General features: G+C 44.2%; 2 long non-coding RNA genes across 2 annotated transcripts; one reads left to right on the plus strand and one right to left on the minus strand.

Annotated features, from left to right (window-relative positions):
- Positions 1-1650: 1650 nt before the first annotated feature.
- Positions 1651-113992, minus strand: LOC109551835 (uncharacterized). Its single transcript, XR_004525291.2, has 5 exons — positions 113854-113992; positions 67685-67771; positions 66869-66930; positions 53281-53401; positions 1651-1802 (listed from the first exon to the last, which is right to left on the minus strand). It is a non-coding gene; the product is annotated as an uncharacterized lncRNA (long non-coding RNA).
- Positions 73743-77326, plus strand: LOC141277872 (uncharacterized). The gene is made up of 3 exons (XR_012329741.1): positions 73743-73756; positions 74269-74391; positions 77268-77326. It is a non-coding gene; the product is annotated as an uncharacterized lncRNA (long non-coding RNA).
- Positions 113993-129440: the final 15448 nt, after the last annotated feature.

Here is a 129440-nt window from a genome sequence, read left to right on the forward strand (position 1 = left end):
GCCTGTCTCCCCAAAGGAGTATGAGCTCCTTGCAATTGGGAACCATATATTTGCCTGATTTCATGTTTTTAAAAAAGATATCCTCAATGCCTGCCACATTATCCTTAAAAGATGTCTGAGAATAAGCCAGTGAATTAGTGAATGAAACAAATAAAGGTGACACTATACTGTTTTACATACTTGGTGTCTTTGAGTAATAAAAATGTGAAGGCAAATCCATTAGCAGCAGGGTAGCAGATTATTTGAAAGGAAAAATCACTCAAAACAAGTGAAAAAAAATAATGAAAGGGGTGCTAGGCAATGAAGAGGTTGGGAGCCTTTGACAGTACACATACACATTTGTTCCCACACAAAAAGCCTAAGAAACCCGAATCCCCCCGGGGAAGCAGAGCCCTGGAGACACAATCTGTTTCTGAGCCACCAGCTCCTAAGGCAGAATTTCTCAAAGGGAGGCCTGGAGACCACTGTACCAGAATCATTGGGAAACTGATCAAAATGCAGATTCCTAGGTCCTTGCCCCAGACCCAGAGAGTCTGAATGCCTGAGACTAGGACCTGGACTCTACATTCTAGGAAGTTTTTTGAGTCATTCTGAAGCACACGCGAATCTGAAAACCATTGCCCCAAGGGTTCCTGGGCAAATCCCTTTCTGGCCACCTGCCGCCCAGATCAGGGGATAGGCTCAGAGAGGCTGTCTCATCCGTGTACTCCAGCTGTGAGTGCACATCCCTCACCTGGGACTCATAAACATTGTATTGGAGAGAAGATGTAGTGAGAACTGGGCATAAATTATGTTCCTCTGCCCCTCTTCCCACCCCCAGCCTTCCCCTAAGGAAGGCCCCGGCCCCAGGGACTGCTCACTGGTATTTCAATAAACTCCAACTGGCCCTTTATCAGATGGTCCAGTCAATTAGAACTTCATCAGAAATCAATTTGTGAGGCCCAGCCGAGATGTAACTATAGATCAGGGCAATGGCAACTGATTATCCCACTAATGGAATATTCCATTGATTAATTGAGTATTTAAATCTTTCAGAGTGTGGCCATGCTTGCTGCCATTGTTGCTGGATGAAAGGGGTACGAGGAACATCCTGGTCAAAGAGGAAACGGATGTTTCACTCTCCATTTATCAGCTCTCAGCAAAATAACAGGTCTGTCCTGGGTCCTCACAAAACAGGAGCATCGCAAGGTCTTCAACACAATGCAGGAAACTCCCAGAGCTGATTGGGCCAATCAGAGGAAGATGGGTTTAAATTCTCCTTTTTCCTGCATGGCTGTATACCTAGTGGCTCAAAGAAATATCCATACCAGTGCGTCTCGCACTTCCAGATCACCTGGAGACTTGTTAAAACACAGATCTCTGGGTGCATCCCGGTCTGATTCAGCAGGGCTGGGGGGGAGCCTGAGAATATGCATTTCTAACAGGATCCCCAGTGAAGCTGAGACCACACTTTGAGCAGCACTTATCTATAATTTATAAACATATATTTTAACAAGTGGGAGAGAGGGAGACAAACATTATCTAATACCTGTGTGATTTATGCTAGAGTCAAATTTTAAAATGCACATTATCGATGCCAATGCAATACTGACAATAAATGTAAGACAATACATGCTACACCAATGAAAAAGTGGATGGACTTACGTTTTACTGGGACCCTTGGTTAAGAGTGAAGGTTTTGTTTGGGGCTCACATCCTGACCCTACTTCTTCTTAGCTGCATAGCTCTGAATAAGGAACTTCACCTCTCCAGGCCGGGGTCTCCTTGTACTGAGGCTGCCCGTTCCTGCACCACCGATAGGCCTGTGGAAAGAAAGCGCATAAAGCACTTAACGTGATGCTTGGCACATAGTAAAAACACAAGAGATGGAAGCTATTATTATTATTACCCTGATACCCAATACCTAAAAAGGTCTCAGAAGTCAGGTTCCCTTTGGGGATAAGAGGGATGTGATTGCTTTTTGCCAAGAAGCAGATGCTTCTGCTTAAGGGGATGGGAAGAGCCAAGGAAAGCCCCTTGCTCCCTGCATCTTCTCTAGTCGCTGCACTGGGTCTTTACCACATGACTGTGAAGTTTCTGACACGCAGAACTTCTGGGGACTTTGGGTGGATGGGGACCAAATTTCCCCAAGCAGCTGGTAGATTGTGAGGGCAAAGGAAAAAAGAAAAGAAATTGGCCTTTATTGAAGCCCTGCTGTATGCTATGCACTTTTTTTGTTAAGGGATCTCATTTAATCTTGACTGAAACTGGGATAGATTGATATAATATCCCCACTTTTCAGATGGAGAAACTGAGACCCAGAAAAGGAAAGAGATTAGCTCTAGACAATCAGCTGGTGGGCTGGAATTGGAGCCAGGTTTGCTTAACTCTAAGGTCCGCGCGCTTTTCTCTTCACCACACCATGTCCCAGTTCTGGGAGTCTTTGCAGGTATAGGGGTGAATTTGTGGGTGGTGCTACAGTCATAAGCACATGACTGTGTGGAGGTGTATCTACATTCCACACAGCAGACGCGAGCCATCGGTATTCAAAGCATACTGGAGTAAGTTATTCCAGTCACTCGGAGTTCAACCTATCCTCCCGAGGACTTCTTAACATCAGGGGCTGCTCTTTCCCTGACAAATATGGATTGCTTCATTGGTCCTTAAATTTTCATTTGAGTGACCTACAAAGCACAAAGAATGACAGCACCTCTTGAATTATTTTTGCCTGTAAACCACTTCAGCAGGGGAAAAGATCCCATCAGCTACCTATTGCATGGTTCCTGAAAATGAGAATCATCACCAGAATTAATGGCAAGACCGGCACTGCTTTTGATGGAACACCAAGGAGTGGTGTCTGATTTTCAGAAAATACCAGAGGTCAATTATTCATCCATGCCACAGCAAATTGGATCCACTGTCATCTTATAAAAATTAATCCTAAAAGAGATGCACACAGCAAAATCGGAGGGCCTCTTATGTGGATATCTGAGAACTCTCAAGCTCTGATATCATCTTTCTCCCAGTGACTTGAGCCCAAGTCTTGGAAGATAATAAAAATCCCAAGGCGGTAAGATACTTAGATAAATGTCTGCCCTCAGTCCCAGCTTTCATGAGCACACTTCCTCGTGTCCATTTTTCAGCTGTTCTCGGCACCCAGGAAATGGATCCATGTATTATTCAGTGTCATGGAGGTTACACTAAACTTGGAGTCCAGGATGTTGACCCAAGGCAGGTTTTTCCACTAACCAGATGGTAGCCTTAGAAAATCATCTATTCCCATTTGGGCCTAAGCATCCTCAGCTCTAATGCTCTGTGATTCCAAAAGGTGTTCTCCATTTGGCAGACGTAATTTTAAGGGTCCTGGCTTTGCAGGGAGAGCTCCTGCTCTAGACGAGGATGTTTTCTCAAAGGGTAATTTGAGCTTGAGCCGACAAAGTATAACATAGACAACTTTTTCATGGCCAGCTGGATGGAGGGCAGGGACAGCATGAAAAATTTAAAAAGCAAAGATCAGAATTTAGCCAATGGTCTCAGACCACACCCCAGCTAAGCCTTTTCAGATTTCCTCTATGTCCTGTGTGGGTTCTAAACCCTGCCAGCTGCAGGCTCATCCTGGCCAGTCCCTGAGCCAAGAAGAGCCAGCCACATAGCCTATTCAGAGCTCCACTCCATTATAAGAAGGACATTTAGAGGTGTCTAGAATTTGAATGTCATCTTCTAGGTGGACATGGGGTCAGAGTAGTTCCCTGAGCGCTTTCAAGACGGTAATGCTGTATCCTCTTTGCTCAGCACACTGGGAATGACCTTCTGCCCTGATGTCTGGTTCTTGAATTCACTCCAGTTCTATCAAAAATAGGGGTCTAGCCTGACCCTCTAAGCTATTTCCTACCAATCCCTGACTTGCCACAAGAAGGTAGTAGAAGATCTGGAACTAATACCTAGATTCCTAACCCTGTACTCCTTTCCCCCCACCACACAGCTCCACACACTCACAGCGATAGATGGGAAGATGAATATAGAGCAGTTATGATGCTTTTGGACGCATGTGGCAGAACACTCAACAAAGATTAACCAAGAAAGGAACTTAATTACCTAACCTAACAAGTTACAGAAGCATGGGAGTTCAAAGGTCTAACTACTCGTTTAACAATGTCATCAAAGAGCAAGGTTCTTTCTTTCCTTCTACTCTTCCATTATCAATTTTCTTCAGGCTTATTTCCTCATGGTCTCAAGATGACTGCTGTGGTTCCAGGCATCACATCCTTACACAACCATGTTCATAGAAAGAAAAACATTTCCTCCTTCCTCTTTTCATCAGGGAGGAAAACATTTCTCAGAAACCTCCTGGCACTTTTCCTCTTAGTTTCCATTGGCAAAGATTAGATCCTGCTGTCAATATTCTTGATGCAAAGGAGCCTGGGAACGTGAGTATGTGACATTAACACTTATAGTAGAAGTCTAGCTCTACCAACAAAGAAGGATTTGGGATGCAGAGAGTTCTGATAGTTAGGCAACCAGCAGTGTCTGCCCCAACCAGTCTTTATCTGGGTAAAGTTGAGCATGAATGTCTTTCAGGTATGTGAAATTGCTTCTCGAATGAATTTGGGGTCCAGAATGGTGTAAATATTAGGTAACAAGTGTTGATATGAGTTTTGAAAGGCCATTCCAGGCATAAGGCTTAACCATATGGCAGGCAGAAATGGCAGACTTACAGAGTGATGCCTATTGCAGCTGGAGTTTGAGGAATGATGAGCATCAGGGCTTCCGTGCTACACAACTCCAGGGGGTGTCATCCACACAGGGTGCAATGACAGAGCACTGAGAAGGTGCTCATGTTAGTGAAGAGAGTCTCAGAAGAAGGCCTTGGTCCCCAGAACAATTAGAACCTTCGACACTGCCCCTGGTCTGAGGTCTCCCTGCCAGAGTCTCATCCCCCAAGCATCTGCTCCCCATCCCAACTCTGCCCTCACTCTCACCCCTCTTACCAGGCAGGGGATGAAAATGACCCCTAAGCCCAATGGATCAAACCTCATGACTAATCTCTGATGAGCAAGAAAAAACAGTTATTGTTTGCATCCTCATCCCTCCCTCCCCCCTTCTGCCTTTGGTCCCATTAGGACTTAGGTTACAATGAGAGCCCTAGAAAAGAGCAGAACAGATAAATGCACATCATTGGGACAAAACTGAGGATGTGGGCTCTCTAGTAAGATCTCTTTGCCATCTTTGAGGCCTAGGTTGGCAAATGACCAGCCCTACTCATATCAATATCTGTAGGGGCCAAAAAAAAAAAAACAAGGAAAAGGTAGCTGGCCTCTTGGAGAGCCTGCTCTGTGCCATGCATTAGAAGGGTGTTATCTTATGTACAGTGATGTAACTAGTAAAAATGAACAAGCCCCAGTACAGAGTCTAATACCAACCACCCTCTTCATGGTTTCGCCCTGCAAAAGTGATAGAAAGAGTTCCCTTCCTTTCTCTTTTAAGATGTGGAAGTGGGTTTGGAAAAGCAGTAGGAGGTCCTGAGTGGTGAGATGGGGACGTGGGCAGATGGTGTGGCGTGTGTGTGTGTGTTGTGGCTCTACAGAGAACGGAGCACAAATACCTTGGAGCCAAGCATGGTGGCATTTCCACTATGCCAAGTGCTGTCACTGGAATGCCATAGTTGCCCAAGGCAGCTGCAGAACTGATTAGGGTCTGAGCTAAAATTACAGCCCCTCTTGTACCCACAGATCTTGCCTTGGTTCTCTCAGGTTACCAGCCCCAACAATCCACATGTTACCCTGGGAATGAGCCTATGTGGGGTTTTCACAGCCATGGGCCCCTACAAGCCATTGGCTTAGTGTTTCCAAGTTTCCCATGATCTTCTGAACTCCACGCAGCGGGTGTCGCTCCCTCCATTGTACAGAAGAGACGTCAAGTGGCTCTCTCAAGGCCACAGAGCTAGTAAATGGCTGAACTTGGATTGGATATCTGATCTTTGTGACTTAAAAGTCCTTCGGTGGGACGAGAGCCCCATTCTCCCTAGGATGGGGATGGAGGCTCTCAGGACGCCTGAGGCTAATAGAAGACAGCTGCTTTGCCCACATATGTCTGGTACATTTTTGTAGCATGAGAAGCTCTCTTCTCCCATAGCAACCACTTGGGGTTTTCAGCTGCTAACCCTGTCCTCCAGGACAATAGCAGTCTCGTCTAGGCAGGCCCGTGTAACCACGCTCCACTCCAACCTCTTTGTGTTAATAAGCCCTGGATCCCACTTCTTTCTTCCAAGTTTCTCATTTATTTTTCCAAAGAGCACAATAAGCACAATTGATTTTAAAATAAAAACCTCTGGCATATGCACAGAGGCATTCTTCAGAGAGGTTAAAAACGATGAGGAGGCATTATTTGCCATTATCCGTATTGTGTAACCTTGCAATTGAAGCACCACAAGACCACAGCGGCCTCCCTTCGTGGTATCCCATGTAGGCGGCTTTTGCAGGTAGACAATGACTATGGCAGTGCCTGGGTGTCCTTGGCTCAAGGTGGATGCAAGCCACAAAGGACAAAGTCTCTGTAAGTCAGAGCCGGAAGAGGCCTTCTGTACTATCTGTACAGCTCCTTCCTTTGCTTGACGGGGAAAGCGAGCAGAGAGGGAAGGAAACCTTGGGAATTTGTAAGTCAGTGTGAGCAAAGAGCTACATGGAAGTCTACAGAAAATTCATTCAAAAAAGGGAACTTGGCCTTCCCCTTGGGATGAAGCAAATATTTTCTGTAAAAAGAGGCTCCACTGAGAATTAAGCTTGCATTTTCCTCTCTTTCTAGTGAAAGAGGTGGTGGGAAAACTTCCTGGGAGGATTTGGCAAGTCAACCCTGGAAGAGTTACTAACCGTCAGTCATTGAAGTGGGGGCAGTACTTCATAAGGCGGAGAGAAATCACTTGTGAGGGGTGGGCAAAGGTGGACTGCCGTGTTTGGAGGGTCTGAAGAGAGTTTGAAGGAAGGGATGTGAGATACCTAGGTTAGTTAGGTATTGTCCTAGGTAACTCATCATTAGACATCATTCTTCATGATACCTACTACATAGTTGCACATTTTCACTATGTACCCTCAATAGGGGCTGTTTTCGCTATAATAGGAGGGTTTGTGCACTGATTCCCACTATTCTCAGGGTATACACTCAACTCAACATGAGCAAAAATCCACTTCGTAATCATATTTGTAGGTGTCAACATGACCCTCTTCCCAGAACATTTCTTAGGTCTATCCGGTATACCTCGACGATACTCTGACTACCCAGATGCCTATACAACATGAAGTACCATTGCATCAATAGGCTCATTCATTTCACTAACAGCAGGTCATGTTAATAATTTTCATTATCTGAGAGGCATTCACATCCAAATGAGAAGTGCTAACAGTAGAATTAACTACCACAAATTTAGAGTGATTAAATGGATGTCCTCCACCATATCACACATTTGAAGAACCTCCTTACGTTAACCTAAAATGACTAAGAAAGGAAGGAATCGAACCCTCTTCTACTGGTTTCAGGCCAACACCATAGCCATTATGTCTTTCTCTATAAATGAGATATTAGTAAAAAATTATATAACTTTGTCAAAGTTAAGTCACAGGTGAAAATCCTGTAATATCTCTATGGTACATCCTTTCCAACTAGGATTTCAAGATGCAACGTCGCCCATCATGGAAGAATTACTACACTTTCATGATCACACACTAATAATTGTCTTTTTAATTAGTTCCCTGGTCCTTCTATTATCTCACTAATGTTAACAACTAAGCTAACACATGTCAGCACAATAGACGAACATGAAGTACAGACCATTTGGATGGTTTTACCAGCTATTATTTTGATTTTAATTGCCCTGCCATAATTATGAATCCTCTATGTGATGGATGAGATTAATAACCCATCTCTTACTGTAAAAACTGTAGGTCACCAATGGTATTGAAGCTATGAGTACACTGACTACGAAGATTTAAGTTTCGACTCCTATATAATCCCAACATCAGACTTAAAACCAGGGTAATTATGACTACTAGAAGTAGACAACCGAGTAGTATTACCCATAGAGATAACAATCCAAATACTAAGCTCCTCCGAAGATGTATTACACTCACAAGCCATACCTTCCTTAGGCCTAAAAACAGACGCAATCCCAGGACGCCTATATCAAACAACCCTAATACCAACACAACCAGGTTTGTATTACGGACAGTATTCAGAGATTGTGGGTCAAATCATAGCTTCATGCCTATTGTCCTTGAACTAGGACCCCTAAAATACTTTGAAAAATGATCCGCATCAATGCTGTAAGTTCATTAAGAAGCTAGGTAGCGTTAACCTTTTAAGTTAAAGACTGAGGGCTAAGACTCTCCTTAATGGTATGCCGCAATTAGACACATCAGCTTGATTAATTAGCATTTTAGCTATATTTCTAGCACTGTTTACTATATTTCAACTAAAAATCTCAAAGTACACTTACTACTCGAACCCAGAATCAATACATACCAAAGTACAAAAACAGTCTACCCCTTGAGAAACAAAATGAACGAAAATCTATTTGCCACTTTCATTGCCCCTACAGTAATAGGTAAGGATGTGAGGTCCTAAGTCCCGGAAGTAGCACATGGCTGTCTGACCCAATCCTGATCCAGTGCAGCTGGGCAGATGGAAGGACAAGGTCAGGGATGCCATCCCAGATACAACTTTCTTGGGTCTGAAACATGAATAATGGTGCATGGAGTCCCAGGGGGATGAGACACGGGGTTGGGGAGAAGGACACCCAATTACATTGCAGACAGGAAGCATCTTCCCTAGCAGAGCCCTGCTCTGGGCTCCCAGAGTTCTAGCAGAGTCCTAGAGATTCTAGCGGAATCCTAAAGATCCCCTGCTGGCTGGGAGGTTGACTTTGCTACTGGATCATGGGGAGGTCCAAGTGTGAGCCAGGGAAACAGCCAGTGGGCTGGGGTGGCAGCCATTCACCAATCGATACTTAATCATTCCAATATTAAGTGTCATGGCTGTGTCATTAGGTATGGTGAATACCGGCCTTGCTCTGTGACTCCACATAAATAGCTTTGCTAAGGTCATTAGTGACCACCATGTTCTAAATCTGTTCTACATCTAATTTTCAGGCCTCATCTTATTCGATCTTTCAACTGCGTCCAGCACTCTTGAACATTCCTTTCTTCTTGAAACACTCCTTTCTCTTCTCCTGTGGCTTCATTCTTTCCTGGGTTTCTCCTACAGTTGTGACACCTCTTTTTCAATCTCCTGTTCTAGCTCATCCCATTCCATTGGCTGTTTAATTTTGTTATTCCTAAACACTCAGTCTTAAGCTATCTCTTCTTTCAGTTCTCTGCTTTCTTCCTTGGCAATCAGACCCAGGCCCATGTCTTCAATTTCAATTTACACACCAGTTAAGTCACATTTTCATATCACCAGCCCAGAACCTTCCTCTGTTCATTAGCTCTAATCACTTGAGTGTCTCAAAAGTGCATCAGGACAAAGTATATTTGTTACACATATCTGATAAAGGACATGTATCCAGAATATACATTCAGAAACTCTGAAAGGTTAATAATAAAAAAACAAACCCAATTTTTATCTTGTTTGTTTGTTTGTTTATTTTTGGCTGCATTGGATCTTCATTGCTGCGCACAGGCTTTCTCTACTTGCGGTGAGTGGGGGCTACTCTTTGTTGGGGTGCGCGGGCTTCTCATTGCAGTGGCTTTTCTTGTTGTGGAGCACGGGCTCTAGGCACACGTGCTTCGGTAGTTGTGGCACATGGGCTCAGTAGTTATGGCACACAGGCTTAGTTGCTCTGCAACATGTGGGACCTTCCCAGACCAGGGCTCGAACCCGTGTCCCCTGCATCGGCAGGCAGGTTCTTAACCACTGCACCACCAGGGAAGTCCCCAAACCCAATTTTTTTTTCTTTAAATTTATTTATTTATTTTTGGCCGCACTGGGTCTTCATAGCTGCATGGGCTTTCTCTAGTTGCAGCAAGCGGGGTCTACTCTTCATTGCGGTGCGTGGGCTTCTCATTGCGTTGGCTTCTCTTGTTGCAGAGCATGGGCTCTAGGCACGTGGGCTTCAGTAGTTGTGGCTCGTGGGCTCTAGAGCACAGGCTCAGTAGTTGTGGCACATGGGCCCAGCCGCTCCGCAGCATGTGGGATCTTCCCAGACCAGGGCTCGAACCCATGTCCCCTGCATTGGCAGGAGGATTCTTAACCACTGCACCACCAGGGATGCCCCCCAAACCCAATTTTTAAATGGACAGAAGTTTTTTTTTTGTTTTTTTTTTTGCTGTACGTGGGCCTCTCACTGTTGTGGCCTCTCCCATTGCGGAGCACAGGCTCCAGACGCGCAGGCTCAGTGGCCATGGCTCACGGGCCCAGCCGCTCCGCGGCATGAGGGATCCTCCCAGACTGGGGCACGAACCCATGTCCCCTGCATCGGCAGGCGGACTCTCAACCACTGCGCCACCAGGGAAGTCCTGGACAAAAGATTTGAATAGACACTTTAAGAAGATATACAGATGGCAAACAAGCACATGAAAAGAAGTCCAACAACATTAGTCATGAGGGAAATGCAAAATAAAATCACTATACAGCTACTGAAATGGCTAAAATAAAAATGTGGCTAATACCCAGTGCTGGTGAGGATGAGCAGCAGCTGGGCCTCTCATCCATTGCTGGTGGGAATGCAAAACGGTGCGGCCCCGTGGGAAACCAGTTTGCCAGTTTCTCATAAAGTTAAACATGCACTTACCATTCAACCCACAATCTCACTCTATTGATTATCGCTATTTATTCAAGAAAAATGAACACATATGCTTACACAAAAACCTGTATGTGAACATTTATTGTGGCTTTAATCATAATTACTAAACGTTGGAAGCAAATCAAGTGTCCTTCAACTGGTGAATGAATAAATAAACTGCAATATAGCCATATCACAGAATAGTACTTAGGAATAAAAAGGAACCAACCGTGGATCCATGAAACAACAGATCTGAATTTCAGATGCATTGTGCTAGGTGAAAAAAGCCAGACTCAAAAGGCAACACACTGCATGATCCTGTTTAAATGACACCTGGAAAAGACAAAACTCTAGGAACAGAACACAGATCATCTGTTGCCAAAGATCTTGGAAAGGGGCAGGAGGAAACTTTTGGGGGTGATGGGAAACAGGACCAGCTACATAATTGCCAAGGCCCAGTGCAAAATGAAAATGCAGGGCCCCTTGTTAAAAATTATTAAGTATTTCAAGACGGTGACAGGACAGCATTAAGCCAAGCACAGGCCCTTCAAAGCACAGCCTTATGTAACTACACAGGTCATGTGCCCATGAAGCAGCCGTGGATGGAAATGTTCCATTTATTTATTGTGGTGGTGGTTACACAAGGTTATGTGTTTGTCAAAACCCATAGAATCATGCACTAAAAAGGATGAATGTTACTGTATGTAAATTAAACCTCAATAAACCTGACACAAAAAACTCAGTCTTGTCATGAGGAAGCCTCGCTAAAGCAGGTTGAGGTTCATCCTACGGAGGAAAGGCCTGTACGCTTCCAACTGCCCATGAAAGTCAGGGAAGTACTGAGAGAATGCTCCAGACTGAAGGGGACAGAAACAACATGGCAGCCAAGTGCTACATGTATCCCTGGATGGGATCTTGGGCCAGAAAGGAAAAGACCTAGTTGAGAGGATTGGTGACATTTGAATGCAGGTTGTGGTTTATTTCCTGACCAGGGAGCTTGTATGATGGGAATGAAGAGTGTCTTTGTTGAGGGAGTAAAGGTGATGGAACAGATGCAATTAAATGCTAACTACATTTAGGAAAGTCTGGGAGGAGGGGAGACAGGAGTTCCTTGTGTTCTTGCAGCTCTTCTTTAAGTTTGAAATTATTTCAAAATAAATTTTTTTTTAGTACTTCAGAATCAACAGGTCCAAAACCAAACACAATCTCTCCCAAACCCCCAGCCCTGAGCTTGGCTGCTTCCAGTGTCCTTCTGTCTCAGGAAATGGTATCACCTGCAATCGGTTAAGTGAACTCAAATCTGGAAGGCTCTCCCGATGCTGCCTCTTCCCCTGTGACCCCTGCCTACCTTCCAGGTACTTCTCTCCCCCTTCATAGCTTGCCTTTAGCCGGACCGGCTGCTGCCCACCCCAGAGACTGCACACATACTGTCCCACCTCCAAACGCCACTTCCTTGGGTAAGCCCTGATTCCCAGGCTGGGTCGGGGCTTGTGCTGTGCTGCCTCGGGGCACCCTGGCCCTTTCCCTCCCTGGGTGTCTCACAAGCACGGTTCTACATCATCTGCACGATTCCTCTACCAGCACCTGCCTCCACCATGAGGCTGTACTTCCACTCTGGGAGGGACTGGGTCTGGCACTGTGCTTCACACCTGGGGCGGGCTCCATAAATATTTGCTGATGACCATACGGAGATGTGAATGCACCCTGGCACGTCTCTTTGGAGGGCCAGATTCTCATCAGAGAACTGCTCTGGTCAGCTTCAAGTCAGAGCCCAGAGGCATGAGCTGGTTTTGAGATCAGAAAGCTAAGACAGATTTCTGTTCTTTTGGTTTCCCTACGTTTGCTTCCTGAGCTCTGGTTTCCCATCTTGTAGGCAGTCTGTCTCCCTTCTGAGGGATTCTCTATTTGTAAGGGTGTTAACTTACCTGGCCCCCTAATCGTCAAGTTGACTTGACTCAACTCAATGTGACCTGTCATTTTGCCTACCATTCGCATCTATATATGTCTTTTGTGGGGCCTTAACTCTTACCACACAACTAAATTTTCCTCTATTAACAAAACCTGGGGCACCATATGTCAGGATAAGATTTCACATGGGGGTCCCCTGCCCTGGCTCCCCTTTTCTTTCCACTCCCATTCATTCTCACACCACAAGGGGCCTGGTCCCCTCCTGCCTGTGGAGTCTAAGACCAGCGAAGCCAGGCTCTGTTCACAGCCCTGTGTGCCCCTGGACACCCCCTGGAATGGGGGGTGCACATACCAGTAGGTTCATTCTGGGGAAGCAGCCCAGGGCCAGAGGCCTACACAGGCCCTGGCAGTGGGCTCCGGGCATCCAGGTAGCGAGGTGAAGAAGAGAGTATGGGTTCTGGTAGGTGTGTCCCTCTTGGCCCTTGCGGAAGGGTGCAGCCAGAGGAGGGCCAGAGTGGGTTGGGGGTTGGGACAGGAGCCCGGGCTGCCAGTTCTACGGGCAGTACTGCCATATGCCACCCCTGGCACTACCTACTGTGGCAGTTTTTGTCCTGGTCTGTTTATTCAGAGGGCAGCCAGGGCGTCCCTGATGGAAGGTGAGTAAGATGCATAGTTCTGGAACATTCATACCTTCCTACTGACACTGAATGCCAAGGCTTGTCTGAGTGATGAGGTCTGAATATGAAGCATTTTTAAAGACATAAAATAACTTCTAAATCATAGGGGCCCAGTCCAACTCCCTTAAAGAAAAGTAAATTGAGCTCCAGAAAGTCTGAATAACTCCCCAAAGTTGAGCATCTAAGTGACAAAACCATGACTGGAACCCAGGGCCCAGAGCATCTCTGTCTGGGCACCCAGATACTGCTCCTACACCCTTAATAGCTCCAAACATGCCCACTCAGGGGCGATGTTGTGCACAGGAGAGGTGTGAGTTAAACAGGGTCAGGGCACCAGCCCAAGAGTCAGGCTGCCCGAAACTGACTGCCTCCACCTCTCAAGAGATGTAGGAGCTTGGGGTAAATTATTATGTCATGTTAAATCTGATTTTCTCATCTGTAAAATGGGTGTCAAACGAGGCACAGATTCACCTGGTTCAGCTATTGGAAGGATTAAAATAAAATCCATACAAAGTAGTTAACGTAGTGTCTGGCATAAAGGAAGAAAAAGAAGCTCGATAAATGTGAGTCAGTATTATTTTATATGACGGTAAGGAGAATCACATTAATAAAATATCGCTGGTCTCCTTGGGCTTCTGGGAAGGCAGGGTTAAGTGTGGATCGGGGCTGCCGTATCCATTACTGGTGCAGGAACAGTGCGGGAGGCTCTTGGATCTCAGTTTCTGTATTTCTAATTTCCTCTCCACATTCTTGCTGAGGCAATTAAATTTATATCATCTCTGTTTTCTCTCAATATCTCTCCCTCCCCTTAAGCAGGCTCTTAAAACAGATTCATCTATTTTGCTAGACTTTTCAAGGAACAAACTTTTGGTTTTATTTATCTTTTCTAATATACTTTCATTTTTATTTCATTAATCTCTGCTTTTATCTTTATTCTCATTTTCTTTGGGTTTATTCAGTTGTTCCTTTTCCAATTTCTTGAGATGATTACCTAATGCCACCCCTTTTCGGGGGAAGGGAGCTTTCTTCATTAATAATGAAGGCATTTAAGGCTATAAGTTCTCCTCTGCAAACAGCTTTTGTCATGTTTGATAGATATGGGGACCTAGGCCCTCTCAGCAGAAAGATTCCTGAACACAAGTAAAGTTCAGCTCAGGCCTTTAAAAAAGTGATCTCAAGTTTGAAATTAATGAGACCCATTGCTGGCGGGGTAACGCTTGACTGTTGTTATCCTCAAAGCTCTTCTTCCTCTCCCCCCGCACCAGGCCACCAGTGTCCAGGCCTGCACCCTCTCTCCTTGAGCTTGTGCACTCACCACTAATGACCTCCCTGCCTTCCAGGTCTTTCTGTACCACAGGGCTTCTGTGATCTTTCTAATCCACAAATGCCATCTCATTGTCCCTCTGCCTCAAACCGCTCAGGAGTTTTCTCACTGCAGCATAGTTTTCAGCATGGCAGACACGACCCCACGTCTGGACCCCTGCCCCTCTCCAACCTCGACCACCCTCCCTCCTCCACTCCAGCCACCCTAATCCTTCATCCTCCAGCAGAACCACACCGTGTGTGCTTCCCAGTGTTCCCGGCTTGCTTTAGAACATCACCCCTTTGCTCTGCAGGGCACATCCCTGCACCTGCTGTGCCCACCACACCTCCCCTGCCAACCGCTGCTGTGCAACCATTTCATCTGGACTTCAGAGCCACTGGCTTCAGGAAGCTTCCTTGGCAAAGAGCCTCTCGGCTTCCACAGCCACGCAGACGTTGCTCCTCCCTTTCTCTTACCACATTGCATTCAAATCGCCTGTTTGCTTGCTTCTCCATCACTTTACTGTTGGCCAAAGACAACATTTTCTTTAACCTGGGTCCCCAGCCGCTCACTTAATGATTGCATTAAGGATGTCTAGCAACTCCAGTATCCCAAAGTGGACCCTTCATCAGGGTTCCCAGGGCTCTTATACAGTACGTTCCAGTGAGACAGCAGGTCCTGGTGGGGACCGGTCATCAGGACTGAGGCCATTGTCACCATCATCAGGGCAGGACCCCAAGAACCCAAGCCAGGGGAGCCTGGGCAAGCCCTCTTCTCCTCCTCCTCTGCCTTGGCTCCAGCGCTTGTACTCTCAGAGCACTGCAGCCTCACCTGACTACCTCCCGATTGCAAAGAGGGCCCCAGAGGAGAAGGGCAGAGGGCTAGGTAAGGTGGTATCCATGGGGCAGAAGATTCCATTTCACACCAACTGGCCAACCAGTCAGGGAGACGCTCCCTCTCTGGCCTGTCCGGGAATCCACCTCAAGGGTACTCAGGTAGCTGCTGGCCCTTTAAACAGAGCCAGCTCCCACTGGGCACTCTTAAAGCTCACTTCATTCGTGAATTAAGTCCCTGACATCCCATATCTGTATGATCAATATGTTTGTTTATTAGCAGCAGCTGCTGTGTTTTAGCGAAGGCGGTGGGCCCCAGTGAGAGGGCCGCTCGGTAACCACAGAGCAGGGCCTGGGACAGGGAGAAGAAAGGCCTCCCGCTGGCCGATGGGATCTGGGGCTGGATAGGATTTCATGGTAATGGTCCTTTAATTGAAATCACTGCTTCAGTAGACTGTTGGGTAGGGAGCTGTGCTGATGGCTCCTGTCTCGGCCCCCCTTCAAGAGGTCCATTAACTGGTGGATGTGCTCCCAGAGCTTGGCTAGGGGAGCAGCGGCGGCACTGGGGGAGCCGAGGCTGCAGTGGTCAGCACAGCTGTGGACCGCGCAGAAGGGAGTGGGACTTGGGGCTTGGTTGCTCTCAGGATGTCAGACCTGCTGACTTGATCTCCCTGGCCTGTTCCCAAACCCGAGCTAGGCCGCTTGTCCCCACCCTGGGTTCATTTCCCCTCAGTGACTCAGGAACCTCATTCCTAGGCTGACTTATGTTTTCCCAGAAGAGGGGAAAGACTCATCATTTTCCAGTTCTGATATCTGCTCTGTGTCAGTAATTCAGGATCTGCATCTCTTGTCTGTGTGTGGTGCTGGAGGGCCAGGGAGCAATCCCTGAATCACTAACTCATTCATTCATTCATGCATTTGGAAAACATGTAATAAGCAACTTCTATATGCCAAGAACCATGCTAGGTTCTGGGAACACAAAGATAAAAGAGTGTAATCTTGTCCTAGAGGGATTTAAAGTCTCATGGGGGTAAAAGCATGCAAACGTTGACAATACAAGAAATTAGGAGCTTTATTGGGAATATGTGTGAGGTACAGTGGGAGCACAGGAGATAAAGACGAAACCTCTATAAGTCAGGAAGATGGAACCCAATTTGATCTAAGGGAACCTGTCCTAAGCTTTTAAATTAGTAAATTTCCAGGCCCACAAGCCTCTTTCATTTCTTCGAGATCCCCCATCCCAGTCTGGACTGGCAGGTCTCCTCTACACCCTAGAATATGCACTGTGTACCATAGCCTGGCAGGCTATGCAGTGGTTCTCATCTGGGGGCAATTTGCCCCCCAAGGACATTTGGCAGTGTCTGGAGCATTTGTGGTTGTCACAATGTGGGAGGCGGATAATGGGGACAGGACCACTGGCATCTAGTGGGTAGAAGCTAGGGATGCTGCTAAACATCCTATAATGCACAGGACAGCGCCCACAACAAAAAAAATTATCTGGTCCAACATGTCAACAATGTCAAGGTTAAGGAACCCTAGACAATGGTGATGTCTTCATATTTTATTCTGAGTGAGATGCAAACACAAGCACCTTCACCATTTCTGCTTTAATTCAGAACCACCTTCCTTCAACCATCCATCATATCTAATTCCAATGTGCGACCAACCCTTCCAAAGGATAATGTTGCTGCCTATTCTACCATTTACGTTGTCACCTTGGCCTTTGGGGCTTGATGTTGGGTACCATTTTCTATGACAGGACCCTGGCTATTTCCCGTTCAACGCCCAAATCCTCTAAACTTGGGGCTGCCCTCCTGAAACACGTTCCCACTGGGCTCATCCCATTTCCACAAATATGCATCCCGACTACCTCTGCTCCCATCCTTGGTCTCCTGCCTCCACCCTATATTCAGCTAGAAGTGTGGACACATCATTAAGACAACCACTCTCCAAGTCTCTCACCAGAATCCCACCCTCCCAAAGGTCTCATCCTTCAGGCCTACATCTCACTTGGGCACAAACACAAGTGGTCCTAGCACACTGAAAAAGGTTAGGTGAATGAGTGTCACCCCACATTTGCCAGCATCTGGCTCAGGGTACTGACCCAAGGATATGCCTGCACCCAAAAGTTTGGAGTCATTTCCAGTATCTTATTAAGGTGTCATGATGTCAAAGATGCTGAGAGATCCCATCCTTCTGATTCCTTCTGTACAGGGTGCTCAGTAGAGAAACTTAAGTTATCAACTTACTGTCCACTAGCCAACTTCTAGGAGGTTATAGAAAATGTCAATTGTTGCACTTGAACTTTCTAAGCCTGAGATGACAAACAGCTGCCTCCAATAAATTGATGCTAGCTGCCTGGAGCAAGGTGTTGTGAAGAATTCTGGGGAAGTGGGGCAGCGGGGACCAAGAAGTGTCCTTGGGGAGGGGGTATTTGGGGTTTTCAATCATTTCTGCCTCCATTCCTTTACATAATTCAGCTTTGATTCTACAGCCTAACCCTTATTCCAAGTAGGCAGCTGGCCCTAAATCTCTCTTATTACAAAAATTCTGGAATCTTAACTCTTTGAGGCCAAGGTTCAGGAAGAAAGAGAGTCAAGATCAATGAGCAATATTTTCAAATACATAGAGTTGAGGGGAGTAGCGGCCCCTGTGCCAGATGTTTTCTATTCTTGCATCTAAAAAGGAAATGAATTCTCATACATTCCTCATGCTATTTTATTAGTAGGACAGTGACTAGAGTTTATGATTAGTGCCTGGGCCTTCATGAGAGACCCAAATGAGTACTGAGATGGATTATATCCTAAATGAAGTTGACAATGCATTCTTGTGGTTTTTCACCCGTGGATACGTGTACAAATTCTGTTTGGCGATATAATTGAAAAGTAAAACCGTCTTCAATCTGCAAATTTCAATGACCCGTTCATTGCAGAGGTGCCAAATCTGTGACGACTTTGTTTCCCTGAATGTCAATATGCACATACCTTAGAATATCCCAATAATCAGGGATTTTGAAAGTCCCCTTTAGAAAGATTGAATCAACCACTTACACAATGTTTGAATACATTCTCCAACATTTCTGCCAAGTTGCCCTAACTTTTGTCTGAACAGATCCACGGATGAGGACTTATAGCCTTCTGTCCAGTGCAGAGCCAGAAGCCCTGGCTGTTTAAACAACTTCCTTAAAGGGAACAACATCTATAGACCTATACTTTCCAACCTTCAGCCCCACTTCTCCTGCTTGAGGACCCTCAGAACAGTCCAGTCGTCTTTCAGACATTCCTTCAACCATCTTATGATAGAATCCTGTAGACCAGGGATCAGCAATCTACAAGCCCAGGGCCAAATCTGGCCCACCACCTGTTTTTATAAATAAAACTTTATTGAAACACAGCCACACTTATTCATTTATGTATCGTCTATGGATGCTTTCACACTTCAACAGCAAAGATGAGTAGTTGTGACAGAAACCATATGGCTTGAGAAGCCTAAAATATTTACTATCTGGCTTTTTACAGAAAAATTTGCCAACCCCTGCTGTAGACCATACCTTCTTCAGCACTGTGCTGAACCAACCAGCTCTTGCCAGTGACCACCATAGGGCATGGTTTTGAGTCTTTTCACCTTCACTGCCCTGATCACTCTCCTCTTAACAGCCCCCATTAATTTATGTTCATTTTTTAAAAGGTGATCCCAGAACTGTGCTCCTGCAGGGGCTGGACAAGACTTGTCTCCTTGCTTTTTCTTAATAGTGAGCCCCTCTTTCTACAGGGGAAGATTGCACTGGCCTCCTCATGGTCAACTGTCACTGCTGATTTACAAGGTGTTCCCTGTTGACAACAAAATCACACCACAATTACTAGCTAACATGTACTGAGCACTTGCTATAAGCCTGGCCAGTGATAAGCACTTATTTTAGATCACGGCTTTGTTTCCATCCAACTACCCTACAAGGAAGATCCTATCATTACCCCCATTTTAATAAATGAGGAAATGGTGGCCCAGAAAAGTAAATACCCGAGGTCAAACATTCACAAAGGACAAGACTAGTTTTCAAACTCAGGTTCCACTGACTCCCAAACTCCTTATATGACAACAGCTTTCCTCTTCCCAGGTGCTAGGACTTGGTTGGGTTATTAATTTAGCTATGGTCCCAGTAAAGTAAACTTTGACTTGCACTTCACACTTTAGCTCATCTGCACTCATTCATTTAATCATTATTTATACAACAAAAGACCCATCGAGCAATGACATGTGCCAGACCTTGATCTAGGTGCTGGGATAATAACAGTGAACCAAAGAGGCAAAAATCACTGCTTTGGTGGAGCTCACCTTCCAGTGGGGTAGGAGAGAGAGGAAGAGGCATAAATAAGATAAGAAAGAAATCAGAAGGTGGCAATGCTATAAAACAAGACCAAAAGACAACCCTCAGAATGGGAGAAAATATTTGCAAATGAAGCAACTGACAAAGGATTCATCTCCAAAATTTATAAGCAGCTCATACAGCTCAATAACAAAAAAAACAAACAACCCAATCCAAAAATGGGCAGAAGACCTAAATAGACATTTCTCCAAAGAAGATATACAGACTGCCAACAAACACATGAAAGAATGCTCAACATCATCAATCATTAGAGAAATGCAAATCAAAACTACAATGAGATATCATCTCACACCAGTCAGAATGGCCATCATCAAAAAATCTACAAACAATAAATGCTGGAGAGGGTGTGGAGAAAAGGGAACACTCTTGCACTGCTGGTGGGAATGTGAATTGGTACAGCCACTATGGAGAACAGTATGGAGGTTCCTTAAAAAACTACAAATAGAACTACCATATGACCCAGCAATCCCACTACTGGGCATATACCCTGAGAAAACCATACTTCAAAAAGAGTCATGTACCAAAATGTTCATTGCAGCTCTATCTACAATAGCCAGGACATGGAAGCAACCTAAGTGTCCATCGACAGATGAATGGATAAAGAAGATGTGGCTCATATATACAATGGAATATTACTCAGCCATAAAAAGAAACGAAATTGAGCTATTTGTAATGAGGTGGATAGACCCAGAGTCTGTCATACAGAGTGAAGTAAGTCAGAAAGAGAAAGACAAATACCGTATGCTAACACATATATATGGAATTTAAGAAAAAAAATGTCATGAAGAACCTTGGGGTAAGACGGGAATAAAGACACAGACCTACTAGAGAATGGACTTGAGGATATGGGGAGGGGGAAGGGTAAACCGTGACAAAGCGAGAGAGAGGCATGGACATATATACACTACCAAACGTAAGGTAGATGGCTAGCGGGAAGCAGCCGCATAGCACAGGGAGATCAGCTCGGTGCTTTGTGACCACCTGGAGGGGTGGGATAGGGAGGGTGGGAGGGAGGGAGATGCAAGAGGGAAGAGATATGGGAACATATGTATATGTATAACTGATTCACATTGTTATAAAGCAGACACCAACACACCATTGTAAAGCAATTATACTCCAATAAAGATGTAAAAAAATAAAAAAATAAAATAAACAAGGAAGTAATACCTTGCTGGAGTGGGGCAGGGTCACAAAATAGGGTGGTCAGAACAGCCTTGCTGAGAAGCTAACCTGCAGGAGGTGAAGGACTGAGCCACATGGGCCCCTGGAGGAAGAGCCTTCCAAGCAGAGGAAGCACAAGATCGAGGACCCTAAGGCAGGAGCATGACCAGCAGGGTCAAAAAGTGGCCAAGAGACCAGCTCGCTGGAGCAGAAGCACCAAGGAGATAGTAGTAGGAGGTGAGGTAAGTACAACAGACTGAAGGTTTGTGTCCCCCCCTCACCCCCAAAATCCGTATGTTAACTCCTAATGGTATTTGGAGGTGGGGCACTTGGGAAATGACTAGGAGCTCTTGCAAATGGATTTTCAGTCTCAACACTCTCTCATCTGAGGGATTTCTGCTGCCTTCATGAACAGGATTAGTGCCCTTATTTTAAAAGGGACCCCAGAGAGCCCCCTTGCCCCTTCCACCACATGAGGACATACCGAGAAGACGGCTGTCTATGAATCAGGAAGCAGGCCCTCACCAGATGCCAAATCTGCCAGCACCTTGATCTTGGACTTCCCAGCCTCCAGAAGTGTGAGAGAGACATTTCTGTTACTTATAAGCCACACAGTCTATATTTTGTTATAGCAGCATGAATGAACTAAGACAATGAGAGGGGTAACAAGGGATCAGACCCTACAGGGCTTGAGGCTTCAGTAAGGCTTTGGGGATGATGAAGGGAAGGCACTGGAGGGAATCCGAGCAAAGCAGGGGCATCATCTAACTTGTGCTTTAAATGGCTCCCTCCAGCTGCTGGGGTTAGAATGGACTTTAGGGGACAAGAGAGGAAGCAGGCACAGCAGTCAGGACGCTACTGAGATGATACAGAAGACAGATGATGGTGGTCTGGACCAAGGTCACCGTAGGAGATATGGGGGTATATTTTGAAGGCAAAGCCAACAAGAATTCCTTGTGGATAAAGGATGTGGTATGTGAGAGAAAGGGGAAGGTCAAGGATGCCACTAAGATTTCCAGCCTGAGCAACTAGAAAGATGGAGTTCCCTTCAACTGAGATGGGAGAAGACTGTGTGAGGGGCAGGTCTGGAAAGGACGATCATGAGTTTAGTTGAGACACATGAAGTCTGATATGCCTATGAGACTGAAGCTCAGAGAGGATCTTTATGTTCATTCCGCCCTTCATTCATCCACAGCTGTTTACTGAGTGCCTACTTCAGTTCAGCAAGTTGCAAAGGCATAAAAATGTTTCTGGGGAAAAAATATAAACTGGTACTTGTGTTTAGATCAATACTAAATGGCACGTCCTACTATCTTAGACTGTTAACAGCCATCGCTTCTCCATCCGCAGCACCAGCACACCCGCTTCTCTCTCTCTCTCACACACACACACACACACACACACACACACACACACATACACACAGGCTCACAAACCACAGAAGGATGGAGCCTCTGTAGAGGAAATGGGGGCAGAAGAGAAAGGGAAAAGATAGGGCAGACGCACCCTGGATGGAGGCAGAGAGCTCTCTCTCTGAGCTCACTGTTTCCAACCTCCTGTGACAGTTCCTCCGGCTCCAGAAAATGTCCCACACCCCCTCAACTTTCTCCTCATTCATCTGGCCTGGCCACCTCTAACAGGACTGGCCCAGCAGGCACTGCTGTCCGAGGAAGGTGTATGGCCTCCTTCTAGGACTGCATCAAGGGAAGATCCCCATGGTCTTAGATGACATCCTTTTTTTTTTCTTTCTTTCTTTCTTTTTATTTTCCAGCTTAATTATGGCTTCTGACAGAGAGGGCTCAGCTGGTGCAGAAATCTGCACTCTGAACTCACTGGCACAAAGGTTCCAGCCAGACAGACCTGGGGAGACTTTTCTCTTGGACCCTGGCTGGGAGATATAGACTTTTTAATTAGAAGTTGTTATTAATGGGAAATGCTGCAAATTAAAACTAGGCCTCCTCCCTCTCCCTCCCTTCTTCCCCACTATATTTATCTCTGATCTCAATTAGAAAGTTCAGGGACTCGCTGCTGAATAGAATTTGTGGAGATGAAAGTTGCTGGAGACACTGGGAGGAGGGTGAGGATGGGGGAGAGGAGGCTGGGGGTGGAAACGGGAGAGGGAGGGGCGGGGCCGAGACGGAACGGAGGGGTGGGGAGTCCTGGGGACCGCCTTCTGGCCCTCAGCTCCCACATAGGTCCTGGAATTGGCCCAGGAAAGTCCTCCTTGGCTTTTTCTGTCTCTAACACTGGTGACAAATGTCTCCACTCCTCTGCGAGGGAGTAACTAGTCACTGACACACGGATGAGACATCAGAGGTGCTACACTCTGAACAGGACTAGCTTTGGGAAGAGTGGGTAACACCTTCAGTTTGGTTTGATCTATGCATTTTCAAATGGAAAAGGCTTTATTTTTCCCACTTGCAAAGATAATATATGCTTGTTATTTTAAAAACTCACATATTATAGATAAAAAGACTACAGTAAAAATCATTTGAAATCCCGCCATCTAAAAAGATCTATACTGTTAATAATTTTGGTGAACATCCATGCTTACTATCCATCTCTGTCTCTCTTTCACAATTTTGTATCTTGGGGATCATTCTATATATATCAAATGTCCCGAGGCATGCTTTTTCCTCAACAAAGTATATTGTGAGGTATCTTTCTATAACAATCAACATAAATCCATGTCATAATTTTTAATGGCTACATGGCATTCCATTTCTGTGGGTATATTATAATGTATTTAACTCGGCTCATCTTGATGGTCATTTAGGATGTTTCCAGGGTCCGTTCTTAAAATCAATGTGTGCCTTCCCTTTTCCAGAGCTGAGCTGGGACTGGCCTGCATCACTCCCTCCATCCCTCACAACCTGGGACTTCCCAGGGTCCAACAGCTCTACCTATGGGCTGGAAGACCCCAGAGCAATAGCATTTCCTCAGCGACTTCTTTGCCGGGAGTTGGAAAGTCTAGTGTAGGGCTTCCAGTCCCAACATTCTGCCTGGTGACATAGAGCTGTGGAAAGCTGTATGGTCAGAGGATTTAGAACAACAAGCAAACCTCTCCTCGTGGGCTAAACTCTTGGGTGGACCTTCAGATGGTCAATAGCCCAAGCTCAGCCCTCTCAATAGGGTTTGCTATTATTATGCTATGGAACCATGAGATGATATTTGGAAGCATGATTATGATAATTCCATTCCACCAAAGAGAGAGAGGAAGAGCGTTTTGGAGCTGGCCAGCCTGGGAGCAAATCCCGATGACTCCCTGTCCTAACTGTAGGACAGAGGTCAAGTGACTTGGCCTCTCTGAGTCTCACTTCCTTCATTGGAAAATGGCAGTAATGATCCCTCCCTTGCAGGTTTGTTTCAGAATTAGAAATAATGTATTGAGATGCTCACCATGTGGTCTGAGCAGTGGTAGCTTTAACTGTTATTATTATTAGCATTATTAAAAATAGCAAAATAGGGCTTCCCTGGTGGCACAGTGGTTGAGAGTCTGCCTGCCGATGCAGGGGACACGGGTTCGTGCCCTGGTCCGGGAAGATCCCACATGCCGCGGAGCAGCTGGGCCTGTGAGCCATGGCCGATGAGCCTGCGCGTCCGGAGCCTGTGCTCCGCAACGGGAGAGACCACGACAGTGAGAGGCCCACGTACCGCAAAAAAAAAAAAAAAAAAAAAAAAAGTATTAATAACAAATTTCTCTCCGTCATGCCTCAGGTGGTCTTACAGGGAATATGTGCAAGACATGGGCCCTGCCCTCAAAGCAGGCACAAATCTATCATAGGCAACTTTCCAAGGAAGCAGGTCTTTAGAGAGAAACGAGGTGGCTGAGGGGAGGGAAGGCTTCCTGAAGGAGATGGCACAGAGGACAGAATAAAATGAAAAGACAGTACAATGAGAGAAATTTAAGAATCAGGGGCGGGAAGGGACGTAAAGATCATGAGTCCAACCCCCAGTTCCCACACTTAAATGGAAACCCGCTCCACACAGGTCTGTCTTGTTTGCCCAGTTCCAGGGATGAGTCGAAACCACACCTTGGAGGCAGCGCTTTCCTTCTGCCAACAACTCGGAATTAGAAAATTCTTGTGCTCAAAGTGGAGGAAGCTCTAGCGTAGGCTTTCTGGACTGTCAAAATGATTAAATGCAGACCTCTGAGGGGAAGAGAGGTTATGGAGTTACAAACAGGGTAAGTGACCATGGTTTGGGGTGGCTTTGGTCGTCACCTGTCAAAAGCAAGGACCAGTCCAGATGCCCAGATGACCTCCCGGCTACACCAGCCTTGTGCCCCACGTGTTACACACATGTCATCCGTGATCTGTATTTCCAACGCAGGCTGTGGCCCAACTGCTGCTGAGGACCACGGAACACACCCAGGACAGTCAGTGTGGTGCTGAGGGCAGAGCAGTGGATGGGGCAGGGGGTCCTCTTCTCTCCATCCCACACCACTGTCCCAATTCAGACTCTCACTGCCTCTTCTGTAGGCAACTATGAGGATCTCTACCTGGTTCCAACGGTCATCATCATTCCACGCAGAGCCCTTCCCCCGCACTACAGCCAGATTAATCCCCCACGGCTGCTCCCCAGCTCAAAACCCACCCAGAAATCCCCACTGCATGCAAAGCGAGCTTACAACTTATCAGCCCAGCATGCAAAACTCTCCATTATCTGACCCCGACTCTTCCCCTAGCTCTACCCTCCTCTCCAGACTTATAGAAATGTCTGATGTCTCCCATACACGCCCCATACTTTACCCCCTTCCTGTCTTTGCTCAAGTAATGCCCTCTACGGCAGTCTCTCTCCTCTACATCTCCACATATCCAGATTCTACCCACACTCCAAGGTGATGCCTGTGCTGGTCACCCATTCAGAAGTGAGCCCTCTCTCCTCTGGCTTTCATTTGTATCTTTCCTATGGAAGTTAGCATCTTCAATCTGTCGTAATTATTAGTGATTCTAGAGTGCGAGCCTTGTAGACTCATCCCAGAGGACAGAGATGATGACATTCGCATCTGCCTGCACACTGTAACCATGACTACTAGTTGATGAAGGTTCAGGACACACTCTTTGACACTCATCAACTATGCGTCCTCAACTAAGTCACAGTCGAAAGCCTCAGTTTCTTATCTGTAGAATGGGGCTAAGAATACCTTCCCAGGGTCATTTGTCAATCCCAAAGCTAATGAACAGAATCCTACACTCCACAACAAAACTGGTGATTAAAGGTGCAACCAGTAGAGAGACCTCTAGGGAAGGTATGTGGGATGAAACAGAAGAACCCAAATGTGGCTGTCTCTGTTCCCTCACCTGGAAGCTGGCAAAGTCCACTGCCTTCCCAAAGCTGGTGTTCCAGAAGGTGGGGCAGGGGACTACAGGGAAGCTTCACTTTATCCCCCTTCTCGAGATCCCTGTCCATCTGCCCATCCCTCAGAAAGATGATGGACACGCTTCCACTGCTGGAAGCCCTGTCCTGGTCCCTTACCTATCCCCCCACATCCCCCCTCCCCCTTCCCTCCCCACCCAGGGCCCCAGGCCGTGTCTGCCCCCTGCTGGGGGACTTGGGCTCCCCAGGCAGCAACACCAAGGTGCTTACTCTCCCCGCCTGAGCAGCCCAGACTCTGAAATTACCCCTTGTCTGTTAATTGCTTGTTGCTATCTCTCCCTCTCTGTAGGACTATCACTGCCAGCAATTAGCACAAAGATCCTTTCCCACTCTAGTTAAGATCCCAAGCTGCAGTTAAATGCTCCCAGATCCCATTTAAATTATTTCAAGTGCAATTCATTCTGGCTCATTAAATAATTCCAGGGCTGGCTTTTGTTGCTTTTACCACCTTAGAAATCTCTTTTTCCAGAAAAGAAAAAAAAAAAAGAAAAAATGAGGGAAGTTTGATAGCGGGAGAAGGGTCTGGTCTGGGAGAGGGAAGGAGAAGGTTTTCTGTCCCGGCCTCTCCAGACCCTTGTTCTGCGTTTCACTCCCTCCCTCTGGCTGCCACCCTCGCTCCTTTGCTCCTTTTTTTCTCGGAAATGACTTCACCTGACAGCTATGGATTTAGAGCTTTTTTGCCAATTACTTATGCTCAGTGAGAAAATAGGTTTTTAATGTCTGTCCTTGTTCCGCCCAGACTGGCTACCTCACCGTGAAGTGAGCCCACAGCCCTCTCTCCCCAGCAGGCTGTGCTCATAGCCCAAGCTGCCCAGGCTGGGAGGACAGGGTGAGGACTGCTGGAAGGGGCCGGGGGTGGGCCGGGACAGAGGCTCGGGTCCGGGAGCAGCACCCAGGCTACTGCGCTACTGAGAGTGTACCAGCCCATGGGATCCACATCCTCGCACTGCCCAGTTCAACACTCATTCATTCATTCTTCATTCATTACGCAGATTTACTGAGCACTTACTATCTGCCAGGTACCAGGAGAGCATTTTACATGTATTAATTTGCTAAATCTTTGGAAAAACCCTGTAAGATAGATGTTATCCTGAAGGTGGTTTTACAGGGAGTGAAATTAGGCCTCCAGAGAAGCTTAATAAATCACCCCAAATCACACAACTATAAATGCCTAACTTGGGACTTGAACTCAGACACTGCTCTTCCTAGACACACGTAACCACTCCAGTGCCCCAGCCTTGTCCTTGGTGAGCTCCTGCCCTGGCACAGCTGCAGAGGCCTCGGCAAGCCGAGGTCCCTGCCATGTCACAGCTCATGCTCTACTTCAGGAGACAAATACTTAAACTATTTTTCTATAACGCAGCACATGGTCTGGTAAGGACTATGATCAAAGTCTGTGCAAAGTGCTGTGGAACTCAGCAACCAGAACCAACCATTCTGCCCAGGGAGCGAGGAGGCAGGTTGGGAGGGGCTACAAGAGGAGGCAGCCTGTCATCCAGGCTTGACAGGCTAAGGAGGAACTCATCAGATGAAGGAGAGAGGGGGAGGGCATTCCTGGGAGAGGGAACAGCATGTGCCAATGCTCAGGGGCTTGAAAGGGCCTAACATAATTAGGTAGCATAGTCCCAGGCAAGACACGAGTGAGTGTGGCAGGTGATTTGTTGCATAAATATTGTTCTAGAGCAGTGGTTCTCAACTGGGGGAGGAGGGGGAGGGTGGCGATTTGCTCCACCCCCCCACCCCCCAGTGGACTCTGTCTGGAGACATTTGGACCAATGTCTGGAGACATTTTTGGTTGTCACAACTGGATTAGGAGGTGGAACTGGCATCTAGTGGATAAAAGCCAGGGATGTGGTTAAACATTGTACGAAATGCAGGAAACCCCCACAGCAAGGAATTATTCAGCCCCCAAATCTCAATAGAGCCAAGGTGGAGAAATCCCCGTCCAGAGGAGTGATGGTGCCATGGCACTCAGAGCAAAGCAAAATCAATTCTAGTTGAAGAAATTAGAAAAGAGTTCATGGAGAAGGGGCACTTGAGCAGCTCTCAAAAATCGGTAGGGTGCACATGTGGGGATGGAGGCAAAGACATCCCCAGCAAAGGAGAGAGCATGAGCAGGACCTAGAAGGTGGAAAGTGAAGGGTGTATTCAAGGAACTGTCCAGTTGGCCATGTACCTCGTGAGGAGCAGCCAAGAGAAAGGGGCTGGATAATTAGTTTAGGGTTAGATCTTCATGAGCCCTAAAGCACTGAGAGTGATTCAGGAATGCATTAGGGAGCCATGGAAGGGCTTTGAGCACCAAGAGACAGGATCGGAGATACACTTTAATTTCTCAGGCTCTAATTAATTAATCAGGCAACGCGGGTAGAGGCTGGAGGAAGGGAGACCAGTGAGGAGGCTGTTTCTCTGTTCCTGGCAGGAGTTTCTGCCAACCTGACCTCAGAGAGTGGCAGCCACAATGAGGAGAGAACAGTCCCCTGAGACTCCCAAGGGAGAGGAGGATTGGGAACTGCAAGGACCTGGCCCTTGACTGCAGCCATGAGAGGATATGGAGGAGGAGAGGAGGGTTGAGTGGGGAATCCTCATCTCTGGGGAGCAGTGAGCAACGCAGGCCACAAAGTGAAGGGAGCTGAGGGAGCCTGGAGGGATGCTTCCCACTGACCATGACCCGCTGCTGCTGGGAGAAAGCTGGCAAGTGGGCAACACCCGCAGTCACAAACGTGGTACAAAGGGTGGAGCCAGGAAGATGGAGCAGGAAGGCCGGCTTGGAAGGGCCTGAACAGCATCGCCTTGGCAGAGGAAAGCAAAGACTGAGCATCTGGCTCTACTTGTTGATTATGTTGATGGTGACGGTAATAATAATAGCAGTTACTTGACATAATCACACTATTAAACTATATAAAATAGATAACTAATAAGAACCTACTGTATAGCACAGGGAACTCTACTCAATACCCTGTAATGACCTATATGGGAAAAGAATCTAAAAGAGGATGGATATATGTATGTGTATAACTGATTCACTTTGCTGTATAGCAGAAACTAACACAACACTGTAAATCCACTCTACTCCAATAAAAATTAATTTTAAAAAAATAGCAATTACCATTTATTGGGAGTTTACCCTGTGCCAGGCCTGGTGCTAAACATATAACACAAGACTGAGCCACAGCTGAGCCTCATTTTACCCACCAGACAGTTCTCTGGGAGGTACAAAACCCAAGCTCCTGTCAATTAATTTAAAATTTAAATGTAATTTGATATTTTAATTGTTAAGACAGGCACGCATTACTTTGGCAATTAAAAATACAAGGAGTTTTTTAAAAATGGAAACCAAGATTTACGCACAAATATATCCATTGTAGTATTTTCTAGAATAGCAATGTGTTTGCCATCAGTGGAACACCAACTACACATCAGGCACTGCACTGGGTGTTTTACATGAAAACAAACAAGTATTTTCTTTGAAAAAAAAGAGGAGACTTTGCTTTTAATGGACTGGTGTCTAGTAGCAGTTCAATAAAATGTGTTGAATGAATTATTAAATTTATCCCAAGTAGAACAGAAGGGCCCCTGACTGGGACTGGGCCTTGGGAATAAACAAGAAACCTCAGATATGAATCTGAGAGCTGAATCATACTGGGCTTGTCTCTGAAATGAGTAGACGTGGGTGATGGGAAGTGGGGCTACAGCTGCTTCAATCCCTCCTGCTCCATATCATGACCAGGAGCTAGGGGAGCTGAGTCTGTGACAGAGGAACAATGTCCCAGCTGGGAGTCAGGCAGAGGGACACTGGGGAGAGGACCCAGGAAAGGCAGACAGGTGAAAGCTTCTGTGAGGTATGGGGCGCTTTATGAAGGAGTGCTGTAGGACTCATTGATGGCCGCCAAGATCTCAGAGGCCTACAATATCAAGCATGTCTTTGTCACTCATGAGTCAGGGGGTGGCCTAGGTGTAGCTCTGCTCCACCTGTCTCTCACCTGCCTCCCAGGAGCAGTGAGCTGGCCGGCCGGGTTTCTCTCAGGGCAACGGCAGACGCTCACGATGACAAGATGAGCCACACAAGGCATTCCTAGCTCCGTCTTACACCAGGTCTGCTAATATCCAACCAGCCAAAGCAAGTCATGTGGCTGAGCCGAAAGTCAAGGGGCAGGGAAATATACTTGCCCTTTTGTGGGGGGAATTACCAAGCTTCATAGCAAGGGACCTAGATATATGCCCGGGTAGAGGACTGAGAGCCTCAGCCCAAACCGATTTGCAATTTCCTTGTCTCATATACCAACTGTGCTCAAAAAGGGCCATGTTGTAAGCTAAGAGGTGCCCCTTGTGATGGATGAATGCTCTCTCCCCTGAAATACGGAACAGGAGTCACGGGAGAGAAGTAGGGTGTACGGAGAACGCTGGCCTATGTGCTGGAAGCCTTGGGTCTTTTCATTGCTCTTAGCGTTCAATCTACTGAGCTTCAGCTCCATTTGACACTGAGCTGACCCTAACTTTAAACTCTGACACTGTAGGTGACCTTTTCCTTCATGAAATTGCTTTCCCTCTTTCCAGAGCATCATTCTCTTACTCTTTTCATCCTGCCCCCCAACCCCTAACCCAAGCAGGCCCTTCTCAGTTTCCTTTGGAGGTTTTTCTTCCACCACCTGCCCCTGAAATACTGGTGCCCTTCAGGATGCTGCCTTAGACTTCACTTCTCACTCCACATCACAGATGAGCTTCAGAATACCTACAAACTCCAAGAAAGTTATTTAAACTCTTTGAACTTTTCTCTGTTTGTAGATTTCTGAATTGAGGGTCCCCAGGTTTCATACAATCCACGGAGGGGTTCAGGATTGCCAGTAGGCTCCAACCACTGCTGTGTACTCTTCCTGCTTGATTCTCATCCTCCTTCAGGCTTTGACCATCACGTATGCCCTGATGGCTCCTAATCTTTATTCCACCCAGACCTCTCACCTCTCTCCACACAACTACCCACTCAGTCCCACAGGCACCTCAAAACAAATCCATGGCAGGTAAGGCAGCGCCAGTTGTCTCCTCTCCTCATGGATTCTCAAACCCAATGACCTCATCATATTGCCCTGTCTTCTGCACAGACTTCACAAAGTTGGGTCTGCTTTCTGTCTTGCTTTCCAGTTATTTCTTGAATCCATATCTTCCCCTCCACCCCAGCTATCCTCCCTCATTGAGAGCCCCAACATCTCTTTATCTGAATATTCTTCCAGCTGCTTTACTTCACTCCAGTCTCCCCAGTCCATTCTCCTCCGTGACATCAGTGGTTCCTTCTAAAATCCAAATAGGATGTACAAATCTCCTGCCTACATTGTACCCAGGGTCCCCACTGCTTGCAGGAAAAGGTGCAAAGTTCTTGGTGGGCCACAGAAGCTCATCATGAGCTGATTCCCACCTACCAACCCCATCACTCCCAACAAACCCCGTGGCCCGTGATTTGCGGTTCCCAGAGCACACCCTGCTCCCTCTCACGTTGAGATGTTTATGTGGCCACCCCCTTACCTGCTCCGGAGCTCTCAGCCTTCCTGTAAGAGTGAGCTTCAACATCACCTCCTCCAAGGAAGCATTCCTGGACCCCAGGCTGGATAGGTATCCCTCTCTGAGCTCTAAAAGAGCCAAGGAACTCTTTTGTCAAAGCTCCAACGAGGCTGTACTGCCCACTAACTTATAAATATCACATGAGCAGGAATATCGTTTTTGCCTCCCAGAGGCTTTATAGTACATGATACGACAGCAGGTATTCTATAGATGTTTGCTGAATTAATGAATAATTAAATAATAGATGAACAGATGAAATGTTGGTGGTACCACTTACTGGTCCTGTGATGTTGGGTAAATCTTGTAACTCCTAGGGGTCTTATCTTTCTCATCCGTAAAACAGAAATAATAGTCTAAATATTAACACTGAACAACGAATGGTGGCCCATTCACACAACTGAGAATTACATAATCAAAAAGTGTTTATCAAGACCATGTAATAACATGGAAAATGCATATGATGTTAAAGTGAAAAAAGCAGGATGGAAAAATAATTGAGACAGTGCAATTACAACTATACCAAAAGAACAATCACACACACATGCACATTCACACAACGAAAGACTGGAGAGACATGTACTGACATTCATCCTTGGGTAATATGCCTGTGCATGATTTCTCCTTCACTTTATATCCCATATTTTCCACATTTTCTTTAGAGAATGTGCATTACTTTTATGATGAAAAATTAAACTTTATTACCAAAAAATAAGAAAAGAAGTGTCTAAGAAAAGAAGCCTGCGTCCTCCTCAATTGGCAATGTGTTGAATGCCTCCTAGCGCTCTCAGAAAGGGAGCTTGTCGTTTCCTTCTCGGGTCTTCTTATTCCGCTAGAGAAGCATGTCCGCACCCACACTCTGTCCCTCCCACCGTGCTCGCAGGCGGTACTGGGCACCCAGGCCCAAGCGGTGAGGACATCTATGAAGACATTGCCTGGAATGAACTCTGCCCCTGGTCTTGTGACCATGGGAGGAAATGCAGTGCGGGCTTAGTCACTTCCTCTGACCAGTAAGTTCGGTGCAGAAGAGACGAACATCATTCTGAAACCTTGCAGTGTGAGAACACGCTCCTGGAACCAGCTCTTTGGGACTGCCCATTTTCAAGGTCTCAATTTTTGCCCTTCTATCCCTGGAAGGACATCCCACTCCATCTCATTTAGAGCCAACAAACTGCTAAGTCAAACATATTGCTCTGACTTGCATTGGAGGAGCTTCTAGGAAACCCACCTTCTCATCTATCGCTGGTAGGAGTGGAAAATGGTACATTCTTACTGTTGAGCTCTTTGGCAAGATGTAGTTGACCCTGATTTCCCCTTTAAGCATTTATTTAGGAATATGGCAATAGGTATAACTCAAAGAATGTTCATCAAATACTATTTATAATGTAAAAAATTGGAAACAATGTATATTTCAAAATAGAAACTAATTAAATATATTATGACACAATCATTAAATGAGTTACCATGCAACCATAAAATAACAAGGTAGGGGAACAGTGAATGACATGGAAAATGTGGAATATTGTTAAGTTAAAAAGCAGCTTACAAGACATTCTATACGTAATGATCCTGTTTTGCAGTATGTATGAATGTATCTATAAGCATAGAAAAGAGACTGATAGGATAAACAAAAAACTGTTGGTGGTTATTTCTGAGTAGTAAGCTTTCAAATGGCTTGTCTTCTTTCGGCTCATTTCTATTTTCTACATTTTCTGCAATTAGTTTGGATTGCTTTTGTAACATGAAAAAAATATTTAAAAGAGTTATACTTTTGACAATCTTTCAATTCTCTTCAGCCATCTTCTTTTCTAAGTCTCATGCTATGGATTGGCCATATTTTCCTTAGTTCTACTCAGGTCCACCTTCTTAAGGTTTAGGGAATATGTCTGATTATGCCCAGCTTCATCCACCCTTAGTTACCATAGGAGCTTGCCAAAGACTCTAGTCATTTCTTCTTTACCAACCAATTTCTCCTTATCAGTTCAAGGACTAGAATAGCAGGGCCCCATGTGTTTCTCCCTGTCCACAATAGATGAATTTAACAGTAAGGCAAGTCAAAAAAGCGTTAGACATCAGCTTGTAGCTGAATGGAATTTCTAGTTGGACTTCCCCATCCCGGGCTGCCTCAGTTCTCGGGCAGGTTGTTCACTGCACAAGACACGCATCCAAGGGGGCAAGTGGGGGCGAGACTCAGTCCCTGTTTTGCTAACTGGGGCTTGTGCCTGGTGCATAGCTGGATCCTTAATGCAGAAGGTTTCCTTTGAAAATTTCCAAGGCAACCATCCTATCGTGAGCCTGGATGGGTGCCTGCAGGACTGAGGCCTCTGCAGGGAATGATTTTCTAATTTGCACAGAAATACCCATGGGCTTGCAGTAACAGTGTCCCCAGTCCCCAAGATAGTCTGCATTGAGAAGCCAGTATCAGCTTCCTCCATCAGAGCAGGCAGCTTCCATAAAGACCTTAGCTCTTGACATTCACAGAAAGATAGGCAAGATGAAAAGGCAGAGGGCTATGTACCAGATGAAGGAACAAGATAAAACCCCAGAAAAACAATTAAATGAAGTGGAGACAGGCAACCTTCCAGAAAAAGAATTCAGAATAATGATAGTGAAGATGATCCAGGACCTCGGAAAAAGAATGGAGGCAAAGATCGAGAAGATGCAAGAAATATTTAACAAAGACCTAGAAGAATTAAAGAACAAACAAACAGAGATGGACAATACAATAACTGAAATGAAAAATACACTAGAAGGAATCAATAGCAGAATAACTAAGGCAGAAGAACGGATAAGTGACCTGGAAGACACAATGGTGGAATTCACTGCTGCAGAACAGAATAAAGAAAAAAGAATGAAAAGAAATGAAGACAGCCTAAGAGACCTCTGGGACAATATTAACCACAACAACATTCGCATTATAAGGGTCGCAGAAGGAGAAGAGAGAGAGAAAGAGCCTGAGAAAATATTTGGAGAGATTATAGTCGAAAACTTCCCTAACAAGGGAAAGGAAATAGCCACCCAAGTCCAGGAAGCGCAGAGAGTCCCATACAGGATAAACCCAAGGAGAAACATGCCAAGACATATAGTAATCAAATTGGCAAAAATTAAAGACAAAGATAAATTATTGAAAGGGAAAAACAACAAATGAAATACAAGGAAACTCCCATAAGGTTAACAGCTGATTTCTCAGCAGAACTCTACAAGCAAGAAGGGAGTGGCATGACATATTTAAAGTAATGAAAGGGAAGAAACTACAACCAAGATTACTCTACCCAGCAAGGATCTCATTCAGATTCGATGGAGGAATCAAAAGCTTTACAGACAAGCAGAAGCTAAGAGAATTCAGCACCACCAAACCAGCCCTACGCCAAATGCTAAAGGAATTTCTCTAAGTAGGTAACACAAGAGAAGAAAAGGACCTACAAAAACAAACCCAAAACAATTAAGAAATGGTCATAGGAACATACATATCAATAATTACCTTAAACGTGAATGGATTAAATGCTCCAACCAAAAGACACAGGCTCGCTGAATGGATACAAAAATAAGACCCATATATATGTTGTCTACAAGAGACCCACTTCAGACCTAGAGACATATACAGACTGAAAGTGAGGGGATGGAAAAAGATATTCCATGCAAATGAAAATCAAAAGAATGCTGGAGTAGCAATACTCATATCAGATAAAACAGACTTTAAAATAAAGAATGTTACAAGACACAAGGAAGGACACTACATAATGATCAAGGGATCAATCCAAGAAGAAGATATAACAATTACATATGCACCCAACATAGGAGCACCTCAATACATAAGGCAACTGCTAACAGCTATAAAAGAGGAAATCGACAGTAACACAATAATAGTGGGGGACTTTAACACCTCACTTACACCAATGGACAGATCATCCAAACACAAAATTAATAAGGAAACACAAGCTTTAAATGACACAAGAGACCAGATAGATTTAATTGATATTTATAGGACATTCCATCCAAAAACAGCAGATTACACTTTCTTCTCAAGTGCGCACAGAACCCTCTCCAGGATAGATCACATCTTGGGTCACAAATCAAGCCTCAGTAAATTTAAGAAAATTGAAATCATATCAAGCATCTTTTCTGACCACAATGCAGTGAGATTAGAAATCAATTACAGGGGAAAAAAACGTAAAAAACTCAAACACATGGAGGCTAAACAATACGTTACTAAATAACCAAGAGATCACTGATGAAATCAAAGAGGAAATCAAAAAATACCTAGAGACAAATGACAATGAAAACACGACGAGCCAAAACCTATGGCATAGAGCAAAGGCAGTTCTAAGAGGGAAATTTATAGCTATACAAGCCTACCTCAAGAAACAAGAAAAATCTCAAATAAACAATCTAACCTTACACCTAAAGGAACTACAGAAATAAGAACCAACAAAACCCAAAGTTAGCAGAAGGAAAGGAATCATAAAGGTCAGAGCAGAAATAAACGAAATAGAAACAAAGAAAACAATAAAACCTGGTTCGTTGAGAAGATAAACAAAATTGATAAATCATTAGCCAGACTCATCAAGAAAAAGAGGGAGAGGACTCAAATCAATGAAATTAGAAATGACAAAGGAGAAGTTACAACAGTCACTGCAGAAATATAAAGCATCCTAAGACACTACTACAAGCAACTCTATGCCAATAAAATGGACAACCTGGAAGAAATGGACAAATTCTTAGAAAGGTATAACCTTCCAAGACTGAACCAGGAAGAAATAGAAAATATGAACAGACCAATCACAAGTAATGAAATTGAAACTGTGCTTAAAATTCTTCCAACAAACAAAAGTCCAGGACCAGATGGCTTCATAGGTGAATTCTATCAAACATTTAGAGAACAGCTAACACCCAAACTCTTCCAAAAAATTGTAGAGGAAGGAACACTCCCAAACTCATTCTATGAGGTCACCATCACCCTGATACCAAAACCAGACAAAGATACTACAAAAAAAGAAAATTACAGACCAATATCACCGATGAATATAGATGCAAAAATCCTCAACAAAATACTAGCAAACGGAATCCAACAACACATTAAAAGGATCATGCACAATGATCAAGTGGGACTTATCCCAGGGATGCAAGCATTCTTCAATATACACAAATCAATCAATGTGATACATCATATTAACAAACTGAAGTATAAAAACCATATGATCATCTCAATAGATGCAGAAAAAGCTTTTGACAAAATTCAACACCCATTTATGATAAAAAACTCTCCAGAAAGTTGGCATAGAGGGAACCTACCTCAACATGATAAAGGCCATATACAACAAACCAACAGCAAACATCATTCTCAATGGTGAAACACTGAAAGTATTTCCTCTAAGATCAGGAACAAGACAAGGATGTCCACTCTCACCACTATTATTCAACATACTTTTGGAAGTCCTAGTAATGATAATCAGAAAAGAAAAAGAAATAAAAGGAATACAAATCGGAAAAGAAGGAGTAAAAATGTCACCTTTTGCAGATGGCATGATCCTATACATAGAGAATCCTAAAGATGCCACCAGAAAACTATTAGAGCTAATCAATGAATTTGGTAAAGTAGCAGGATACAAAATTAATGCACAGAAATCTCTGGCATTCCTATACATAATGATGAAAAATCTGAAAGGGAAATTAAGGAAACACTCCCATTTACCACTGCAACAAAAAGAATGAAATAACTAGGAATAAACCTCCTAGGGAGACAAAAGATCTGTATGCAGAAAACTATAAGACACTGATGAAAGAAATCAAAGATGACACAAACAGGTGGAGAGATATAACATGTTCTTGGATTGAAAGAATCAATATTGTGAAAATGACTATACTACCCAAAGCAATCTACAGATTCAATGCAATCCCTATCAAATAACCAATGGCATTTTTTACAGAACTAGAACAAAAAATCTTAAAATTTGTATGGAGACACAAAAGACCCTGAATAGCCAAAGCAGTCTTGAGGGAAAAAAAAACAGAGCTGGAGGAATCAGACTCCCTGACTTCAGACTATACTATAAAGCTACAGTAATCAAGACAATATGGTACTGGCACAAAAACAGAAACATAGATCAATGGAACAAGATAGAAAGCCCAGAGGTAAACCCAGGCACCTATGGTCAACTAATCTATGACAAAGGAGGCAAGGGTATACAATGGAGAAAAGACAGTCTCTTCAATAAGTGGTGCTGGGAAAACTGGACAGCTACATGTAAAAGAATGAAATTAGAACACTCCCTAACACCATACACAAAAATAAATTCAAAATGGATTAGAGACCTAAATGTAAGACTGGACACTATAAAACTCTTAGAGGGAAACATAGGAAGAACACTCTCTGACATAAATCACAGCAAGATCTTTTTTGATCCACCTCTTAGAGTAGTGGAAATAAAAACAAAAATAAACAAATGGGACCTAATGAAACTTAAAAGCTTTTGCAAAGCAAAGGAAACTACAAACAAGACAAGAAGACAACTCTCAGAATGGGAGAAAATATTTGCAAATGACTCAACGGACAAAGGATTAATCTCCAAAATATATAAACAGCTCATGCAGCTCAATATTAAGAAAACAAACAACTCAATCCAAATATGGGCAGAAGACCTAAATAGACATTTCTCCAAAGAAGACATACAGACGGCCAAGAAGCACATGAAAAGCTGCTCAATATCACTAATTATTTGAGAAATGCAAATCAAAACTACAATGAGGTATCACTTCACACCAGTTAGAATGTGCATCATCAGAAAACCTATAAGCAACAAATGCTGGAGAGGGTGTGGAGAAAAGGGAAGCCTCTTCCATTGTTGGTGGGAATGTAAATTGATGCAGCCACTATGGAGAACAGTATGGAGGTTCCTTAAAAAACTAAAAATAGAATTACCATATGACCCAGCAATCCCACTACTGGGCATATACCCAGAGAAAACCATAATTCAAAAAGACACATGCACCCCAATGTTCATTGCAGCACTATCTACAATAGCCAGGTCATGGAAGCAACCTAAATGCCCTTTGACAGACAAATGGATAAAGAAGATGTGGTACATATATACAATTGAATATTACTCAGCCACAAAAAGGAACAAAATAGGGTCATTTGTAGAGACATGGATCAATCTAGAGACTGTCATACAGAGTGAAGTAAGTCAGAGAGAGAAAAACAAATATAGTATATTAACACATATATGTGGACCCTAGAAAAATGGTACAGATGAACCGGTTTGCAGGGCAGAAATTGAGACACAGATGTAGAGAACAAACATATGGACACCAAGGGGGGAAAGCGGAGGGGGAGGGGGTGGTGGTGGTGGTGGTGGTGGTGGTGGGATGAATTGGGAGATTGGGATTGACATGTATATACTAAATATGTATAAAATGGATGACTAATAAGAACCTGCTGTATAAAAAAGCAAATAAAATAAAATTCAAAAAAAAGGAATAAATTACTGATACACACTATTAAAAAAAAAAAGGTCTTAGCTCTCTTCTTTTCTCCTATAATCTTCTCACATGATCTCCAACTTGCTTCTACCCCGACACCCTCTATCCTACCCTGCAACAGGCAACAGCCTTGCCCTTCAGCGTATGAAGTGGCAGTGGATAGTGTTCAGGTTCTCAACCCGGCTGTCCATCAGAATCCCTCAGGGAAACTGTGAAAGTCCAGACACCTCAGCTGCACTTCAGAGCAATTACATCAGATCCCCTAGAGTATGACCCAGCTAGGTCAAACTCTTGAGAAGCACTGGTTTACTGGAAACAACTGGAAGGGGGGTTTTGTTTGTTTGTTTTAAGTCTGGGTGTAAGGTTCAGTCCCTCTGCTTATTGCCAGACAATCTTAACAAATGACTTTCCTTTTTTCCAGCCCAGTTCTTAACTGTGAAACCACCAGTGCAACGTTTTCTAGACAAAATTACACCGTGAACTGGAAAATCCTATAAATGTTCTACCGCTGACCCCAGAATGAGAGAGTAAAAGCAACACAGCCACTGTTACCAACAAAGAGCGGAGGGAGAGGAACAAGCATGAAGTGCTAAAAATTTGGCTCACGAGGCCATAAAACAGTGGGTGAGAATTATAGGTCTAGATGCTCCCTGAGATTCCTCTCATCTCTTAAAATTGGTGTTCTATACATGTGTGCAAAACTGGCAGAAAGAGAAACCTCTGTGCTTCCACATGGTTCAGAGGGGATTGTTCATTGCCTAAATACGATGCCATTTCTTTTTTCCAGATTCAGGTCATTGGGCTCAGAAAATTTGCTGTTATTGCCACTCCCTCCTCATACCATCTTGAGTCCTTGCTTTCCATGTACTAAGGCAAAACCTTTTAGTGATTACCAGCCATTTCCAACCAGCTGGCTCCACTGAGAGAAATAAAGTCACTCAGCCAGAGAAGTAAAAACCCTTCAAGGATTTTATCAAATCTCTTACCTTTCCCACTTTTCAGCCCCTTCTGCAAAGACAAGCCACATGCCATTTTCTTCCAAGCTATCCCACCAGGTCTGTTGCAGTAGAAAGAATTCTGGGTGAAGCCCAAGAAGACCTGAGGTCAAGACAGAGCTCCACCGCTTCCTAATTGCTTAAAGAAGCATACCCTACCCAAGCCTCAATTTCCTCATCTGTAAAATGGGGAGAATAATATCTGTTCTTTCCTCACAAGGTTTTGTGAGGATCAGGTGATAAAGTGCACCTGAGAGCAATTATTAAGCTCTTATTATTTTAGCCAAGTTCTTGTGAGGTCTGCCCAGCTTATATCCTCCCACCCTCAGACACTGTGGTTCACTTGGGCCAACTGCATCCCCCTGGCCATGCTCACTGGCTGAGAGATAGCCATATGACCTAAGCTGGTCAGTGAGCCTTCTGCTGGTTCTGTTGAGAAAAAGAAGTTCTCTTTCTGCTGGGAGCCATCTTGTCCCCACAGGGAAGAGGCAGTCCAAAGAATGAAAGCAACACAGAAAGAAGCAGAACAAACGATGTTTAAAGACAAATTTCTAATGAAGCCATTTGAGCACCTGCATGAATTGATTCTTTCATTCTTTAATTCAACTAGTTATCACATTCCTCCTATATTCCATGTCCATTTCTGGATGCTTGGCATTAGGTGATGAACAAAAGGAAGACCCTACGCTCCTGGAGCTTGCATTCCAGTGGGAACCCCAGGCAATAAATACCAAGTAGACATGGAATACCATGCCAGCTCATGATAAGTGCTATGAAGAAAAATTAAAGCAGGGTAAGAGATGAAGACTGAAGGGTAGGTGTTATATAAGTAGAGTGACAGAATCCAGCTTTAACTGTGGACTTTCAAGCTTCGTGAGCCAATAAAGGCTCATTGCGCTAAGCCAGCTTGAATTGGTTTGCTATCAGTTGCCACGAAGCGTCTTGATGAGTACTGTTTTACAGATGCAGGGATTGGTAATGATACTGATGATGATTATTATAAGAGCAGCACAAAAGCCTCTTGCAGAGGAACTGGATCACAACTCTGGGAATTCATGTCTAAGATATTTATGTCAATGGAACAGCCCAAGGACCAGAATTATCAATAGATTTCCAAAAGTATTCTCTGTGGAGTTAAATGCATAAAAGGATTATTCCTCTGGATTCATCCAAGCCAACAGTTCACTTGAAAGTCAGAAATTTAACCTTAAAAGTGTGTTTATAAAGGTGAAGATATTGATCATCAAGTCAAACAAATCATCGAATTGGTCATCTGTGGCCACTTGGTAATAGCAACATTGCCAGACAAACACCTATCACTTATATGGATTTAAGGGAGACTCTAAGAGCATTAGGTATAATGAAATGCAATTAAACAGCCAGTACCCACAGTTGGCTGATTTCCTACTGTTCTTACAAAATAGTTAGAAGCTGATAGTCACACACTTTGACCTTTCACAAGGTCATTTGCAAGCAGACATCAAGGGTGAGAGTGCAACTGCACAATAATATCATCACTCCCACAGTTTTCTGAACTTGGGTCCTTCAATTTTAAATTCCTAACACCAAGAAAATTTTGAAATGTTTTATAACTCACCCACACCACCCACACACACACACACACACACACACACACACACACACACACACACACACACCACGCAGACAAACACACAAATTCTGGTATGAGGACTATTATTTAAAGGATGCCTCAACCATGGAGTCTTCCCACTTGGAACTTTTAGAAGGCCATTGGAACATTCTTTATCATTTTGATGCATAGGATGTATGACCAAATAAAGGAAAATGTGAAATTGGAACTTCTATCATTGTCCTCCTGGGCTGCCACACCCACACTGTGAATAATATTCGCCTAACTCAAACTAAGACGTGTGCAAGCCAAGATGAGCCTACTCAAAAAAACAAAGCAAGTGCTCCAAGCTTTCCTGTAGCTGCTGGAATTTTCTCATGTTTCTCTTCCACAAAATGTAATGATTGCTGAGATACTGTATGACCTGCTGGGAAAAGGTGTTTCAGTATTACTGAACTAGACAGCATGAGGACCCTTTCCAGAACGTCAAACAGGTATTGTCTTCTGCTGCTGGGCTAGTTTAAAGTGATGCACACAAGGACTGAAATAAACTTTGCAAAGGGGGTATTCTTTCAGGAGTGCTATGATTATGGTTCTGGGCCCTTTCTGCACCAGAATCTTGACTCCAAGAAACATTTATGATCTACCAGATTAGATAGATAGATAATAGATCTCTATGTGTCCCTAGTAATGTTGGAACACGGGTTGTTATATGAGGAAAGGGTTCTATAATTAAGCAAGTTTGGAAAACAGTAGGTTTTTTTTAAAAAAAGACTTTTAGGTGATAATACACTTTGGTTAAGGAGAGTCTTTTAAATGATAATGCACGTTGTGAATGAGGTATGCCAGAAGTCCCAAATTTATTTTATCAAAATTTTTAGGTGGGAATACCTATATATACCCCATGGGGCACAATTTGGGACAAATTGAGCTATAACAATATTCACTAGAATTCTTTATCCCCAGACTTGGGGATTCAACACAAAGGAATAAATGAGAATGTTTGAACTCACGCACTATCTAGAGAGATTAAAAGAGATTATACTCCGGGTTTAATATAAGTGTAATTGAATCCAACAAACTACAGATTAAAAAAAAAAACTACTCTACTTATGAATTTCCAAGTTATAAACTTTCATAGATACAAACAAAAGCTACAAAACAAGATCACATTAATTCGGCCTCCTGCAAACAGATGGCGATAGATGTAGTGCAAGTTCCTTCCAGTCTGGACCATAGAACCTTTGTTAATAAGTGGCAATCTTACCTCTTAGTTTTGAGGTAGTTTGCAAGCATGGTTAATCCCACTGTATCCAGCAAGTACAAGAGCAAAAGTTTTAAAGTGCCTTAAATAAAAGGTGTGTGATTATGATAAAACTAAAAGAAGAAATCATAAAAGGTTTAAAGTGCTGAGAAAAAAATAATGACTGCTGTGCTCGTGTGCCTTGATTCATTGCAAAAGGATGCACAGTTTGGAAGGACAAAGTGCTTAGCATGCAACCTGCTATGCTTACGCCATTGCTGATAATCAACAAGAGGGGAGGGAAAAGAACAAGGCAAGAACTTGAGAGTAGGAGGCTATAAGATGAGCACCCCCATGGGCTGCCCATGAGCCAGGTATTAATGCAGGACAAAGCTGGGACTTTGCTCAAGGACCTAATGGCAGAGTGTGGTGAAAGTGCTGCTGTTGAAGTGTGTATTCATTCATTCACCACCTATTTTATTGAATGCCTAATATGAGCCAAACATACTTGCTGGCTACTGGGAACATGTTGGTGACTAAACCAAACGCAGTCCTTCCCCTTGAAAAACTAACAGTCGGGCTTCCCTGGTAGCGCAGTGGTTGAGAGTCCGCCTGCAGATGCAGGGGACATGGGTTCAAATCCCAGTCTGGGAAGATCCCACATGCCGCGGAGCGGCTGGGCCTGTGAGCCATGGCCGCTGAGCCTGTGCGTCCGGAGCTTGTACTCCGCAACAGGAGAGGCCACACGTACCGCAAAAAAAAAAAAGAAAAACTTACAGTCAGTGGGAGATGGGGATAGATACAGGTAATAAACTAAAAAACATTAAAGTGTAAATGTTGTAAGGGCTATGAAAGAAACAAAATAGGAGGCAGTGATGGAAATCCAGGGAAGGGGAAGTGGGGTGGGAGGTGGTGTAGAGTTGATAACCAGGGGAGGATCATAGGTTCCAGGCCCTTCGAATCTGCACAGCGTCAGAGTGAGTGGGGAGGTGGAAAGTGCAATGATCACGGTGGCTGTGGTGCTCCAGGAGATGCGGGTGGAGGCAGGAAGGAGTTATCAGCAGACTCCCTTAGTGCCCCCAACTACTTGGAGAAAAGATTGCCTGTGAAATACTTATCAGCATGAAGAAGAGTCTGCTGGTTTTAATGTTTCCAAGGATTCGTTCTCTGATTAAGTTATGCTCCCAGGGCCTCAGTCCCTCTGGACTCAAACAAATAGACTTAGGAAGAATGTAACCTGTTATTAAGTAGAGGAGGTACTGTGTGCTAACTAGCAAGGCTGTGGTGCTAATTTTTAATTTCTTACCACTAAAGAACTGAGGAAGTGTTTAACTAGATTTAGCTAAGACAACTGTCTATTAACCTGATCTGGGTTTTTTCTTCCTGTGCACCTAGGAGTCTGCTGAGCGTCTGCTGTTCTTCCTACACTGATCTGGACCCAGACTGGTGTGCACTTCCTTGCCACGGTCTTCTGTTTGCAGACAATCCCTAGTTTTTATTTAACAGGTCAAAATTTAGTTCAGCATTTATCCATCGTCCATTTATGATGCTGTGTTTGCTGAGATTAGGCTTGCATATGAGCAGCAGCAAATCGAAAATAACAAAGGCTTTAAAAGATGAAAGTTTTTTTCTCTCTCAAATAAAAATTGAGAGATGAATAGTCCAAGGATAATGGCAGCTCTGCTCCACCAAATCCTCAAGAAGCCATGCTCCTTCTCTCTTGTAGCTCCCCCAAGCACGGCCTCTGTTTACCTCATGAGCCAACATGGTTGCTCCAGCTCCAGCCATCTATCCCTCAGAGAGCAGGAAAAAGAAAGTCCTTTCAAGGAACCTTCCTAGTAGCTGCACTTACCTCTTACACTTATATCCCATTGGCTAGGACTAGTCATAGCCCATACCTAGCTGCAAGGGAGTCAGTAAATTTATTCTCTATCAAAAATAGAAGAAGAAAGGGCTGCCTCATCCAACAAGCTCTGCAAGTTATCTGTTACCAGTTTTGTCTCCCAGTTTCCATGGCTCTGCTGTGCTGTTCTTCATCTGTATCCCTACCTCAGCTCCCTCTGGGTTCTGTTGTCTATGAGAGGTCATATCTCCTTCTTCTTTGGGAGGAAAAGACACATTGTGATTTTGCCAGAGCTGAAAATGGCCCATTGGGCAAAAGCTCAGACACTAGGATATGTCCCATGAATTATTAGAAAAACATGTGTCTAGACAAAAGGAAGATGGCGGAAGAGTAAGACGCAGAGATCACTGTCCTCCCCACAGATACACCAGAAATACATCTACACGTGGAACAACTCCTACAGAACACCTACTGAACGCTGGCAGAAGACCTCAGACCTCCCAAAAGGCAAGAAAGTCCCCAAGTACCTGGGTAGGGCAAAAGAAAAAAGAATAAACAGAGACAAAAGGATAGGGACGGGACCTGCACCAGTCGGAGGAAGCTGTGAAGGAGGAAAGTTTTCCACACACTAGGAAGCCGCTTCACTGGCAGAGACTGCGAGTGGCGGAGGGGTAAGCTTCGGGGCCGCGGGGTGCGGAGGGCAAAGCGGAGAGATTCCCGCACAGAGGATCAGGGCCGACCGGCACTCACCAGCCCGAGAGGCTTGTCTGCTCACCCGCTGGGGCGACCGGGGCTGGGAGCTGAGGCCTGGGCTTCCGTCGGAGTGCAGGGAGAGGACTGGGGTTGTCGGCGTGAACACAGCCTGCAGGGGGTTAGTGCACCACGGCTAGCCGGGAGGGAGTCCGGGATAAAGTCTGGACCTGCCGAAGAGGCAAGAGACTTTTTCTTCCCTCTTTGTTTCCTGGTGCGCAAGGAGAGGGGATTAAGAGCGCTGCTTAAACGAGCTCCAGAGACGGGTGCGAGACGCGGCTAAAAGTGCGGACCCCAGAGACGGTCATGAGACAGTAAGGCCGCAGCTGCCGCCACTAAGAAGCCTGTGTGCGAGCACAGGTCACTATCCACACCCCCCTTCCGGGGAGCCTGTGCAGTCCGCCACTGCCAGGGTCCTGGGATCCAGGGACAACTTCCCCGGGAGAACGCACGGCGCGCCTCAAGCTGGTGCAACGTCACGCTGGCCTCTGCCACCGCAGGCCCGCCCCGCACTCCCTGCCCCTCCCTCCCCCCCGGGCCTGAGTGAGCCAGAGCCCCCGAATCAGCGGCTCCTTTAACCCCGTCCTGTCTGAGCGAAGAACAGACACCCTCTGGCGACCTACACGCAGAGTTGGGGCCAAATCCAAAGGTGAGCCGCGGGAGCTGTGAGAACAAAGAAGAGAAAGGGAAATCTCTCCCAGCAGCCTCAGAAGCAGCGGATTAAAGCTCTACAATCAACTTGATGTACCCTGCATCGGTGGAATACATGAATAGACAACGAATCATCCCAAATTGAGGAGGTGGACTTTGAGAGCAAGATTTATTTCCCCTTTTCCTCTTTTTGAGAGTGTGTATGTGTACGCTTCTGTGTGAGATTTTGTCAGTATAGCTTTGCTTCCACCATTTGTCCCAGGGTTCTATCCGTCCTTTTTTTTTTCTTTATATTTTTTAAAAAATATTTTTTTTCTTAATAATTGTTTTTTATTTTAATAACTTTATTTTATCTTACTTTATTTTATTTTATCTTCTTTCTTTCTTTCTTACCTTCCTTCCCTCCTTCCTTCCTTCTTTCCTTCCTCCCTCCCTCCCTCCTTTCTTTCTTTCTTTCTCTCTCTCTCCCTCCCTCTTTCTTTCTTTCTTTCTTTCTTTTGTTCTTTCATTCTTTCTTTCTACTTTTTCTCCTTTTATTCTGAGCCGTGTGGATGAAAGGCTCTTGGTGCTGCAGCCAGGAGTCAGTGCTGTGCCTCTGAGGTGGGAGAGCCAACTTCAGGACACTGGTCCACAAGAGACCTCCCAGCTCCACATAATATCAAATGGCGAAAATCTCCCAGAGATCTCCATCTCAACACCAACACCCAGCTTCACTCAACGACCAGCAAGCTACAGTGCTGAACACCCTATGCCAAACAACTAGCAAGACAGGAACACAACCCCACCCATTAGCAGAGATGCTGCCTAAAATCATAGTAAGTCCACAGACACCCCAAAACACACCACCAGACGTGGACCTGCTCACCAGAAAGACAAGATCCAGCCTCATCCACCAGAACACAGGCACTAGTCCCCTCCACCAGGAAACCTACACAACCCACTGAACCAACTTTAGCCACTGGGGACAGACACCAAAAACAACGGGAACTACGAAACTGCAGCCTGCAAAAAGGAGACCCCAAACACAGTAAGATAAGCAAAATGAGAAGACAGAAAAACACACAGCAGATGAAGGAGCAAGATAAAAACCCACCAGACCTAAAAAATGAAGAGGAAATAGGCAGTCTACCTGAAAAAGAATTCAGAATAATGAGAGTAAAGATGATACAAAATCTTGGAAATAGAATAGAAAAAATGCAAGAAACATTTAACAAGGACCTAGATGAACTAAAGATGAAACAAGCATCGATGAACAACACAATAAATGAAATTAAAAATACTCTAGATGGGACCAATAGCAGAATAACTGAGGCAGAAGAACGGATAAGTGACCTGGAAGATAAAATAGTGGAAATAACTACTGCAGAGCAGAATAAAGATAAAAGAATGAAAAGAACTGAGGACAGTCTCAGAGACCTCTGGGACAACATTAAACACACCAACATTCGAATTATAGGGGTTCCAGAAGAAGAAGAGAAAAAGAAAGGGACTGAGAAAATATTTGAAGAGATTATAATTGAAAACTTCCCTAATATGAGAAAGGAAATAGTCAAACAAGTCCAGGAAGCACAGAGAGTCCCATACAGCATAAATCCAAGGAGAAATACGCCAAGACACATATTAATCAAACTGTCAAAAATTAAATACAAAGAAAACATATTAAAAGCAGCAAGGGAAAAACAACAAATAACACACAAGGGAATCCCCATAAAGTTAACAGCTGATCTTTCAGCAGAAACTCTGCAAGCCAGAAGAGAGTGGCAGGACATATTTAAAGTGATGAAGGAGAAAAACCTGCAACCAAGATTACTCTACCCAGCAAGAATCTCATTCAGATTTGATGGAGAAATTAAACCTTTACAGACAAGCAAAAGCTGAGAGGGTTCAGCACCACCAAACCAGCTTTACAACAAATGTTAAAGGAACTTCTCTAGGCAAGAAACACAAGAGAAGGAAAAGACCTACAATAACGAACACAAAACAATCAAGAAAATGGGAATAGGAACATACATATCGATAATTACCTTAAATGTAAATGGACTAAATGCTCCCACGATACAGATTGGCTGAATGGATACCAAAATAAGACCCATATATATGCTGTCTACAAGAGACCCACTTCAGACCTAGAGACACATACAAACTGAAAGTAAGGGGATGGAAAAAGATTCCATGCAAATGGAAACCAAAAGAAATCAGGAGTAGCAATTCTCATATCAGACAAAATAGACTTTAAAATAAAGACTATTAGAAGAGACAAAGAAGGACACTACATAATGATCAAGGGATCGATCCAAAAAGAAGATATAACAATTGTAAATATTTATGCACCCAACATAGGAGCACCTCAATACATAAAGCAAATACTAACAGCCTTAAAAGGGGAAATCGACAGTAACACATTCATAGTAGGGGACGTTAACACCCCACTTTCACCAATGGACAGATCATCCAAAATGAAAATAAATAAGGAAACACAAGCTTTAAATGATACATTAAACAAGATGGACTTAATTGATATTTATAGGACATTCCATTCAAAAACAACAGAATACATACACATTTTTCTCAAGTGCTCATGGAACATTCTCCAAGATAGATCATATCTTGGGTCACAAATCAAGCCTTGGTAAATTTAAGAAAACTGAAATTCTATCAAGTGTCTTTTCCAACCACAATACTATGAGACTAGATATCAATTACAGGAAAAGATCTGTAAAAAATACAAACACATGGAGGCTAAACAATACACTACTTAATAACGAAGTGATCACTGAAGAAATCAAAAGGGAAATAAAAGAATACCTAGAAACAAATAACAATGGAGACACGATGACCCAAAACCTATGGGATGCAGCAAAAGTAGTTCTAAGAGGGAAGTTTATAGCAATACAATCCTACCTTAATAAACAGGAAACATCTCGAATAAACAACCTAACCTTGCACCTAAAGCAATTAGAGAAAGAAGAACAAAAAAAACCCCAAAGTTAGCAGAAGGAAAGAAATCATAAATATCAGATCAGAAATAAATGAAAAAGAAATGAAGGAAACGATAGCAAAGATCAATAAAACTAAAAGCTGGTTCTTTGAGAAGATAAACAAAATAGATAAACCATTAGCCAGACTCATCAAGAAAAAAAGGGAAAAGACTCAAATCAATATAATTAGAAATGAAAAAGGAGAAATAACAACTGACACTGCAGAAATACAAAAGATCATGAGAGATTACTGCAAACAACTCGATGCCAATAAAATGGACAACCTGGAAGAAATGGAAAAATTCTTAGAAATCCACAACCTGCCAAGACTGAATCAGGAAGAAGCAGAAAATATGAACAGACCAATCACAAGCACTGAAATTGAAACTGTGATTAAAAATCTTCCAACAAACAAAAGCCCAGGACCAGATGGCTTCACAGGCAAATTCTATCAAACATTTAGAGAAGAGCTAACACCTATCCTTCTCAAACTCTTCCAAAATATAGCAGAGGGAGGAACACTCCCAAACTCATTCTACGAGGCCACCATCACCTTGATACCAAAACCAGACAAGGATGTCACAAAGAAAGAAAACTACAGGCCAATATCACTGATGAACATAGATGCAAAAATCATCAACAAAATACTAGCAAACAGAATCCAACAGCACATTAAAAGGATCATACACCATCATCAAGTGGGGTTTATTCCAGGAATGCAAGGATTCTTCAATATATGCAAATCAATCAACGTGATACACCATATTGACAAATTGAAGGAGAAAAACCATATGATCATCTCAATAGATGCAGAGAAAGCCTTTGACAAAATTCAACACCCATTTATGATAAAAACCCTGCAGAAAGTAGACATAGAGGGAACTTTCCTCAACATAATAAAGGCCATATATGACAAACCCACAGCCAACATCGTCCACAATGGTGAAAAACTGAAAGCATTTCCACTAAGATCAGGAACAAGACAAGGTTGCCCACTCTCACCACTCTTATTCAACATAGTTTTGGAAGTTTTAGCCACAGCAATCAGAGAAGAAAAGGAAATGAATCCAAATCAGAAAAGAAGTAAAGTTGTCACTGTTTGCAGATGACACGATACTATACATAGAGAATCCTAAAGATGCTACCAGAAAACTACTAGAGCTAATCAATGAATTTGGTAAAGTTGCAGGATAAAAAATTAATGCACAGAAATCTCTGGCATTCCTAAACACTAATGATGAAAAATCTGAAAGTGAAATCAAGAAAACACTCCCATTTACCACTGCAAGAAAAAGAATAAAATATCTAGGAATAAACCTACCTAAGGAGACAAAAGACCTGTATGCAGAAAACTATAAGACATGGATGAAAGAAATTAAAGATGATAGAAATAGATGGTGAGATATACCATGTTCTTGGATTGGAAGAGTAAACACTGTGAAAATGACTCTACTACCCAAAGCAATCTACAGATTCAATGCAATCCCTATCAAACTACCACTGGCATTTTTCACAGGACTAGAACAAAAAATTTCACAATTTGTATGGAAACACAAAAGACCCCGAATAGCCAAAGCAATCTTGAGAACGAAAAACAGAGCTGGAGGAATCAGGCTCCCTGACTTCAAACTATACTACAAAGCTACAGTAATCAAGACAGTATGGTACTGGCACAAAAACAGAAATATAGATCAATGGAACAGGATAGAAAGCCCAGAGATAAACCCACGCACATATGGTCACCTTATCTTTGATAAAGGAGGCAGGAATGTAAAGTGGAGAAAAGACAGCCTCTTCAATAAGTGGTGCTGGGAAAACTGGACAGGTATATATAAAAGTATGAGATTAGATCACTCCCTAACACCATACACAAAAATAAGCTCAAAATGGATTAAAGATCTAAATGTAAGGCCAGAAACTATCAAACTCTTAGAGGAAAACATAGGCAGAACACTCTATGACATAAATCACAGCAAGATCCTTTTTGACCCACCTCCTAGAAAAATGGAAATAAAAACAAAAATAAACAAATGGGACCTAATGAAACTTCAAAGCTTTTGCACAGCAAGGGAAACCATAAAGAAGACCAAAAGACAACCCTCAGAATGGGAGAAAATATTTGCAAGTGAAGCAACTGACAAAGGATTAATTTCCAAAATTTATAAGCAGCTCATGCAGCTCAATAACAAAAAAACAAACAACCCAATCCAAAAATGGGCAGAAGACCTAAACAGACATTTCTCCAAAGAAGATATACAAACTGCCAACAAACACATGAAAGAATGCTCAACATCATTAATCATTAGAGAAATGCAAATCAAAACTACAATGAGATATCATCTCACACCAGTCAGAATGGCCATCATCAAAAAATCTAGAAAGAATAAGTGCTGGAGAGGGTGTGGAGAAAAGGGAACACCCTTGCACTGCTGGTGGGAATGTGAATTGGTACAGCCACTATGGAGAACAGTATGGAGGTTCCTTAAAAAACTACAAATAGAACTACCATATGACCCAGCAATGCCACTACTGGGCATATACCCTGAGAAAACCATAATTCAAAAAGAGTCATGTACCAAAATGTTCATTGCAGCTCTATCTACCATAGCCAGGACATGGAAGCAACCTAAGTGTCCATCGACAGATGAATGGATAAAGAAGATGTGGCACATATATACAATGGAATATTACTCAGCCATAAAAAGAAACGAAATTGAGCTATTTGTAATGAGGTGGATAGACCCAGAGTCTGTCATACAGAGTGAAGTAAGTCAGAAAGAGAAAGACAAATACCGTATGCTAACACATATATATGGAATTTAAGAAAAAAAATGTCATGAAGAACCTTGGGGTAAGACAGGAAGAAAGACACAGACCTACTAGAGAATGGACTTGAGGATATGGGGAGGGGGAAGGGTAAACCGTGACAAAGCGAGAGAGAGGCATGGACATATATACACTACCAAACGTAAGGTAGATAGCTAGCGGGAAGCAGCCGCATAGCACAGGGAGATCAGCTCGGTGCTTTGTGACCGCCTGGAGGGGTGGGATAGGGAGGGTGGGAGGGAGGGAGATGCAAGAGGGAAGAGATATGGGAACATATGTATATGTATAACTGATTCACATTGTTATAAAGCAGACACCAACACACTATTGTAAAGCAATTATACTCCAATAAAGATGTAAAAAAAATAAAATAAAAAAAAGAAAAACATGTGTCTAGATTGCAGTAGCTTATAAATTTATCATTTACCATCTTAATGTCCACTGTCCTGTGGATTGAAGTGGTAATATTATTAATTGGTCTGAGCAAGGGAGCAAAGTAGGGAATTAATTTTTAAGGAAAAGCCACGTTATGCCTCACATGAATTTGGAAGCACTTTACCCACTTAGAATCCCCAAGAAATAATTATTGGTTCAGAGAAGTTCATTGACTATATTACTTCACTCAACACCTATTTCTTGAGCATCTGCTATGTGTCTGACACTACTAAGGTACTGGGCATACCGCAGTGAACAAGACAGACAGGCTCCCTGTCCTCATGGTTCTTGTATTCTAGTGGTGGAGAGGGAAGCAATAAACAAGCAAAGAAATCAATAATATATTCACAGATAGTGGGTAAGAGGAAAGAATGACTAGGGTGGGTGGAGGACCATTCTAATAAAAGGTGACATATATTATTGACCAATAATAATAGCTAATTCTCACATAAATTTACTATGGGATAGGCATTATCCTAAGACTTTACATTTACACCAACTCATTTAATCCCCACAACAATTCATCCACTCAGGCACACCTGATACTCACCTTGTTCAAGGTGGCAGAGCTGGGATTTGAACCCAGTCAGGCTAGCTCCAGAGTACTTGCTATTAAGGTTACATGAGAAGATCCTTCTGAGAGAATGAGTAGGAACCAGCCACGTGAAGACCTGGGGAAAGAACATTCCAGAAAATGGGATTAGCAAGGATAAAGGCCCTGCGGCTGGACCAAGCTGGGATGTTTGGAGAACCATGGGAAGGTCAGCACAGCTGAAGACTGGAGGTGGCCAGTTAGGCAGAGAGTGTGAGAGAAACAGACTGAGGTCTGCTGACCCCGGGGCTGGGAAAGCCAACCCAGGTAAGAAACTTCCAGGCACAGAAGCAGGTTAATGTGCCACCTTCTTTCCCACCACTCTGCCCCTCTCAGTGTGACACTGATGAGACACACTCAGCCACAAAGCACCCGGGACCATCTGCCAACATTGATACAAAAGACTTTATTGTTCCTGAAGTCGAGGCACCATTTTTGCTTTTATAATCTCTCTCTTTTATATGGTGGCTGATCACAGGTGCTTTTGGGGCTCCTTGGAGGAAGAGCCCACACCTCCTGTCCCTGTGTTTGTACTGCAGTCTCTCAGCGGGGGGGTTCTGCACTCTCCTGACCATGAGTTCCCAGCGGTCAAGTGGTCTGCCACACACACAGTGCTTGGCGGGGCCTCTTTCCTGGGGGGTGTCTGCAATGGACACGGAGCTCCCCACCTCAGGTGGATGAATAACAGCACCTAATAACCCCCTGGATCAATGGCTCACTGAGGTCTGGGGCTGCCATCAAGAAGTATTAGTAAGGAGCCTGCCCAAAGAATTCAAGCCGGTAACACAGGCTCCCTGTCCACAGCGACACCTTATATTGAGAAGTCACCCACATGCTCATTCCACGAGACACATATTACCTTCTTCTCATGTTGCTACTTGAAAACTCCCATTCCTATAAAAAAGAGCAAACACTCCCACTGTGTACATGGCTTCTTAATGATCCAATTTCTGCCTCAATAGCCAGCTTCATCTGCCAACACTCTCCATCATGCCCACTTTTCTCCCTCAGGTCAAGCACTTTACGATTCCCCAAACACACAGTGGGTTGGTTCAGGCTGTGCTCTCTGCCTGGAATGTCTCCCTGTCTTCTCTGTCTTTCAAGTTTTCACATAGAGCCACATCCTCTGCAGAACCTTCTCTGACTTCCTCAGGCAGAGTTGGGTGCTTTTTCCTGCCTAATCAAGTAGCTCCTTGCATGTCATGCTGTAATGTTCATCTGCCATTTCCTTCATCACAGGCACGGCTTGAGGCAGGGTCCAGTTTCTATTTACTTTTGTCCTTCAGTAATATTTGAGAGTTTTCTCCAGAAGGATCTGGCATGTGTCCTGTTCGGAATTATTCTTGGGTGCCATTATTTAGGTTTTACTGCCCTTGTGAATGGAATTTTTTCCCTATTATATTTTCTAGTTAATAATTGCTGATATAGTGGACTTTCTGTGTTTTTATTTTTATCCTTCTGCACACTTAAGGTAAAGAGTCAGCTGGTTCAAAGATAAACATCAAGTTACAGCCCTCTTCCTCCCTACTTCTTTAACTCATCCACACAGGAAACAAATTTTAATTCTTTTAGATGATTATTTTGGTATTTACCTTGCTATTTATAAATACCATGCTTATACTGCTATTTCTTGATTCATTATTTGCAAGAATGATCTGTTAACGTCCCACTGAAGATGAAGGGCTAGTTCTTTCCTCGTCCTTCCCCTGCCCGCCCCGCCCCCCCACCGATACACACATACTTTCCATCCGCATTAGTTTACTAGGGCTGTTGTAACAAAGTACTACGAACTGGATATCTTAAACAACAGGAATTTATTGTCTCATAGTCCTGAAGGTTAGAAATCAAAAATCAAAGTGTCGGCAGGGTTGGTTCCTTCTGAGAGTTGTGAGGAAGAATCTCCTCCAAGCCTCTCTCTCTTTTCTGGTGGATTTTCAGCAATCTTTGGCCTTCTTTGGCTTGTGGCAGCTTAACTCCAGGCTTCATATGGTGTTCTCACTGTGTCTCTGTCTCTATGTCCAGATTTCCCCCTTTGATAAGGACATCAGTCATATTGGAGCAGAGCCCACCCTAAGGTGACCTCACCTTAACTTGATCATCTACAAAGACCTTATTTCCAAATTCACAAGTTCTGGGGGTTAGGACCTCAACCCATAACACCATCCTTTCAGAACTGTATAATTACATCATCACTCTGGTTAGATTAATGTGCAGTATTTACATTGTAATGAACCTACCACTCAATTCTTCAGAGCTGAGCCATGTAGTTCCATTTCCTTTCCTGAATAATTTTTTATATCCCTGGAGTTAATAATTGTTTGTTACTCTGTTTAATTTTTTATGTTCTCTTCACTAATTCAACTCAAAACTCATTGCCAGTTGTCTAAATCTTTTTTCATCACATTCACTCATCTCAGCTGTTCTATTATTTTCATCTTGATGAATTCCCCCTTCCCAAGCCTTCTGACCTTATTTCGTGTCTTTTGGATCAGTAGTCTTCCTTTTTGTTGGTTACTCCTCTGATTTATAGGTCATAGCTTCCTAAGAAAGTGTGTAGGAGGTAAATATTTGTGACTTTTTATTTCCAATAATGTCTGTACTCTACTTTTACACTCAATGGATAGCTTGGTTAGGTATAGAATGACAGGTAGGAAATCCTTTCACTTTAGAATTTTGATAGCACTACTCCATAGCTTCCAACACTGCTGTTGAGAAAGCTGAATTATTCTACTTCCTGATTATTTGACTGGACCTATTGATTTCTCTCTGAGAGCTTATTAGAGCTTCTGTTGGTCTACAGTTATGGTATGCAGAATTCTAAGATGACCTCCAATGAGTTACACCCTTGTATATCCTGAGTGTGGACAGAATCTGTAATCTGCTTCTAGCCAAAAGGATATGGCAAAGGTGAAGGAAGAGTCACTCCCTTGATTAGGTTACAGTCTATAGCAAAGGTGATGGGAGATAGTCTCTCATGTGATTACATTATATAAGACTCTGTCTTAGATTGGAGTGAGAGGTTTTCCTGTAGGCTTTGAAGAAGTACACCGCCACGTTGTGAGAGGGCAATAAAGTACAATCACAATGTTGTTGCAACCATGACCACTACCTACTTCCAAAATTTTTCATCACCCCAAATAGAAACTCTGTACCCATTAAGCAATAACTCCCATTCCTAACTGCTTTTTAAACAGTTTTCTACCAATCCTCTTCCCCCCCACCCCCATCTCCAAGTTCTAAAAGTTTCTGGTGCAATCAATCTCTGAGCCTTTACATTCTGCAGTGTAAATCTGGTTGGTTCTTAGGATTCTTCTGGTTTAGGATTCTGCTGGCTTAGGATTCTTCTTTCTTATGTTAGCTACATAAATTACCATTTTTCCATCTGCTTTCTAACTCCCCAAATGATGTTGTCTCCACTCTCGTTCTCCTCATCTTTGTGGATTTATGGGAAAAAAAAACTTTACTGGTAGTTTTAGTGGCATTTCAGAACACAGTGAATTTAAATGACTGTGCTTAATCTATTAATACCATTTTCACCAAAAAGGCAATTGGGTATGTAGACCTTATATCTAGCCACCTTACCAAATGCTCTAACTTCTAACTACTTCTCAGTTCATTTCTTAAGTAGGTGATGGCATTGTATACAAATAATGAGAGTTTTAAGGCTTCTTGCAACATGGGCTGTTGAGTTGATGGAGTTCTCCCCTCCAGTCACAAACACATGGAAATGCATGATATTATTTGAAAAATATGGCTGCACCAAAAGAAAAAGAGAGAGAAAGAGAGAAAGAGAGAAAGAAAGAAAGAAAGAAAGAAAGAAAGAAAGAAAGAAAGAAAGAAAGAAAGGAAGGAAGGAAGAAAGAAAGGAAGGAAGGAAGGAAGGAAGGAAAGGAAGGAAGGAAGAAAGAAAGAAGGAAGAAAAATAGAAGGAAGGAAGGAAGGAAGGAAAGAAAGAAGGAAAGAAAGAAAGGAAGGAAGGAAGAAGGAAGGAAGAAAAACATAAGGAAGGAAGGAAAGAAGGAAAGAAAGAAGGAAAGAAAGAAAGAAAGAAAGAAAGAAAGAAAGAAAGAAAGGAAGGAAGGAAGAAAGGAAGAAAGAAAGAAGAAAGAAAGGGGGAGAGATGGAGATGGAGGAAGGGAAGGATATAATAGTGCCAGCAATCGAGAGAGCAGTCGGAGCTAAAAAGGTATAGGCAAGGTCATGATCACCCACAGAGTGTTTGGCGTCATGGACCAGGGTTCCAACACCCACATAGGTAGAGGAAATCCTGCTTTGGCTCTTGAAGTGAGGAAGCTGGGACTGAGCTGCAAGACGTGCTTTTTGTGTCGCATGTCATACGGCTTTGGCCAGCCTCTGATTTCCATGCAGAAGGTGGCAGTGTCCCACCTCCAGCAAGCACCTAAGAGCAGAGGCTGGGTCATGTGGGGCCCAGTAGGCCAAGATAGGAAGTTTGGAAAGGTTTTATATGGCAGAGTGACGTTATCTGATTTATATTCCCAAAAGATTCCTGTGGTTACTTTGTGGAGAAATGGATGTTAGTGGAAGCAGGGGAAGAAGTCGGGAGGGCACTGCAGTAGACAAGGGGAGTGTTCTGATTATCTATCACTGCACAACAAACCAAATTTAGTAGCACTAAAACAATAACCATTTTATTATGCTCATGGATTCTGTGAATCAAGAATTCAGAAAGGGCACAGGGACAATGGCTTCCCCCTGCTCCGTGATGTCTGGATCCTCAGCTGGGAGGCTTCAAATGGCTGGGGATGATTTAAACGTCTGAAAACTGCAAAAGCTTGGCTTAGTTGGAACTGTCAACTGGAACCCCTACTTGTGCCTCTCTTGGGCTTCTTCACAGCATGACCGCTCAGGTCCCAAAGGGAGTGTTTTAAGAGAATCAGTCAGAAGCCTTGTATGACCTATCTTGAGAAGTCACATAGTATCACTTCTGCCATACTTTACTGGTCAAAGTAGTCTCAGGTCCTTGCAGATTCAAGGGGAGGGAACACCATCCTTCACCTCTCAATGAGAGGAGTGTCAAAGAATTTGAGGACCATGTTTTAAAACTGCTAAGGGAGAGATGATTGTGGCTACGACTACTGCCGTAGAAGTAGAGATAGTGGGAGAAGACAGAGTCAAGACACATTCAGAAGCCAAGCCAAGGACCTTTCTATTGAATTTTGTGCTCAAGAAAGAGCGGGGGAGCGGGTGATATAAAAAATGAATCAGAGATGACTTCTAGGTTTTTGGTCTGAGCATTTGGATAGATGATAGTGCCATTTATGAGATGGGGTGAAGTTATCCCAGAAGGTTTTATTTCATAGAAAAGGAAAAGTTAAAAGAAAATTACATTTTTTGAGTAACAAATATACAGACTTTGTGCTTGAAATGCGTTTTTTCATCTAATCTTTAAAATAGCCCTGTGAAGTAGGTATTTTCATTTCCATTTTTTGGATGAAGAAACCAAGTTCCCACAGGTAAGTTACGTGCATAAGGTTACACAGCAAGTAAGTGGCAGAGCCAGGAATCAAACTTCAAAGACTCTGTTCTTTCCATTCAATTACACTCTTTCCCAAGGGGTCACTGAAGCTCAGAAAGATTAAGTAATTTACCCAAGATCACAAAGCTAGGAAATGACAGAACCAGAGTTTAAAATAAGTGCTGGCCCTAATCTCCTCTTAGCCATACAGGTGGTGATTGAAGGCAACAGAGCAGGTGTATCAATAGGAAGAATACAAACACTCTTGAGTAAGAGCGCCAAGGTTCCTCATGGCCCCCAATGACCCCTGGATGGTCTCATGCACATTGCAGTGCCCTGTGAATGGCAGATGATTCTCAATTTTAAAAAAAAGGAAGAAAAAAAGGAAAAGGAAAAAAGACCTGCTATTAAATGCCTTGACCTAAAAGTTACTCCTTAAAAATTGTCCACAGATCATTCTATCCACCCAGGACATGGTATTATGGATGTTCCTTGAAGACACAGGGCTGCATGGGTGTTTGCCCAAAGGGAACAGTGGTATCATCAACTTTTGAAATACAAGAGAGAAACTGTCTGTTTTTTTGTTTGTTTGTTTTGTGCTTTTTCAGTATGCGGGCTTCTCACTGCTGTGGCCTCTCCCGCCGCGGAGCACAGGCTCCGGACACGCAGGCTCAGCGGCCATGGCTCATGGGCCCAGCCGCTCCGCGGCATGTGGGATCTTCCCGGACTGGGGCACGAACCTGTGTCACCTGCATCGGCAGGCGGACTCTCAACCACTGCGCCACCAGGAAAGCCCAAAAACTGTCTGTTTTGCTTAAATCTTGAATCTTTGATCATCCACATCCAGCGTCTTTGATGGTGGCAGCAATCTACAACTGTTGAAAATTAACACTCAGGTAGGAAACAGGTTAAAGAGGCAGTGAGAAGAGAAATTAAAGTCTGAGATCTGAACAGCCGTACACTTTTTCTCCATCTGCTTGCCACTCAGAAGATGGGGCTTGTTTGTTGTCTCTCTCTGCCACTGGGAGTGAAATTTCTTGAGACCTTGGACTTATCTGCCATGTTCATTCAGTCTCTAGCACCTAAAAAAGGATCTAGTATGGAGTACATCCTCAATAATTACTTGTTGAGTAAATGAATCAATAACCTAGTTCATATTCTTTACTCCTACACTATAGAATGGCATCTTTCTTTCATTGGTGAAGTCTCAGGGAGCCAAATCAATTGCAGACTTCCCATCCCAACTGCCCACCACCTGGACCAGGGTAACTTCCTCCCGAGAACAGCACAGGGCTTCCTGATGTCTGGCACTCTGCCTGGCGGGCATCCCTCCATCCATGAGCCTGTTGGTGCCTCCATGTGGCCAGCAGTCCCTAGGCCAAGAAAGTGTCAGATGTACCAGGCAACCAGTGAGAGGTACCCACTGTGTCTCTCCAGGATGCCAGTCCTGCAGTTAGGAGCAGCTAGGACACATCCTCGGCTGTATCCCCAGCCTGTCCCCAGCCTGACCACACCAACCAGCCAGCCTCGGCTCCCTGCCCAGAGCTGTCACCAGCCTTCCACCCAGAGAAATGCCCATCTGGGCTTTGGATTCAACAGGGGACTAAGCTCAGGATATTTGATGACCGTAGACAGCCATAAGAGTGAAAAAAGAAAGCAAGGGGGTGTGAAGGAGAGACGGAAAAAGAAGAAATGACAAATGGACATTAGTTTCAAAAGGAATGGATTTCTGTGGGAGGAGAGAAAAGGACAAAGTGAGAAACTCTTTCTTCTTATGATGAATTTTTCCCAAACATGTCAAATTCTTCTCCAGAAACTTGAATAAGCTGTAATCAAAGGTCCTCATGAACCCTGGAGGCAGACAGACCTGGTTTTGATTCCTGGCTCTGGCTTCTGCCTGCTCTGTGGCTTCTGTGGCCTCTCTGGACCTGTTTCCTCCTTGTAAAGTGGGGAAATAGCTTGTAGGAGGCTGTGAAAATTCAGTGAGAGCTTGTCTTGTGCACCTTGTAGCCACTCAAAAAGATGTTCATTTTTTCCCTCCCCTTGTTCTCCCACTATGTGAAGACCTGCTTTGGACTGGGCTTTATTTTTAGGTTGCGGATTTGTCTGTTCCAAAGCCCCTGAAAAGCATCTGAACTAGGATTGCGAGCTCAGGAAAGAGATCTATTTATGAAGGAGACCTGTGATAAATGTTACTACACCCCAAGCTAGCAGTCAGCTGAAGCTGTTCCAGGGAACATATCCACCTTCGATGCTGCAGCTCACCTGAGAGTCTCGTGGTGAGACAAACCAGGGGGCTGCACGGGGAGTGGGAGGTCACACAGGTGGGGACAGGGAGGAGGAGGAGGAAGGAGGATCACACACACACACACACACACACACACACACACACACACACATAAGCTCAGGCCTCAAGGATGCTCTGGGAAGCAGTATGGGGAGCAGAGAGGGTCCTCTCTCCAGTCAGGAGACTGGGCTCCATGAGGCTCTTTCCTTCTCTGCATCTAGGTCTTCTTATCCATAAAGCAAGAAAGTCAAAAAAGATGGCCCTAAAGGTGGCCCCTTGTGCCCTGAAAGTCTGGCGCACAGAGACTTCTCCTGCCCAGGCCCCAGACCACAATGCCACAGGGGCCTCAGCAGTGTCCTGGGAGGGCATAGGGAAGCTGATAGGGTGAGGAGGCCAGCAGTGCCCATTACGCAAGGCATCTCTTAGCCATAGGCATGACTAATCCACTGCTAATGGCAGCAGATCTGAGGCTCTTGGAAACTCAGAAACTTTGGCTCAATCCCTGAACCCCTTGCTTCCTTCTTCCAGGGCCCTTTTCTTACTGCAAAGCCCAAGCGCTCAAGGAACTCAACCTCAGACCTCTCCTCCAATGCCTCCGAGATAAAAAAGCTGGGTTTATGGAGGACCCTAAATTAGACTCACAGCAGAGCAGGAAAAGGAAGCCAGCATTCTAGTGTGAGCAGAAAAAGTCAGTAATAATAACAGCCTCTAGTCATTGGTTGAGAGCATCGGGTGCAGGTGGGAGCTCTCATTTCATTCCCTCCACGGCTCTATGAAAAGGTGCTATCATTATCCTCACTGTGCAGATGAGGAAGCTAAGGCCGGGGAGGTTAACAAGTTCATCCATGATGGGTTAGTAGGTGGCAGAGCTGTGATTCCAGACGGAGCCTACTGAAACCAAAGCTTGTCCACAGAGCTTGCAAGCTGGAGGTCTCTGCCACTGCACAACGCAAAGAGAAGGTTTCAAAGAGGACAGGTAAAGTGTGTACGTCCTGTGCAGGGACAGACACCAAACATTTCCAGTGGAGCCATCAGGGATGCAGGAAGGAGAAGCAGGAGGGCAAGCTGTGTCCTGGACCACAGCCCCGAAGGACTCTGGGAACTCCTTGGGAGGAATTCAGGGCTGGCAATGGTCTGTGTAAATGTCCCTGAAATTCTACGGATGGAAGCCGTACCCAACAGGTCCTTTAATGCAGACAATAGAAGCCAACTCTGGTTAGTATATCTGATACAGGAAAGGAGTATATTGGAAAGAGATCAGAAGAACTAATGGCAGCCCTAGAGAACTTGGCAGCAATCAGTAGAGACCTGGCAGCCACGAGCTCCCCAAGTTCACCCTGGCACCAACACCCCACTGGTGAGGCTACTGACTCTCCTCAGCCATCCTGTCCCAGTGATTCATCTCTGCCGCTCCTATGTCTCTGCACCACTCCCTCCACATTCACAGGTCCAGGTAGCGGCCTCCAAGGAGCCCAGACTAGGAGGGCTGTGTGTGTGTGTGTGTGTGTGTGTGTGTGTGTGTGTGTGTGTGTGAGAGAGAGAGAGAGAGAGAGAGAGAGAGAGAGAGACAAGGGGGTGGATTCCAGGAGAAGAAGTGGTTGGCATCTTTTGCCTCCCATGGTAGAAGGTGGGTTCCTGCCTCCCACCAAGATTTTCTCAAAGCATGGATTCTCCCAAATAAAAAGTGTGCCTGCATGCTGGCTAGCCAAACAAAGACAATGTCCACCTGAGATGCCGAGCCATTGTTTGTCCCAGGTTTGTGACAGCCACAGAGCTCACAAAGGGCTTTCTCGGACACTTCTGGAAGGTGGACAGAGCAGATACTAGGATTCTGGCTCTGGATGGGAAACTGAGGTTCAGGGAGATGATGTGTCACCTGGCCAAGAGGTGGTGTGGGCCAGGGATGAGGACCCAGGGCCTTGCCTCTGTTTGCACAATGCTTTTCCTATTATGGCGGCTGACATGCTCACCTGGAGCCCAGCTTCCTCCAGAACTCCCTGATGCCACCGCAGGGCACCTCCAAGGAAACCTGTCTCACTGTCACCGGGCAGACAGGCAAACCCGAACACAGCAGGGGTCGGAAAAGACCTTCTGAGTCCTCTGTCTCTTTCTTCTGACAAGCTCAGCACACTTCCCGGAGACCCTCTTCTTCATCCCCCCTAAATGCTGGGAAATGGCAGACAAAGAAAGGAGACCACTGAGGTCAGAAAAGGGAAGTCTCCTGCCACGTGACTTTGTGGGCTCACCCCACTGATATGTGTCCGTGGCTCATGCTGCAATTTGATGCCAGACCCAGAGAGCAAATTTCAGCTCCTCACCAGCGGAGTGGCCTTGATGTGTCACGTTAGCCCCAGCCTTTTGCATCCAACGTGGAACAGTAAAACAATGATCCATCTCATGGTGCTGTGGGAGGCATTAAATGAGAGAAGGAGGTACCCCTGAGTAGGACCATGAAGTGAACAATTATTACTGTAACCAGCAACCTAGACAAGCTGCACTTGCTGGCTTACAAACACAAACACCTTTGCTTTTTGTTTTATTCTCCACACTGTCTGACCTCCTTTCTCAGCCCGTGGTACATTGAGCAGATCGCCTGTGTTTTCCGGTTATTTTCAGGTATTAACAGTTTTTACATGTAGTGAAAGGCTGGAAGAGTCTAATAGAAAATCTTTGGTCTCATCTGATCTAAATGGCTCCATTCCCCCTGCCCGGAGCCCAAAGACATAGTGGGTTCCTCCATTCTTCTTGTCTCCTTCTCCGCCCCCTTCACACAGCTGCTTCTAGTGCCTCTAAGAACAGGATAGAGGGCTAGGAAGGGAGGGGAAATAAGGGTCAGAGAAGTTCTCATTGGATTGGTTCTGTTGTGGTCTGCCACTGATGTCATCTGCCACCGATGGCTTTTTTAAAAAATTATTATCGGTAAGGACACTTAGCATGAGACCTATGCTTAACACATTTTTAAATGCACGTTAAGTATTGTTAACCATAGGCATGATGTTGCATACAACAGGTCTCTAGAACTTATTCAGCTTATATAATGAAAACTTTTATACCCACTGAACAGAAACCCCCATCTTCCTCTCCCCCCAACCCCCGGCAACCACTGTTCTACTCTCTGTTTCTGTAAGTTTAACTATTATAGATTCCTGGCTTAGTTCACTTAGCATAATGTCCTCCAGGTTCATCCATGTTGCTGCAAATGGTAGGATTTTCTAAGGCTGAATAATATTCTATTACATGTATATACCACGTTTTCTTTATCCATTCATCCATCAATTGACATTTAGGTTGTTTTCACATCTTGGCTATTGTGAATAATGTTGGAATGAACATGGGAATGCAGATAATCTCTTTGAGATCTTGATTTCAATTCTTTTGGTTGTACACCCTAAAGTGGAATTGCTGGATCAGATGGTAATTCTATTTTTTATTTTCTGAGGGACTTTCATACTGTTTTTCATAGCAGCTGCACCATATTACACTCCATCAACAACGTATGAGAGTTCCATTTCTCCACATCCTGGCCAACACTTGTTATTTTTTGTTTTCTGATAATAGACATCTTAACTGGTATGAGGTAATAATTCACTGTAATTTTGAGTTGCATAATTAGTAATGTTAAGCATCTTTTCATATATCTGTTGGCCATTTGTATGTCTTCTCTGGAGAAATGTCTCTGCAAGTGCTCTGCCCGTTTTTCAATCGGGTTATCTGGGTTTTTGCTGCGGAGCTGTAGGAGTCTGTAGGGGTTTTGAGGGCCCCACCCTCCCCCTTTGGGAGCCTCTCTCTCGGCGTGGCGTCCTTATGCAAGGGAAGTGCTCTCTGGTGACTGCCTCACCACTCCTTCTAGAGGCCACATCCAGGGGCACAACCACACAACCTCTTTTTGTTGGGGGAGTCATCTTGCATGGAGCCCTTTCCAAATGGCTTCTATCCCATCACCCTCATAACACTCAGAAAAAGTTCACTGGAATTGGGAAGGGCAAGCCCCTCCCACCTCACTCTTTCTCTGTGTTCTGACAGGACAGGCATTTCCAGCCAGTTCCAGCCTTTAGATGCTTTTCACAAGAGTCAGACCCAACCCCTATACCCACAAACGCTGGAGGACACAAATCATGCTCTCTCAACAAAGTTCTTTCACCTCACTCTACCAGTATCCTGGAGTCCACAGAGTTCCTCCCCACAGCTGGAGGAAAGTAAGGGGCATCCCCTCCCCTCCCCGAATGAATATCATGTTCCATTATTATCAGGCAGATTACATAAGAGGCCGTTTTGTTAACTCATCTTTAACTGGCATTGGGGTTTTGTGCGCAGCCCCTCGTGCTCAGGAAGAGCCCAGGGGAGCTGTGAACTTCCAGAGAAATGTGTTCTCACAACTGCTCTGTGTGTCCAGGAGCATTTCTCCAACCAGGACTGCAGACAGAGCTTGGTGGGGCTGGGGGGACAGACAAAGCTGGTCTCCCCCTCGTTCAGGATGTGGTGTCTAGAAGCAGAAGCTGTCCCTGGGCCCCTGTGTGAGGGCCCAAGGATCAGGACAGCTCCTGTGGAAGAGGGAGAGCTGGGGCTGGAGGCTTGGTGAGCCAGGAAGTCAAGGGCAAGACATGCAGGGAGCTCTGTGAGCCTTCGTCTGCCCCAACACACCTGGTGGTCCTCACAGAGGGGCAAGCTTTCCTTCTGCAGAGCAAAGGAGGGAATGAGGACTAAGATGACTGTAGAATAATGATGATGGTGAGGATGATGCTGGTGGTGGTGGTGATGATGGTGATGACGATGGTGGTGGTGATGATGGTGATGATGGTGGTGGTGGTGGTGATGATTATGATGGTGGTGGTGGTTGTGGTGAGATGATGGTGATGGTGATGATGATAGTATGGTGGTGATGATGATGGTAATGGTGTTGATGATGATGGTGATGATAATGATGATGGTGGGGGGGGTGATGATGATGATGGTGGTGGTGGTGATGAGGATGGTGATGGTGGTGATGATGATGGTGATAGCTGCCACAATTTGCTAAACTCTTATCACAAGTCATCACAGGCCTAGGTTACATGTATTGTCTTGTTTAATCTTCATAAGAACACTCTGAGGTGTGGCAGGTGGAATAATGGACCCTAAAGATGTTTCCATCCTGATCCCCAGAACCTCTGAATATATTATGCTACATGCAAGGGGGAATTCAGGTTGCAGATTGAATTAAGGTTACCAATCAGTTGAACTTAAAATAGGGAAATTATTCTGGAGGAAGAAGAGTGGGTGTCAGAGAGATGCCATGTGAGAAAGACTCAACCAGCTGGTGCTGACTTTGAGGATGGAAGGGGCCACAAGCTACAGAATGGGGGTAAGGAAAAGGCAGGGAAGCAGATTCTCCCATAGAACCTCCAGAAAGGAACCCAACCCTGCTAACACTTGGATTTTAACCTAGTTGAGACCCATTTTGGCCTTCTGACCTCCAAAAATGTAACATAATAAATTTCTGTTGTTTTAAGCCGCTAAGATTGTGATGATTTGTTGCAGCAGCAATAGAAAACAAATACAAATGGATACTCTTATCAGATGAGAAAATCGAGGCTCAGAGATATAAAGCAACTTGTCTAAGATCATATAGCTTGGAAGGGCAATGAAAAATTGGAATTTGGATGTACAGACTGTTCCAAATCCAGGGCTTTTTTTACTCTGTCCTGCTGCTCTTTGATGGGGGTGGTTTTGATGTGCTCCCTCCATTGCACACTTGCCATCTCACTGAACCTTCACAGCAAGCCCATGAAGTCAATAACACTTACCATTTTGCTGATGTGGAAGCTGGGGACTCTAGGAGGTGACGGGACTCAATCAGGCCTCACAGCTGGAACATAGGAAGAATGGAAGCCCCTGACGATTGAGCTGTAGTTACCTACATCAGCTCCTCCCTGACACTCCTCTGAAGCCAAGCCACTTCTTTTATCCATTCAACATTTACTAAATGGTGTGCTAAGTTCTGGGCAAGAGTTCTGGGACCACAGAGAGAGATGCAACCCCATTCCAGTCCTTGGGTTCCCTACAATCTAAGCTTTCCTATAATGTAGAGAAAAAGTCTGCTCCTTTTTTCCATTCTTGGCCTCCACACCTCAGTTCTAAGTCTTGGATCATGTGTCCCAGAGGTCATGGAGCAGAGCCTGACTTATTCTTTTATCTAGATTCATGTTAGCCCAAGATTCCATCCCAGAGGGAAAGCATCTCAGCTGCTGCTACTAGCATAATGATCTCTGGACAGTGAGATCTGGTTCCATTACATCTGTGAGTTTCTGGCTTCCCTCTCCCCACCCTCATAATCATCTCCTTAAGGCCTTCCAAGAAAAGAAGGATCTGTGCCCCTGCACTGATAGAAAATCTACCCCAGGGTTCAGCCCCATGGATGAGAGGGTAGGGGCAGCAGAGGCACAAGGGACAGAGAAAAATACTCCCACAGTGGCTAGATGTGCAATCACTACAAATGTGAGGAGGAGACTGGATGACTTTGGCTTTCCCAGTTGGTACCCCTGCCCAGTCTGCTGGGCTTTGTGCCTGGGTGAGTGATAAGGAGGCTTTTCATTGACAACTACCCTGGAGGAAAGACTTACTTGGCAGATGTTTCCCAGGGAAATGCTCTTCCTCTTCATCATGGATCTTCAGATCCTCCAGGTTAAGGTTCCAATGTCTGTTATCAACTGGAAAGAGGTGATTACAAATGATCAGTCTCTCTTGGTCTTCACAACAGGAAAGGATGTGATCTAAGGAAAGGATTGTTGATTTCACTTCAAGGATGTGGTGTCTCCAGACCAAGAAGAGGTAGGTCATAGGGAGGAGCCTTGCTTGTTCATGCAGAAAAACCCAGTCTCATCTCTGTCTACTCGTTGATGTGCCCCAAAGGACCTGTCCTGGGAACCACCCCAGTGTTTTTTTTTCCCAGATGATTTCCAGTGTGGCCAGGGCTCAGCCCTCCACGTTCCTCATTATGCTTAGCTGATTCCCAATATTTGGTCTTACTCCTGGCAAGAGAAGTTGGGCGAGGAGTAGAGGTGCCCATCTTACAAGACAAGAACACTCAAAGGGATGCTCAAAATAGAAGGAGAAGATCCTCGGAAGGATCCAACATCAGGACCAGCCTGAAGAGAGAATGAAAGGAGAGAGTGAGGTTGACAGTCTTGCAGATGATGGACAGGTCAAGAAGGTGAGGATGGAAAAAGTCTTTGACACCCATCTGTGCACAGAAGTTTAATGAGCTTCTACATATTCATGGAAGGTAGAGTCTCCTTTCTGGTGAAGTACCTGTCCTCCTTTCTAACTAATGCTTATTCTGGAGTGGGTATGAGGCTGTGACATGGTTTACCTTCATTTATTACCCTGAAAGCTTAAATAACATCAGCTGAATCAACTGAATCAATAGTTTGTTTTTGTTTTTTGGGGTTTTTTTTGCGGTACGCGGGCCTCTCACTGTTGTGGCCTCTCCTGTTGAGGAGCACAAGCTCCAGACGCGCAGGCTCAGCAGCCATGGCTCACGGGCCCAGCCGCTCTGCGGCATGTGGGATCTTCCTGGACCGGGGCACGAACCCGTGTCCCCTGCATCGGCAGGCGGACTCTCAACCACTGCACCACCAGGGAAGCCCCTGAATCAATAATTTGGAAGAGGTAAAATGGGTACAAGTTTGAGGGGCATAAGAAGTCACCACTGAGGCAGTGCTCATGGCCTGGCTGGGGTCAGAGACATTCTTCCTTCCAGAAAGAAGGGAATGGTCAGAGCTGGTAGGGGAAGGAGGCAGCATTTAAGGATTGAGGGATTGAGAAGAATTTTAAGAAGAGTTTGCTGAATGAACAAAGGTCTTTGGGAGAAAAACAACAATAAAAGAGGACAAGCTAGGGAAGGAAAGACTGTTAAGAAATTTGTTTAATGGGTGAAGCATCCACTTCAGAACCAAGTCAGTAATATGAAGGGACAGCACCCCAGGTTGAGAGAATGCTCGTGTGGAAAGGGCAGACCACAACCCTTCAGCCTAAAGGAATAGGAAGTTACCAAGGCCATGGTTGTGGGAGCACCCTTAGGATTAAATAAGAAGTTTGATTGCTAATGTAGGGGGATAAAGAAAATTACTATTTTACCAGATGGCACCAGAGAACCTCCTAGGGAAGGAACTATCTTTGTTTGTGAAAATATCATCAGAGTTTCTTAGGTGGTGCAAGGTGGGATCCTGGAGAACTGGATTGGAAGGAAACAAGGAGAAAGTTAAGCTCTTTGGCAAGTTAAATGCATAGAAACTTAGATGTAGAGAAGAGAAAAAGGACGGAGGAGAGAGAAGGCCTAGGAACATCACTGGGGGCTTACGTTGTAAGAAATGGCTGAGGGAGGACTTCCCCTCAGTGGTTAAGACTCCGCCACATTTCCACTGCAGAAGCGTGGGTTCAATCCCTTGTCAGGGAAATGATATCCTGCAGGCTGTGCAGCGCGGCCAGGAAAAAAATATATATCTGAGGGACAGGGAAGGGAAATATTCGACTTTAAATTACCTGGCTGCAGTGCTGGGATGTTCCTTTCCACAATATGCCTTCAAATCACAAGGCAAAATCTACTATGCACAACTACCTCATGTGAATTGTATTTGGGAGGTGTGAAGGTGCAAAAAGGCAGATCAGGAAAAGCTTTTGGGACTTCCCTGGTGGTGCAGTGATTAAGAATACGCCTGCCAATGCAGGGGACACACGTTCGTGCCCTGGTCTGGGAAGATCCCACATGCCACAGAGCAACTAAGCCCGTGCGCCACAGCTACTGAGCCTGAGCTCTAGAGCCCACAAGCCACAACTACTGAGCCTGCATGCCACAACTACTGAAGCCCACGTGACTAGAGCCCGTGCTCTGCAACGAGAAGCGACCATAATGAGAAGCACGTGCACCGCAATGAAGGGTAGCTCCTGCTCGCCACAACTAGAGAAAGCCTGCGCACAGCAATGAAGACCCAATGCAGCCAAAAATAAATAAATTTATTTATAAAAAAAAAAAAGAAGAAAAGCTTGTGTCCCTTATCAGAGCTGTAACCCAGGTGAAGATAAAGGTCCATGGCACTAAATACATAACAAGAATTATCAACCTCCCCAGCCCTTCCCCCTCCCCCACCCCTGCCCCTGAAATCAGAGCCATTGTTGACTAGGAAAGCTTTTGAAATTTACAAAAACCAAGAGAGGGAGCTACATTGGCCTCACCTTCCCAAAGACAGAGGAGTGGGGGATTTGAGTCAACTTCAGCTAGTCCTTTAGACAGTGCATCTCAAATTTCCATGCACAATGAAATCACCTGGATTCTTATTAAAACATAGATTTCTGGCCCCCACTCCCTGAGAGTGTGATTCATCAAGTTTGGGTGGGGCCCATGGATTTTCATTTCTAATAAGTTCCCAGGGGGTGCTGATGCTGCTATGAATAACAGTGGTTAAAAGATAGGATGACCCCAGCCCCTAAAAGTACCCTTAGGACACGTCTTTCCTGAATCTACCTCTCTTGCCCGGGAACCCAAAAGTCCATGCAGTGTGAGGTTCGTGTAATACCCAGAACTTCTAATCATCATTGACTGCTACCTTACCCAGGAAAACAAGGAGGACCTTGTGAGAAAGTATCTTTTGGATCCTTCCTTCAGACCCATGTGCAGCAGCTAGGCTACTTCATGGATGGATAAAATGGGAAACCACCAGCATATTTCCCGTCACTCAGCATCCTATTTGCCTAATGCCTTGTCCATCTCTTCGACTTAAACTGTGAGCTCCATGAGCGCAGGGTCTGGCACATAGTGACTGCTTAATAACTGTTTGGTACGTAATAGGGTGAACAAATTACCCCTTTTGAAGTCCTGAACAGGAAAAACATTTCACTCTGGGCAGGAAAGTGGGGAGCTGAGGTCCACAGGGTGGGCCCAAGGTCAAAGGTTTCCCCTCTTTACAATCCCATGAACTCTGGTCTCCCAGCCTCCTCCTTCCCTCAAGAAACTGTGGGCTCCCCAGTTCTAGACCTAAGACTGTGTTGACCAAGGGGGAAGATGCCACCTCTTGGGAGAGAAAGAGGAGAAGGCGAGGAGGGGCTCTGGCCAGCACAGAGGGCTGAAAGAAAAGAAATAACATTTCCCCAGGGCTACGGAGGCTGTCTCTGAGCAGATGATGCAAAGTTTGTGAGGGAGGCTGCCACCGCCCCCCAGCCCTTCACCATTCTCCCATTCTGCCTCCCTGCCCCCTCCCCGCCTCCTACTCAGAACCAGTGACTAATTGCATCGCATTTCTCTTTGACTTGCGTCACCCAGCAGAGAGTGTGTGGTTGTTTTTACAGCTTATTCTTTCAGGGATTCTAAGTGACATTTTTTAAGTGCTCTTCTCCTGTCTTGGAGGAGCACACCCTCCTCTACTCTCTCCCCCTCAATCTCTCTTGATCTCTCCCCTGCTCAGCTCAGTTCCCTTTCCAAGAGCTGCTGGTAAGAATAAGAACAACTCAGAGGTAGGGGGCAGGCCCCACAAAGGCAGCAGAGAGGCTTTCCTGCTCCCTGACCCTTGGGAGACCCCAACAGGAAAAGCCCCTCAGGAGGCACCCCCCAACCCTGCAAGAGAGGGCCCACACTGAAAGTCACACCTGGTCAGCTGTCCTCGCTCCCTTCCTTCCTTCCTTTTCTTCTTTCCTTCCATCTATGAACATTTTCTGAGCACCAATTGAGTGCCAGCCCCAAGTATGGAGTGGCAAGCAAAACAAACATAATTTCTGTCCCCAGGGTGATGGGTGGAGGGGGAGGTCCATTGTTATCCATCAGTAAACTGATGATTACAACTCAGTGGGTATATCCTATAATCTGGAAGGCTATAGGGACTATTACATTGCATTGAGTAGGCACCAAACCTAACCTGGGGGAAGAAGGATGATCAGGGGAGGCTTCTAGAAGGTGATGTTACAAAATGAGGATGAGATGCTGTAGAAGGGGGACAGGGAATGGATAGAAATAAAGCAAAAAAAAAAAAAACTATCATCATGGTTAGGATACAGTAGAAAAAGCAAAGGAGTGAGACACAGCTCAATGTGAGCCATCAGGCAACCATCTGTGAGCCTGGAGCTTCCTCCATAAAACAAGGGTGTTGGGCTAGATCACCTCTAAAATCCCCTTTAGCTCTAAAACTTTGATGGTTAGTCAGGATCCAAAAAAAAAAAGGCAAACAGCACTATGAAGGAGACCTGTAGAGTGAAATGGACAATGGGCTTGGAGTCTGAGGACCTGTCTTTAAATGCAGGCCACTTGCTACCTGTGGGACCTTGGACAAGGCAGGTAAGGTACATGAGCCTCAGTCTCCTCAGCTGTAAATTGGGGATAAGAATGTTAGTTATTTCACAGGACTATTAGTAGAATAATATTAGTAGTATTTATTGCTAATAAATTAATAATTTATTACTACTAATAAAATTATTAGTAGAATAATCCTGTGGAATTCTAACAAGAGAATGCATTTGCAAGTGTATATTGAGCACAGGCGTGACTAAGTTCTGAGCTACTGTTGCCAGGGGTGTATCTATTGGCCCACACAAAATGTTAAGGACATAGGGATCTCTTTTTAGTTTAAATTTCAAGTAAAGACTCTTCCCATCAAAAAAAAGGGAGTTGCTTAACATCCAAAATTCCAATGGTCAGACAGCATGGAGTGCAGCTGCCAACACAACACTGCTGATCTCAACGGGCTTTTTCTTCCAGCCAGAAAAGCCACTGATGGGGACAGGACACTGCAATATCACAGGATCTCCCTAGATTACCAAAGACTTCCCACTCCAAGGGCCTCAAAGCAAGAAGCAGGCATCTCAGCACAGAGTGGACCCCAGAATACAGAGGGGCACTTGGACCAAAATCCACACCAGACCACGACCAGTCTCAAATCCACTGAGCTAAGAGACCTGACCTGCTCCTTAGTGAAGAGGACGCAGAGGTCAACATCAGGACAGCCCACATTGTCTCTGCTTGTGGAGATCACTGGTCAGCTGTCACAAGAGTGAGCCCTTCCCAGGAAATACTTTGGACAACATCCAGAAGTCTCCAGTTGAAGAAGAGCTCTCATTCCACACACAAACCTGGGCTAGTGCTCCTTGCCTGACGATTACAGTCAGGACTCCAGTGCCAAGAGGGAGCAAAGCCAGGGGAGCCACTGCCTTCCAGAGTTCCATCTGGGGGTTGCTGCTGTTACAAAATGTCTAGCATATAGTGTTTGTCACACAACAGCTGACACCAAATGCTACTTGAACAACATCTTACTTGTGTCTACTATTTGCAAGTGATTTTCCCTCTATTATCTCCTTTAATGCTTTCAATAACCTGGAGAGAAAGCTGACATAACAATACTCATTGTGACAGCCAGTAGTGCTGTTCACCAAACCTTTCCAGATCTCCCCCTTTCTGGGCATATGGTAAGATTGCTCTTCCCTTCACCTTTGGAATTAGAGATGACTATGTGACTTGCTCTGACTAATGAAAAATGAGCAGAATAATGTGTGTTACTTCCAGCTGGAAGTACCATCATTTGCGCCCAGTCTCCCTGTCCCACTACCACAGAAATCAGCAATGTTTCTGATGGTAACTATTTTTGCCCATCTCTGTCCTAAAATAAAGACAACATGTAGCAGAGCCCTCAGTAGACCCAAGATGGACACAAAAAGTGAGTAAGAAATAAATCTTTGCTGTATTCAGCAACTGAAGTTTGAGGGTTGCTTGCTACTGCAGCATGAGCCTATGCTGACTGATACAAGCATGTTACAGATAAGAAAGCCAATACTGAAATAGGTTAAGTGAACTTACTTGCCTTAAGTAACACAGCAAGATAGTGGCAAAACAAGCATTTAAAGGACATTCTTTTTGAAGCTAAGTTCAATATTGCAAAACTAGTTTGAGTCTTGAACTTAGACCCTTTGAAACTAGAACTACATAACTTCTTTTATCCTTGTCATCAGTCCCCAGGAGCTCAGCTTCTGGCAGAAAAGAACACACAGAACAGTCAGTTCATGAGTATCTTCATATGTTGAAACTTCCAGGAGGCTGGAACTTTCCAAATATAGCCAAAGCTCACACTATCTGTAAGCAGATAAGGCCCTGTATTCTGCCTCAGTTTCCCTACTAATGGAAGAACAAAACCTGGCTTAGGTCACCAGCCCTTTCTACTTTCCTATTTAGGGCTATGTGAAGAGACTAGTACAGGCATACCTGTACTTGAACCAAGAGACGGCTTAAGCAGGGGAGGCCAAAAGTCCTGCCCACAAAGAATTACATCCCCCTTAATCCATGCCAGACTACCAGGTAATTCCGAAGAAACCTAAGAGGTCTGGGAAGGCTGGGAATAACTGTCAATGGAGTTCACTCATCAGTGACGAGAAGTGGACTGGGGCCTCAGAGGTACAGCCATGTCCAGCATAGACTGCTCCTCTAAGAAGAGGAGTAGATCCAGCTCTGTCACCTGGAGGTAAAAACAGCCTGGTCACTGCTCTTAGGATTAGCTGCTGGTCCAAGCCTTTTAATGGAAGACCTGGGTATACCGCACAGCCAGCCTCACCCCAGCCCAAGCCTGCATAATGGCCTCTTGGGCAGCCCATCAGACCTGTGGTCACTACACAATGTCCTTTGTAGGTTCCTCTGAGTTCACTCACCCTTGTCAAGCAGTTCCAATGTGCTAGGATGGTGGGGTGGGTGTGGTATCTCGGCTCCCAAAAAGGAGCACAGGGATGTCCAAGACAGGAGGCGCTGGTGTAAATCCAGCATTTACCAAGTGCATACAGACTTAAATCATTTAGGCTTCACTATCTCCCTGTTGGATTGATGTTCTCTTCATTTTGTAGATGAGGAAACTGAGACCCAGGAGATAGTGCCTGCCAAGTATTAAGTACTCACGTAAATAATAATTCTTATTATTGTCATCACCATCATCATTATCATCATTTGGAAGATCCAGACTTCAAAGAGTTCCGTGGTATCTCCAAATTCCTTCTTTTAGATACCAGCAGACTCTTTAGATCAAAATTTCTCAAACTTTGATGCAAATCAGAATTACTTTGAGAGTTCTGAAAAAAATGCACCTGCACGGATTCTACCCCAATCCAACTAAATAAGAACCTATAGGTTTGGAGCTCAGGCTTTGGCCTTTTATCTTGCAGATAATTCTACTATACCTCCTAAGTTAGAGAACCACTGACATAGATGGAAGAAAGTTCTACAACCACCCACCTACCTACACACCCACCCCCCCATCCCAATATCTCAGTCTCCTCTGCATTGGGATAGGGCCTCTAAAGTCTGATTTCCATTGTCTTAAAGCTTGGGGGCCTCATCTCTGATCCTTAGGGATCAGCCTCCCCACTGCTGGAGGACACAGCCTCTAAGATGGCCCCGAATTTGATCCTCACTTCCTGGTTATACCCCTGTGTAAGTCACTCTCTTTGAGTGTGGGCTGGATTTATTGACTCATTTCTAACAAAAAGAATATGGCAGAAGTGATGGGATGTCACTTCCAATACTGGGTTATAAAAAGACTGTGGCTTCCATCTTGGGCACCCTCTTCTGCTCTCACACTCGCTCACTCTGAAGGGATTCAGCCGCTATATTGTGAGCTGCCCTATGGAGAGGCCTGTGTGGCAAAGAACTGATGTCTCTAGCCAACAACCTACCAACAGCCATGTGAGTGAACTTGGAAGTGAATCCTCCCTCATCAAGCCTTGAGATGACTACAGCTCCAGCCAACCTTGAATACAGCCTTGTGAGAGACCCCCAGCCAGGGGGGTGTCCAAAAAGCATTACTAATAAAAGCCTAGCTTCCTACAAAGACATCAAGACTATTATCAATACATTTGTTCAGGAAAAACTCTTCCCAGTGTTGTCCTGTTCACACTTGTATTAGTTTTTCTTACCAACAGAATTTCTTACAAACAGAAATGGTGAAACAGTAAATGGTCATTGTTTAAGCCATGAAATTTGGAGGTAATATGTTAAGAAGCCATAGGTAACTAATACAATTACCCTTGGGGCTAGAGCATAGTGGTAGGCAGAATAATAACCCGCTCCCCAACCCCTGCAAAAGATGCCCAAATCCTAGTCCCTGGAACCTGTGACTGTGTTACTTTATATGACAAAATGGACTTTGCAGATGTGATTGAGTTATGGATCTCGAGATGGGGAGATTTTCCTGGATTATCCTCGTAGGTTCAGTGTAGTCACAAGGGTGACAAGCAGGGAAGAAAGGGGCCAAAGAATCAGAATCAGAGATGAGGCACAGTAAGAAAGGTTCAACATACATTGCTGGCTTTGAAGGTGGAGGAAGAGACCATGAGCCAAGGAATGCAGGCAGCCTCTAGAGGCAGGAAAAGGCAAGGCAACAGGCGTTCCCCTAGAACCTCCAGAAGGAACACGGCATTGCCAACACTTTGATTTTAGCTCAGTGAGATCGATTTCAGACTTCTGACCTCTAGAACTATAAGATGATACGTTTGTGTTATTTTAAGCTGCTAAGTGTATAGTAATTTTTTAAAGCAGCAATAGGAAACTAGTGCAAGTGTGAACAGGACAACACTGGGAAGAGTTTTTCCTGAACAAATGTATTGATAAGAGTCTTGACATCTCTGTAGGAAGCTAGGCTTTTATTAGTAATGCTATTGGGATGAGGCTATGGGGTTCATGAGAATAAAGATGAAGTAATTAGTTTGCCTCCAGAAGAGAAACCAATGGGAGTGGCTTGCTTTCCTGTCCCCAGAGCACTCACCCAATACCCATCAGCTGCCCCACAAATGCATGCCACAGACTAACTCTTTCGGAAACTTACTCACAGGGTGGGACTAATGCAGGACTCTAATGTGGGTCAACACCACTTGAGACGTCTACGTCATCTCCAAGTACCATCAAGGCAAAGAGCTTCCCACACAATTTTCACCTAGTTTTCCTACTGATGTCCCATCTCCTCCCCACCACTCAACCTCCAGAAGATGGAGGCTGGGTCAAGAGTAATGGGGTAGTACTGGGGAATCCCTAGACTTCCAGACCACTGAGATTTCCAGAGCCGTACCTGATTTTTCTTTACTCAAACAAGTAACCTCCCCATCTCCACCCCAGACAACCCAGGAGTCTACCTACTAGACTGCTATTATATTACAATTTCTCACTTTACTGATCTGATCTAATTCTCTCCCTAGCCAATCAATGAAGCAAGTGGAGAAACTAAAGCTCAGAGAAGTTAACTGATTGCAAAGCCAAGAAGAATCCAGATTTCCTGATTCCAGCCCTACATTCTGTCAACAAAACCACACTTTTCCCACTTAACAGCAAAAGAACTTGAATTAAAATCTAATTGCAAGGGCTGTGGAGACAGACAACTGAGTTCCAAGGCTGGCTGTCACAGAATGGCTGTCATTTCCCTGTGCCTCAATTTCCTCATCTATAAAAAGAAGATCTATTAGCGAAACGTGAGACAGAGTTTGTGATAGTGTCAGGAGCTGAGGAGGAATACAGAATTCCCCCCAAAATCACTAGCCACCCCCACTCAGATTTCCAGACCCAAAGCTGGAAACCATGAGAAAAAAAAATTCTCCAAAGTTTTTTCTACAACAAACTTTGAATGTGGGTGTGAGCAGTACTTTAAGGGTTTATAAAGTGACACGTGGATCACCTGTCAGGGAGCCAGGATTGGAATACTGGTTTTAATTACACCGAATATTTCACTTTCTTATGCAGAGGCATAATCAATTATCTTATTTAAAGGCATTACGATAACGTGTGTGTAAAATGGAGCCATTCCCTGTATTGCATTAGATTCTACTAATTATAGGAGAATGTTTGGAGCTAAAATGTCAGCTTGTCATCCGGATGGCCTGTAATTCAGGATTTGCATTCACAGATGGGAAGGGAACTCTGACAAAAATTGCGTTCAGCTCCAGCTCATCTGGCCTTCGCCTCACAGGCTCCAGCAGCATGGAGAACACTGAAACATGGATCGTTGCTCTACCCGACCCCTGTCTGCCACGATGGCCGGTGGGTGCTCCAACTCTTCCCTTTCCCAAGAGGGCAAGACTGGAGGAAGGTTTGTGGGGCAGTGACAGGGTGAGAGGGCAGCAAACCACACTAGCTGCAAAAATGGAAGAGCAAAATCCCTCCTGAAGACCCACCCACCCTCCTATTTCATTTTCTTCCTAGTATCTGAGATTCTAAAAGTGACATTTAAAGGGATTTGTGTTCCTAAGAATTTACAATCTTTGGCTTTCTTGGAAATAGCGATCTGATGGATTTAATTCAATGCACATGTATTTCATGAGCGCCTACTATGTGTATCATGCCGGGGAGTTGGCTTAGAGGGCACTGGTTAATAGTGTGGGCTCTAAACTAGACCGCCACATTGGCCTCTGGAACTTACTAGATGTGCACTCTGCACCAAGTAACTCTTGTGCCTCTGATTCCTTGTCTGTAAAATGGGGATAGTAGGATCGTTACAAGGTTGAGATAGATGTTATTTGTGAAGTGCTTAGAAGGAGTCTGATGTCAACTAAGAAGTCAAAGATAGAAATTTCTGTTTTTCACAAGCCACCTAGTCTGTAGTGTTTTGTTATAGCAGCACGAACAGACTGAGACAGCCATCCACCAGGTTTCAATGGTCCCCTGCACCCCAATGAGTCCCACACCTCCACCCAGCCCTGGCCTCTCTCCTGAGCTCAGGCCCACATGGCCAACTGCGTCCACTGTCTCCTTCTCATACCCGTTCATCTCCATCTCAGACCTGCCCTCCTCCCACCTTCCTTAGCGGCATTGTTTACTCACTTCCCCGGGCTGGCAAACTCCATGGCATCTCTGACTCACCCTCCTTGCTCATGTAGTCATTCATCAAATCCTGTTTTGTCTCAGAAAAGTCTTACATGTCATCCCTCTCCCTCATCCCACCACCACCACCACTGTCACATCTCCTTGCTGTGGCGGTCAAGGCCCTTCTCTCCCCCAGTCTCATTGGCAGTGCTTCTCTCTCCCTGAAGACCTACTATGTCCCAGGCACAGTCTCAGACACCTGTCATGGAGACCCTTCCAGGGACAAGGTGCTAATCGGAGGTCCTGGGCTACATCTGAGAATCCAAGGCTCAGAGAAGCCAAGCATTTCACTTATCTATTAATCAGTAACAAAGCACGTGAAAACTCAGTGCCCTGAAACAATGATGATTTTTTTATTTCTCACAATACGTGTTTTCAATCTAGGTGATCCTTCTGCAGGTCTTACCTGGGATCCCTCATATGGCTGCAGTCAGCTTACAGCTCACCTGGAGCTGGAAGGTCACCTCACTCACATGTGCTGGCTATGGATGGGAGCACCCTAGTTCTCCTCCACATGGGTTCTCACCCTCTACTAGGCTAGACAGGCTTCCTTTCATGGTGGTCACGGGACAGCATTCCAAGAGAGTAGAAAGCAAAAGCAATAAGGACTCTTAAGGCTTAGGCTCCAGAACCCACCTATGACATTCCCACCATATTCTATTCGTCAAAGAAAGTCATAGACCAACTCAGTGTGATGGGGATGAAGAAACTCTGCCTCTCAGTGCAAGGAGTGGTAACATCCCATCGCAAAAGGGATGCAGGGAGGCCCGATTTGGGGGCCCTAATTAAAATGAACTGGCTACCACACCAAGGAACTTGTCCACAGTAATTCATTCAACTTGAAAATACTAGAATATGAACCAGGGTCTTCCGATGCCAATGTTCTCCCATTTTTACATTTGCTGTTAGACCTGCTTCCCACCAAGAGGAAGTCAGCAATGGATGGGTCACCAAGAGCAGCCACGGTGGCCACTTGAGCTGCGCCACCCTGAATGAAAGTAGCCAGCACCATCTCATTTTCCAGTAGCTCTGGCTGACGGCAGCTTCCCGTCCCACCTTCCCACTCACTGCATCCAACTTGCCTCCAGCAAGCAGCATAATGCAGGACTCGAGAACTCCCCCAGGTCCCCAGACTCCATTAGGAGCTGATTAAAATTTGATGCTCCCATTTAACACCTATTAGCAAACACAGTGCCCTCCTGCTAAGAGAGAGAACTTGGAAGAGGGGGTCTCCCCAGCTCCCAGTAGCACCCTTCCTGCCAAGGTGGCAAACCATTAGATGAAAGAAAGATAAAGCAGAGATGGATGGGGAAGGAGGACCATCTCTTCCTGAGCCCCAAAGTGGGCCTGAGAGCTTAAGTGTCCCGCAGTGAACAGTGGGACTGGGCCAAAGATAAGAAATTGGCATCTGAGAATCTGCAGCCCTAAGTGATGGAGAGAGGCCACCTTCTCTCCCCTGCCTTCCCACCAAGCAAAGCTCTAAATTGTCCAAGACCATGAGAAGATGTGTCGTGGGAATGAATGTAATCAGGATACAAATGCTCCAAATGGCAAGAATTGGATCTCTGTTCCCAAGGTCAGCTCTGGGAACTCTCCAGAGAAACTCCCAAAGGGCAGGGGATCCCAGAGAAACTGACAGTATTCCATCTCTCCTTCCTAAGCAGAATGTCTCAGGGGCAGACCTGTTGAATTTGGGGTAGGAGTGAAGAGATGATCAGCCAAAGGTTGGCTGAGTGCTTACTATGTACCAGGGCCCGGTGCAAAAGGGGGCTTACACAGAACAGGAAACAGAATATCTACCCTCAAGGAGTGTATAATTTCACCGAGGCCACAGGTGCACACACATGCAGTTAAGTTAACAACACAAGGTGTTGGGAGGAGCATAGAACTAGACTTGGCTCCCAAGCTCATCACTTACTAGCTGCGTGAGAAGCTTCTAAAAAGCTAATTCACACTCTCCTGGTTAACTCTTAGCAAACACTGTGCCCTCCTGCTAGGAGAGAGAACTCAAAGGGGGCTTCCCCGTGACCTTGAAGAGCAGCGTGGCAGCCATGAAGAGGAGCCTAGCAAGTCACATTTAATCTTGAGCCTCATCTGTAAAACGGGGATGATAACACCCATCCGATTGTCATGAAAGTGGGATGATCTAGTGCATGTGAAAGCACCTTGCGAATGTTCAACAGCTATTCAAGGTCACAGCCTTGTGATTAGTGTGTTAAGTATAACCCACCTCCTCCAGGTTGTGGAGCTTCCTGCGGCCACTGAAATAACATGGAAATTGATATGTTTTAAGGTTTATCCAGGAAGCTTTGTTCCCTACGAGGCCCTCTCCCTAAGATACAAAGCCCTTCCAGTCCCACCCCATAACCATGGCTTCGACCACATCCCATAATAGGTGTTTTCACAGCAGAGCCCATGATAGTCCTTCGGGGAGCAGGGTGACTAGGGGAGCCCCATGATGACCCTTGCCTGTAATTTGGACATTGCCCCAACACACTCACCTCCCCCTTCAGGATCCTGTGGTTAATTGATGGCTCCCATGATCTCTGCCTCCCCCTTTGGCCTTTTCCTCTAACCAGGGTCTTCTGCTCTGGGACTCATCACCCTCGGCTTCTCTTTGAAGCCCTGTGTTTCCTCTTTTACCCAGAACAAGAACTTGGCCAGCCCTCAGCACCACTTTCTGAGGGTAACAGGGACATCACACCATCACGGCGCCAGGGGAGGGCCGGCTCGTCAGGGAAGACTGCAAGGGAGGTGGGCGCCCAGCTGCACCTTGAGGAAAGCATCTCCCAGATCTATAGAGGGATGGGGTGGTCTCAGCAGAGGGGCCACGGTGTCTTGCTGGGGCCAGTGCAGCAGAGGTTCTGTTGGGAACAGTAAGAACTGGACCTGAATGAGAAGACTGGAGCCCTGTGGAGGCCGGGCCTTCCCTGCCAGGTTGGGGAGCCAGATGTGCCCTTCGAACCGTGGAACCCACCGCAAGTTGGGCGCTTTTGAGCAGTAGAGGGATGGAATGGAATTAAGGGTTTGGGGATGGTACCCTAGCAGGGGTTGGGGAGGTGCCTTTTCCGGGAGGACAGCTTTGGATGCAGGGTGACTGGAACCACCCCTGCGGCCCCGTCAGTACCCCCCACCAGGCTTCACAAAGGGAGACCGCAGCCAGAGGCTCAGCAGGTTGCCCGAGGTCTCTCTCAACCACCCCCTTGATTCCTTGCTCTGGAATTAAATGTAGACTCCCAGCAGAGGAGCTACTTGCCTGACTTCTGTCACCCCAACCCCTGCCACCTCCCCGTGCTCTGCTGTACTCTCCTCCACCGCCTCCAGTGTGACCAGGTGCCCATAAAAATGTCCTTTCGGGTTTTGGGTGCCTCATGCTCCCAAACTGCCTCCGGCAGGGTGTCCAGGTTGAAAGATGTTGGCATATAGAGTAATTAACCCAAGATCCGAGCTCCCCTTTTTCACTCACCAGCTGTGTCACCTGGGGCAAACTGCTTAATCTTTCCAGGCCTTGATTTTCTTATCTGTAAAGTGAGACCATAAACTCCCTTTGCAGGACAGTGGTGGGATTGAATGACATAATGTCTATAAAGCTCCTGGTGCAGAACCTGGAACACGAGTGGGAGGCCCCTCCCTGCCCCTCCTCTGAGGCACCATTAGATACCTATTAGCCATCATAGTGAGGGCACATAATGGGGTGCTTGTTCACAAATGGCACTCCATTGGGAATGCGACCTCAGAGATGACCTCCTCTCCTCCCTGCCCCCATATCTGGGCTGTTTCCACCTGTGGATTCTCCTCTCCAGTCTGGCTTCTTGCTCCTGTCCCTGCTGTTACTGACTCCGTTCAGGCTCTCATCACCCCTCCCACAATCTACTGAGACAACCGCTTCCCGGCCCTCCTGCCATGACGGGGGCTGGGGGGGCTTTTCTACAAAGTCAAGAAATCTCCACTAGAGCCCCACGGCCCTCAGGATCAGCTCAACTCCTTTTCATGGCTTATAAGGGCTTCCCAATCCCACCCCAACCTTCTTTCCAGTCTTACCCGCTGCTCACTGCCCCACCTCGCATCTGTAGTCCAATCGCTCCAAACTCCCCACTGTCCGGCAGGCACCCCTGCTCCTGCCTCCTTGCCCAAGTAACAGCACTTGCCTCTGCGTAGAAGGCCCACCTCTCCCCTCCCCAGCATACGGTCCCAGTGAAACCGTCATCTACTGAGAATCTCAGACCCAGCAAAGACTTCCCTGGTACCCCTAATGGACTCCACTGCTTTTTCCTCTATGCTAGAAGTCTGCAAACTATGACCCAAATCCAGCCAACCGCCTGCCTTTCTACGGACCATGAGCTGAAAATGGTTTTACATTTTTAAGTGTTTTTTTAAAAATCAAAAGAAGAAGAATATGTCAGGACACGTAAAAATGTCGTGAAATTCAAATTTCAGTGTCCATAAATAGTTTCATCAGAATCCAGGCACGCACGTTCGTTTATGTATTGTTTCAGGCTGCTTCTGCGTGACAAGGGCAAAGTTGAATGGTGGCAAGAGACTGCATGGCCCGCAAAGTCTAAAACATTTACTCTCGTGGCCCTTGACTTAGCAGAAAAGCTTGCTGACCCCAGATCTAGGCTGCTACGATTTTCATTTCAAACAGCTCTTGTCCTAGGATTCCCTGTCTTCTCTGTGGATGATGAGCAAGTTGAGGAAGAATATTGTTCAGCAATGTCCCTTAGGCCTGTTCCAGTCCCTGGCAATAGTAGATGTTCAATTAATATTCTGTTCCCACTGGACACACCTCTTCAACTGTCCCTGCCCCCGCAGGCAGGCTCTGATGCCTGGGATCCCTTATCACCACTTCTACTATCACCCTACCCCCAGCCCTGGCGGTGGTAGGGTCTGCTGGAGACACCTCCTGAAGCAGTGAGCGAAGAGCATTACTCCCACCTACAGACACAGAAACTGCAGTCTAACCGGATGAGCTGATGTGCCTAAGATCATGCATTTAGGAGGGGCAGAGCAGAGATACCAAATCCAGACCTTTCCCTGCACACAGCCCACCATGTGGAGGACCAGGAGAGCCAGGATTCCTTCAGCAGCAGAGTCCCAGGACCAGAGGCAACTCCCCGGGAATGTTTGTGGCGTGGGGCTTATAAGCAGCATTTGTCTAATAAAGTAATTTATGAACATCTTACATCCCCTAATTACTTGTCACAATAATGTGAGGCATCTCCCCACATGCTTGCTTTTCCCTTCTGTGGCACAGAGTGGGAGCTCCTGGGCCTGGGAGGCGGAGATAAATATAGCCCTTCATTTACTCACCAGTCAGGTTGCCTGAATGCACAACCGTACACGTCGCCACCCCGACACATGCTAAGCCCGTGCACACAAGGGGAGCGGAGCTGCTTGGACCACATGACGTCACTGACACTCTCAGGCCAGTTCTAACTTGGAAAGGGACTTGTCCAGCATGATGCCAACTGTCCACAAGTGGGACCATTCTTTGGGAGTTACTGGGAGGCAGATTTGGGTGTGACATAAGGAGGAGCTTTTCTGATGATGAAGCATCTAACAATGCCCAATAGAGGGCATTTTTCACTAGGTGAGGATAAGTTTGCTTCTGAGGTTCCCATGGGTTCCAAGTCCAAGACATTCTATACTTAGAAATGTTCCACCCACTTTGCCTCAGCCTCCAGCAGCTCAGATTGAAGCACAGGGGGCGTGGGTGGGGCTAGGGATACGGGGGAAAGGCAAGGCTCTCACACAACAGTTCTGCAGCTGTCCTCCAACTCAACTCATGTCTTTCTTTAGGGTCCGATGCCGGGTTCTGTCACCATCTCTGCCTCTTGGGAGAATCAGTAGCAGAACCCAGGACCACATATGTGGTCCTAATTCATTCCTTTCTGGGTCCACACTCCCATCCTCCCTCAGCTGTCCCTTCTGGTGCCCTGTGTCCCCCAGGCCTCCCTAACTCCCAGCACCCCCTACTTAGAGCCTTGATCAGACTTTATTTCCCCATCACAGTCTGGAGGCCACAGATACAGTGATCCTAAAGAAAAAGAGAGAGAGAGAGAGAGAGAGAGAGAGAGAGAGAGAGAGAGAGAGAGAGAGAGAGAGAGTGTGTGTGTGTGTGTGTGTGTGTGTGTGTGTGTGTGTGTGTGTGTGTGTGTGTGTTTCTCCTCTTTCCATATGTGTACATGAACGGAACTGGCCCCAAATTTTCTAGAAAACAGTCCCACCCTAGACCAGCAGAAAACTGCTTCCTCCAGGCAAATTCTCCTGTCTTTCATGGTCTTGATCAAAAGGGTTCCTCTCCCTTGAAAAGTTCCAGGTGGATACAGACCTGAAATATCTGGTTGGGTGGTATATGTCCAGCTCATCCCAATGTGGGGATTCATTCCTGGGGTCACAGAACTCCCCTCCTCTCTGATGTCATTCTGTGAAACACCAGGGCTGTGTGTGTTCACAGCAATGCCCTCTGAGCCCAGTTGTGTTTGGTAAAATACAACAGCATTTGCCAAACATCAAGGTTGATTGGAAAGGCCTTGGACAAACAGACAAGTAGGGTTATTCGGAAGAGATAGAGACCAGGTCTCTCCAATGGAGATGTCTCCCGTAGAGACCCCTTATTTCCCAACACCTCTGCCCAGCCACCTGTGTCCACCCGAGGTTTACCCAGTCAGCAGCTTTTTTTCTCATTGGTTATTCCAGAAGACCATATTTTCTTTCTTATCATTTCCACTCCTGTTCCCTTCTACTCCCTGAGCAAGCTGAAGTTTCCTGCATTCCCATGGCAATCCTGGGAACCAAGGCAGAATATAGCGTGAGCCCAACTTGGGTGATATTGCACCTCTACTGAGTTTCAGCTGTACAACCTGGTACCAGCCATTTAACCTCTATTAGGCTCAATTTCTTCAACTATAACATGAGGGTTGTAATATCTATCTTTGATGGACAACTGTCATTTTTGCCTACCCAGCAACCATTCTCCCATTTTCCAGTGTCAACACCATGATTTTCCTTTGGCGAAACCACATCTTTCTTACCATGTGGTTTAGATGGGGCTGATGCCCTCACCACAAGTGGGCAGATAGCCCTGGGTTGACCAGTGAGAGGACAGCAATCGCTTGGCCACAGTGACTGGTTCAGGAAAGGCTCTGTGACCCAGGCCAAGCCAATGATAGTCAGCCCTGGGATTTTTGCTGAAGCTCTCTTTCCTTGGGAATTGCTACAAAGGTAGAGTAAAAGTCTAGAAGCTGCTGGTGGCCACCTTCGCCACCACATGAGGCATGTCTGTCTGAGAATGAAACCAGTACAGAAGAAACCAGAACTTAGAAATACAGAAAGAAATTCTTTAGGACATTATTGAGGACCTGGATCTAATCATGTCTAAAATTTGTCCTTGAACTTCACATGACATGAACCAATAAATTTCCTCTAAGCTAGTTTGAGTTGGGTTTCTTTCACAGGCAACTAGAAGTCCTGACTAACATACTACCTCAGGCCTTTTGTCAGAATCAAATGAAACAGCATCTACAATCACCTAGCAGAGTGCTGGCACATAATAGGAACTCATTAAATATTAGTCACCTTCCCAAAAAGAGGAGGAAAGGAAAAGTGTCAGTGGACACAAGACTAAGAATGCAAGAAAGATGTATAACAGAGCAAGAGCCCAGGGGAGCCAAGGAGGGATGAGATCAAAGCGTGGGTGGAAGGCTTAGCCTGAACAGGGATAGGGACGCTTCTTCCTTGGGGGCAGCAGGAAGAAACCCTGGGAATTCAGAGAAGTTGAGGTGGGGAGGAGGAATGTAGAGGGACTTCACAGCAGGTAGCCTGGTCTCCTCGACCTTGGAGTTGGGGTCCTCTGCCGAGTGGAGCACAGGGGTGGCCTCAGAGGCTTAAGGACAGTGAGAAAGGTTGGATCAGCTGCTGTAATTGTTAGCAAGAGAAAAATGGAAGGTTGCTGCACAGCCAAGGCCCTGCTGCGCTCGCCCCTGCAGACCCAATCCACACAGACTCGTGCCTTCTTCCTGTAAGAAAGGAAGAAGGCACGAGTTTCTTTGTTTCTTTCTATCTTCCTTTGGGGTCTTGAAAAGAGGGCACTGCATCTGGCTTGCCAGGAGACAAGCTTAGGGGCCCAAGCCCAGGAACACACTCCCCCACCCCCAAAACATGCAGCTCTAGTTTGGACAGGACTCCTATGGAGCCCAGCCTCCTACCTGTCCTGCTTCTGCTAGAAAGACAGAAACTGGTTCGCAACAGAAGCCATCTTTCAGAGTACCCAGGTCAATCTCTCCTTCCTTCCTCTAAATCGGAAGGTGGCAAACTTTTTCTGTAAAGGTCCACAGAGTAAATATTTTAGGCTTTCTAGGCTATATGGTCTCTGTCACAACCAACTTCTCAACTCTGCAGTTGTGGAGCAAAAGTAGCATAGGCAATACGTAAACAAATGAGCATGGCTGTGTTCCAATAAAACTTTATTTATGGACACCGAGATTTTAATTTCATATCACTTTCACGTGTCATGAAATATTATTCCTCTTTTGATTTTTTTTTCCCCAACCGTTTAAAATGTGAAAATCATTCTTAGCTCGTGGGCTGTACAAAAACAGTCGGTGGATGGGACTGGCCCACGCGTCATAATTTGCTGACCCTGTTCTAATAAACAGCAATGGCTGCCATTCATTAAATTCCTACTCCACACAAGATCTATTGATATTTCCTTAGTTAATCACCACTCCAGCCTTATTAAATTAGTAGGATTATCCCCATTTTATAATTTGGAAAATCTGAGATTCAGAGAGCTTTTGTGACTTGCCTTACAGTATCCAGCTCAGGAATGGGAAAGCTGGGGTTCCAGCCTACGGCTATCTGGCCCCAAAGTCTTTCTCTTCCATCAAGCTCCTTCCAGAGCCTCTCACACCTTTCTGAGAGGTGCACAGCTTCATACTGTTCTGATTTGCAGTTGTCTGTAACATTGACTTAATTCCCCTGCAGAGGTGAAACTGCCTGAGGGCAGGAATGTGTCTATTTTATTCCCTCCTTACTGGCTAGCCCTCTGCAAGCCCATTTTAGCCACTCAACAGAGCAAACCACACACAGAGTTGTTAAATTCAAGACCACAAACTGCCAAGCACCCTGAGTGCTGTCCAGCAATCCCAGCAGGTTTTTCTAGAAATCTCTTTCTCATTCTCTGAGATGATGATTGAATACCTCCTCTTCTCTCCATATCCCTCCTCCACCCCCTGCTCCCCAGTACCCCCCTCACTCTCAGCTGCTGCTCTCACCTCATGCTTCATATAGAAACAGAAGCCATGCTTGGGTGCTCCCACTGCCTTCACGACACCCACCAACATCCCTCCATCTGAACCCAGAGTCTCTTCCACGAGTCCCTCTAGGATCTGGCAGTAGCTCCCTCGCTGGTCCCATTTCCCACCCTCTCCCCAGCCTCACTGCATCCCATGCTGTTCCTTCAACAGACCATGCACACTCCCAGCCGGGGCCTCTGCCCCTCACCCCATTCCCACCCCCTCCCTCACTCACCTCCTACACTCCCTCCAGTCTCAGGGCAAAGGTCACCTCCTTAGAGGTCATCTTGGGCAACCCTGTCTAAAATTGTCTTCCCCAACCTTTCTATCACATGACTTTGCTTTATTTTTCTTCTCCCAGGTCTCATTCCCTGACATTATTCCACATCTGTATTTGCACACGTGCTTCTTTTGTATCTCCCAAGTAGAGTGTGAGCTCTTTAAGGACAAGGAAGGACTTGATCTGTTTTGCTCACTGATGGATCTCAGTGCCTAGAACAGGCACCTAGAGCAGGGACTCAATAAATATTTTTAAATGCACTAAGAAAACTCAGAGTCCCAGCAAATCTTTTGCCAGGTTCTCCTTAAACTTCCCATCCCTGGAACTTTCTCTCCCTGTATCCCAGAGGCCTCCCTTCCAGGCTCCAGGGGCTCATAGGGATGGGAGAATCTCAGGGATCCTTCAAGAAACATTCTCCTCCCTCTGCTGCCCTAGCCTGCATCTCCAGAGCCTGCTGGCATCGGAGCTGTTTCCGGGGCCTTGTAAACTTTCCTTAACTTAGGAAACCCAGAGCGGTGCTAGAAACCAGCTGTGCAATTATAGGGCTTTTAAACTGCCAGGCTCCTCTGTGCTCATTTCCCCAGGGGTCCCTCAGAGGCCGGGTTGTGTGAGGAGGGAGGCAGGAGGTGAGAGCACTCATCTTTGCCAGAGCAGAGCACCTTTCCAGCTAATGCAGCAGCTGCCGGCTCAGGGCTTGAGAGGCAGGGCAGGCAGCAGGGCAGCTCAGGAACCGAGAGCGGATCCTGGGCTCCACACCCCAAATCAGAACCTGGAAATGGCTGGGGTTGGAGGGTCTCCACCAGACCAGGGTCAGCTGGGCAGGGGAATGGGGAGTGGGGGGGTGGCACTGACCTCAAAGTTAAGCCCATCTGCTTGCAGAGAAGCCAGAACTGGCCCTGCTGACGGCTCCAGCTGCATCTCCAGGGAGGCCATCTGGAGCCCTGGGCACATATCTGTCCATCAGACAGCCTATGACATTGCAAAGCTCTTCTTGGATTATCAGTCTGTCTTCCCCGCCAGCCTATTGCTTCTTGAGGCTCAGAGACTGTGACTCTTATGTCCCCACAGTGTGTTCTTAGCCAATGTTTGCCTGATAAAGAAGTGGCCCAGGAGAGGCAGGTGGGGTCTGCAATGCACAGGGTAGAAAAGGGATCCCCAGCAAGTCCACCTCACATACAGCCCAGCATATCACAGGCTGCTAACTGCTTTGCAGCTCACAACGGTTTCCAAGAGTGTGCATTTTGGAGGGGGATAGGGGTTAAGGAATTTGGCAAGGAGGTAGCTAGGACCCCCTCTCAGCTCAAGCCCACCAGGCACATCCTAAAATGCAGGGCTAACTGTGGCCGCGGGAACAGCCGCTCTGGGGATCCATCCTGCCTCTAGGATCAGTGGATCAGCGTATCTGCACCCCCAGGAGCTCAGCCAACCCCGGGACAGAGACGGGCCGCTGCTCCTCCCCTCTCTGGAACTCCCTCCTTTGAGCACAGTGACAAAGCTGAAAGGGGCCTCGGGGGTCTTCTAGGCCAACCTCCTAAATAAAAAATGCTAGAAGTGGACACCCAGAACTCCTGGTGCAGGTATCCTATCCGGCATCCCAGCAGGACTCTGAAGAGTGAAGCAAGAAGACCTCCCAGGCACCACGCCTTGGAGGAAGAGGCTCTTCATCCCTCAGGGCCTCTCCCTCATCACTGACAGCCAGTGGTTCCACCCTGGAGTCTGGGGCGGGGCCCCAGAATCTGTATTTTTAACAAGCCCTCAGGAGGTGCTTCGGGGACATTCCATCAGTGTTGGGAGGAGGCAGCTTGATTCACTCCTCTATTGATGAATTGTTGACAGCCTAGAAAATGCCCTTCCTCCACCCCTTTCCTGGTCTCAGACATGGATGCTTCCCAAGGTCTGAGCAGTTTATGGGGTCCCTCCTCAAGCTCTCCCTGGCTTGGAAGACGATGTCCTTCAAAAGGATGGGGCAGGAGCCCCTCTGACGCTGCCACGGGGTGGCTGTGTCCTAGTTTGCACACTTGGGGGCTATGCCCCCCGGTGATTCATGCCTCCACACAATGAGGAGGGCGTAGCCCAATGCAGGCCCTCTGCTGGGCAGGGGGGAAGGAAAGAGGAAGCCCCTACTAAGCCTGTCTGAACAGGACTCAATGAATACTCACAACCATCCTGTGGGGTGGCGATTATTGTCCCCATTTTACAGAGGAGGAAACTGAGGTTCTAAGAGGTGCAGTGGCTCCCCAGTGTCATCCCTCTGGTAGACGGCAATGCCCAGGGCCAGGGCCAAGAGCTTCTGACCCAAGGCTGGTATTCTCAGCTTCCCCTTGAGGCCTGAGGTAGTGGTCCCCATCCTGACCAGGGGAGCTGAGGCTACCAGGGGAGACATCCCAATGGGCTGAGAGACAGCCAAGATAGGAGGAAGGAGGGCTGTGGGTTCTGATCCCAATGGAGCTCGTACGAAAATATCTAGATTACCCTCCTGTGCCAAGCCCCCCGCCGCCAAGTGAAGAGAAGGATTTTGCTGGTGTGGTGTGCCTCCCCACGTCTGACTGTGATCCAGGGAACAGACAAGCTTGCAAACCTGAAGTGCTAGATGGAAGGCCATTAATAAAACTCCTGACAAGGCATGACCTGGGCTGCGCAGGGGTGCCCCGTTCATAAATCTGCCATGGCGCTCCAGCTTCCACACCATGACCTGTGTGACAGGATGACTTGACTTGAGCAGCCTGAGGAAGAGGCCTAGAGAGGAGCTGGGTGTGTCCTGAGCCCTCAGAGGGGCCTTAGAGCCCCTCGAGCCCTAAGCACTTCTCTCTAGACTCAGCAGTGGGCTGTTCCCACCCAGGGAAGCTACACACTTCACGGTTGAGGACTCTCCCTGGCCTGGAGCTCTGGGATCTCAGACAGGTGCTAGGCTGGTCTTTTCATCCAGAAAATGGACCTGGGGAAGCCAAGATCCTTCCAGCTCCCCGACTCTAGGATGCCTCTGCAAGTCTAATTGTGAGACTCAGTTTCCCTCTTGGGAGGGTAAGGAACTAACATTCTTGGAGTAACTACCAAGATCCAGGCACCCTGCTTGTTCCACGCCAGTGAATCCCCTTAATAACCCAACAAGGCAAGTCCTATCATGATCCCCACTTTGCAGAGGTGAATCTGAGGCTCACAAAAGTTAAAATAACTTCCCTAGGACTATGTATCTATTCCCCCAAATGACAGATTTAGTCACTCAGATCCTTTTGGGATATGACGGAATGTAAGTAAAAATAACACGGACAGAGGCAGGATTCAAACCCAGGCTGCTGGGCCTGCAAAGCCCCCGTGCTGTCCTATAATTTCTTCTTCTACGCCAGTGGTTTTCAATGGGGACATCTGGCAATGTCTGAAGATATTTTGGGTTGTCACTGCTGGGGGGAAGTGGTATGCAACTGACAGCGAGTGAATAGAAGCCATGGATGCTGCTAAACATCCTACAGTAAACAGGGCAGCCCTCACCCCCAGCAACAAAGGATTATCTGGCCCCAAATGTAAACAGCACCACTGTTGAGAGACCTTGAACAGGAGCCAGATAGACTCGTGCTCTGGGCTTTCACTGCCCAGCACCTCTTAGGTCAGACCAGAGAGCTGGGCCAGTGATTTCCAAAGTGTCCAGTGGGGTACACTGGGTGTAAATGGCTATTGTGGGGGGGATGGGGATGAGAGGCGGTTCTTGTCTCTGTAACTTTGGGAAACAAGGGGTTCAAATAAACTAAGGCGTCTTAGGTACAGGACTTCTCAGTGTCAGTTTTAAGTCAACCTGTCTAGACTAAATCCTCACTTATTCAGTCAAGCACTAATCTAAGTGTCACTGTGTTACTTTACATCTAAAGTGTCACTTTATAGATGTGATTAAAATCCATAATCAGTTACCTCTAAGTAAGACAGATAATCCTAGATAATCTAGGTTGGCCTGATTCAATCGGTCCAAAGGCCTTAAGAGCAGAGCTGAGGCTACCCTGTGGAAGAAACACCGCCTGTGGCCTGAAGCTCCACCCCGTGCGCAGGACCCTCAGCCTGCCCTTCCTGACAGCCTGCCCTTCAGACTCCAGATCTGTCTGGTCAGCCCCGACAGCTGCATAAAACAACTTTTTGCAATAAATCCCTATCGATTTTTCTATCTACCCCACTGGCCCTGTTTCTCTTGTTGGACTCTGCCTGATACAATTTGTACCATGATTCATAATCTCCAAGAGTAGAATGTAGTTTTACAACAATTCCCAAACAGATTTGGTCAGTGGGGCCTTGAGGTTGAGGAGCACCTCATGGGATTCGTGTCTGGCAGATCTCCCTCCCTCTCTCTCTCCCTCCCTCCCTCTCTCTCTCTCTCTGACAAACTCTGATTTAGGCAAACTGAGCTAGCCGGTCATAAGGGAATGTCAGCTCCCTATGACAGTTGACCGTGACCGTGTGCTCCCACTGTGGGCAAACGTTCTCATCACCATCATGTCAGCCACCCTCCAAAGTCTTGGCTGCTCACAAAACACGTCCTCCACATCAGCTCAGGTCGAACTCACTGGGACACCCCGGGCCCAGACGTTTGCTCTCAGTCGACGTCCTAGTCTATAGAGCAGAGCTGACAAGCCCAGCCCTTCACCAAGGGGGTAAAGACAAAATCAGACAGTTCATGGAGAATCCCTGGCACACAGAGTGTGGTGGGTGTTCAACCAGTGCCAACCCCTCCTCTCTCCTCCCCCTGATAATGAGCTACGCTAAAACAGGCCTCCTATATCTCCTTATATAGATAAAGTATGAGTAATACCTTAAAAACCAATACCTTTAAAACCACTCAGAATGTTCAGCATTTGCCAAAAGATGCTACGGCGCTCTCCTAGGCCCGTGGCCCACCCTGAATTTAACAGGCTCATGTTTACAAACCCAAATCCATGCATCTCCGAGGCTCCCACACATATCCCAGCTGTCCTTCCAAGATGTATGTTTGGAGAGTCTCTGGCAGTGTCTCCGCCAGCTGATGCCTCTCAGAGTGTTCCTGACACTCAGTCTGGGCCCCAGGCAGCCACTCAGGGGTGGTGAGAGGGGGAATCAGGCGACACTTCTGTTATCTAAGGAGCATCGGGACCCCAAGCTGCAGGGATCAGGCCAGAGCTCTGAAAGCAGGACATGTAGGAAACTCTAGCAGCTAAGAGCAGGGGATTGGAGCCCAAGACACTGCTCACTCTGGGCCCCGGATTTTTCTGGCTTTCTGTCTCTCTCTCTCTCTCTCTCTCTCTCTCTCTCTCTCTCTCTCTCTCTCGGGGTGTATGCATTTACGCTCATGAGCACATGCACACACACCCTTTCCCAGGGATCAGCCACCCTGTAACAATCCAATCACACCAAACAGTAGCCAAGAACCAGGAAGAAATGCAAGTCCCTTGATTGGACGGAACATAGATCACAGTTGATGCTGTAATGAGCATGCACTTCACACATGGGAGAGCAACTCAGCCCTCACTTGGACTCTATTTATCCTTTCTTACAGCACTGCGTCAGTGAGCGACATCTGAATCACCAGGACAGCTTGTTAAATACAGACCACTGGCCCCACCTCCAGAGTTTCTGATTCATCTGGTCTTGGATGGGGCCCAAGAATTTGCATTTCTAACAAGTTCCCAGGTGAAGCTGATGCTGCCGGCCCAGGGGCCTCACTTTAAGGACCACCACTTCACAGCTTAGATAAGCCAAGTCTGGACTCCCAAGCAATACCTGATCAGAATGGAATCAGTGAGTGTATGTTTTGGGGGCAGGGCAGATGCTGGTAGTGGTGAGCCCTGCCAAAGCCAGGCTTTCTGACAGCTGCAGGAAGTGACAGTTGACAGCCCAATAGCAAAGAAAGAGACAGCAAACTATAAAAAGCAGACATAGGAACTCAAAAAGCAAAGCAGTCTGAAGCCATCTCAGTGGTATAAAATTATTATATACCCCTAAATAAATCCTGAGGAAGCACTCTCTCGGAGCATTGAATAGTCATGATATTCACAGTGGAGGCCCTGAAATATGAAGAAAGTAACTCTTAGCCTGCTTAAGAGGGCAGGGAACATAAAATTAATTTTGAAAAAAGAAAATCTACATCTAATTTGTTGGCAATAAAATAATCTGGGTGCTCAATGGATTATAAACGTGGCAAGTTGGAAAATTTATTCTGTGTGCTAATTCATTTACCTCGTTATCCATGGTTTTACTTTGTGTGTGCACCTGTGTATGTGTGCACCCACACATCTGCACAAGAACGTATTTTGCATAAATGCACTCCCTAACGCTCATTGCTACCTATTCTCAGGTCTATTCTTAAACATCATTTCCCCCTTGACCATTCAGGCAATGTTAGGTTCCCAACTAAAGTGCCTTAGATGCACCTATTGCATCTTTAATTGTTCAAACCCTTGTCTTCCTTGCCAGAATGTGAGCATTGTGAAGGAATAGGATCGTGACTGCCTTTTTTTCTAGGGGTTTCCATTACCTAAGAGAGTAAAACACAGTAGGTGCCCATTCATGGCTGTTGACTGCATGGCTATCACATACTTGCCACTTTTCCTTCGTGCTTTCACTGCACCTCCCCCCACTACCCCCTTTACAAAGACTAAGAAAATGTAGGGCAAGGAGCACGGAGCATGCACCTTTAAGCAGCCCATGTTCTGAAAGATGGCATAACTTGTGCTTACTCCTGTTAGCTAGGGAGACAGTCCTCTGGAGCAAGGTTTTAATCAGAATTTGCATATTCTGGGTGAGGCAGGGACAAGGAGGAGAATGCAAAATCAATTAGATTATTCCACTCCAAGTCTGTATCCGCTGGCTGTTCCTAATGAAGCCATCTTCTATCCCTTTGCCTTCCACTCCCCACCAACACACACAGGCCCCTCCTTATCCTCTAACTCCAAACAAACCACCCCAAGAAGGACAGGGCTTGCACTCCTGGCCAAGAACACCAGCAGATGGAAAATGGAGACAAAAATGACTGAGAAAACCATGCTTTCCATAATTGATTCATTTGCCTGTAAATAAAGAGCATTAATGAGAATCAGCCTGAATGCCTCATTAGCAGGAACACCCCCATGGGCTGGTGGGGAAAGTAAAGATCTGTGCCCTCTGCACAGGACTGACTGCATCAGCCCAGCAGCATTCAAGGATATTGGAAGACTCTCTGCCACACTCTGCCGCCTGACAACCCCATCTTCCTCTCCCAGCTCCATCGCAGCCTGCAAGCACACAAATTCACTTCATGAGAACTCTACAGAACTCCTAAGCTCATGAAGAACCCCACTAATACAGACGTGCAAGGATGGGATGAACTAGCAGCTGCCTCAGCCCGTGAAGATGGTTTTCTTCATTTTGCCTTTGGCCAGTTTCAAATGGGGTTATGATTTTCCCAAAACTTCTATCCAGAAGGTTGTTCCAAGAGAGAACATAACTTTTTTTTTTGAATTTTTGAAATTTATTTATTTTTTTATACAGCAGGTTCTTATTAGTTATCCATTTTATACATATTAGTGTATACATGTCAATCCCAATCTCCCAATTCATCCCACCACCACCACCACCCCCTCCACTTTTCCCCCTTGGTGTCCATACGTTGTTCTCTACATCTGTGTCTCAACTTCTGTCCTGCAGGCTGGTTCATCTGTACCATTTCCCTAGGTTCCACATATATGTGTTAATATATGATATTTGTTTTTCTCTTTCTGACTTACTTCACTCTGTATAACAGTCTCTAGATCCATCCACGTCTCTACAAATGACCCAATTTCGTTCCTTTTTATGGCTGAGTAATATTCAATTGTATATATGTACCACATCTTCTTTATCCATTCGTCTGTCGAGGGGCACTTAGGTTGCTTCCATGTCCTGGCTATTGTAGATAGTGCTGCAATGAACATTGGGGTGCATGTGTCTTTTTGAATTATGGTTTTCTCAGGGTATATGCCCAGTAGTGGGATTGCTGGGTCATATGATAATTCTATTTTTAGTTTTTTAAAGAACCTTCATACTGTTCTCCATAGTGGCTGTATCAATTTACATTCCCACCAACAGTGCAAGAGGCTTCCCTTTTCTCCACACCCTCTCCAGCATTTGTTGTTTGTAGATTTTCTGATGATGCCCATTCTAACTGGTGTGAAGTGATACCTCATTGTAGTCTTGATTTGCATTTCTCTAATAATTAGTGATGTTGAGCAGCTTTTCATGTGCTTCTTGGCCCTCTGTATGTCTTCTTTGGAGAAATGTCTTCTTAGGTCTTCTGCCTATTTTTGGATTGGGCTGTTTGTTTTTTAATATTGAGCTGCATGAGCTGTTTATATATTTTGAAGATTAATCCTTTGTCCGTTGAGTCATTTGCAAATATTTTCTCCCATTCTGAGGGTTGTCTTTTTGTCTTGTTTGTAGTTTCCTTTGCTTTGCAAAAGCTTTTAAGTTTCATTAGGTCCCATTTGTTTATTTTTGTTTTTATTTCCATTATTCTAAGAGGTGGATCAAAAAAGATCTTGCTGTGATTTATGTCAAATAGTTCTCTTCCTATGTTTTCCTCTAAGAGTTTTATAGTGTACAGTCTTAATATTTAGGTCTCTAAATCCATTTTGAGTTTATTTTTGTGTATGGTGTTAGGGAGTGTTCTAATTTCATTCTTTTACATGTAGCTGTCCAGTTTTCCCAGCACCACTTATTGAAGAGACTGTCTTTTCTCCATTGTATACCCTTGCCTCCTTTGTCATAGATTAGTTGACCATAGGTGCCTGGGTTTACCTCTGGGCTTTCTATCTTGTTCCATTGATCTATGTTTCTGTTTTTGTGCCAGTACCATATTGTCTTGATTACTGTAGCTTTATAGTATAGTCTGAAGTCAGGGAGTCTGATTCCTCCAGCTCTGTTTTTTTTTTCCCTCAAGACTGCTTTGGCTATTCAGGGTCTTTTGTGTCTCCATACAAATTTTAAGATTTTTTGTTCTAGTTCTGTAAAAAATGCCATTGGTTATTTGATAGGGATTGCATTGAATCTGTAGATTGCTTTGGGTAGTATAGTCATTTTCACAATATTGATTCTTTCAATCCAAGAACATGTTATATCTCTCCACCTGTTTGTGTCATCTTTGATTTCTTTCATCAGTGTCTTATAGTTTTCTGCATACAGATCTTTTGTCTCCCTAGGAGGTTTATTCCTAGTTATTTCATTCTTTTTGTTGCAGTGGTAAATGGGAGTGTTTCCTTAATTTCCCTTTCAGATTTTTCATCATTATGTATAGGAATGCCAGAGATTTCTGTGCATTAATTTTGTATCCTGCTACTTTACCAAATTCATTGATTAGCTCTAATAGTTTTCTGGTGGCATCTTTAGGATTCTCTATATATAGTATCATGTCGTCTGCAAACAGTGACAGTTTTACTTCTTCTTTTCCAATTTGTATTCCTTTTATTTCTTTTTCTTCTCTGACTGCCAGGGCTAGGACTTCTAAAACTATGTTGAATAATAATGGTGAGAGTGGACATCCTTGTCTTGTTCCTGATCTTACAGGAAATGCTTTCAGTTTTTCACCATTGAGAATGATGTTTGCTGTGGGTTTGTCATATATGGCCTTTATTATGTTGAGGTAGGTTCCCTCTATGCCCACTTTCTGGAGCATTTTTATCATAAATGGGTGTTGAATTTTGTCAAAAGCTTTTTCTGCATCTACTGAGATGAGATGATTATATGGTTTTTATTCTTCAATTTGTTAATATGATGTATCACATTGATTGATTTGTGTATAATGAAGAATCCTTGCATCCCTGGGATAAATCCCACTTGATCATGGTGCATGACCCTTTTAATGTGTTGTTGGATTCCGTTTGCTTGTATTTTGTTGAGGATTTTTGCATCTATATTCATCAGTGACATTGGTTTGTAATTTTCTTTTTTTGTAGTATCTTTGTCTGGTTTTGGTATCAGGGTGATGGTGGCCTCATAGAATGAGTTTGGGAGTGTTCTTTCCTCTGCAATTTTTTGGAAGAGTTTGAGAAGGATGGGTGTTAAGTCTTCTCTAAATATTTGATAGAATTCACCTGTGAAGCCATCTGGTCCCAGAGTTTTAGAACATAACTTTTTAAGGCAGTACTTTTTCCTATTTACCACTAATATCCCAAAGGCACATTCCTTGGACAGACTTCCTTTCTCACATATAAGTCAGGGTATCCTAGATTACGCTATGGTAACAAACTCTTTAAAATCTCATTGACTCTCAATTACAAAAGATTATATCCCACTCATGCTGCTTGTCTGTCACAGATCAGTTATGGCTCTGCTCCAAGAACCGTATTGAAGGAGCAGCCTACTGGAGATCACTGATCATCATGACAGAAGGAAAGTGAACTTGGCAGAAGCACACGCTGGCTTTTACAGCTTCTTTATTGGCTAAAGCAAGTCACATGGCCATGCTTAAGCTCAAACGGATGGGGATATGTAATCCTTCCCCAGGGAAGAGTACAAAATAAAAAGATACCAAGTATGAGTTGAACAGTTATACAACCTACCATAACCCTTGACTTCCCAGGCTTTCAACTTCCTCACAATACATTTGTAAGTTCCATACCATCGTCACCCACAGCACCATCATTCTCCATGACCCCATCACCACTTTCACCAGCCTCATCACAACCACATCAATATCCTCATTAACAACATTATCATTACCTGCCTTAACCCACGTTCCCTGGAAAAGAGAGCCTGCCTGGGGGAGAAGCTTACCTACTGACATTTAGTTTCAGAGTGCAATACCAGGGAAAAGGAGACTGAGGCAGGAAAGGAGGGACAGCAAATAGAGGGGATATTTAAGAAGCAAGCCACAGTTTCATAACAAATGCAACTGACTGTTGAGTCTTGCAGATCTTCAGATCTTAATGGTTCATCTGCTGCACCTCTTACAGAGTTTATTTGTGAGGAGGAATGGAGAAGAATTTATCTGTTGATCCCTTCCCAGCTCCCGTCTCCCATTAGTCAAAATCAGCTCTATGAAGCATTTACACCCTTGCTTTTCTGGAACGTGTAACCTGGTCTCCTGGGCAACCTCTAGAGGAGCCAGAGCTTCTGGGGGTCCAGGACAGATCAGACAGTCTCTTCTTGTTCAAGGACCCTTCATCTGCAATGGTAGCAATGGCAGTGCTGGAGATCTGGTTTTCTTGCAGTGGCACAATAGTGTGAGCTCTCGCTAGGGCTGCTCAGCTGAAGAGCAAGGCAAGTGACCAAGGCCCAGGCAGAGGGAAGGTGTGGCCACATAGACCTGGGGTGGCACACAAATGGGGTCCAGTACAATTATCCACTGTGCCTTTCAGATCTGCTCATACCCATTTATAATACGTGGATCTTATATCAGATCAGTACACTTTCAATTCTTCCCCAAGAGGTGAGAGAGAAAATCCAGTTCTTCAAAGTAATGGCAAATTGCAATATTCCAAAAAGAACTAAAGGAGGTTAGTAAGCCAAACTTGGTACATCCGTATTACTGCAGCTGGTCCTAGAGTTGTTATAACTGACATTCACCATCACACTCATTCAGCATCCATTTTGACTAGTCTGCATTCCTTCCCTGCTGGAGTGACCTACACCTTCATACCCAAAAAGTCTAACTCCTTAGTTGCCTAGACCTTGTAGAGCCATTGTTGCTAGAGTTGCCCGTGCACCAAAATAAGCTCCCAGTGAATCTTCTAGGTTCCAGACATTGTCTTCCTTGTGCCCATTATGTAGCATCAAACCTAGCTCCTCATGGTAATCAGAGTCAATTATTCCCCCACCCAGTAACTCCTTTCTTTTTCTATTGGTTTCACTGGCATAAGGACCTAAAAGTTGCCCAGTGGTAGTTGCAATTTCTAGTTAAGTAGGATCCTTACTGTGCTCCCTGGAAGCCATAATTCCCTTCAATGAGCTCTGGGTCTAAGAACTGATAGAAATCTGGAAATCAGTCAAGGGACCACAATTTTCCACTCTTGTAGGTGACATCAACCTCCTGCTGGGCTGGCAGCTCTGACTTTTTCTGCATCTATTCATAGAGTTTCTCTCCCTTAATCTGTTTAGGTGATGAATTTAATTGATTGATTTTCAAATGTTATGGCAATCTTGCATTCTTGGAATAAGTCTCTTTTAGTCATAATATATTATTCACTGTCTATATTGCCAGACCAAATTTGCTAATATTTTGCTCAGGATTTTAAAATCTATATTCATGAGGGATACTGGTAATTTATTTTCTTTCAATATCCTTCTTTGGTTTTGATATGAACAAAAGTATTCCTTCCTCCTCTGTCTTCTTAAAAAGTTTATTTAATATTAGTATATTTCTTCCTTAAGTACTTGATAGAGTTCACCAATGAAGCCATCTGGGCTGGGAGTTTTCTTTGTGAGATACTTTATAACTATTTGTATTTGTGAGACTTTTATATTTACACATTTATTTACCATTTCTGGTGCTTTCCATTCCTTCCTAAAGATCAGAATTTCTACCTGACTCATTTCTCTGCAACCTAAAGAACTACCCTTAGCATTTCTTGTAGTACAGGTTTGCTGGCAACAAATTTTCTCATTTCTTTTATCTGAAAATGTCATTATTTCATCTCATTCTTAAAGAATATTTTCACGGGAGATATAATGCTAGATTGACCTTTTTTTTTCAAATTAGCACATTGTAGATGTTTTTCCACTGTATTCTGGCCTCTATGATTACTGATGAGAAGTCAGTGGAAATTTGAGTCATTGGCACCATACATGTATCACTTTTCTCTGGCTGCTATCAAGCTTTTCTCCTTATGTTTGGTTTTTAGCACTTTGACTATGATTTGCCTAGATGTAATTTTCTTTATATTTATCCTTAGTCACTAATCTTGAATCTGTCCATTTATGTCTTCACATAATGGCAATTTTCAGCCATTATATCTTTTTTGTTTGTTTGTTTAGGTGCTATCTACATGACTGTCTTTTTTCTCTTCCACTCATGGAGACATTTATTGAACAGACATTTACAAGCAAATAAGCACAGAAGAACCATATAATCTCTTCTGTATCTTGCTTAAGCCCCAGTCCTTTTTAGGTCAGTAGTTGTCAACCTCAGCTGCAACTGGGAAGCTTTAAAAAATACTGATGCCTGAGTCCCATCTCAGAGATTCTGATGATATGGATATGGGGTGTGGCCTGGGCACTTGGGCATAGGTTGTTTTTTTTTTAATATTGTCAGGTTTATTAATCAGCCATTATATCTTCAAATATTTTCTTTTCTGCCCTATGCTCTCTCTCTTCTCCTTCTGGGACTCCAATTCCAAAGACATTAGACCTTTTGATGTTGTCCCACAGCTCCCTGATCCTCTATTCTCTTTTTTATTCAATCATTTTCACTCTCTACTTCAGATTATAGAATTTCCACTCATCTGTCTTCAAGTTCACTGGACTCTCTATCACCTCCATTTTCTCTGACTTATTTTTTACTTTATTGATTTCTACAGTTATCTTTATTATTTCCTCTTCACTATTAACTTTAGGCTTAATTTATTTCTTTCTTTTTCTAGCTTCTTAAGGTGGAAGCCAGATCACTGATTTTAAACATTTTTTCTTAATATCAGCACTTCAAGCTGATATAAAGCTATAATGCTTTATTTTTATCCCAAATTCTTACATGTTGTGTTTTCAGTATCATTTAGTTCGAAGTACTTTCTCATTTCCCTTATGATGACTTCCATGACCTATGGTTACTTAGAAGTGTACTGTTTAATTTCCAAATATTTGGGGATTTCCCAAATATCTTATTGATTTCTAATTTAGTTTCATTGTGATCAGAGAACATACTCTGTATCATTTCAATCTTTTGAAATTCTTGATGAATTTCATCAAGACTAGTTTTATGGCCCCGTATATGTTCTAGCATAGTGCACATTCCATACGCATTGGAAAAGAATGTGATTGTACATTCTACAGATGTTGGGTATATTGTTCTATAATTGTCAGTTAGGTCAAGTTGGTTCATAGTGTTGTTCAAATTTTCTACATACTAACTGATGTTTTATTTACTGGTTCTGTGAATGACAGTGACATGATATTAAAATATCCAACAATGGTTATAGATTTTTCTTTTTCTTCCTTTGTTTCCAAACATTTTTGTCTTCATATATTTGCAGCTTGTTAGTAGACGTACACACATTTAGGCTTGTTATACCTTCCTGATGAATTGGCCCATTTATTCTTATAAAATAACCCTCTTAACTCTGTGATACTTTTTAACTTGTCTGATATTAATATAGCCATTTCAGTCTTCTTATGCTAAGTGTTTACAAGTTATATATTTTTCCATCCTTCCATGTGTCTAAGTCTTTAGATTGAAAGTAAGTTTCTCATAGAAAACATATAGCTGGGTCTTACTCTTTTATCCCTCTGATCTTTATCTTTTAACTGGAGTGTTTAGTATTAGTCTCCATGTACATTTTAAAACTTTATTGATATGGTGGATTTAGTTCTATCATCTTACTATTTTTTGCTATATGTCCCCTATGTTTTTTGTTCCTCTGTTCTTCCTTTTCCTACTATCTCTTGGGTTAATCAATTTTTTTTTTAAGTATTCCAGTCTATCTCTTCCATTGGCCTTTAAGCCATACCTCTTTGCATGATTTTTTGGTGGTTCTCTTAGGATTACAATATACATATTTTATTTAGCACAATGTACCTTGAATTAATATTATGCTACTTCACACACAAGAAGTGTGAAGTAAAACAGTACAACAGTGAAATTCCATTTCATCCCCCACTCTTTGTACTATCGTTGTCATATATTTCCCTTCTACACAATACATTGTTATTATTTTCATTCTAGAGAATTGTCATTTAAGTAATTTTTAATCTTTCTTTTCCCATATATTTACATTTTTATTACTCTTCATTTTCTTCCCTGGATTCAAATTTCCATCTGGCATCATTTTCCCTTTTCTTCAAAAATGTCCATTAGCATTTCTTACAGTGCAGGTCTCTCAGCCTTCACTTATCTGATAATATCGTTATTCTTGCCTTCATTTTTGTTTTTTTTAAATTTTGCCTTCATTTTTGAAAGCTTTTTACACTGGCTATGGAATTCTAAGTTGACTGATTATTTTTTTCAGATTTTAAATATGTCATTCCATTCTCTTCTGGAATGTTTTTATGAGGAGTCAGCTGTTATTCTTATCATCTTTCCCCTGTATGCTGCTCTTTTAGACTTTTTATCTGGATGCCTTTAAGACTTATTTCTTATCCATTGCTATCATCATTTTGATCATGTGTGATTTTCTTTGTATTTATCTTCCTTGGGCTTTGCGCTCTTTTTTTCTATAAATTGCTGGTTTTGATCAAATTGGGAAATTTTTAGTCAGTATTTGTTTAGTTATTTTTCCTACCCCATGCTCTTGTTCCTTTTTCTTTCTTTTTTTCTTTTTTTTTCTGGGACTCCAAACACATGTATTCTAAGCTCCTGAATATTTCTTTCAAAGGTTGTTAAGACTCTATTCTTTTCTTTTCACCTTTTTTCTCTCTCTGTTTCACTTCAGATAATTTCTATTGACTTGTCTTGAAATCCACTCATCCTCTTTTCTATTCTGTCAAATCTGCATTAATCTCATCCAACAGAATTTTTATTTTGGATATTTTATTTTTTAGTGTTAGCATTTCCATTGATTCTGTTTTACAGTTTTCATATATCTTTTGAAATTCCTCTTCACCTCACCCACTATGTCATCTTTCCCTACAGACTCAACATATTCATCACAATTATTTTAAAGTTTTTGCTAAAACTGACATCTGGATCATCTCTAGGTCTGTTTCTATTTACTGTTTTTTTTCTTGACTTTGGGTCCCATTTTCCTGTTTCTTCTCATATCAAATAATATACATTTTTTATTACATCTAGGACATTGAGGATGATATGTTATAGGGCTCTGGATACCATTATCTTCCTTAGAAGAGTATTGATTCTTGTTCTAGTAAGCAGTTAAATTACTGGCAGATAACTCTGATCTTGTGGAAGCTTAATTTTACGTTTTGTTAAGGTAGGTCTTTTCAGTTTTTCCTTTATCCTAAGGAGCAGTCTTTAGTCCTTGTACATAGTCCTTACTCCCAGAGTTTGACCCTTCTCACATTTTAACAAAAAGCCTAAGGTATTGTCAAGCTCTTTTACCTTGGCAGAACTTGAACTCTAAATCATGTATCCACAGCACTGGGGAGTTGCTGTAATATCTGCTTAGTAAGATTGCTAGTGTTTTCTTCTGGGATTCCTTGGAGTCTTGCCCTATGTCTTCACAGTCAGCTAAGGATTTGAAAAAAGATCTGCAGATTTGGGAGCTCCCTCTTACATGACTTCCTCTTTTCCTGGATATCCCCCCTTAACTTTCAGCCATTCTAGCAGCCCTCAACTCCAACATCTGTCTCCTCAGTTCATTAGTAATTCTGTATGAGCTCTATTCCCATACATTGAACAGACTAGGGAGTGCCCTCAGGGGAAAGACAGGGAACTGTGAGTCTTACCTAGGGTGTTTGCTTCTTTCTTAGATTGTAGCCCCCCCAGTTTCTGCCTGCTTTTAGTCACTCTACTATGCCTTCAAGTAATTATTTTTTTGTATTTTACCAAGAATGTAAAATTGTTGTCACTAGGAAGGTTAGTCTGATATAAGGTCCTCTGCCATTATCTGAAACCAGAAATCTCTTGAAATATTTTTATCATACAAATTGAGCAACATCCTAGTCAGTTCTCCATATATTTCATCACTTAAACTCAGTCCTCCTGATTTCTGTCATTTATTTGGTGAGTATCCCAGTAGCCTTCCTGGTAAATCCATTTTGGTTTGAATCAGCCAGAGCAAGTTGTTTACAAGGGCTGAGACTAATACTTAGGGTTTGTATTGACCTGTATGTTGCTCAAATCTTGACTACACTGAGAAGCTTCAAAGACCTCTCCACAGTCACTGGCTATGCATGGCTCTCCCTGAAAGTAGCACCTCAGATCACTGCCACCTTTAATACTTTTTTTGAATTTTATTTTATTTTTTATACAGCAGGTTCTTATTAGTTATCTATTTTACATATATTAGTGTATATATGTCAATCCCAATCTCTCCCAGTTCATCCCACCACCACCCCCACTTTCCCCCCTTGGTGTCCATGTTTGTTCTCTACATCTGTGTCTCTATAATATTTTTTAATTTTTAATTAAAATTTTGACTTAAAATATTTTAGTTTTATAATGATCATATTTTTGCACTTGGATAAGTAGATTCCTTCTTAATACTATTAAGTCATTTTACCACCTGGTTCGGATCAGCTGCTCTAGCCCCTTCACTCTGTACCCTTATTAGAATTATTCTCCTTTTCATCAATTCTAAGGGTCTAAAACATTCTCACCAAACCATTTGCCTTGCTCTCCACCAATGCATACGCCCACACACAGACACACATCTTCCTTAGCCAGTAAAGGCAGATGTTCCAAACTCTCACATCCTTTCCTCCCAGTGACAGGCAGAGAAGAATTCCAATTAGTAAAGGAGAAAAAGACATATATTTGGAACATGGTGTAAGACACCAGAGGCAGAAGTCAGGAGAGAAAGAAAATTGTGAAAGCAAGGATGCTGATCTAGGGAATTTCAAGAAGTCCTCACGAGCTCATTTGATTGTGCACTGTCCAGTCATTTTCAGAATTCCAAACAAAGTGCCGCACTTGTTAATGAGTATGTTAATGACCCTTTAATTTACTCAGTGAAGACCAATTCATAAAACATTTATGCTCCATTATGTAGAATTTTCTCTGTCCCTTTGAGGTGAATCTTTCTCTCCTCAGAGAAACTAAGAATGGGAATGGGCAAAGTCTCTTTAAAACTGGGTTCCTGGATCACTCTTCCTGCTAAAGTGAAGAAGGCATGAAAAGAAGGAGAATGGAATTTGGTAGCAGACAGACACAAAATTAAGTCTCTACTCGGCTTCTCACTAGTTCTGTGGTCTTGGGCAAGTCAATTATGAATAACAATAGTTAATACAAATAGAACATTAGGAACTGTGTATTACTAAAATACGTTAAAAGTTTTATTTCATTTAATCCTTATAAATTCCTATTGAGGTAGGTACTATTATGATTCCTATTTCACAGAAATAGGAGAAAGCATCATGACAACATGCTATCTGAGTCTTGCCATAGTGCACAGCTTTTATTCATGGTGTTTGATGTTTGGTTTCATGAATGCTGTGCATCAGATGAAAGAAGCAGCAGGACTGCAGTCTCACTGTTTGGTTGGGTATATCTCCTGGCTGTGTCAATTTCAGCTTTGTGGCTTTCAAGTTTGGGTCCTGAACCTTCTAGGAATTCTGAAAATTGTTAGTATACTGTATTCGTTTTCTATTGCTGTGTAACACATTGCCATGAACTTAGTAGTTTAAAACAGCACACATATATGGAATCTAAAAAAAAAAATGGTTCTGAAGAACCTAGGGGCAGGACAGGAATAAAGAGGCAGACATAGAGAATGGACTGCAGGACACAGGGAGGGGGAAGGGTAAGCTGGGACGAAGAGCGAGAGTGGCACTGACACATATACACTACCAAATGTAAAACAGATAGCTAGTGGGAAGCAGCTGCATAGCACAGGGAGATCAGCTCGGTGCTCTGTGACCACCTAGAGGGGTGGGATAGGGAGGGTGGGAGGGAGACACAAGAGGGAGGGGATATGGGGATATGTATACATATAGCTGATTCACTTTGTTATACAGCAGAAACTAACACAACAATATAAAGCAATTATACTTCAATAAAGATGTTTAAAAAAAAACAGCACACGTTAATTATTTTATAATCTCCATGCATCAAGAGTCCAGCACCTTTTAGCTAGGTCCTCTGCTCAGGACCTCATGGAAATCAAGATGTCAGCAGCTGTGTCCCTTCAGGAGGCCCAGCTAGGGAAAGATCTAATTCCAAACTCTCTCAGGTTATTGGCAAAATTTATTTCCCCATGGCCACGTGATTACAGTCCCTATTTTTCTGTCAGCTGGGAGCTACTACCAGCTCCTAGAGACTGCTTTTGGGTCCTTGCCACATGGTCCTCTCTACAATATGGCAGTTTACTCCTTCAGGGCCAGTAGAAAGGCATCTGCTTTTCTTCTCATAACTTTTAAAAGATAACCTGATTAGGTCAGGCCCACCCAGAAAAGTCTCACTTTTGATTGATTCACAGTCAGCTGATCAGGGATGTTAATTACAGCAGCAAAATCCATTCTGCCATATAATAAGCATAATCACATGAGTAATATCCTGTCATAATCAAAGTTTCTTCTCACATTCAAAGAAAGGGGATTAGACAAGGCATGTACTCCAAGGGGAGACAATCTTGGAGACCATCTTAGAATTCTTCCTACCACAGTGCCATAGACTAAATGTCTGTGTCCCCCAAAATTCATATGTTGAAACCTAATCTCCAGTGTGATGGTATTAGGAGGCGGGGCTTTGGAGAGGCGATTAGGCCATGAGGGTAGTGCCATCATGAATGGGATTAGTGCCCTTATAAAGGACACCCCACCCCAGAGAGCTCCCTTGCTCTTTCTACCATATGAGGACATGTGAGAAGACATCTATGAACCAGAAAACAGGTCTAACCAGACACTGAATCTGCAGGTTCCTTAATCTTGCACTTTCCAGCCTCCAGAACTATGAGAAACAAATTTCTATTGTTTATAAGCCACCCAGTCTATGGTACTTTTGTTACAGCAGCCCAAACAAACTAAGTCACACATATATACTATTTTAATTCTCTTCCTTCTTAAACTGGGCAAAATGGATTCTGTCATCTGCAGGTGAACCCTAAGCAAAACAGTAAATAATATAAAGAGCAATAAATCTTTGAAGAAATTAGAATACAGGATTAACAGGCTGTCTACCCTGATGGGGTAAGGATACAGTTATCAATAAAAGATGTGATATTGCTAGTTTATAACACTTAGAGACAAAATGATTTCTTAAATTTTGCTGTGTTGACCTGAAATGAAGAGCACGGAATGAAGACTTTGGTGGTCAGAGTGGCAGCTACGATAGAACATTATTAGAGCCTTGAGGAATACAAGGACTGTGTAGACTAGGACTTATAACTGCAATGGTAAGCTTAGAGAATAAAACTTAAAAAGCTTAGAGAATAAAACTTTAAATAAAACTTAAAATAAAACTTAAAATGGTCAGAGAACCAGAGTTTCTATGACTACCGAGAAAGAATGACTCTCTTATCTCTAGCAGGGCTGATGTAACTAAGATCAAACTCAGAGTCTGCCTGTAGCTTGTTTAATTATACATTGGAGCTTGAACTCAAAACCCTATCATGTCTTTTGAAAGGGCAGTTGTTAGAATAGAGTAAGATCTCAAGAACTGGAAAAGTTATATTCTGGAGGATCCATATGACTCTGAGTACTCCAAGCCCAAAGCCCACTGAGCTTCCTTCCCTGTGTCACCAGGCTGGCTCTACCTCATATAAAGACCCTGTAATGACCTCACCTGGCATAGTTACATTGTAAGAATTCCCCCTGTCACCTAAATCTATCCTCTCATTGCCTCCAGATCTATAGTGAGGGTCAAATGACAGTAATCTCCAAGAGGCCAATTACAAAGTTGTACCTGGCAGAAGATGGCCAACATACCAAAAGAAATGTAGGAGTTTGCCATTTATATTGTCCAAAGTATGGGAAGAGACTTCTGGTTCTGGGTAAGATGGAGTGAGCACACTTTACTATGTACCTCCAAGTTAATAACGCTATAAAACCTGGACAGAATTCATGGAGCTATTTGAGGTTTCTGAAAGATAAATAGTAGAAGGTGGGGAAAACTTAAAGTATCAATGAACTGGTGGTGAGTGTTCTTTTTTTTTTCTATGATATCTCCCAGCCTGGACTCAAGAAAGTCAGAAATCTGAAAGTGGGCACCAAACATGACAGAGAATGCTCAGGAGGAACCCTCTAGTTCTGGCTCCAGGAGCAAGAAAGGGAACTCCTAACGCTCAGGGAAAGTGAGAAAGTCCTCCATTTTTCTTTCTTTCTTTTATTTCCTCCTCTCCATTCTCTTATGCTCCAACCCCCAGGCAATCTCATGGGGATAGAACAGGAAGTAACAGTGGGGAGCCTACAGATCCTTAAATTCTGAGGAAGGGAAAACTTCATCTTCAACTGGAGGGCCCGTGGTCCCAAGAGGTGGAGGCAAACCCCACAGCTTTTTTGTCTCTCTTATTCTTCCTGTCACTTGGTACCAGATGCAGGCATAGCTGTGGGAAATTTAAGACAGAGTGGCAGTATCTATGGCCTCAGTGTTCTGGCTAGAGAACAAAAAAGAGAAGCACCTGGAAAATCCCAGAAAGATTACAGAGAGGGAAAATCTAGGAAAGCGATCCCATAAAGTAGTTTATAAACTCTGAACTCACCCCTGAGCTGCACATGTATGGATCTGGCCCTAACCAGTATACCAAAGACTGAGAATTGGACTACAACATAGACCACCATTCAGGCCCCAGACTGGTCACCAGGTGGCAGACCAGGTTGAGACACATTCAATTAGCACAACAGACTATGAAGACCCACCTGGCACTGAAAACAACAACCCACAAAAGGCTAGTTGGAATGTGCAGTCTGAACCTAACTGAGTCGATTGCTTGCCATAACAAAATATCAGCATTCTCCCTACGATTTAAGTAAGACCTAGAGTCTCCTAAAGTAATATTTTAAATGTTCAGGATATAATTTTTAAAATTACTCAGTATTAGAAGAACCCCCAAAATTTCAACTCACATGGGAAAAGACAACCAACAGATGTCAATGTTGAAATGTCACTAATGTGGGAAATATCAGACAAAGACTTTAAAGCAGTTATTTAAAAAATGCTTAAGAAGTAAGGATCAATTAAAAGGAAAATAAAGATAGAAAGTCTCTGCCAAATAGAACCTATAAAGAAGAATCAGATTTCTTTAAAAAAGAGAACAAGATAAAAATTTTAGAACTGAAAAGCACAATTCCACAAATTAAAAACTCACTGGATGGTCCAATAGCAGAATTGGAAGACTCACCAGATAAAGATATCAATTCTCACCAAATTGATCTATAGTTTAATACAATTCCATTCAAAATCCTAGCAGGAATTCTTATAGATATAGACAAGTTAATTCTAACATTTACCTGGAAGGCAAAGGAATTAGAATATCCAAAACAATTTTGGAAAACAAGAAAAAAGTTGTAGGAATCATACTACCCAATAGGAAGATCTACTGTAAAGCTAGGGTAATGAAGACAGTATAGTATTGGCAAAAGGATAGGTAGATAGGTCAATGGAACAGAACTGGGAGAGTAGAAATCAACACATATTTAGGGACAACTGATTTTGACCAAAGGTGCAAAACCAGTTCAGTGAAGAAAGTATCTCATTTAACAAATTTACTACAATAACTGGACATTCATGCTCAAAAAAATATTAACCTCATTCTAAACCTCACAACTTATTTTCTTTAATGGATCAGAGATCTAAATGTAAAACTTAACAGTATAAAACTTTTAGGAGAAAACATAGGAAAAAAATCTTTGTGGTCTGGGTTACACAAAGGTTTCAAAGATCTATACCAAAAGCATGATCTGTAAAGAAAAACTGACTTCATCTAAATTACAAACTTTTGCTCTTTGAAAGGCATTGTTATGACAGTGAAAATGCAAGCTACAGACTGGGAGATATGTGAAATCACGTATCTGACAAAGGACTTCTGTCCAGAATGTATTTTTTAAAAACTCAACAGTAAGAAACCAGACAACTCAATTTTAAAATGGGCCAAACACCTGGACAAAGAGGATAGATGGATGACAAATACGCACATGAAAAGATGTACATCACTAGCCATTAAGGAAACACAAATTAAAACATACCTATTAGGATGGCTAACATAAAATAGAAAACTGACAATACCAAGAATGGTGAGGAACTGAAATTCTTATACATTGTTGGCAGAAATGCAAAATAACATATTCACTCTAGAAAACAGTCTGGCATTTTCTTATGAAGTTAAACCGATACCTACCATATGACCCAGCAATCCTACTCCTCACGTATTTACCCTAAAGAAATGAAAACTTACATTCACACAAAAACCTATACATGAATGTTTACAGGAGCTCTAATCATAATTGCCAAAACCTAGGTATAACCTTCAAAAGGTGAGAGAGTGAACAAACTGTGGTATATCCATACAATGGAAAATTCATCAGTAAAAAGGAACAGACTGTTGATACACACAACAATGTGGGTGAGTCTCAAATGCATTATGATAAATGAAAGAAGCTAGTCTTGAAAGGCTACATACTACATGATTCCACTTATATGACATTCTCAAAAAGACATAACTACAGTGAGGGAGAACAGATTAATGGTTTCCAGAAGTTACGTGTGGGGGACGACAAAGGGGTAGCACAAGGAATATTCTGGGGGTGAGGGAATTATTCTGTAACTTGATTGTGGTGGTAATCACATGAATCTATATGTGTGTTAGAGCTCATCGAATTATATGCCCAAAAAAGAGTCGATTTTACTGTATGTTAATATAAAACTTTAAAAAAATTATGAGGAATATGTGTGGGAATGAAGGGGGTCTCATGGACCTAGAATAGGGAGAGAGGGACATAATTTTAGATCAGGTCAAATTTTCTATGTGTGAACATCTACAAGAGATTCTGGATGCAAAATATTGACTCAAGCTACTGGGAAGGATTCCATTTATTTTCTTGGTTGATGGACTAAAACTAGAGTCAACAGGAACCTACATGAATTTGAGATGCCAGAAAGAACTTGATATAATACAGAGGAAAGAATCCAAAAATCTGGGGAGATAAGAGTATAAGATTTATCATGTGTTCACAACTCCCACCCCAAAAATAACCCACAAGACAGTTCAGAAGATAATCTCTTCATCATAGTATTGAGAAATACATTGACGATGAAGAGCACCAATACCCTTTAAAAATCACATTAGGTAAAATCACACTAACTACTGTGGGTAGAGTATAAAAGTAGGAAATGTTGCCATTATAAAGAGCTCCTTGATTTAAGTGACAAAGATGGAAACAGGATGACAAAGGTCAAGTAGATGTACTCAAATACCAGAGAAAAGGGAGATGCAGTTACCATAATAGGTAGCAGAGCCAGAGTAACAAACAAAATGGTTTTACCTACAGGGTTTTACCTATAGGGATCTTTGGAGATAATTAGGCCTCTATGACTTAAATAAATGTGTTACCCCCTAAGGTTTTACTCAATGTGCATAACAACAACAACAAAAATCCAGCTAGACTTAGTAAGCAGAGAAGATTGATTTGAGCCACTATTATAGAAACTCACTACTTCTCACCCAGTTCCCAGCCCTAAATCAGTTCAAAGAGCCAGACCTTTCTGATTGGAAAGGAGATGGGGTACCCTTAAAAAAGAATTATGTAGTAACATTATAAGCACGTGCCATAACACTTTCACCTGACTGTTACCAAAAGGACACAAATTATGTTTCAGGATCACTGTACCCTAGTAGGGTGGGGGAAAGGAATTCCTAGAACTCTGAGGGACTACTTGACCCTGGCTCGGAGCTAACACTAATCACTGGTAACACAGAATATCACCATGGTCCACTGCTAGGGTAGAAGCCAGTGGAAGTAAAGGTTATTGGAGTTGGATATGAGTCCCGCCATGGTTATTTCATCAGTTCATGGTTGTATAGCCCATAAGACTGCCAGTTTTGTGGGGGATACAAGCAAGAGAAGGCTCTGCCACGCCCTGGATGTTGTGCAAAGCTCTGCCACTTGGACTTCATGACGTGGTAGATTTGTGGCTGATTGAGAGCCTTGTAGAGCCTACGGCCAGCCCCAATATGAGCACCACAGATGAGCCATCTGGGGCTTTGAAACAAAGCCCTGCCCTTTGAGTGGGCAGATGTTCTCTTGACTGTTTGCGGTATGGGCTACACAGCTTCCAGGTGTTCTTGCTAGCCCTTTTGGTCAGGCAGGGCCAGGCTGCTTTTACCCTGGCCGGACTGCACCACCGACTTGGTTCTGCAGATGAGCAAAGTGCTGGTTGGGCTACTGTTTGTGATCTGCAGGGAAGAACTCGGTCTGCCTCGATCCAAGTGCTAGTTGTTACAAGCCCATACCCCATTCTCCATCACAACCAGAATCCCACTGATGGAGCCCCACAGATTCCCCTGCAAACCCCAGGGGGCCAGACCAGAATGGGGACTCCCAAGAAGTGACCCACAGTGTTGGGGGAGCTGTAAGTGCCCCTTGGGCTCTCTTTTCCCACTGAAGGATCCATAGGCTCTGGGGAAACCTCACCATATGGTTCTAAGATTCTCTCGTTGGTGTCTTGTCCATGAATAGCTGCTAGTTGCTTTTCTTGTGAGCATGAGTGAAATCAAGAACTACTATGTCGTCATCTTGGTGATGTCACCTCAACAGTTCATAGCTTGTTATTGGCCCTGGAGGAGACAAAAATGTCAAACAATGGGAAAACTGGTAGCCTTGAAATTAAGTTGCCCATCTCTAACTAGGGGTGGTTAGCCAGCATTACGATGTATCCAAAAACACTTCATGATCAGATGGAAGTGGTACGTAATGTATAAACTTAGCTGATCCAATAGATACAAGAAAATTGCATGACTCATATTTCCAAGATGTCTACTCCCTCCACATTTCCATACCTCCTTCAACCTATGCCTAGAGCCTTTAGAGGTGTTCCACATGACCAGCTGACTGAAAAGGTAAAAAGTAGAGCCCCATTTTCAGGTAGTTCTGCACAATATGCAGGCTTTAGACGAAAATGGACTATAAGCCCACATAGAGATAGTCCTAAAGAACAGTAAGGAAAACAAATCTCTCCCAGGGGGCACACCTTTAAGAGTATATCTCATGTTCCACTTTATATGGAAAGAGAGATGCCCTGGGTTGTGGATCTTCTAGGTTTCACAGGCAGTGGCTAAGGGTTTGATCAGACTTGAAGATAACTAGATTGGAGGATTGGTGACAAGGACTATTGGAGAAGAGGCACGTGAATGGACCTCTCAGAATGGACAGAGTGTGGAAATACTTTGTGGTTTCTACTGAGGAGGAAGCTCACAATAAACAGGTTATTAAATAACCTCACAAAATGTAGCCCTACAAAATGTAGTCTATTCTTCAAGGGTTTTTTTTCATTTTCAGAATTTTTTTATACATGTTTATTGAGTATAATTGCTTCACAATGCTGTGTTAGTTTCTGTTGTACAACAAAGTGAATCATCCATATGCATATATATATCCCCATATCCCCTCCTTCTTGAGTCTCCCTCCCACCTTCCCTATCCCACCCCTCTAGGTGGTCACAGAGCACCCAGCTGATCTCCCTGTGCTATGCGGCTGCTTCCCATTAGCTATCTGTTTTACATTTGGTAGTGTATATGTGTCGATGCTTCACGCACTTTGCCCCAGCTTCCCCCTCCCCACCCCCCGTGTCCTCAAGTCCATTCTCTATGTCTACATCTTTATATCCTTTAAGTTAATGACCACAGTTTCACCCCTAGAAATAAGAGGTGGGAGTAGCTCCTCGCATCATGATGACTAATGAACCACTTGCTAAATTTTTGCCTTCTGTGACTTTGGGTTCTACTGATGTAAAGGCCTTTGAACCAATGGGAGGGATTCTTTTACCAGGGGACACAATAATAGGCCCATTGAATTGGAACCTGAGACTTCAACATGGCCATATGAGACTTATGCCCTGTTGGACAAAATGACTGATCCGGATTATCAAAGTAGACTGCTGTCACACATGAGGGCAGAAAGGACTATTTCTGTAAACCAAGGGACCCCCTGGGGCACATCTAAAATTACCATATCCAGTGATAAAAAGTTAACAGTTCTAACCCTATATGGACAGAGCCAGTAAGTATTCAGATTCCCCAAGAATGAAGATTGGGTCACCCCACCAGATAAAGAATCACAGGCAGCTGATTTGCTGAAGACAAAGGGAACATAAATGGGCACTGGAGGAAGGACATTATAAACGCCCTCGCAGTGTCACAGCCAGCTGCATCAGTAAGTTCTATGGCAGCTAGCCACATTTTCTTCTTTGCCTGCTGTGTCATGTACATATCTAGTAGTTAATAAAGTTTCTTTTTTTTTCCTTCCCCTTTTCTCTAATATTTTATATAGTCTATGTGAGTCTACAATTTAGTCCATAGGCTACAGAGTATCAGTATGATATTATGACAACCAGAGGAGATACGGTCATCACCCAGAAAACCTGAACTTGTATCTAGGTGCAGAAACTAATGAAACTTTGGGTCCTTCCTTTGAGGAAGTGCATTTTGATTTTCCAAGTGATAGCTGTATCATTTTAAGCAAGCACAGGTTATTGCTACTATTATGGTTGGAAATGCAGGTATGAAAACATAGCACATATGGATGCTAGGCAGCCAAGGGGTAGATCGTAGTAACATCTGTAACTTTTGAACGCTTCCACATTGTAAAGCCTGCCTTTCCGAGATATAATCCAAAAACTACATTTTCCCTGCTTCCTTTTAAATAAGGTATAGACATGAGACTAGCTTCCTTTAAGTAGATGCGTCGGCATGAGACTGGCAAAGCAGAAGGGAGAACAGTGAGGGTACGAGCAAGTGTGAGGTCTTAGGTAGTTTTGCAGGAGCAGTAATAGAAGTTCTGGTGCAGTGGAGGTTCCATTTGTTGCTTTTGTAGGGGTTAAGCAGAAGGTCACAACATCTTCAGGATTTCCAGATGATAAAATAATGTCATCGAATGGATAAATATGTGGTCCTTATATATATTGGAATATTATTCAGCCATAAAAAAGAATAAAATAATGCCATTTGCAGCTACATGGATGGACCTAGAAATGATCATACTAAGCAAAGTAAGTCAGACAGAGAAAGACAAGTACCATACGATATCACTTATATGTGGAATCTAAGATATGACACAAATGAAACAGAAACAGACTCACAGATATAGAGAACAGACTTGCAGTTGCCAGGGATGTGGGGGCAGGGGAGGGATGGGTTGGGAGTTTGGGATTAGCAGATGCAAACGATTATATAAAGAATAAACAACAAGGTCCTATTGTGTAGCACAGGATATATATTCAGTATCCTGTAATAAACCAAAATGGAAAAGAATATGAAAAAGAATATATATATATATATATATATATATATATATATATATATATATATATATCCGAATCACTTTGCTGTACACCTGAAACTAACATAACATTGTAAATCAACTATACATCAATATTTTTTAAATGTCATCGAGATTTTGCTGTCTCCATCCCCAAGCTTTGCTTTCCTCTGCACTGGGTATCCTCAGATGAGATTTCTGAAGCAGGTTCTCCCTCTCACAGTGGCTCCTGGCAGCTCCAAATTGAGTAGGAAGAGAGTTTCACCTTCGAAAAAAAATAAGTCCCTAGACTGAATCTCATTGACCCAGTTCAGGTCAGATGTTCATCACTGAATCAACTGTTATCCAAAGGGATAGAATATGCCAGATCTGGGTGATATGCATACCCCGAACAGGGAGAACAAGATGAAGTCTGAAGGGGAGAATGGGTTTCTCCCATATATTTCCTCCCATGTATTTCATCACCCAAAAGCACCTGGCCTTAAAGAACGGAGGAACAAACTATTGAAGTGATGGTACCAGCAGAGAAACAACACCTGGTGAGGCTGAGGATTGCCAGACAAAATGTAGCATATACTTTAAGTTAGCAACTACTAACCTAATGGTGGTTCTCAAACCAAATTCAGCATGTTACTAAAGGAAAAGAGAATGGATGCTGGGTAAGCAGAAACAACAGCTGTCCACCAGCCAGGAAGCCTGGCTCCTCCCTTTAGCTACAAATGGGATAGAGAGCTAAGACCCTGACTATTTCCACCTTGTGATCCCAGCAGCACTTTCAGTTTGCTGGACTAAAATTCAGAAGGCCTGGTACCCAATTCTGATGTCTGTGAACTTGGGAAACTCCCTTAACTTTTCTGGACCTCCATCCCCTCCTTTGCCAAATGAAGAACTAATAAAGCCTGCCTGGTGAAGATTCAACAAGATAAAACTCAAAATTGTTTCAAAATCTGTGAAGCACTCCATAAATGTAATGGATCATCTTTATTGCTCCAAGGAAACCAGGGGTAACCTGAGCCTAGCTCATGCTATTTGCAAACGGTAGGGAAATTGAGGTGGATGGAAGATGATAAGACAAAATAGAGGGGTTTAGATTGGAACTACTCTCACATGCCCTTCACCACACAGATAGGACCAATCCACCTCTTTCTGGGATACTGATCAAATTTTTCTGAGCTCTTCCCCTTCCCTGCATAAGAGTGAAAATAGCAGGTGAGCTGGGACCAAAGACTTAAACTGGTAAATATGTTTGATGCAGAATTCCTCACTGAGGACATTTCTTCTAGGAAAGTAATTGGATCGAAAAGCAAAGAGTCCTGCAGAAGGAAATTTATTGCAGCAATTATTAGGATAACAAAAGTTTGAAAGTAAATGCCCTGCAATAAAGGATTACATAATTACACAAATGATGGTATTATCTTCTCAGTAGCATACTAGGAGGTCATGACAAAGGATGATATGGATATTATATAGAAGGATATCCAGGATCTAATAACTGAAAAGAGCATATAAAGTATGATCCTGTTTTTATCAACCAATCAATCATATAGATGTGTTCATATGCATAGACGAAGATTGAAAAGATATAAAGTGGAGTCACATCATACATGCATTTAACGTCTCTGAATTCACCTCTATGCACTCCACAGAGGGTGGGGGTGGGAGACAGAGAAAAGCTTAAATAGTGCAGATCTGACCTGCCACTCTACTCATTGAGCCCATGAGTGAGATGGGGACATGAGGCTGCTGAAATTCCCTCTCAATTCCCATTTGCCTTCCAGGATGTGAGCATCCTCCCATGCTGAGTGTAATCTAATGTTTCAGGATGTGCATTTTTCATACTACCTGCCCCCTAAAAGCAAGCCAACCACTTTTTCTGGGGCTCAACTACCAAAAGGGATCTGGTCCAACCCCAGAGGAAAATGGTTGGGTTGTATAGATTGAGAAGTGGGATGTCCACTCCCAATGTGACACATTCCTGAGGAATTGTCCAGGGTAATACTTCTCCTTATGGACCGACTTTATATCCTGATCCCACGGTACCAAACAAAATGTCTACAGCAGGGATCTCTGGGTAAACCTGTTTCTTTTTTCTGCATCTCCAAGTTTCCTAAAATGAACATGTATTCATGTAATATATTTTCAAGGGATAGGTAAGACCCCCTGTTCTCATAGGTACTTGAGGTACCTATGGGGTAGGAAGTTCCACGTAGGGATCTCAGCTTTGCCAGCCCACAGAGGCAGCTTCCTATTGGGGCTCCATAGAGCCGGCTGTCCTTCTGCCGTGGCTTGCAAAGCTGCTCTCTCCCTTTCCCTCGGCCCTTATCAACGAGGATCTCTGTGGGTTATAGCATTAGGCCAGGCTGGGCAGCACTGGATGGCTGCAGGGCCCAGGGTGCCAGGCAGCTCGGGGCCATCTCAGCCCATCGCTCCCGGGCTCCATCAACCCTTGTTAGTCCTCATTACCAGCCCGAGCCCAGACAGGCTGCCTCCACACTGGGTCCTTGATTTTTCTATTTTGAGAGGGTTACTCGGGCCAAATCATCAAATCAAGTTATGCCCCTGAGGTCTTAGGACTGCAGCACTCTGACAGCTCCCTCCCCCTACCAGTCCCCACAGGCTGGGGTGGTCCTACTCTGGTGCCCCAGCAGCATATAAACACACCCTCTCACAAACACACACACACACACCCATGCTCACGTACACACACACACACCTTCACAGGCTCACAAACACATTCTTTCACCCACACTCACACAAATAAGCATCCTCAATCCCAGCAACATAAACACCCACACTCAGGGGTCCTCAGAAGTCAAGAGAGACCCAGACCACTTGCAGTTTTGAGGCTTCCAGAATATTAAAGAATGAGAAATGGTTATCACCAAGTCCCCGTATTTGTAGCTGTTCTAAATGTTTACATGTAACAAATTATCATCATGTGCTTTAAATGTAATATAATTATCCACAAAATAATGATAGGATTTATGATAGGATTTATGAACTATTAATTCCTAGGGCACTGAAGGCTGTGTGCTTCAGTAATGCTATGTGCTCAGGGCCGTGTGATGAATGTCTTCTCCTCTCCATCTTGTCAGCAGATCTTGGACTGCATGTATAACCTCATTTGAGGATAATATCAAGGGCCCCTTTCAGGACAGAGGATTCTCTGTAACCCCCAGATGGTTGGCCACCCTGCCTTGACTCAAGGTCTCTCAGCTCATTCCTGACATGGCAGCCTGGACCAGCTCTAATGAGAAGGAATGCAAAGCCAGCCATCCTGGAACTTCCATGTATCAGCACCCTCGTCCTCTTCCATCAAGCAGCCCTGGGACACGGACCATTGCCACTCCATTCAGGGCTTCCGTTCTGTCCACCTGTGTCTGGGAAAGTTTTGCAAATACACACACATGCACACTTACTTTCTCACTCACACTCATACATGTATTCATGCTCACACCCATACATGTACACACACACTTTAAAAGACAGTGTGGCATTAGGAGAAGACTGGCCTTTAGAAGCAAACAAGCCACCACTGGAAGCTCTCTTCCACCCCTTACGAGTAGTCATTTAAAGAGTCATTTGTCCTCTCTAAGCCTCAGTTTTCGAAATCTTTAAAGTAGATCCAGAAAAGATCTGCCTCATAAGCCATTGGTGGGTTGTCTCTGAGATATTTGTAAAAGCACCCAGCAAGTGCCTGACACATCACCTCTTTGCTGTATTTGATCTTCTCTATCCATTCCACTGCTTGCAACTGACAGTAAGAAATGACTATCCCTCTTAGGGGGAAAAAACATCCTAAATGCAAAGAAAAACTTGCTTGTCTATACAGTATGAGACAAAGAGTATCAAAATGGGAATCTAATATCTGAATTCTGGCTCCAGTTCTGCCAAAAATGAGTTGTGTGCCATTGGTTTTCCCATCTATGAAAGGGGTACACTGGAGTAAGTCCCTCGGGTCCTTTTCAGATTCAGTGTCTGGAATTCTCCTCAGAGGCTACTCTATTATCCAAAGTGCACACCAGGGACGTCCCTGGTGGTCCAGTGGTTAAGGCTCCGCGTTCCCACTGCAGGGGGCACGGGTTTGATCCCTGTTTGGGGAACTAAGATCCCACATGCCACATGGTGTGGCCAAAAATAAAATAGAATGAAGTGAAATAAAATAGTGAATTTAAAAAAAAAAAAAAACCAAAGTACACACCAGCTTTCCCAAACTCAACTGGTGAAACTCATAAATTAGACCTGAGACCAGACATGTTCAATCCTGTCCAAATTTATAGCCCCTCAGGAAGACCATGACTCTGTCATAATACGGGAAGCCTTAACTCTTCCTGTGTTCTGCCCACTGAGCCAAAATGAACCTAGTGGAAGTAAAGGCCATGTAGGCCGCACTGAGGTAGAGGGTTCCAGGAGCCGGGTGGGACAGGCAGCCAGGGGCAGGGTAGTGGGAGGAAGACTCCAAAGGGGAGTTGAGGAAAGAAGGAAGGTTGATTTGCCAAGTCAGAAATAGAAGATCAGAAGCTGGGGCAATCTGGAGCAAGCTGGCATGTGGCATGTGAAGTGCTGAGGGAATATGGCTCCAGACCAGTTTTAGATGGTGCCAGCTGTATGACACAGGGCAAGCCTCAAACCACGGATGGGTAGGCAAACCCTTAGCCAAGGCCCTGGAAATCACTCGGGCCAGTGCTTCCAGAGTGAGGCTAGATGGGGAAGGCAGAGATGAGGAAATGACAGTGATCAAAAGGGTCAGTTCGCTTCTCAGCCTTTCCTAAGTTAATGAATCAAAGACACGCACAAGGAAGTATCAATATGGGACTTGACCAAGGAGAAATTCTGTCCCCATCCAGGGAATAAGGTGGCAAACATAGAAGACAAAGAAAAGCTTGCCATTCCTTATAATCCTTTTCTGGCGACCATTTGCACTACAACTTCTAAATAGATTCTCTTCCATGACAATGATCCACTGTTAGCTGTAGCTGCAAAAGCTGAATAACAAAGTTTCAAGACCTTGCCCAGCATCCCTCAGCCAGTAAGCAGTGGAACTAGGCCCAGTGTCAGGCTCAGCACACACTGTTTAGCTCTTAAATCAAAGACGCCATTAATGTCAATTTTCAGGACAACTAGAACCTCAGTAAAAGAGGTAAGTATGGCTTTTGGAGCCAGGTGGGCCTGGGTTCAAATCCCAACTTCACCCTTTACTAGTTGTGTGACTTTGAGAAATTTTTTTAACCTCTTCATTCTCTATTTTATCATCTATAAAATAGACACAAATAACGCTTACCTCTCAATGTTTGTAAGGTTTTTAAGAGAACCTAGCTTATGTTTGTCACATAAGTACCCAATAAATAGCTATTTTCTTTCCCTCTCCTTTCCTGTCCCCATTTTCTCCATCACATGTCAAAGAGAAATAAATTGTGGTTTCCCTGAGTCTACCTGTGTTTCAGGTGAGCACACCTGAGTATTCATATTCCTTCTCTCTTAGGTTTGGAGCATCATGGGAGAAGGTGTCCTCCAAGTGTCAGGATCCCCCCAATTCCCAGGTCCTCTTCCCAGATCAACTGAGCCTCCATCTCCCTGCACAGTTGAGGGCAGAAAGTCATTGGGAGTCACTGGCTCCCAAGCTCACCATTGTGTCTAAGCACACAGCCAGAAGCCACCCTTCAAGGCCATTAATTAGCCACAGCCATTTGGAATGACTTTTTTTTTTTTTTTTGGCATGGTTAGCTGATAAGAGTTTCAGAACTAGTTTCCTTTCCATCCCCAGCTTCAGCTGTTTGTTCCCTCTATGTATATTCAGTGGCACAATCATTTCATCAAGAAACACCTCCTGAGCTTACTGGCCAAGCCCTTTGGTCAGAGCTGAGAGGATCCCCTACCCTTTGCTCCTAGAAAGAGAAGTTTTCTGCACTAAGGGTCCCTCCAGGGTCTTCCTGGGCTTTTGGGAAACCCATGGACCAACCACAACCCGGTTCACTCTCACCAAGGATGAGCACCAATTCAAACATCCAAGCAGAAGACATGGTCCACGCCCCATGGGTGACTTGTTATCATCCTTGATCTGGCCAGATACTAAAGAACACATCATATGTTAGGCAAAGTAGAGTCCTGGACTCTGCCAACCTCTCTAGCCGTCCATTTACCTCCACTCCTCCTTATGACCTACGTTCATATCTTGCTGAAACACCTGCAGCTCTCAGCCTTCTGGTGTGTATTGCTTTCTGTATTGCTCTCTCTGATTGGAATGTCTTCCCTGTCATCTCCCAGCTCCTCCAGATCAGGAAAGGCTTCCTGGAGGAGGTGAGCCCATGGATCAGTCTGGAGGGGTGAGCTGTATCACCATTTTCCTGCCTAACTCCTATCCATCCCTCCAAAACAGTGCACATAGCTTCTCCCCAAGAAAACCTGCCTTGATCACCCTCTCCTCAAGCTAGATTGGATGCTGTAGCAGGTAACATTCTTCCATTAGTGTTTCTGGTTTGGGGTTGAGATGTGTTTTAGGAAACAGATGGCACACTCAAACTAGGTAATTGAGAAGAGTTTCATAAAGGGGCAGTTTACAAAGGTGTGAGCAGGGTTTAGAGAAAACAAAAAAGAGATAGTGCTGCACAGAGACTAGCAACAGAGGGCAACCTTAACCATCCAAGGCCTAAAGGAGACAACAGGAGGAGCTGCCAGCTGAACCAGGAGATAAGGCATGGATGGAGTGGAAGCAGCAGGGCTAGTCGTGGTTAATACCGTATATCAGGATGATATTAGCTTAGTAATGTTTGTATAATGTTAATACTTTAACACTTTTAGTTGATGTTTTGTAATATGTTTATACGTATTTTATATTTGAAGGTATTATGGTTTTAGTTTCACTGATTATTTAAAAATGAATTTCAAATACTTAATTTTTAAATACCAGTATTAATGCTAGTATTTTCACATCACATAAAATAAACAGTAAAATACAGTATTATAATTTTGTCCTGATATTGAAAATCAGTACTCTTGTGGTTGTAAGTATAAGAAACCCAACTCAAACTGGCTTAAGCAAAAAGGAAATTTATTACTTCACCATGTCTGAAAATTCCAGGGGGTGGGCTAGCTTCAGGCCTGGCTTGGAGCAAGGGCTTAAACAATGTCACCAGGACTTGCATGACTCTGTGTTCTAGCCTGACTCTCTTCTCCTTCATGGGTTGTCTTGATTCTCAGACAGCCTCTCTCCTCAGGATTGCCAAGGACTGCAGCAGCTCTGGACCTCATACCAACTCAACTTCACATCTAATGGGGAGAGCCTCTTTCCCAAAAATCCACTGAAGTCACCCTGCCTCTCATTGGCTCTGGTGGGGGGTTGGGTCCTTTGCTACAGCAATCTCTGTGACCTGGGTTGTGAGCTTCAACCACCCTGGAAGTCTGGGGTAGGCCCAGCTTTTCCTGAAACATAAAAGACTGAGAGTAGGAAAGAGGTGATTCCCCCAAAGCATAGGAAAGTACCCCCCAAAAGGGAAAGCTGATGCTGGGTGACCAAAAAACACCTCAGATACACCCACTGGGGTTCCCACAGAATCCTGGACTTCCCTCTAAAATGACTCCATTCACGTTATTCGAAAACAAAAACAAAAAAACCTCTTAGACAAAATTCCTAACCGACAGGGACTCTCTTGTACCCCCAATCCCTAGGAAGTGTCTAGCATTCTCTAGCTGCTCCATAATTGTTTGTACAGTGAACATATGACTACAAGTTCTTTGTGAGGTGTCTTGCTGGGGACCCTCTCTCCAACAGGCTGATGGGACAAAGCTTCTTAGTTACCTTCTGAGTTTTGAATATAAACTTGAGTGTGCCTAGGAATTTCTTGGAGAGCTTTTTAAAACACAGATTTCTTGGTCTCAACCTCAGAGATCCTGTTTCAAGAGGTCTGGGGTGGGGCCTGAGATTCTGCATTTTCAGCAAGCTCCCAGGTGATGCTGATGCTGCTAGTTTGGGACCTTTTCTTTGAGTAGCACTGCTCAAGAGAACCTACAAGAGAGGCCCTGAGCGGGAAAAGCATTGTTCTGGTCAAGAGTCAGGCTACCCTTCATGATAAAACAACTACGTATATTCAACACGATGCTCCAGTGACTGCTATATTAACTGAGCATTTTCAAATGGCTTTGCTCGATGGGGCTTCTAATGAAAGGACTAGAATTTTCAGAACTATCTGGTAAAAGATTCATTCAATTAAAGCAATTAGATTTTTAAAGGTATTTGTCCCTTCATGAAGGCAAAGCCATGCTTTTCTAATTAAAAGCTAATTACTGGCTAATATGCCAGTCTCACTGCTTTCTGCACAATGAGGCAGAGGGAGCAGGAGGGCCTGGTGGCTGTGCTGGAAACCCCAAGAGTGAAGAGTGAAGAGTGAAGGGTCCTGCAGAATGAAACTTACATATAGTAGCTTCGTTCATCCAACAAGCATCTTGAGCATTTTAAAAGAGAGATTTTAAAATACCTGTGTAAACTGGACTGGGTAACTCCCCTGCTTAAGACCCTTCAAAGGCTCCCAAATGCGTGCCTCATCTCGTACCACTTGCTCCCTGACTTGGGGGCCAGTCACACCAGGCTTCTCTCTGTCACTTCCTCTAATGCAAACAAGTCTTTTCCTGTCTCAGGGCCCTTGCACATGCTGTTGTCTCCACCTGAAAGGCCCTGCCAGCCTCGGCTGAAATATCACCTCCTTACATAGACCTTCCCTCCTTCAGTCTATTTTTTACCTTTAGAGAACCCATCAATGAAACAGATTTCAGATTCTAGAAACATAACCAAATACAAGCAAAAATATAGCACATGGTCAATATCACATTTCAAGTCAGTAGAACAAAGGATGCAGTATTCAATAAATGATGTTGGAATAAGCTGTGTCTCTACCAGGAAAAAAAAGGTTTAATCTCAACCTTCTTCCTTATACCAAAATAAATTCCTGATGGGAAAAAAAGGTTAAAATGTATAAAATAAAATCACAAAAGTACCAGGAGAACTTTTACATTCTTGGAGTGGGAAAGGCATTTTTAAAAGTATAATACAAACCCAGATACTATGATAGAAAAGATTGAATACACCAACAAAAAATAAAAGTCTTCTGTGAAAAAAAGAAGAGTTACACAAGAAGAGTAACAAACTGAAGGAAGTATTTGCAACATATATCACAGATAAAAGTTTAATTCCCTTAATATATGAAGAGCTTCTACAAATCAATAAGATCAGCAGTCTAATAGGAAAATATAGACAAGATAAAATAGTTAACAGTAACTGGAGTAAAATGGATTTTAAACATACAAAACCTATCAGGTTGGATAACTTAACAAAGCTAACTAACAGATTGTTGGCATGCATGTGAAGAAACCGACATTCTCCTTCTATGCACTTTCAATGCATGTGACCTTTATAGAGGCAATAAACCATAATATTTAAAATGTGTAGAGTCTTCAATATAGCAATTGCAATTCCAGAAGATTATCCTATGGATATGCTTGCCCATATATGAAATGACATATGTAGAAGAATATTCACTGAGGCATTGTGAAAAATTCAAAAGACTGGAAACAAACTTAATATCCTTCAATATCAGAGACTGGTTAAATAAATTATGATACAATCCATATCACTGAATATTATACAGCCTTTAAAATGACTGCGGCAGCTCCCATGAATTGACGTGGAGCATTCTTTAAGATGCATTATTATGGGGAAAAGCAAGTTATTGAAGAGGGTGTATACCATGAGAGAATGTGTGTTTAAAAATAAAAGAATATGCATGCATATACTTATATGTGCATTGATTAACTCTGGAAGGAAACTCAAGGGGCTGGTAACCAAGGCTGCCTTCCAGGAAGGGAACTGGGATGGGGGAGACTTCTCTTTTACTGCATACCCCTCTGTAACATTTGAATTTTGTATGTATTATGTATCAGATTGAATTCTTGATTAAGAATAAATGAATTAAAAGCCATTTCACAGAGGGAAACTACCAAAAGGAAAAAAAGCAGAAACAAAATATTACTAGTGATTGTGTGGTGGTACAAGGAGTGCCTTGTTCTTTGTATTTTTCTATATTTAACCCTGTTTCTTTAATGAGCATGTACTGATTTAAAATGGGAAAAAGAATCATTTTTAAAAAGGATTGGCAAAGTCACTAATCACCATCTTTCCCATTGAGCCGCGTGTGCTCCCAGCTGGATATGGCATGAAATACCCCAGCCATATCTGTTAATCCTGAGCCATTCTTGTAAAGACCCTCTGAGCCTCTACATGTGGCTTTGGGGAAACAGGTCATCCCAGCTGCTTCTCTGGTCCCACTCCAAGCATGTTGGGGGTGGGACCTGTGCTTAAATGACAGCAGAGCTCTGTCTCCAGAGCCACAGTGGCCCCCTGAAAACTTGGAAAGACCACAAAAACACAGTTAGCATTTGAACAACACTCTGGAGTGTGCCAAAAGTATCTTGTACAACAAATGCCATGAGATGAAGCTCTAATTATTTTCCCCTTCTGAAAGCTAATGGAATTGATGTTGTGAGAAAGTGACTCATCCAAGCTCACACAGTTCCATGCCATAGGGTCAGGAGTTCAATCCCCATCTTCTCACTCCAAACTTGAAGCTTTTGCCACTTAATTAAGTTGTGGAGGTAGACACTAAACGTGCTCACCAAAACTGATCTCTTTTTCCTGGGCACACATCTAGATTATATTTCCCTGCCTTTGTTATAATTGTGTGGTCACTGAATTAAGTATGCCTTTTTATTCTGATGTCCTTACTGACCCTGGGGAAACTGCCTTCCCGGAGTAAGCAGATTTCTAGAGACAGTAAACTCTCCCAAGAGCACACCTCTTATATGCAAACTAACCAGTCCAAACCCAAATCCCCAACCCCTGATTTCTCAGGATCTTATCCTATGGGACACCATCCCTCTGCCCTAATCACCCCAGGGCCAGGCATCAGACAACTAGGGGCTACCCCTACACCCTGAGCCCCCAGAAATTATTCAAACTAGTCAATCCTAAACCTGCTAACCTTGCCACGCCCATTCCTCCCCACTGAAAATACAATAAAGGCTTTTCTGCAGTTCCCCTCTCTCTCCCTCTGCTTCCTAACTGACCCTACTGCTTCCCCATGTGGTCATACATGGCCTGGCATGACCCTTCCTCTTGGGAACTGTGAGTAATAAACTATCTTTTCAGTGGCAGTTGTCTCCTTAGCTGCTAGCCTCACTGATGGAATGTGATCGGAAGTGAAAGATAACACTTCCAGGGCTGACCCATAAAAGCCCCCATACAAGTTTCTTTCTCTCTGTCTCTCTCAGTCTCTGTCTCTGTCTGTCTCTCTCTCTCTGTCTCTCTCTCTCTAACTTGGATGTAGAGCATCCCATTAACAAAGTATTTTGAGGTCCTAGAGGATGGTAGAGCTGCAAAATGGAAGGAGTCTGGGTGCTTGAATTACCACATGGGAGGTCACCTGTCAAACACACACATCTAAGCAAAAACTAAACTTCTATTGTGTTAGGACTTTGCAATCTTGAACTTCTCTGCTGCAGCAGTTGGATGATACTGATTAATTCAGTTCCCAAAACGTGTCTTTGGTTACATCCATCACCTACCATAGCCCTGTCTTTCTCCCAGACTTCCATTCCCCCTCTCCTCCAGTCCCCCACCAACTTGAAGGTCTACAATCCTAAGTCCCCCTTGACAAGCATCTTATTATATCAGGTATATTCTCCCCAAATTCAATGCCACAAATGTCTCCTGGCACCTACCATGTGCCCGGCCCAGAACAGGTTGCAAGACACAGGTGCCAGCCCTATGAAAGGGCTGGGGAGCAGCTACTGGAGGTCAGGAGCTAGGCTGGGCCCGGGGGACACTGAGCTGAAGCAGAGAATATCTGCCACATTGGATTACAGACTCTTTGATGGGTAGGTGTGCAGGTTTCAACATCCAGAAAAAAAAAAAAAAGGAGAAAGAGGAGGAGAGAGAATGAAATTGCAATTAATTGAGACTCAAAGAACTGAGGCAAGATGGATTATGGGTCCCAAGGAAGACCAGGGAGCAACTTGAGAACCTCAGGTCACAGGCAAAGGGGAGGCCCAGGGGCTCTAAAAGTGTAGGTAAGAACACTGGAGAGCACAACACCCAAGTCCCCCTTTTTGGGGGGAGTTGCTAGAGCTATTTGCCTTCTGTCCTTGAAACCAAGCCTCCCTTAGGGACATCCCAGAAACACGCAGCGGCTCACCCTCCCCAGTGTCCCCATCCAGTTAAGAAGCTTGTGTCTACAGCCCTGGTCATGGGCCCTGGGCCCGCTGGACAGCTGAACACTCCTCCATCACAGCCGCACAGCCCTCAGCTGCAAACATATTTGCATTCAGCAAACACGTGGGGCTTGCTGTGAGAAGCTGGGGATGCAGCACGTGTGAGACACTGTCCTAATCACTGTTCCTAATCAAGGAACAGAAATGCCTCAGATAAGCTCAACTAGTAGAGGGTGTGATGGAAGGGCTACCAGGGAAACCCAAGGAAATATTGAGCAGGAAGTGAAAGTAACTCTCACAGGAGCTGGAAAATCATCCAGGGCATCTCTCCTCCTCTCTGTACCCTGTCCCTGGGTGGCATAACCGTGTGTCCAGTCCGCTCTGTAGACTGGCTTCATCTAGGTACTATGTGGGTTCTGGCTCATCCACAATGTAGTTGAGGTTAAGGGGGAGAAGGGTGCCATGGAACAGAGAGTCCCTTCCAGCCACTG

This window comes from Tursiops truncatus, chromosome 2 (assembly GCF_011762595.2).
Source record: "Tursiops truncatus isolate mTurTru1 chromosome 2, mTurTru1.mat.Y, whole genome shotgun sequence".
Classification (NCBI taxonomy): domain Eukaryota; kingdom Metazoa; phylum Chordata; class Mammalia; order Artiodactyla; family Delphinidae; genus Tursiops; species Tursiops truncatus.